Source organism: Manis pentadactyla, chromosome 13 (assembly GCF_030020395.1).
Source record: "Manis pentadactyla isolate mManPen7 chromosome 13, mManPen7.hap1, whole genome shotgun sequence".
NCBI classification, from domain to species: domain Eukaryota; kingdom Metazoa; phylum Chordata; class Mammalia; order Pholidota; family Manidae; genus Manis; species Manis pentadactyla.
This window is the reverse complement of record NC_080031.1, coordinates 38,511,501-38,637,460: the sequence shown is the minus strand read 5'-3', so window position 1 is coordinate 38,637,460 and position 125,960 is coordinate 38,511,501. Positions and strand designations below refer to the sequence as shown.

The window sequence follows — 125,960 nt, the reverse complement described above, 5'->3', positions numbered from 1 at the left end:
GGAAGGTGGGATCATGGCCCAACCTCTTTCTGGGGGCTCCCCAGAAGCTGGATCAGAGGAGGCTGGGAAGCTACGCCCAGCACCCCACAGCCGCCGGAGAGACCGGGCTTCTCTCACAGGTTTGAGGCAGAGGAGTCTGAGCTGTGAAACGGGGTGGAGTTTGCTGTGAACTCTGCTCCCAGGGAAACCCATCCTTTTGCTGCTGTAATCACAGTGCCCCCTGCTGCCAGTTTTTGGAGACTCTCCTGAGGACAAAATGCCTTAAGACACTAATAAATGGGTGAACACCAGCAGAGGTAGGTCCTAGTGAGTCCCAGCACCCACCTTCCACCTAGGGAACCCCTGGCCCCATTGCAATACTTGAATTTCTGGTATGTTCTTTTTGCTCCCAATGCCTGTCAACTATAGGCTTGAAATCACTCACTCAGTTGGGCTACCAAGGACCAGGAACGGGGATTTAAGAGACTCCAGATGTGGCCTTGGTAGATTCCCTCTCACAGACCTGAAGCCCTAGGTCTCACGAGATCAGTCCTAAACTGAATCTGCAATCTTCTCTCTCCCCTCCTGTGTTCTCTCCTTTTTTTGATTCCTTATGGGTAGGCAGAGGATTGCTTTAGGCCCTATGTCCCAAAACCAGCTCTCCCAGAGATGAATCCGTTTCCAGTCCCCTTACTTCTTCGGCTTCTCCACTTACCTCCTCCTTGGTCTGACTGAGTTTGGTAGTCACCGGAAGAGACTGCCTGAGCAGGATCCCAAAGAAGCTTTCTGTGTCAGACCACTCCAGGTCTACCTGCTCCTCAGATTGCCAGATTCCACCTGTGTGGGGATAAGAAGCAGTATTATCCTTCTGAAATGCAAATATGAGCTTCCTTATGAATCTTCAATGTATCTTCTTCCTACAGATGCTCAACTGTCTAGGCAGTCTTGCTACTAAAAGTGTGATCCTTGGATGAGCTTTGCTGAGAAACTGCTTAGAAATGCAGAATTCCAGGCCCAGTCTCAGATCTATTACATCAGAAGACCTCCAGGTAATTCATAATCATATAGACATTTAAGAAGAACAAATTACATCACTGTTCTCTGAGGACCATACTTTGAATAGCTAGGGCAGAGGGTGAAACACCTCAGCATGACGCATAATGCCTTCTGCAACTTGCTCCTCTAGGTAGTACTGGTCATTTCTTAACTTGGACACTTTGTACATGGTTATATTTTCTTTTGGAAAGTTTGTATTTACATGTCTCTGTCCCTCTCTGTACTGTGTCCTCCTAGAACTTGGCAATGTCTGTTATATAGTAGCTAATCAATAAATATTTATTGAGCAAATGAATGAATAAATGGAGAAGAATGGAACAATGAGTAATGTAGGAAGATGAGAAAAGGAAGCCAGAACTGGTTGGTTGGATTTGGGGGTACCTGTGGGATTGTAGCCCAAGTCTGTCACTCACCACGACCTCCCTCAACCCTGGGGATATTGGAGTCTTGGTGTGATCGGCCTCTGATGTTGTTACAGAAAATACTGAAAAAAAAGCCTGGACTTGATCACCGATGGATAAAAACAAGCTGCACTCGGAGGTCTTGGAGTGTTGAGGCTTTATTTCACACCAGTGGGCTCAGAGAGGAGCAATCTCCCAAAGAGTCTGAGCCCTGAACAAAGGAAAATAGAGCAATTGATACCTTTCTGCTTCCTTATCTGTAACATTCCTACGTGCGCAGTGTTAGGCTGGAGGAAGGAAAAACAAGGGCATGCAAACAGAACAGAGAGATGCCATAAAAGGAGGACAGACCAAACCCCAAGGTCTGTGCCTTATATGGAAAGGGGACAGCTCTTCCTGAATTCCATCCTTCTGATATGCCAACTAAGACCCGGATGTCAGCCTCCTCCCTCTTGAAAGGAAAAAAAGTTTCTAGTTTATGTCACCTTTAGCCAATCATACCTCTCCACGCCCCCTAGGATAGCTTGCCCACTCCTCCCCCTCCTAACCCCTTATAAGCCCCCACCTCCCTGACCGGGTGTGATTTCCCTGGCCTGTGTTAGCCAGACCGCGGAACATCACCCAGAAACTGCATTCAAATAAACTCCCTGGCCCTTTGTTGCCTCTTGTTGCCTGCTTATCACAGCTAGAATTTATCTTACATGCAGCAAGCAAGCCGGCCATGGGGAGGGAGTTTAGGGAGTGAACCTTGGGAGCCAGTGCTCGGCAGAGCGGGGAAACCAAGGGAGTGGTTTTTGTTTGGGTTGAGGAGGGGGGTGAGGCAGAGGGGAGCCACCTCCTAAATTACTGTCCTTGTAGTGCTGTTTGTGTTGAGGAGGGAGGAGTGCGAGACCGAGTGGAGCCACCCGATAGGTTGCTGTCCTTGTAAATATTCCCTATCAATGTCACCCCAGTTCTTGGGGAAGTGTAGACAGCTAGGCTGTATCCTTGCTGATGCTTCATGAAGGTGCGGTGGGGAGCAGCCTCCCGGGCCCAGCTCAGGCTGTGACACTGGATCTGAGGGTACACAATGCCGTGATGTGAAGGAAAGGGGGAAGTGAGGGAGTGGCATCCTTCCCCAAGACTCTGAGGGGAAGAAGGCTCCTGCTCAGCTGTGTCAGGGAGTGCCACTTCCTTTCCTGGCTGGACCATTCTAACAGGCAGTCTCTTGGTGGATTTCCCCCTCTAATCCATCTCTATCTTCCACCCTATTGCTAGAGTGAAAATGAAGGTCTTACCAGGGTTTCTCCCTGGTTCAAAATTCTTAATGGATTCCCACTGCCTAGAGGATGAAGTCTAAAGGTAGCAGAGCCCATGAGATTGTCTATGATTTGTTTTTTCTCAGTGGCAGCCTCGTCCGGTGCTTGAACTCTGAGCTGCAGTCACAGGGGACCACATCTGGTCCCTGAGGAGATGTATGTCTCTGTGCCTTTGCTCATAACCTGCCTTTCTCAACCCTATCCCTTCTCCCAAACCCATTACCCTCCACCCCCCAGCTCGCCAACCTCTTTGTTAGGACATGAGCGGTATTCTTACAGCCCCATATTTCCAGCCTCTTTCAGGGATCACCTCTTCATGAAGCTCCCCAGTCCCCCAGGAGGAAGAGTCAGCTCCTTCCTTTGTGCAGCCAGGGCACCCTGGACATGATCGGACCAAAGCTCCCTAATGCTCTCTGGCATTTGTTTCCTTGTCTATTTTCTCCCTGCTAAATGTTGACCACTGAAGGCCTGAGGCTGTACTTGCATCAACTTTGTATCTTAGCAACTATTATAATGCCTGCTGCTAATGGAGACCAGAGCACCCCTGTGCACAGAACTGGAGAGGTAATTGTGCATAGTGGTTAAGATCTCACTTGTCCTGCTTTACTCACCAGCAGAAGCAGGAAGAGCCCCAGGAGCAGGACAGTCTCCCCCAGCACTCCTGGCCAGTCAGACCTCTTCAGGGGCCTGGGTATCTTGGTGATGCCAGTTTGGATGAGACACCTGGGAGTTGTGGACGCAAAGGGCCCTTCCCCCAAACACCCGCCCCTGGTGGAAGCATGAAGATGTACTGCGTGGGAAGAAGTCTGTTCCACCTTTGTCCCACTGTCTGCCAGAGATGACCCAGGACAGTGTAGGAACCCAGGCCTGTCAACACTAACGGAATAGTCTGGATATTTGTGTGCACCTTGGAGGAGCAGAATCTGGGTTCCCTCTTGTACACTGATTCACATCAGATACGTCTGTGTGAGTTGCTGTCTGCATGCTCCAGGGCTAGGTCAGCATAACCTCTTAGAAGTTGTGCTGAGGCTGAGATAGTAAGTATAAGACCCAACGGCCTTATTCCGGTCTGTGCTTCCCCCCCAGTGAGGAGACGAAGGCCACGGCAGATCGATGCAACAAGCAAGAGGTTTATTGTTATTCCAGCTAGCTGGGGTCCAAGTGTCTGCCCTACACAGCGGGTTTCAACAAGGACCCCGAGCACTCAGAACCAAGGGTTTATATAGCATTTTTAAAACACTTAACTCTTAGTAATTTTCTACAGCTGCACATTATCTTTGCAAGACATACATCCTGGGGTTAAGCAAGAGCAAGATAAGACCACTCCTCAATTGTTAGGGAGGTTCTGCACGATAAGCTTGGTATGTAGGATTAACTGACCAAGGTTAGCTGACCGAAGGCCACAGCTGCCCCCATCCCGGTGTTCATGATTAACTTGTTTTCCAAGGCCTTACCCAGTTCCAGTTTTTTTTCTTTTAAGTCACAACTTCAGAAAACTGCTTCTAGGCCCTTAAGATGGCTACTCTTATGCTAACTTATTCTCATTCTTACATTCCCCTCTTCTTCTTGTAACTATTTCAATCATGAAATTAGAGGTCATCTGTTTGGTAGTGCAATAGGGGAAAGGCACAATATGAACGCCACAGTCTTAGCTTTTGAGGGTTGTCTTTGTCCAGCTGACGTGGTTATCTTGGAATAGAGTTTTTGAGAACGGTGCGTGGGTCAGCTAAATGGCGTTGGTGTCTCTGGACGCGCACCTGGTCACTTTAGGGGTCTTCTGGTGATTTTTAAGCTGGAGAGGATTCTCAGTAGGTTGGGCTCTCCACGTGAGATGGTCGTCAGCTGTCTCGGCTGAGACAATGGGTTTCACATGAGATGCGTGGATCTAGGTGGCAATCCTATCAACTTTGACTGCTGTTGGGGTGGTCAGTAACACTAAGTAGGGTCTTTTCTACCGTGGCTCAAGGGTCTGCGCTCGGTGTCGCCTTACAAACACAAAGTCTTTAACTTGGAATGGGTGGGCTGCTTCTGAAGTGCCGGGCTCATAGACTGCTTTTAGTTGGGTCTACACTTCTCTTTGGACTGCCTGGAGAGCTTTTAACTTATTATATAAATCGCGGTTGTCAGTCTGGGTAACGGGGAAGGGGTCTTTGAATATTAAAGATAATTTCTTTCCTTGATTTCTCTCTGGGACACTGGCGCCTTGGTTCAGGTGCACATCAAAAGATTGCATGCCCAGCCTCTAAGGTGGGCTGAGATATTGTCTATTTGCTAAAGAATCTTGCTTTTTACTATGCCGTCTACAGCTGGGTCTGCATGCTAAGTCAATTGCTCAGCTTGCAAAATTACTTAGTCAGATCTGAAGGAGGAAAGACAGCACACAGGCCCGGGCCCTCCAGTATGCTAAAGCGAATCCCATACACGATTACAAATGACTAGCATAACAAAACATGTGCTACTCCTCTCTATCTGGGGAACATTAACTGATCTCACTGAAGAATGATTCTAGAGTTCCATGTTCAACATAGTTCCAGTAGGGGGGAGCTCCAGCATGTAGTTACATTGCTCTGATTGCAAATACCCCGCCCCACCTCTTCCAGAGGCTCTCACTTTATTCTGTCTAAGCCTATGGTCCCTGTCTCATTCTCTTCTCTACAGGTAGAGACTCTAGCTGCTGCTAGGGAAAAGGGGCGATGACCGCTCTGGCTGCTTCGTGCTGAGAAGGGGGCACAGTAAAGGGTGCAGCTAGGTCTCTATCACTGGTCAGTTGAGAGGGCCTCAGAAGGCTGGCGCTTCTATTCTGGGTTTCATTTCTATTACTATTTGCAGTTTTGTGGCTTCTAGGCAAGATAAAACAAATTGTGTTATTAGGTTATGTAGCAACATCTGGAGTTGGATTTTCTATTCTGGAAGGAGGCTGCGTTATTGAAACAATATTTTAAAATCACTTTCATTTTTATTAGAAGTAACCAGGTTAAGAAAATAATTAACAGCTGGCTTGATTATTTGCACAAGTGCAGCAAGAAGAGCAATTGATTACACAGGGTCTTTTAAATATGCTTTGCTGGAACTTTTTGCAAGGAACCTCAGATTGAACCTTTAAAGGCCTCTTGAGGCTAGACAGCCAAGCCAGACCTGACATCAGGCTTTGCCTGCAGTACCTGTAGATTTGGATGAATTCCTCTCTTCTCGAGGTCTCTGCACCTGCCAGGAAGCGACCTTCTTTACTCACCTGGGAAGGCTGCTGGGAACTCTGCAAGCAAGGTACTAGGCTAGTTCTTCCAAGGGGCTTTGTTGGCTCTATAAAGTCAATCTTAGTTCCTTAAAGTTGTTCACATCTGAGTCCATGCACATGTCTCCCAGGTATGACATTTCAGCCAAAGCCCTGGCAGTATAACCAGTGTTCTTAATTAGTCTTCTCACAAGGAAAGCAGATTCTTACTAAACTCGTGCAAATAAACATACTGCCATGGAATACAAAAACAGTCACCAAAAGTTTTTAAACTCTGTAGGGATCAGGTAGAGAGAAGGATGTCTCAATTGTGCTTATAAAGACAGCCATCTACTAAACTGTTGTCAGCTTAAGAGAACAAGCTCAAAACACTCTATCAGCAACATTCGAAACAAAAAGACACAAAACCATTTTCTTTAGTTTATGTAATCTTATGTAACTAATACCTATTCTGCTGAAATCCAGTTCTTTACCAGTCCAGGAACAACAAAACAGTGACTATAAATGACAAAAAACTTACAAATGACAATGGTCAAAGATCCGACGAGAGCTCACTGTAAGACAGTTGACATAAGGAAATTCTGATATTTCTGTAATACAAAACATTCAGTAACAAAGTTTAGCATTATTCTCTTTGACAGTACTTTCTTGGTAAGTATATATATATATATATATCTGATATATATATATCAGATAAATAAGCCAAATTAGTCAAATACTTTCTCTAATGAGAAAAAATTCTTCTGACATGTTCCAGGGGCCCTCTGGAAAATATCAGAGTTAACTAGAGGTAAAAGCACTTTTTTGCATTTAATTCTTTTAGAACTGTCTATCATTACACATTTATTGTCTAAATACCCAGCACAGTAAATGAGATCTTAAAAAGGTGGGGCAGCAGGGGAGACTGCTGCTGTCAGTTTTTAAAGACAATATATACAAAGTCAAAATAATCTAGGTTACCAAGCATTCTTGAGAGAATGGTAGCAGATGGTAGATTTTTCTGCTTTCATCTTCAGGAGGGGAAAAAAGCTACAATAAGAATTCACATTTAGCTGAAAGAACTGTCCAAACTCAAGGCAGATTATAATATCACCAGGCATACAAAAGACCTGTTAGAAATACATACAAAGAATGAATATGGCTACAGTCAAATTCAACTTAAAAGTTTAAGCAGAATCTCAAATTTAAATGTCTCTTTCTTTCACACAGATATTCAGATTTGACCAGAAATATGCTTTGAGATGAAAGAGATCAGGCATTTTACCTCTTCATTTAGGGATTGAGAAATGATGACCTTTGGCTTTCTAACCAGCTATTTCATTCATGGCGTCAATAGTGGGTTGTGGTGACATGGAAATGTATGCTGGATATTTGGATGGTTTAAAGATTATATACAATCAATAGCTTACAAACAGTGAAAATAATAAGAACATAACTCAGCATAAGTGTCCAAAACCAGATACAAAAAAGCAGAGAAAGTGCTTAAGTCTACAGGTCTTCCCTGAAAGCTTCAAGAATGTTTTACTCTTTAATAGTAGATAGAGCTTTTAATAGAATTTGCATAGCAGCTTATAAGATCATTTGCATTAAAAAATATGGAGAGTCCTCCATGTTTTTTAAAACATACAAACATATCTACAGCATATAAATTAAACAAGAAGACCTGGTGGTTCTCAAAAAAATCTATTACAACCTTCCTCAAAAGTGGTCACACGTTTGCCCATCTAAACCTTTACAGTGAAACCTGTTTTTCTGGGAGAAACATAATCTTGTCCAGATTCTACACAATTTAATTTTTAAGAATAAATTTTGGTTTGTTAACTAAGTGCATTTAATCAGCTAAAAAAAAGCTTTGTTACTATTCTGCTTAGGAGGATAAATTAAGAAAACAAATAATCAGTAACAACTTTAATCATTTGTTGGTTAGAGAGATTTTTCTACTTGTAAAAATATAAGGAATAAATAATTCAATTTCTCATGCCATGCAATCGTTTTCAATAACAAAATATTTCAAAGGCAAATAAAGGTTACACAGTTGTTAACAAACTTTAGCTTTTAGTCTTTTTAATATTAAGATTTCATTTTTTAAAAAAATATTCTGGCAACTCACTGAGACTTTAAGCATGAGAAACTGCTTTGATAAAACAATTAGAGAACTCTGCAATCTTTCAACATTAAGAGCAGACTAACAGTTAAAAAAACAAAAACAAAAACAGTTTTCTTTAACTGGAAACAAAATTCTAATTTTGCTGTGCACTTGATATCAAGACTCACTTGCTTTAATTTCACATAGCATGACTATATCTGTAAGAATATAGTAATTTATTCTTCATTTGCCCCATGGTCTCAAGCACATAAACGGGTGAGAATTATGCCTGGGCTTGCCGGGGTTTGTCCCGCCTTATCTCTAAACATCTTGACCTTCCTCCAAAGCAACAGGCTGAGCGGATCCGCTACAACAAAAGGCACCCCGCTGCTGCACCACACTGCTCTCTCTTTGTCTCTGTTCTCCGTCCCTCTCTAACAAACAGCTGCACTTTAGAACAAAGCCACTTTCTTTTATCAAAAAACACATTCTTTAGCATGCAGACGAGTTTCCATTCTTTATACCTTCTCTTATTAAAACATACATCTTTTAGCATAGAGAAATGTTTTCCTTATTTAAGTAGTTTTCATTAGAACTTAAAATCATTTGATACTTTAACTTTCAGTGAACACTGAAAAACAGGCCACCGTAAACTGTTACACTAGCATTCTTCATCTATGAACATATATTATCATTTTTGGAAATGTGCTTTACAACAAAATTTCTCATTAGGCACAAAATATGTCTATATAACTTAGCAAACTTTAAAAATTTTGGTTACCACAAAAATTCTCAAGCTGTTTGCATACATACACACTGTTATACATTAATACAGTATTATTATTAAGATGTTTATTTGCTACACTTGTTTACTTATTTTTAGCAACTATGCCAGATTACTTAGAAAACTTTTACTAAACATTAGACAAAGTCAAGCTTTTCTTCAAGCATTTTCTTGAAATGTTTAACTGGTAACATCAAGTTAAATGACTTTAAGTAAACTTTGGCAGCTGATAACCACAATGACATGCCCACCTCAGGCAAACCCAAATTAGCATTAATGCTTAACATTTTCCATCAGATTTTCTGGAAGTTTTAGAATGCCCAATTTTCACAAGTGCTTGTCTTAAAATCAATTTCATTAATACCATCCGGAGGTAGAAAGATATTTTCATTTACACACTTAGACACACAAACATACAGACTGAGACATAATGATAAGGTTCCCTCCGGCAGCCAGCCAACGTTAAAGGATGGCCACTTGAGGTGCAGAAAACACGAAATTTTCTCTTCCTGATGTCCGTGCTCAAATTGTGAGCTCTCTCCCTAACGTCTGAGAAAAATGGTCTGTCATGAGAGACAAGGGGGTCGTCTGCGTCTGTCCCATTTCTTCTGTCAAAAAGACTAAGACAAACAAACACGACAAACAACAACCAGGCGCCTACAGAGAAGAATCTGCCTCGGCCGCGGAGACAAACCTGAAAGTTAAGTTGAGGGCTAGTCGGACTGCAGCGGCAGCCGACTTTCCTCACAGATGAGGACCTCTTCCTCCAGACGGGGGCAAGGGATGTCTCCCAAGACCCCTGGTCGGCAACCTGCCAGCGCGTCCGCCTAAGTCAATGCCGACCCAGAAACAGATTGGAGCTCCCACAGGTTGAGGGCCTGTCGGACTGCAGCGACAGCCAACTTTCCTCACAGATGAGGACCTCGTCGTCCAGACGGGGGCAAGGGACGTCTCCCAAGACCCCTGGTCGGCGACCTGCCAGTGCGTCCGCCTAAATCTATGCCGACCCAGACACAGATTGGAGCTCCCACAGGCTTTATACAGGTTTCAGGCTTGTTCGCGAACAAAAACACTGGGTGCGCTCACTAGCCAGCAAGGCACTTTCTGATTAAACACAGAATGTTCTTGCAGGTTTGACAAGAGACACACGGACACAAACACAGTAATACCTGGCCAGGGCAAGCCTCCGATCCTTGGCTTGTCGTTCCTCCGGGGGGGGCACGCGATCCAGGACAAGCCCCCAAATGTAAGACCCAACGGCCTTATTCCGGTCTGCGCTTCCCCCCCAGTGAGGAGACGAAGGCCATGGCAGATCGATGCAACAAGCAAGAGGTTTATTGTTATTCCAGCTAGCTGGGGTCCAAGTGTCTGCCCGACACAGCGGGTTTCAACAAGGACCCCGAGCACTCAGAACCAAGGGTTTATATAGCATTTTCAAAACACTTAACTCTTAGTAATTTTCTACAGCTGCACATTATCTTTGCAAGACATACATCCTGGGGTTAAGCAAGAGCAAGATAAGACCACTCCTCAATTGTTAGGGAGGTTCTGCACGATAAGCTTGGTATGTAGGATTAACTGACCAAGGTTAGCTGACCGAAGGCCACAGCTGCCCCCATCCCGGTGTTCATGATTAACTTGTTTTCCAAGGCCTTACCCAGTTCCAGTTTTTTTTCTTTTAAGTCACAACTTCAGAAAACTGCTTCTAGGCCCTTAAGATGGCTACTCTTATGCTAACTTATTCTCATTCTTACATAAGTTCTGTGTGTGACCAAGACTGTGCACCTGGATGAGTGTTGGTACCATAAGCAGGCACGAGAGTAAAAGTCTGTGTGGATGGGCCTCGGGTTTGTGTTTTCAGGATGGAGGAGGGCTGGGGGAAGGAAGCAGAGGGCTGTAAGGGATGGCTAGACATTCTGACATCCTTAGATGCACATTGTAGTTTTATCCACACAGTCTGCCCCTTGTTACATCACATGTTGCGCTGCTTAGAGCGAATGCTTGGCATCCACAGAGACATCTGTTAGGGAGCCTGAAACTTCAGTAAGGATGCCCAGGTTATCTCCTTCCTTGGAGATCTATCTGAGATGGTTATTGAGGAAGGGACTGTGGATGTAGTCTGAGTAGGGTGAGGGCCTCTGGAGGGGGCAGGGTGGGATATTTGCAGTCAGAGCAGTGTAACTATATGCAAGGAAACCCCCCTCCTAAAACTCTATGTTAAACATTAAGCTCTAGAATCATTCTTCAGTGAGATCAGTTAATTTTCCCCAGATAAAGAAGAGCAGCAATGTTCTATTATGCTAACCATTTATAATCATGTGTAAGATTCACTTTAGCATACTAAAAGGCCCAGGCCTATGTGCTGTCTTTCTCCTTCAGATCTGATGAGGTGATTTTGCAAACTGGGCAACTAATTTAGCAAGTAAGCCCAGGCAAAAACAACACAGTAAAAGGCAAGAAGGATTCCACCTTAAAGATAAGAGTGCATTTTAATACCCAGGAAGTTAAGAAGTTAGAAATTCTTTACTGACTCTTTAGCAAACAATACCTCAGCCCTCCTTGGGGGCTGAGCAGGTGGCCTTGTTTCATATGCTCCCAGAGAAATCATCAGAGGAAGTTGCTTGTGTTAAGTTAATTCTAAATATTCAGAATTCTAAATATGCAGGGACCACCTAACAAGTCCCCACCCCTAAGTTTTTTCATGTTCTCGAAAAATCCTCAGCTGTCTATAAAACCTCCTAGACAACGCACCACTACGGACTCTCTTATCCCCTCCTGGCATGAGCGGGAGCTCTGTCCTTTCACTTTATCTCTAAATAAAAGCCTGTACCTTGCTCTCCTACCTTGACTGTTTGTGAAGCTCATTCTTCAGCTTTGTGAACAAGAACCCCGGCATCAGTTATGAGGCAGTATTTTTTAAAGTAAGGGGAAATGTGAGCTCGTATTTTACCTGAGGCAAACTATCATAGACAAACCATCTTCCGATGTCAGTTGCTGCTCAGACGAAAGACATAGACCCCAGGCTGCTGGAACTGCAGCAGAAAGAGGTAGGGGCTTTGGCCTTGGAGCTGAGACACCTCAGCCAGGCCCAGAAGAGCCCCCAGTCAAATTCCCCCTGTGTGTTATACAAGTAGAGAAAGGAGGGAGTATGTTGTCTCTAGGGGTGACAGTGGGCAAGAGAGCATTTCCTCTCCAAGCCTTGAAGGTGGTGGGGTGTGTCCTCTGGACACCCACAGGGCCCCAGGAAGGGAAGTGTAGCATTGGTTTGAAGGCAGCCTATGGGGTTTTGGATGCCAGGATCTTGCAGTGCAAGATCCCCAGGACGTGTGGAGTTGAGGTGCAGCGACCAAGGAGAGGCCAGTTACCCTTCTCTTGACTCTCCTGGGCAAGATTCAGAACATGAGAAGAACAGCCACTCTTCAGACAGGTTGGTTCCAGGACCAGGGAAGGGTGGAGGAGAGAGAAGAGAGGTAACAGGTATCAGCTGTGGTGCTCACCTGTATCCTGCATCCTGGCCGGGGAGTCCAGGATTCCTGCGGGGCAGGCCGAGGGAGTACAGTAGCTCATGACCTGGTCTGATCAGGCCCAGAAAGCCAATTCCTAGAGCAAGACAGGGGACCTCACTGAACCTGCAGGGCCTGGGGAGAGAGTTTTTCCTGGTACATGGATAGGACAGAAGCTGTCCATCCCTGATTTGCACATGGCAGGATTCAACTCATGGCCATTCACATGCAGTTCCAGAGAGCCTACCCTCAAGGAGGTGTTTCCCATCACCTCCTAGCTTCTGCCTGCAGGGGCAACACTTATGCCATAGAATGTACAAGGCTTGCCCGTGAGTGGTCCTGAGGTGCAGGCCTCCCTGTGTCTAGCACTCTTACCATTCATCCTGACTACATACAGAGGGACAGCCTTCTGCCTTTGGTCCAAGTTGCAGGGATGGCCCACAGCATGTGGTGATGAAAGCCTTTCCAGAAGGTAAAATTCCTAGGAATGGGGAGGTGCAGGGTCAGGTCTTCCCTTTAAACATGGTAAGCAACACACAGGCCTGGCAGGTAGGTGGGGGAGCACAGGGCCTTCTTTGAGCCCTGAGTGTTCAAACAAGGTTAAGAGGGAGGTGGTGGGAGGAGTAGGTTTAAGAACTCTGTAGTACAGGGGCAACCTGGACCCATGACTCTGGGTACTGTCCCTTGCTCATGTGGGAAGATTTCCAAGACAGTTCCTTCCTCTTTAATGACTATAAGCACTTATTCAACGAGTTTTATGGGATGAAATTAAATCAACAATTGGGCCTTCTCTCTGGTGTTAGCGGCTGTGACGGTGTGGGTCCAGGAGCAGAGGCCTATACCCCATGCATGAGGATGTCACACACACTCCTCGGGTGGCAGGCCCAGCTCGGCAGGGGGTTGGATCTCAGGGCACTGTCCCTCACTCCCAGGGCCTTCAGTGATGGAGATCTGCAGGATGCCCTCAGGGCGGCTCAGCTGTAGGCCGCATCTCTGCCCCTGTGGACACAGGGGCCACACCTTCCACTGGAGCGTCAACCCCCCACACAGACAGAGCCGCAGGCCGGGGTTATTGTCATGGTGTGGTGTCACCTGTGCAAAGTGTGGTGTCACCTGTGCAAAGACTCAGACTTCTCAGGGATACTGCCCGGGCATTCCCCTTAGCTTCAGAGGGTGGAGCGCAGGTCTCTATGTTTCCAGGGAGGGGCTGAGAGGTCGGGCAAGTGAACGGGTGGGTGGAGGGCCGGGACTGTAAGGGGTGCATGCAGCATGTAGGCGGCCTCCTCCCTCGTGGGCACATTGGGCGTCCCAGTGGCCCCTGGTCAGACACAGCCCCTCCTGGGCCCAGGTGGGCCCATTCCTGCAGCTCTTGTGTTCTTGCTCGATACGGAATTCACGAGCCTTTTGGTTTACAAAGAAAGTTTGAGTTGGGTGCATTTTGGGAGTGGTCATGGGGGTGAACATAAGTCTGCCCTTTCTTCTGAGGAGGGTTACCAGTTTTAGCAAATATAAATGCAGTCAAATTTGAATTTCAGATAAATGAATACTTTTTTAGTATAAATGTGTTCCTGTAGCTCTGGGGGGTCGGGGAGGGAGGGACGGTGTTCCTGGCCCAGGGCTAATCTCCTGTGAAACTGAAATAAGCCAAGGGAAATCGTTTCCATCGCTCAGTTTGCGAGGCCTGGCCCCTTCTGACTCCTCCAGGCGCCGCCCGCTCTACCTCCTTGGTGCGCTCTCAGCTTCCGGCCCACCCCTTCTGGGAGGAACCCCATTGGCGGGTCCTTGGTGACTGGCAGACACCAGCCCAGTTATGTTCCAGGAACAGAGGGGAGAAGACAACAGCCATCCTTTCTCCACCCCTTGCCCTTGAGGCTGCAGTGGTAAACACCTATTGATATGTAAATGGTGAGGCTCGGTGGGAGAGTCTGGAAATTCTGCAGTTTATCCCATAGTTCCATTCAATATTTGAGACATACTTACGCTAAAGAATTATCCATAACTTTGTCTGAAATTCAAGTTTAACTGGGCACCCTGTATTTTATGTGGCAACTTTACTCCCAAGTCTTTTGGAAACCTGAGCTATCCCGGGTCAGGTTACACCTAAGCAGAACTTGCTGAGAGACCAAAACCGTCCTGCAAATGCAGCATGGGTGCCAGCTTGGGTCCTACTGCCAGAGGACATACCCGGAACATTCGGCCAGGCCCCAGGCAGACACAACTGTCTTTGCTCGCTTCTGGCTGGGTGGCCTCAGAGCCACAGGGAAAACAGGCATCCTGGCCAGGCCAGTGGTTGAAGAACCCCTCAGGGCAGAGGCGGCAGAAGGGAGCGTTGTGGGGACCTGCTCTGGAGATGAAAGTTCCAGGGGAACAGGGAGCAGGTGGTGAGCCAGCACAGAGCATACCTGTAGGGTGATGGGCACACAGTAATTAGAGCCAAGACTCAACTGTGGGGCACTGGGTCCCCAGGTGATTCCCCAAGGCACCCTATGTGGACCCCACTTGGAGTTTCTGTTCCCAGCCCAGCCCAGGTGTCTCATAAAGCCCATCTCCCCACAGAGCTGCACTTCTTTCCCCACCCCTCAACTTTACCCCCAACTCCTTTGGCTTGGATTCAACCCCAGCTCCCACCCACTGGGCACCCTGGCTTGTCCAGCTCTTCTGCCCCAGACATCTCGCTCCCATAGTCCTGGAGAGTCTCCCTGCTTTAGGCATGTGGTGCTCTGGAGGGCAAAGCAGAAGAGAGCTGCACAGGCCCATGTCCCTAGGATGCCCCCAAAGGGAACCATCCTCACCGGGCAGGGGCAACAATAGCAGGGAGAGAGACAGGCATTCAGGGGTGGGGGAAGGGCAGACACTGAGAAAGATCTCTGGGGCTGCAGATGGAGAGAGAAAAGCAAAAAGTAAAGACTCAGTGATAGAAACACTGGGAGAGGACACGGTAATGATGGGAGAGGTACAGAGAGATATGGGCCCAGGGATCAGTACACAGAGAGAAATGCCAGGAAATACAGCCTCTGTTGCTCAGCTCACGCTCCAGGAAGCACTCATTGAATATTTCATGAAGATGAAATCTGAGATAGAGATTCTCTGGGCCACTTTGGCCCAGACAACTTAAATACTGCCACCTTTTTCCTCTCTCCATATACCTTTTCTTTCCTGGAGCAGCCAGTGTGTGTGTGTTTGTCTAGAACTGGGCTCAGTGAGGGCAAGTGACATTCCAGTTCCCCCCTTTTGCAAGGCAGAGCCAGTCAACCTTATTTAAACACTCTCCATGTACAGATCCTACAGGAGAGATGCAAAAAAGAATGAAAGGCTTACACCTTTCGTGCACGTTCAGCCAGGTTTCAGAGAGCCATATGATTTCAGCACTGGAAAGGACCTTAGATGGCATTTAGTTCTATCCTTCCAATTTACAGATAAGAAGATTGAGGCCAGAAAGATGGAAAGTTTTAATAAATTCACACAACTAGTCAAGTGCTCTTAAAGAACACACGTACACAAAATACCTGGAAACTGTAAAATAACTAATGAGCCTTTGGAATAGCCATGTGATACAATGGATAAAGCAAGTAGCAGGTGGTGGAGGGGATGTATGTAGTCCTGGCCTTGTTAATTACCTGTGGGAATTGGATAATCAGTTGACTTTTCATTTGCAAAAAAGTGATAATAAATAATACTACTTGACTTTCTTCATGGAATTGTGAAAATCAGTGAAGCTAATAGGTGAGGAAGCTCTTGGAGAGCCATAAAGTGCTAAGAGAAGGGCTAATGGGTGAACTGTGGCTGGGAGGAAAGAAAACAGTGCATTTTACAGTTTGTAAATGAAACCTCTGACTCCAAGTTTAAATAGTACTGAGTTGGGAGAGGCTTAAGAACACTTGTTGCATGACTGTAATTAGGCTTGGTTTTGAACGTAATGAATGATGTGTCTGATTTGGTTTGTCCCATATAATTTACCAAATTTTCCCTGGTAACCACCATTCTACTCTCTGTTTCTGTGAGTCTGACTTCTTTTTTTTTGATTCTACATATAAGTGACTTGGTTGCTTCTAAAAATAGACCTACCTATTCAAGACAAGGTGTCGTTCTTCTTGAGGGCACTTCACTCATCATTCCTTTATTTCACAGATATTTATTGTGCACTTACTAGGTACCTGGTTTTCTTCTGGAGCTGGTGATACCTACAAGAATATGCTATAAGCCCTGAAAGATTGTTGGATGTGGTGCTAAGGCCAGAAGAATTGTTGGGTGTGGAAATAAAGGTTCCTTGTAGACACATATATGAGGGTGAAGAAATTAAGATCCCTGGGATCCCATATTCTGAAAAACAGCTTGCCTCATTGCTGTCCAATAGAAATATAATGTGAGTTCCATATATATGTTTAATTTTCTAGTAGCTACAGTATAAAAGAAAAAAACAGATGACATTAATTTAAATAATTATTTTTATTTAATTCAATGTATCTAAAATAATACCTTAACTTGTAATCAATATAAAAATTAATAATATTATATATGTATTTTTTGTCGTGCTGTTTAAAATATTTTTATACTTACAGCATGTCTTGATTTGGACTAGCCACATTTCAAGTGCTCAATAGCCCTACATGGCTAGTGATTACCACCTTGAAAAGCAAAGGGTATTATCTTCTGGCAAAATCACTTTTGTGCAGGGTCCTCTAGGCCTGTGAGTGCCCCCCTGTCCTGCACAGCACCCCTGTCAGCCGCTTTGTTCTCACGGGCTCAGTTGTCGTGCCCTGGTCTTTCCAGAAGGCGGCACTGTGAGCATACAGGACATGGCTGGGAGGGGTTCCCATGGAGGAAGAAACGGAAATACAGGGAAATACAGTGGCAAGGTGGGATGTGTGTGTGTGTGTGTGTGTGTGTGTGTGTGTAAGTTAATATTAGTACCTTAATTATTCTGGTGGAAATTAAGATTAATGTGTTTTACAACTATTTTTCAATTGTAATGTTTTAACAACAATTCTAAAACTTTACTGTCCCTACCAATCACCTAAGGCTGTTTTAACTATTTTTTATTTTAATGTTATTTAATTTTATTTTTTCCCTTTTATTTATGTGTTACAAAATAAAAATTGTGTATATTTAAGGTGTACAGCATGATGATTTGATATATATATAGTGAAGTGATTACTACAGTCAAACTAATTAACATATCATTTCCTCACATAGTTACCATATTTTTTGTGTGATGAAAACACCTGAAGTCTACTCTGTTAGTGTATTTGCAGTATTCAATACAGTATTGTTGACTGTTATGCTGAATATTAGGTTCCTAGACTTATCCATCCTGCATTACTACAACTTTGTCCCCTCTGACCAGCATCTCCCCATTTCCCCACCTCCCTGCCCTGGTAACCACCATTCTACTCTCTACTTCTGTGAGTCTGAGTTTTTTTTTAATTCTACATATAAGTGACATCATATAATATTTAGCTTTCTCTGTCTGGCTTATATCACTTAGCTTAATGTCCTCCAGGTTCATTCATGCTGTTGAAAATGGCAGAATTTCCTTATTTCTAATGGCTGAATAATACTCCATTCCATAGGGTGTGTGTGTGTGTGTGTGTGTGTGTGTGTGTGTGTGTGTGTGTGTGTGTGTGTGTAATATGTAATGTATATATGCACCCCACATCTTTTCCATCCATCCAGGTCTGTCTCCATGTCTTGGCTACTATGACTAATACTGCAGTGAACATGGGGGTGGAGCTGTCTCTTCAACATACTCACATCATTTCCTTTGGATATATACCCAGATGTGGGATTGCTGGATCATATTATAGTTGTGTTTTTAATTTTTTGAGGAACCTCTATACTGTTTTCTATAATGCCTGTACTACTTTACATTCCCACTGATGGTGCACAAGCTTCCCATTTCTCCACATTCTTGCCAGCACTGGTTATCTTTTGTCTTTTTTATAATAGCCATCATAGCAGGTGTGAGGTGATACCTCATTGTGGTTCTGATTTGTATTTACTTGATGATTAGTAATGTTGAGCATCTTTTCATATATCTATTAGCCATTTGTATGTCTTCTTTTGAGAAATGTCGATTCAGGTCCTTTGACCATTTTTAAACAGAGTTATTTGTTTTCTTGCTATTGAGTGTTTGAGTCCCTAAAAAGCAGATTGTGGCTCACTACTACAGGTGATCTAGGGTGGGGCCCAAGACTACATCTCCAACAAGTTCTCATGCAGAACTGGCTACCTACATATGAAGGAGGCTGTGCTCACCATGATTTAGAAGTAAGGTTTGTAAGGAACTTTGACATGCACCATCTTTTTTGGTGCAACAATCTTGGCAGTAGATATTGCAATTAACCCCATCTTATAACACAAGAAATAGAGGCTCAAAGAGGTTTATACTTAAGATGCCTAAGATCATACCATTAATAGGAAATGAAGTCAGGGATAGAACCCAGGTATTCGGCTCCCAAACATCATCTTCCCGTATCAATTATATAAATTTCCAAGGTAATAGAATAGGGGTTTATCTCATCAACCTTCCTTCCTCTTTGAAGCTTCCTCCTGCTTTAAGATTTATGGGAAGTTCTATAACCTTCTGGACTCTCTTCCGCCTGTATCTATTACAACCGCAGCCAGCAGATTGCGTCATTCCTTTTCCTGCTGTTAAATCAAGCTTGACAGTTACTTTCTATCTGGTGAATATGGGACGGTGAGGTTGTAGCTGGTAGGAGGATCCTGAGGCCCTAAACAGAATCAGATTACTCCAGTGGGCAGAGAACATTCAAGCTGGCCAGAGGCCCTCGGGGTATTTCCTTCACCTTCCTCACTTTGCAGATGAGGAAACTAAGGCCCAGAGAAGGGATGCGGCTTTTCTGGGTCAACAAGACAAGATGGAAAATTCCCATAAGGCCAGCTCACTGGATCAGATTTCTAAGAATAATAAACTGGAAAAGAGGGAAAAAAAGTTAAGATTACTCCTCATATCAAAGTTTGCTTGAAAAATCTGATCCTTGTTCTCTACTGGGATATCTGGCCTCAGAGTCTTTAGTCATTGGGGATATTTTGGGCCTAGAGTGTGACAGTTTATAATGAACCCCTTTCTTTGGCCCAGGCCAGTTGGAATACAAAAGAAGCACCAGACACGAGTGGATTGTGCTCTCATGGGACACATATGTGAGAGCTGAGGACCCAATAAAAGATGTAGGACCTAGTGCTAAGTTGTGCAATAGACTGCATGCAGAGAGGGCAGAGAGAGAGAACATACCCTGGATTTTGTTGGCATGATAAACAACGGGAGCAGGAGAGAAATGACTGAGCACCGTATGAACCAGCCCGTGTCATATAATGCAACTAAGTCCTCCTCCTGTTGTTAATCACAAATTGCATTAACTGGTGAAACCAAGAAGGGAGTTTAGAAACCAATTCCAACCCCTCACTTTAAAGATGAGGGCACTGAGTCTCCAGAAGTTAAAGGATTTTCACATGTTGCTGGCAGAAGTGGGGCAAGTGTCCAAAGCCCCATGATACCATGACTGGAGCCTTGGACTTTGCTCTGAGCTCCCGTTCTCTCCTCTTTGCCACTGCTTCTCCTTTCTCCTAGCTGATGTTTGTTTCTGCCTGCTCCTTAAAGCTTACATCTGAACATCCTGTTTGATAGGCAAGTCACTTTCCAAAACAAGCCTCCGTGATTGACAGTTCACTCTGTTATGACCCTCCCCTCACCCCTCTGCCCACAGGGAAACCCCCACTGACCCGAGATGCTGTGTCCGCCTGCCTCCCTCCTCGGGCATGGGACTCTCCCTGTCCACTGTCTCCTTCTCTTCTGCCTTTCCTCCAGGTTTGAAGAAAATCTTATTCCATTATGTCTTCTGGCTGTCCTGTTGCCACACATACACACACACACACACACACACACACACACACACACATCCCTCGGGGTCATACTTTGAGTTAATCATACTGAGTTCATGGCACATTTTCATTGCTAATCTAGGTAGGACCCCTCTCCTATTTTATTCGTTTATTTCCCCCCATGTATTCTCATTTCCATCTCCTCATTGACAATCATTCTGATAAATTTAACATGTGTTTGTGTGTGTTCTTGCAAAATGAGCATTATGTGTATGCACTTAAAAAATGTATGTAAAGGTGGTTTTGCGGTCTCACCCTGTCTTTTCAATCCCTCCCTGGCACCAGTACTGTTTTAAAGACTCTCCTGTGTGGCTAAGTGTTTATCCAGTTTGAGGCTTCTTGAGGCCTAGTCTCTTTCTGTCACTCCCTGTAGACACACTTGCTGATGGTCCACATTTTCTGCTTCCAGGACCTTGAGCTGTCTCCCCGGCTCTCTGACCACCACGTCCGTTGTCTCCTAAGCTGCTCTCTTCCAGGCCCCCGGCCGTGCCCCCTGCCTGGTTTGGACCTCTCAGCTGGGATTTTACCCTCCCCTTCACTGGTCCAGACAGGGTAGGGCGCTTCTACAGGTCTGAAATCCTTTCTGTATCTTCTCTCACCCCCTCTGTTTTTATAGGTGTATTTAAGTTTTCCTGGGACGTGCTGATTTTTTTTTTGGGTAAATTCTTCAGAAAAGTTTTAGATTTACAGAAAAACGGCCAAGATAGTACAGAGTTTCCATGTATCTTCCGCCTGTTTTCCTCTGTGATTAACATCTTGCATTTGTATGATGTGTCGTAAGGAGTCACGAAGCTCATCAGTGAGCATTATCATCAGCTAATGCTGCCCCTTCCCATCCCAGGGCCCCAAGTCACATTTAGCTGTCTGCCCCATTAGGCTTTTCTTAGTTGTGGCCTTTTCCCAGACTTTCCTTGTCCTTTGATGGCTCCGGCCCTTTTGAGGGGTGTTCATCATGTACATTGCTGGTCGCCCCTCCACTGGGATTTGTCTAATGTTTTTCTAGTGGTGGGACTGGAGTCAGGGTTTTGGGAGGAAGACCATAGAGATGGGGCACTGTATACATCACCCCTGCTAAGGCTGCCTGCTCTCCCTGGGGCAGGTCGCTGCTGCTGTGGGCTCTGGTCGCCTGGGCAAGGGCATGTTCGTCAGGTTTCTCCATTGTAGAATCACTCTTTTGTTTTTCTCCTTTCATACTGTGCACCTTGGAAAGAAGTCATTAGGTACAGCCCACATTTAGAGGGAGCTACGCTCCCCCTCCCTGAAGGTGAAGTATCTACATAGAATATACAGGATTCTTCTGCACGGACATTGGTTTCTACCCGTAGTTATTTAATTATTTATTTATATCAGTATGGACTTGTGGATATTGATTTCATACTTTGGGTTGAAAGTTTTGTGTTTCATTTTTGCTAAAAATGATCCAGTGTTGGCCACTGGGAGCTCTTTCAGTTGGCCCTTGGGTCTTTTGATATAACCCACCACTGGGGTTTTGGTTTTTAAAAAAAATTTCCTTTATTTCTGTCATTATAAGATTCCCTAGGCTCATCAAATTTATTTCCCTCCCTGGTCTCAAAATCAGCAATTTCTCTGAGGAGCCCTGGTTCCTTTTATGGGAGAATGGCATTTCAGACCAAGAGGTGCCAGCTGTGCTCTGGTCTCTTATTTTACAACCCACTTTTCCTTTTGCCTTTCTGTTAAGTCTCCTGTCCCCTGCCCATTGACCATGGGAGTCTCCCAAGAAATAATCACACATTCAAGACAATAACAGAGTCTTGATTCCACACAGGAATTTTGTGAGAAACAAAAACCAATAACATACAGTCATAGAGTTTACAGTCAAGTATGGGAGGTAGGTGGACATAAAGATATAAAAGTCAATCTCTAAGGAATCCCTAAGGAACTAATGACTAATTCAGGCTGTGGGACCTGGGAAGTCTCTGAGCTGAGAATTGAAGGAAGGAAGGAATGTTCTACTTTCTCTATACTCTATTTGCAGATTTATAAAATATCTCACTCGACTGCGGCCCCAGTAAGTGGACCCCTTCTGAACAGAGCAGTGACTGTTCACACTGAGGTTCCCTTTTCCCCATCAGTGCTTCTGCCCTTCCCAGGCAGAAATGAGTGGACCTTGTTCTCTCTGCATCTCTCCAGAGCCCTGAAAATACCTGGCCCAGAGAACTTCAACAGTATTGCTAACATTTTTTTAGTGGTGCCATTATGAATTTATTTATTTATTTATTTATTTATTTATTTATTTATTTATTTATTTATTTATTTTATTAAGGTATCATTGATATACATGCTTATGAAGGTTCCACAAGAAAAACAATGTGGTTTCTACATTCACCCATATCATCAAGTCCCCCCATACCCCACTGCAGTCACTGTCCATCAGTACAGTAAGATGTCACAGAGTCACTACTTGTCTTCTCTGCACTGCACTATCCCGTGACCCCCCCACACCATAATACCCCACAATCCCCTTCTACCTCCCTCCCCCACTATCCCCTTTGGTAACTGCTAGTCCCTTCTTAGAGTCTGTGAGTCTGCTGCTGTTTTGTTCCTTCAGTTACGCTTTGTCATTATACTCCAAAATGAGGGAAATCATTTGGTACTTGTCTTTCTCTGCTTGGCTTATTTCACTGAACATAATAAGTATTGGTAACATTTTATTTCTTAAGTTGGGGGTGGTTGCATGGTGTTTAATTTTGTATTCATAATTTCTTTTTGTATGACTTAAGTATTTCATAACAAAATTTGGAACATATTAATGAAGAAAATAAAAAAGATCTGTGTGTAGCTCTGGTCTGCATGACCCTGTACCCTTGTTCCTGTGGCAAAGACTGCCCTGCCAGACATGCCACTCTCAGCCCGAGGGCAGAGAAGGTGCCTCCAGTTTGGGCCGGATGGGTCTGCCAGAGCCTGTATAACCGGCCGCTGCTTGATGCTCATGTGATTCAACACTTAAGTGGTGTGGCAGATAGAAACCTCCCCCTGCCATTCAGCTGCCCGCTCACCCCCAGGGCCTGCCTCTGACTCCCAGAGAGCCTTAGAGCAGTGGCGCTGGGACAGCCCTTTCCCGCAGCACAGATTTCCTGCTGGAGGCAGGGCTTGAAGTGCAGAGCACCCCCCACCTAGGGACAGCATCTTAGCACTTACAAACATGGATTCAAACTTCCTTATCTTCCATCTAAAGCCATCTGTGAACAAAGACCTGAAAGGGGCAGTTCTAGTTCTGGTAGCAGCCAAGAAAAACCAAAGGCCCTGCCAGCATCCATGACAGGTGAGATGCAGGCCAAGCACGGGCCAGCTGGGGGTGCTGCACCAGGCGAGGGGGTGTTTGAGTCTCTGGGAAAAGAATGGGAGTGAAGCCTATTTGCAAGGCTAGGCTATTCAGCCCTTGGGTTCAGGACATTGCTCCTGTACTGACTGTGGGGGCTGGTGGCTCCTGACAAGAACTTTTCATCTGTGGTAGGTTAAAAATGTCTGAAAATTCCCCCCTCTTGAATCTGATTGACCAATAAGATGTGACATAAATGAGATTCTAGGACTTCTGAGCCTAGGTTATATGAAGTCTTCCAGTGTCTGCTCAGCTCTTTTAGAACATTCTCTCTGGGAGTTTTGATCTGCTATGTAAGAAATCCCATTATGCTGAGACTGCCAGGCCAGAGAGGCCACATATAGGCCTTTTGGTTAACAGTTCCTGTGGAGCTAAGCCCACTGGCCACACCTACTAATGCACAGGACCTGAACAGGAAACCCTCTTAGACCTCCAGATCAGCCCCTCTGCCAGTTGAATACCATAGAGTGGCCCCAGTTGATAGCACACACAGCAGAAGAATTGCCCATTTGGATCCTGAACAAATTTCTGAACATTGTGAGATATAATAAATGGCTGTTGTTTTATGCTTCTAGGTTTGGGGTTGTTACACAGCAATAGATAACCAAGGCAGCCAGGCACCCCCATCAAGGCCACCTGTCCAATCATTGACTTCCTAAGCCAGGGGATTCTGGTTCATGTGCAAAGTGACCTGAAAGTAGGGCCGGAGCCAAGCCAGGGGCTCTGAGCATCTCTCTGAACCTGCCTGGAGGCTCACTGCTTGGGCCATCTGATGAAGTGTTGAAGTGATGGCCTACAGAATGACTTCAGATGATGGGCCAAAGGGTGAGAGGCCGGCTGAGTCTGGAGGGCAGGCATGAGGAGGTGAATGTTGTTGGACGGGGAAGAAGACCAACTTGGAAAACTAGTAAAGAGGGGTTGAATTTTGGGAGGAGGGTGTGGGGTGAGTGTTTCCTGCCCAGAAGAACAGGGGCCTAAGGGAAGGAGCACAAGAAGCCTAGAGCTGGGGTCTGGCTGAGGGATTCAAGCAGTCCCCTGGCTTTGCTGGTGGCTGTGCTTGGCTCTCTTTAAAGAGCTCTGGTAGGTGCCTGGTGATCTCACACGAACAGTGCAGGTGCAGGCCTGGCCCGTAAACCACAGCCACTGGGGCCTGTGCAGCCACAATGCACAGGGCAAAGCCTCTGCAGGGGGATAAAGGGAGATTATTTGTTTAGCATCATTAGTAAGAGTCCCAGAACCTGCCCAAAGCAAAGCAGAAACTTTTGTATTGAGAGGATTAAACCTTAAACTCAGCTGAGAAGACTCTGCTGGGTGGAGTGGCTTTGTTGTGCCTGGCATTGTGTGTGATTATATGCAAATCACTGGGAGGCCTTACCCGGGGTCCTGACCACAGAGGCTTAGCTGGCCACTGCCCAGGGTGGGCATGTGGGAAGGAGACAGCCGCATGTGCTGGCCAGGTAGCACCCAGCTCCCCAGGCAGGGATGCCTGTTTTCCCTTAAGTTTAGGAAATTGGGATTTTGAAAAAGTATTTAAAATGTCAACCAGGGATTTCTGCTAGATGGTTAGGAGTGCAGGGACAGAAGGACCACCAGGAAAGTATAACTGGATATTCAGGACAACATCCAGTAAGGATGGGGGAGAGCCAATCCAGAGGCCCTCTGACCTTGTCACCTAAGGCATCCTTTAGCATTCTCTCTTTCAAACTTAGAGTAATATATGTGGTTGCCAAGGAGATGGGGGCAGGTTTTGGTTTTCTTTCTTTTTATTTTTTCTTCCATCAACCATTAGCTAGTGGCCAGTCAGAAGGACTTGGTGGAGGGATTATCCTGGATTTATTGATCCAGAAAACTCTTAATGTTTGCTCTGTGCATAGTATAGTGCCAGGTGCTAGGGGTAGGGAGCTGTGGGCTGTTGGTGAGAATAGAGATGAATAAGATAGTTCTGTTGTTCAGGAGTTTACAGACAAGATATGTACCCAGATAACTACACTACCTTGTGGAATTTGGTAAGCACTGGGAGAAATGCCCTGAAAGACTGCTTGGCTTCAGTTAGGAAGGGTCAATTAGGAAGTCTTCAAAGAGCAGATCTTGAAGGTCTGGAGGCCAAGGCAGGGAAGTCGGGGTGGGGGTGCTGTGTGAGGCCAGGGATTTGTGTTGGAGGGTATAGGGTGCAGGCTGGCAGTGTGCACTGGGTCACACTATGTCCCTGAGGACTGAGCAGGCAGTTTCTGCATACCAGGACCCAAGTCTCTCTCTGTTAGTACTAGAATTTGGCCTGGACAAATTATAGTCTGTGGTCTAACCCACAAACATATGTAGGGAGTCTGGGATCCTGTTTTGGCATCTGAAGAACTGTATAACAGCCAGGGGGTGGCCCCAGAGATTTCTGGGTCCCTCCTGCTGATGGCTCAGTGGGTGCCCTGGCATTCTCCTGTGCCTTTTCCCTGAACAGTATCTTCAGCTGCTTCTGGTCCTTGATAGAAGAGCTTGGATATATCCGATGCCCTATTCCAGGTGGGCATAAAATATTGTCCAGCAAGGGTCAGGAGGAGTAACCATCAATTCCTCCCTCCTGGGAAGCTATGGCTTGGCTGGGGTCCTGCAGTTCTGAGCGAGCATGAGGGTGGAGTGAGATGGGTCTTGGCTTGTAAGATGTGTTTCTGATGGAGATCACCCGAGACATGACCAGAGTTGAAAAGAAGTCCCAGAAAGGCTTGGTAGCCAAGCCATCAATCTGAGAAACTGGGCAGCGTGTAGGATCAGGTAAGAGACCACAGGATGCAAACTGGGGAGCCGGGCCTGGTTTCCTGAGTTGCTGGACTGTGGGAGGAGGGGTTCAGGGGGTGGTCGTAGGCATGTGCCGTCCAAGCTCTAACCTCAGGCATGGGCAGTGAGGACAGTCAGTGGTTTGCCAGCCCCTCACCCCACAGTAGCTAGCTCACCAGCACTGGCCCAGCGTATTCCCAGAGGGACAGACACCAGTCACCAAGCTGAGCACAGCTCTTGGGCCAGATGGGAGCACTGAGATTTGAAATGAGAAACATTGATTTTAAAAACCACCATCTTTTAAAACAAAAGTGTAAAAAACATCTGTCCTTCTCCAGCACCCTCCATTCTAGTCCCCATAGGAGCACCTTGGCTTCCGGAGGGGCCTCTCGGGGGCAGTAGGAAGCTGAGGGTCCCTGGACCCTTTGCTGAAGGGAGCTCTGAGCACTGGGAGATGAGAACCATGCTCCATGGGGGGATTCCCGTCCCCCTCCCCAGGGCGGCACACTCCTCTCCTTTTGCTGGAAGTCTGTGTGAGCACGGTGTCCCTGGGACCTGAGGGGATGTAACGAGTGGAAGCCAAAAATCCCGCAAACCCAAAAACCAAACCCAAACCAAATTGCTCTTTGGAACTGTGTGTCCTTGGCCCTGTCAGAGAAGCAGAGGTTTCTGTGAGAAAGGGGAAGAATCAGGGGTTCCAGAAGGATGGGAGCCAGGCATAAAGAGCCCCTGATGATGGGGGAGTTGAAAAGAATTTGATGAAGATATTGTCTGGGCTTGGGTGGGATAAAAGACACAGGCAGACAGGGCTGTTCATCTGCTAAGCTTTTGTTGTCTTGCTTCGCCTGCTTTCTACACAGCCCTTGGGCGGGGTGATGGCAGGGGGGCGGGGGGCACGCTGTCTGCCATCTGCAGGGGAACACAACAAACACCCACGTGAGAGCCAACGGAAACGCTGAGCAAAACAAACAGCGTGAGGAGGGTGCCGGCCTGGAGTGCGCGGTGGGGGAGGGGCCAGGCCGTGCAGAGGTGAGGGGCACCTGCCTGCAGGGCGGGGCCTCCGCAGTGCTCTGTGGCTTGGGCTGGCTGCCTGGGAGTGCAGGGTTCAGGCGAGGCCTGTATCCACATCTGCCTGCCACCCCCAGACTGCCAGGTGAGAGCCTCATTCATTCAGCTGCCATGTTTGAAAAGCCAGAGGTTGCAAAGCCAGAGTTAGATCTTACCCATTCTATTGATAACCAATACTGATGATCAGGCTGCTGGGTTTGTACTGATGGATTAATGTGCAATGGAGCTATAGGTAGTTCAGGTTCAACATTTGACTTTGCTGCTCCAGTGAATACCTCTCTGAGCCTCTTGCTTGCACATCTGTAAAATGGGGAGATGATAATGCTTAACTTAGAAGGTGGTTAGGAGAGTGGAAATAATATCTGTAAAAAATGCTTTGTAAGCTGCAGAATATTGTAAGAATGCTGGTCATCATTCATGTTTTACTTCTGTGGCTGTCCCCTTGGATCACAGGTGCTTATTCATGGCTTATGACATGCAGAACGTGTCGACATCAGTCAGGGAGGCCCACAGCCTAGGCAGATGGCGTTTGGGAAGTGTTCTAGCTTATGGGGCTAATGGGGAAGAATCCCTGGACTTATGACTGCGTTCTGGGGCCTGGGTCAGTGAGGAAAGTGGGAAATGGGATGGCACAGGATGGGGAGTGGGGTACAGAGTTACATCTGATGGGCCCTGGCCTTGCCAGGGTTTGAGGCTAGACCACATATCTTCCGCAACATCCCTGCTCTCTTGGGCGTCAGCTTCCCTGCCCTTATCCTGCATCCACACTTTAGCATAGTGAGTGGCAGCTGGCGGCCAGTGGCCACAAACCTGTCAGAACAGGGCAGGCAGTTTGTTTGCTCTTCCCAGGGCCAAGCCTGGTGGGATGGACCAGAAGTATTGTGTTAACTCAGCTAAAGAATTCCTTTCCTTGCCTGCCTCCATTTATAAAGGGGAAATAGAACCTGAGCTATATGCTCCTGTGGCTCCGAGCCAGGTCCTCCAGTGTTATTTCTGGAGCTGCTCCCCGCAGGGTAGGGTGCAGCCTCCAGGGAAACAAGAGTGCTTCATCCCTTTCCCACTCATGGTGTTGGTGGGGGGTTCACCCACCACCCTGCAAGAAGCTCTGTGTTCCAAAACTACCCTTACATATTTTTCTCATCCCAGGTGTGAGCCGTTGAGAGCAGAGTAAGGCTTTGAGCTTCCTTTGGCTAAGTGGAGACCAGGGCTGGGTTTCTGGGTTTATGTCCCAACACTGGGTGGTGCTGGTGCTGGTACATTCCAGAGAGAACCATCAAAGAGGTCTTTTGCCATTGCCTGTGGCCTGGTGCCCTTGTCTTTGTTTGCTTTGAGAAACTGAGATGGGTTTTGGATCCTCCAGGGTTTATACTTCTACACTTCAGAGTTCTGGTCAGAACTAGGCAGTTCTGGAAAAGCCTGCACCAGCCTTTCTGAGTTGCATCTCACTGGAGAGTCCCAGGACCAGATGAGGTCTGAACTGGAGAGATCTGCCAGGTGAGATCCTCTTATTCTGCAGCCAGAGTTGGAATGGCTGATGGAATAAGAGCGAGGCAGGGAGAGTGAGAGGTAAACAAGGGTAGGAGGTGGGAAGTGGATGAAGACATGGTCCAGGACTTGGGCTGAGGAGGACCTCACAGATTCCCTGCCTGCCTTTCCTTCCGCATCCTTTTTCTATCTGGAGAAAGAGGAATGGCTAGGGAACTTGGATTGGAATTGGCTGATGGCACTATTCACCATGGACAAACTATTTCACACCCCTATGTCTCAGTTTCTTCATTTGTAAAATAAGGAGACCAGACAGATGATCTTTAAGGCCCTCTCAATCTTTGATGTACAATTTATGACTGTTTATATCCTTTTCTCATTGCAAACAATAAAGACTGGTTTACGAAGGAATTCTGGATATCATCTCCTTCCTGTCTTCCCTCCCAGGCAGAGTCTGCCCAGCTAGGCTCAGCTGAGATGACAAGTGCTTTCAGAACTACTTCTAGGAGAGACAGGTATGTTATTTGAAAAGTAGCTGCAATAAGATTCTTTTGTTGAGGAATAAGAAAATTAATTTTTTAAACAGCATAAAACAGTATAGAATTAAACTTGGTAAGCATACTTTCCTGCCTCCAGATACATTCATATCTCTTCTACTTGATGGAACAAAACTTTATTTGCCTTGCTGCCTTCTCTCATGCCTGTTATTTACATCTTACTTAAATATTGGATTGCAATTTAGCTTGTCATGTGTTTGTTTGGTATCCATAGCACAGCTTTGAGTGATTTGGGCATACAGACCATGATCTACATTCTTCCATGTCATCCCACCAAGAAATGTCTTACTTATAAGTATTTTCCAAGAGTGTCAGCTCCCTGAGAGTCAGGCTATCCTTGTGAGTTCACTGCTCTCTGACTCCTGGAGCAGGGCCTGGCATACTGCAATTCTCAGTGGATGTTTGTTGAATGGATAGAATGTCAGAGGAATGAATGCTAGGTACTCTACATGTTTATTGCTTGGCACAGAGCCATTCTTTCTCTGGCTGCCCACCCTCAGGTGTCATTTTCTCTCTCCTCTCTGACAGAGCCTGCTTGGATCCATCTCTCAGTTCCTTTTCTCCTCTGTTTTGGGGCTTCAGCTCTGATCCCTTTCCGTGTCCTCCATTGGCAACTCCTTACAACTACTACTTCCATGCTGATGGCTAGAAACTATGTGTCATCACCTCTGAACTCTGCTAGAGATACCTTCTTACATTTCCAGTTGACTTTTGGGCAATTAACAGAATGGTGGAACATGGAAAATTAGTGTCAGAAGGAAACTGAGATGTCATTTAATTAGCACCGTACCTATACTTCCAGTGCTTTTGCTGTCCCCTCATCACAGGGCACCCATTCCATTGTTGTCCAGCCTCAGTGTTGTCCTGCATCCTACTTCTTTCCCTTTGTTTGTCTGCTTGTCTAAATTATAAGCCAGCAGGGGCCACATCTTATGCAAATCAATTAACCTTTGCTTATAGATAGTGAATATTTATAATATGAAATGTTGAATATCTGAACTTAGGTCAGATGTGCTGTTCCCTAAATAGGTTATGGGGGTCCTCCCCTTCCCTCTGGTTTGGGAATCAGGAGGCCCTGGGTTTGAATTCAAACTACCATTTAGCAGCTATGAACCTTTAGGAAAATTACTTTTCTGAGCCTTGACTTCCTCATCTATAAAGCAGTGATAATAGCAGTACCTGCCTTGTAGGTTTGGTATGTGAATGCATGAGATACTGTAAATTTAGTGCTTAGTACAGAGCCTAACACATGTCAAGGGCTCTAAAAAGTGGGAGTTATTGTTATAATTATTAGGCCAACATTAATGCTGAACCTGGAATTCTAGGCAAGCCTCAAGCAGTATGTCATTCTTGCCCCATGTTAGCCCACTCCCAGCTGACCTTACCATGCAAAACTGAAGCTCTTGTCCTCCTTTATTCTCTGTGTCAAGGTACAAGGATCATTCCTCACTTCAGATAAGGCTGTTAATTTCTGCTTCTGTATATAGAACCATTTCCTCTCTGACACAGACACTGTGTGGGCACCAAAGAGAAGCAGAGAACTAACCTGTGTATGTGAGGCATTGTTCTAAACTGCTTTTATACATGTCATCGAGGTGTTTATAATCTGCTAGGAAGGAAAGGCCAGTAGGTGTGGAACAATTTGGAAAAAACGTTGCTGCCTATGATGAAGGCTACATTGTGATGGCCAGGCTCAGTGAGAGGCCCTTTAGTATGGTGGTTAAGAGATTAGGTTCTGGAATCACAAAGACCAGGATTCTAACCTTGGTTTTGCCAGTTAGTGCTTGTGTGACTTTGCGTAAGTTATTTAACCTCTCCAGGCCTCAGTTTCCTCATCTGGGTTATTTTGTGAGGATTAAATGAGGTTGTGCACTGAGAAGCGCTCAGTCCAGTGCATGATGCATAGCAAGGGCTCCTTAAGGGTTAACTATTGTCATTATGTGTTTTCTGCATTTAGGAGAAAGAGATCACTGAGGCCTGCGCTAATCAGAAGGGATAGGATTACATAAATTGAGAGGAGAACGCTCTGTAGATGGAAAACAAAATAAAACAACAATAGCACAGAGCCAGGAAAGACCAAGTGACGCTTAAAGACAGTGGGATGTGTGTCGGGACCTGGACGGAGAATACATTTGGGAAGACAGGAGAAATTAAGTGGAACCAGCTGAAGGAGAATTGAAGACAGGGAGTTGCTTCTTCATATTTTTCACTGGGCCTTGCCTGGTACTTCATTCAGCAAATGCTTGTTATTTGTGACTGAAATTCTTGGCCTAATAATGCCTCTTACAGCTAATGAATGTCACAAGCTTACTACCTTCTTGAGTGCTTCCATTCAATTTTCTGGTTCAAAACTCCAAAATGTTCATTTTTTCCTAATATCTTCAGATTCGGTTATCAAATATGCAGGAACCTTATCTGTATTGTTTATTACTGAGAAGAAATGAAGCATCTTCTCAGCCTTTATCTTCCCAAAAGAAATGTCTGCCTCATTTTGGAGCAAGACACCCTGACCTCCCCAGTCACTTTGTGACCTGCATAAAGTTACTTCACCTCCATGCTCTATTTCCTCAAGTGTGAAATTGGAGTGATGTGCCAGTTATCCATCTATTGCCTTTCAGCGCCTGTGCCTTCCACTCCCTGCTCTGCAGAACTGGCTTGGCTCTTCAGCATTTCTCCCTCCAGTTGAACAGGACTTTAAACTTTGCCAATAGAGGGAGCTATCTCAAATGTAGGTCCTTGTGAATAAGGGCTTAAAGATACAAGGTTTCTTCTGGGGGCATGATACAAATGTTCTGGAATTAAATGGGGCCATGGTTGCACAACATTGTAAATGTACTGCAAGTCACATAACTGTACTCCTTAAAATAGTGAATTTTAATGTTACGTGACTTTGTCTCAATACAAATGAGCAGGTTGTTGTGAAGTCTGACAAATTTATGAATAGGAAAGGTTTCAAACAGTGCTTGGGACATAGTAAGTGGTTTAATACAGATTTGTAGTTCTGCCTAATTATTCAGTGGTCCATCACTGGACCTGCTCTTCCTTAGCCCCTCGCGCTGTCTTCATGGGTATCAGGGCTTGGCTGCTCTGGGGTTGTTGCTGCTTCTCACACTGGCTTCTCAGGGAGCAGAGAAAATGCTTGGCACTCACCCTTCTCCAAACTGCTCCAGACAGCTGATGGCCTGGGACTGGAGTGCCTACAAGGTGAAAATGGCTGGACAGCAGAGAGAGGGGACTGAGAAGAAAGGATATAATGTTGGACTTTGTGTCCCAGTGCTCTGGGCCTCAGGGCCAAAGTTTAACTGGGAATAAACAGCACTGTGGATGCCTAACTATTCTCTCCAGGTCTCCCACTGGTCTGCTGTCCCCCACTGGTGACTATGGGGCCCAAGCCTGCAGTCCCCAGCTCTTCCTGGGGAGAGAAGGGGCATCCGCAGTTGGAGGCTCTGAAAAGCTCTGTGTGTCAGCAGAACCTGTGTAGGCTCACAGGATAGGGATGCAAGGACAAGCATTAGACACCATGTGGTAGGGCTTGAAGAAATCCTGGGCTCTGGTTTGGGGGAGATATTTCTTTAGGATTAGGATATAATCATAGATGATGACAGAGGGAGGGAAACTGGAGACATGGACAGAGGCATAAACAAGCACCTTAATTTCTTCATCTTCTTCCTTTTGCTCTAGGTAGCAGTCCTTGTCATAGCACTTTTCTTAGACCAGTATTTCTATTGTATACTTAGTCTTTCATACAAAACACAGGGTTTTCAGGGCAGACCTAACTCTGAAGTTTTCTGTCCTGATATCTCCATCTAACCCATGTATTGGCAGGCCACTTGTCATCTCTCTTGGTTAGGAACCTAAGGCCATTAGTCAAATCCCTCTCTTTACAGTTTCATTGTCAGCCAGGGCCTCTTGCTGGGGAATCATCAGAGAGTGGGAGGGGAGCCTGCTACTGTCCTGGGCTGCTCCCAGGCAGAGTGGCATGTGTCCTCGCCTGACACTGGGGTGGAGGACAACAAAAGCATGTACCTTGTGATGTGACGCACCTGCCACTCTGTTGCCATTTTCCATTAAGCCTCCTCAGGAAGGGTCAGGGAACAAATGCTTGGGCAAAAAGCTAGAGAAATCAGCTGCCTGCCTTCAGGGCCCACACACCTGACCTCTATCCCCAAGGGGTGGTGGCAACTTCTGGGTGGCATTGGTTTTGGGGTCCCTGAGTGACCAGGGTATCCCTCTGAGGACTTTCCTCAGGCGCAGTTACCAAACATGTTTTCCATCTTTATTAATCTGCTCCTCTTCTCACGTTTCTCAGGTCACAGCTGCATTCTTATCTGATGGGCTCACTGCCAGCCCCACGGAGCCTGACAGTTATAAAGGGTGGATTAGCTGCAAAAGAATATTTATTAAAAAAAGATCCCTCTCTATTCTTCTGCCCTTTTTATGGAGTTAGCCATATACTGACTGGGTAAGATAAGAGCAACCCTTTGCAAGCTGTGAGCAGAGGCCCGACATCTGGGTCATCGGCGACGCCCATGAGTGGTGGTGACGGTGGCTCTCCTTGCCTGCTGTAGACCATCTCTCTCGGCCTCTCCTGGAGGATCCTGCTCGATTTCACAGCTTAGAGAGGTCCATAATGTGGCTAGCTTTCTTCAGAAGGAGGATAATCTTTTTGTGAATGGATCTCACTTTTCCTCTTTTCTCCAGGGCTGCATATAAGTACAAAAGTAGTCATTGGATGATTATTTTTCAATTTAGTGGCTCTACTTGCTGGGGTTTTGTTTAATGGCATTAAGAGAGAAAAGAGATGTTCCATTAGAAAAATGGAAGCAGCAGTGACTGTTTTTCCCATCTATGAAGAAACTCTTCCACAGAGACATTTCTAGATCTCCATGAGAAACTGATTTTCATTCTGTTTTGAGACTTTGGTGGTGCGATTTCAAGTCTAAGGTGTTTCCACTTGGCTGCTGCAAACTTGAGAAATGTAATCACGCCACCTGTCAGGTACCGGACGATGTGCTTTGTCAGGACACGTGCCCTCTGAGTAAACTCTGGGAGATGCCAGCTTCCCTCCCGTGACCCGGAAGCTGCCCGTCACACCTGCCTGGGCCTCCCTGCTTCTGATGCGGTGTGATGCAGGGGCAGATAAGAGGCCCAGGGTGCTGGCGAGAGGGCGACTTCTGATCTAGTTTGTTTGATGACACTGGTGGTCATCATCTGGAATCCAGGCAAGGCTGGGCTCTGGCGGGAAACCGGCAAATCAGGGTCTTGGGGTGTCTGGAGTGTGGAGGGGGAATCACTGTCAGGGACGGAGCCGAGGGGAGCCGCGAGGCTGCGCGGTGGCGCCTCTAGACCGCCTATCCCCCTTGAGAGCCCCACCACATTCGCCACACAGATTTCAGCTGTAGTCCCAATGGCATCGTCTTCTGGGGGAGAAACTATGGCTTTTGGAAGAGCAAGTGCCTTTCCAAGGAGCTTTGGAGAAATCAAGAGAGAATAACAGGTGTGGGTCGTGAGGTGGTGTAACCATTCACAGCGTGGCCCTCGCGTGCAGTGCTGTCACGTACCCCCCTCCCTACGGGCCCTGTCCTCATGGCTCCCCTGCTGTCGTCTCACTGAAGGGACACCCCTGCTTCCATAGGGCGAGACCCTGGGCGCGACCCCCATGAGCTCGCCGCCTCCTTTCCCGACCCAGTGCATCCCTCTTGGCGTCCCAGGTCTGCACAGCGCCCCTCATCCTCGGAGCCATCAGGCCCCAGAGCCCAGGCCAGCTGGATGCCTCTTCAACTTGCCCTCCCCGTGCGGCCGGTTTCCGGACGGGGAGTTTACGCGGGTGGAGTCTCTCCCATGCAGATCTTCACTTCTCTCCCTCCCTATTGCCCTGGTTTTGGTCGTTATTTCTCATCTAGGCTAATATAATATCTTCCTAACAGGACTTACATTCTTTCCCCCTTTCTTCTTAAGTTTGCTTTATATCTGGGCTATATTAATCTTCCAAAAGGCTCTGATCATAACCTTGCAATATTAGAAACTGTTACTAACTTCCCAGTACCAACCTGGAAGACTAGACTACTTAGAAGGGCAACACTGGGGCTTCTCCAGTCTTCCTTTATGGTCTTCCCCTTGGAGGGACTGTGAGCTCCGTGGGGTCAGAGACCTTGTGTGCTGTGTCTTACTGGTGTATCCCTGTGATCAGCACAGAGTGCGCATAGAGCACATGGGCTGGCATGCACCAAGACCTCAGCAATGCTTGTTAAGTATATCTATAAATGCTGCTACTGTCTACCAGGAATCTTCACTCTTTCCCAAAAATACCCTTAATTTTCTCACCTCCACCATTACACATGTTCTCCCTGGACTGCCTGACCTACCATCTCCACTTTTTTTCCTTTTTCAAGGCCCAGTTCAAATCTTGCCTCTTTCATGAAGCCCTCCATGATTCCCCAGACATGATCACCCCTTCTCTGAACTGCTGTGGCAGCTTGTACTCTCCTGGGGCACTCAGCATAGTTTGCCTTAGTTTGAGGACTTCTCAGATCTTGTTCTACTAAGGTTTTGAGCTATTTGAGGGCAAGATCTTTTTAATTCCTCTTCTCAAATACCTAATACAGTATCTTCCTTTGGGAGGTACTAGATACAATTTATTGAATTAATAAGTGAATGCCTAATTTTTTTGCCCTTATTTATAAGCCTGGTTGATTAGTAAGCAGAGAACCTTATAGTTTTAATGATTAATGACTTTGAGGCAAATTAGCATTCATTTGTGCTACTGCTGGGATTGATTAAGCAACTCTATTAATGTGAGTAAATCAGCATTTGTTGTTTTATAGCAAAAATTACATCAAGGTAAATAAATCCCATGCCAAGTGGAGGCAGTGATTGTAGGAACTCAGGCTGCAGATGGGAGATGCCCGGAAGCTTAACCCATGAGGCCTGCCAGCACTGCCCTGGCTGACAACTCTCCTGGGTGTTTCCAGAGATGCATTTCATAGTGAAGGCCAGGACAGCAGAGGCTGGCTGAGTCTATGCACCTGTGCTGATTCCCTTTGCCTATTTTGCTTCTCCATTAAGACTCTGGCTTAATGTTGGTAGTTCTAAGGCAGTGAAAATCAGGGGAAGGTCTCTCTGGGGAACTTGGCTCTCTCTTCCTCAGGCAGGGTCTCAGGGGAGCAAAGGCCTCAGATACGTCCTCACTTCTAGTGCCCTTCATCCTGTGGGGTCTCAGCCCCTCGTGATAGTGAGAGCACACAGGAGGGATGGGAATTCCATCCTGGCGTTTCCCTTCATCTCTCTGTGCCTCAGTGTCCTTGTCTGACAGCATCTACTTTATGGAAGACTATAGTGGTGTGGAGGGCCACATGAGGCAGTGAAGGCCGTGATGCTCTGAGAGCCAAGTGTGTTATATAGTCACTCATCTTGATGGGGGACACTGACAGATCCCTAAGAAGTTGTGGGCATGTGTCTAGTCTGCCTGTGCTGTAAGAGCTGGGCAGAGTGTCGAAAAATTCCAGCTCTCTGGAGACAGGCAGAGCGGCTCTCTGGTTGGCATGGGTGCTTGACTGAATCAGCTGGCGCACATGATTCTTTGAGCCTGGTGCAGTGAGGACTCTGGAACACATCCCATCAGTCTGGCCCAGTGCTGGATTAAGGGCCTGTCCTGGATGTCATTTTAAGTTCTCCTTGAAGCTCCATGTTGTCTGGGAAGCCCTGGCATTGATATAAAGGGCTGTACTTCTCAAGATCTCCCAGATAATGCTGACCTTATTTGGGACGAGTGGGTTGAGAGGGAACTCTAAGTTATTCCAAGGACCTAATTTCACACACCGGTGGCTAGGGGAGAGACTCATCACACTGCTTCCTGGTCCACTACAGCAAGCTGTCAGTAGGGGGAGCTCTGTCCCTGTGGTGCCTCTTGCTGCAACTGGGGCGAGGGTCTGTCAAGGTGTGAAGAGGGGCTTGAAGAGTGGCCAACCAGAGTTGTTTTCTGTATAGGTGTGCTGAAGAGTAGCTAGGTCAAGAGTTAAGGGCTGTAGGACCCTCAGTTGGGAAAGAAGTGGAAATCCACTGTGCCTGGTCCCCTGAGGTTGGAAGGGTGCTCAGGTTAAGCACACAAAGAAATGCACACATAGAAATGCACACATGTCCTAACTTAGGCACTATCTGCAACTGCCCTCCTCTCGCACAGGGCTGTGTGCAGGGACTAGCCACCGCAGAGGCCTGACACAGCACCTAGAGCTCCAGAGCGGGCCCTGTGTGGGTGCCTCGTGTATGTCCATGCTCACTGAGATCTGCCCTGGTGGATCTACTGCACCCAAAGGCAGAGAGGTTCTATGTGAGAGTGTTTCCAAGTGGTAACAGATCCCTCTTGATTCAGGTTGACTGTCTCCATGCACCTAGCCCCTAGCCTCAGACTGGGAACAGGTAAGGAAAAATACAGGGAGTCACCTTCTGCGCCAGCCTGTGGCTTGTGATGGCCATGCAAACATGTGCATGAGTGTGTGTCCAGGACTCTCTGGGTGGCAGGAGAGTGTGAGCAGCAGAAATGTCCATCTCCTGCAGGAGGTCTCAGGAACAGAAGGGAATTGCCTTTTTCCTCTCACGTGAGGCCGTGGAATGACTCTGCATGCTAGATGAGGCCCTGGGAAGCCTGTGGACATTTAGCTCTGTGTGTGCGTGAGAGGAGATTGCTGATGTGAGCACAGGCTCTGGAGCAGGAGGGGACCTGGGAGGTGTGAGCAGTGGAGCCCAGGAGCCATTTCTCATGGGCAAGTGGGGAAGAAGTCCTGCAGAAGGGGGCAGTGTGGTCTCATGCACAGCCCCTCTATCCTTATGGGTGACTTCTGAGACAAATCTGTGCCTCAGACATTAAGATTGATATTGGGGTGCCAGTGAGGGTGGCTGGCTCAGTGGAAGTGGATGGACTCCTTTCTGAAGGTCTCTGGGACTAGACGACCTTCCCTGCATCCGTCCTCTTTGGGGTCAGAAGATGAGACTGTCTGGCTTGGAGCTGTTTAAGAGAATCCTACCAGACTGAGGGCTTATATTCCCTTTGTATGAATGGAGAAGGACTCATCTTCCTGTTTGTGATGAAATTTGCAGAGTTTCAGGGATGGAGAGGCTGAACACACCCAGCAGCCTCTATGCTCTGGAAGTCTTGTGAGCTCTCAATAGTACCATGAAAAATCACTGCCACCTCCCCCCACCCCTTTTGTAGGCTATAGTATGCAACACTGATGGTGGAGCCAGCCTCACTTTCTCTTTTCTGCAAGTGGGGTGGCCTGGACTCTCTGCAGTACAGATGTCATTTAATGTGTAGCCCCAGGGTTGCTCACAGGGATGTCCTGCCTTTCTGCACATACAAGTGCAAACATAAACTTTATCTTTGCAAATCGATTGGCTAGTTTTGCTCAGTAGGAACAGAGTAACCCTCCTGAATTGTCCAGATTAGAATTTTCAGAGCATGATGGACCCAGAAACAAGGTCAATTTTCCCCATCTGCATCTAGGTAATATTAGGTAAGACGGGAGGCCTTGAATACTCAGGTAGGCATACCTTATGTCATCCCTCCCTCCCCAGAGTCCTTCTATGGCTCCCCGCTACTATAGATAAAGATCAAAACCCTTTAGGATGTCTGCAAAGCCCCAAATAAGACCTCCTGGAAAAAGATGCTCTTTGGATCCCTTTCACATCATTCTTTGGACTCCAGCCACTCAGGACCTCTTAGTTTCTTGATTCTGTTATGCTTTTCCCCAACCTCAAGGCCTTTGCATATATTGCTCCTTTTTTCTTGGCATGTTCTCACCTACCTCCACCCCATCCTTTGGTCTAAGTAATTCCTGCTCATCCTTCAGAGCCCAGGTGTCACTCCATGGAAGCCTTCCCAGACTTCTCAGACTAGGTCTTATCATGCTCTCTCAAAGCCCCTGGTAGCATTTGCCCCAGTTGTAAATACATTGTGTAATTGATTATATTCTCTTCTCTCTGGTAGAATGTAAGCTTCATGAGGGCAGTGCCTATGAATTTATCCTGTTTACCATCCAGCACAGTGCCTGGCACAAATTAGATCCTCAACAAATATGTGCTGGATGAATCAATGGGTTCACCAAGCTGCCAGTGGAACCTCTCCCACCCTCGGCAGGCAGACTTCTGACCCGGATTGTGCAGATGCTGTCCTATCTTATCCTTTAAAGAGGAAATCTATAGGTGGGTTAACTTCTGTGATTTTTGAGGCTTAGCTGTCATGAGATGATCACTAGTCTCATCTCCTCCTGTTTTACCTCCCCCAGGCAGTCTCCACTAAGGTAGGTCATGCCTGCTGCCTTCTTCTGGTTCTTAGCCTTCTGGTCTTTGTGTGAAAAATATGGCTTTCTCCAGGCAAAGGCCAGAAGGCTACCTGGGCCAGGGGAGGTTATTGGCTATTATCTCCTGGGTTACAGGTCCAGAGCTAGGTTTCTTAGCTTGGTCTACCCTGTCATAGACTCAATTTCAGGATGAGATTGAGCAGCAAGTCATCTGGCCTGCTTGGGATGGTTTTGGAAGAAACTTTAGTATCTCCTTGAGAAGTCAGCATTTGGTTTTTGCAGGCCCTCCAGGACTTTGCATCTTAAGACCTGGCTCAGGGGCAGCTGAGAAGCTTGCTTGAGAGCTTTCTTTCCTCTAGATAACTGGACTGCATCTTCTTGGCTGAGCTCTGAGCATCTCTAGGGCACTCCAGTTGCCTGTAGTGGGCATGTGCCATTCCCAGCCACTCCCTCACCTGCCTGTCCTTGGGCTCCCCTCTGCTGAGTCAGCAGCCTACTCCCTCTTCCCCCACCTCCTTGTTGGTATTGTTTAGCCAAACTAAGCCAAGTCTCTTTACAATGAGGCAGTTCATCTGGAAGCTTACATCCTGTACTGTATTCCAACATGACATTTAGCCAACTGGCACCCAGCCATGAAGAACAATCCTGGAACAGAGGCTGCTGAAAATTCATGGCCCTACACAAGTCAACAGCAAGGACCATACCGGAAGGCTGTCCTGTTGCCAGGCCTCTCTTTCTGCACCATCTTGCTTCCTGTGTAGCATCACATGGCTCTGCTCTGCCGGCAATCAGCAACCCACTTCCAGTTTTTGTGGGTGGATTGGCTGTCCTCCATCTAGCCAGGGCATTTGGATCTTTTCTCTATGTTCTGCTTACGAGGTTGGGAAACAAGCCAATATGTTTCCTTGGAAATTGCCTCCATGGATATAATTTGGCATCCTAATCCCAAGGGGAATATGTTTCTTTGTTTCTTCCACCTGACACTTTTCTTGCCTTTGGCTCTCATAGAGAAGCCTCAGGTGGTGCCAGCGCTGTGGGGCAGGGAAGGGATGATGGCACATGGCTAGGAGGGGCAGCAAAATGGGGTTACATTTGGCTACTAGTGCTGGATGTAGCTTTGAATGTCCAGGGCTGTAAGTGAGCTGAGAAGGGAGGTAGTCACAGGACTGTTTCTTACTTAGTTCCTGGACTGATTGGCTGTGACTTTTATCAGGAACTCCCTAGTGCTTCTATGAGCACCAGTGTTGACCTCTGTTATAGGCTGAATTGTGTCCCCCTCTTCCCCCCAATTTATATGTTGAAGTCTTAACCTCTAGTAGTTCAGAAGGAGTCTTAAACATGTAATTAAGGTGAAATGAGGCCATATACATAGATCCTAACTCAACACGAGTGGTGTCCATATAAGAACAGGAGATCAGGAGACAGGCATGCAAAAGGACCATGTGAAGTCAAAGAACAGAATGTGGTCATTTGCAAGCCAAGGAGAATGGCCCTCAGAAGAAACCAACCCTACTGACACCTAGCCTCCAGAATTATGAGAAAATAAATTTCTGTTGTTTAAACCACCCATTCTGTGGTGCCTTGTTATAGCAGCCTTAGCAAACTAAGACAACCTCCTCTAGACATAGCAGCAAAAATTTGAAGAAGGGCAAATTTTGCAGAAGAAACAAGCAGTAGATTAGATAGTGCCATTTTGACAAACTTCTTGGGCTCTCAAGATTAGTGGTATCTCTCTGGCTTTGCCAGTTCTTTCTTCTTTAGGCAACCACTGATCTCATCTTTTTTTTGTAGTTAGCTAAATAGCTACCATTATTGCTGGCTAGTATAAGAGCATTTCTTTTCTTATTTCCCCATTGTGAAAACTTTATGATATGAGCTGCAGAATCTCAGTGTCACCTAGCATGGTTGGCCCTGCCCTCCAGAAGCTCACATGCTATGGGGAGAAATTCATGAAGATCATTTCACTGCAGTATAGTAGATGCCATGATAATCAGCAGAGGAATTTAGGACCACAAAGGAAGACAATCTAAGCTTGCCTAAGGAGGCCATGGAAGGCTTCATGGAAGTAATGGCAGAGCTGGAAGCCTGTTGCTTCCATGGGGGTAGAGCCTTGATCTTGCTCACCTTTCTTTACCCATGAAATCTAGGACAGTGCTTTGCACATAGTAACTGTTCAGTTTGTTTGTTGGGTAAATGGCCCTCTTAAAGTGCCACTCAGCTTTATGATTCCATGATCTGTGACCTTAGAGACCCTCAGCAATCAGATGTTGGAAGGTGCTACTGGCAGACAGCATGAAGATGAGCAGATATGGGGTTTTGTAGTATGCAAAGTCATTTATGAGCAATCAAACTGGAGGTGAAGGAAGAGAGCATAACAGGCTTCCCTTCTTTGCATCTCAGGGAGAATCCTCAGGCATAACAACAGGAACCCAGCCAGTGCACCTGCCCCACGTGCATGATCAGAGGCGATGTCTCACTCTCCACAAAGTAGATGTTGGTCAAGCTCCTCACAGCTGTTTCCCGGAGAGAGGAAAGCCCCTAAGTTCCCAGGCAGTGTGTTTATAAAATTCTCCCTGCAGCCCAAGAACATGAAAATGCCTCAGATGCAAGGACTGGCAGCTGGTGCAGCAGAGATTCAAGCTGACGGGGAGTGGGGAAGAGAGCACGGGGGAGAGAATGGTCGACGCTGAATCAGCGTGCCTCTCCTCTGGAGAACACCCAAGGGAATCTAAAACTGAAGTTCAAGAAATAACAAACATACAAGACTTTTGAAAACAAACTGTGCTCAGACATCTTTTACAGTTGAGTGGTCAACCCTCAGACAGTATTACGAGGAAGTAGGGACAGATGGCCCAATACCCAAAGGATTCGGGCAGCTCATGCTCCTTATCCTAGAGCTCCAAGAGCTTAGATTAAAACCCTTTCTGCCTGCCTTTGCAATACAGAACTGAAAGAGCCCACTTGTCAGAGGACAGGCAACTGTGAAGACTTGTCTGACCCCGGTGTGTACTGTGCGATGCTTTCAGAAGAGCTGTTTTGTTTCACGCCACGCTGAGCTCACCTGGGCAATGACCTTGTGACAAGAATACCAAGCTGAGTCCAGATCAGCAAAGAGAAGACAGGAAGAGGAAGAGGAAGAGGAAGAGGAGCAGAGGCAGCCATGCGATTCAGTGACTGGCAGAGACCTCTTCTGAATGGCTAGTTAACTTCATTTTTAATCCTTCCATCAGAGTTGATAACATTTTGCTGAGGGCAAGTCCTTGTAGTTAACCTCTCAGTCTATAAAAAGCTGGTTCAGCCTCAGGGCTCTGCCCAAATGTAGGCCCACTCAAGCTGCACCAGGTCTGGGTTCTCTCAAGATCAAACTAACACATGGCAAGCTCTGTGCACGCTGACATCCTCAAGAGCTTCCTGGGACATCCCCCCCTCAGCTGCCAGGACTGCCACGTCTGTGCCTTCCGGCTCTGTGACCAGGGAGACGGCCGTGGAGCCAGGTTCTCCTATGTGCTCCATGTGCACGTGTCTTGGGAAGCTTGTGGTCAGCTTTTTGATCACAAGAATGTGATTATTCTAATGGTAATCACAAGAATACCATACAGAGAGGTCATATGGAGATACAAGCCATCCCAACCTCCCTTTTGAACAGCCGCCATTGTGAACGAGATACGTAAGGAATCCCAACCCCTCTCTCTCGCCTCTCAGCCTGACCACGGGGACCTTAAGTCAGAGGGCATGGTTCTTTTTCAATTAAAGGCAAACATTTCTAATTCTTTGGACCTGTATCCTTGCAAGCCACCTACACAGTGCTGTCTCTTACACTCTGATTTTTCAGTAAACATCAGCGACAGAGTGACTGCTTATACAACAAGGGAGTCTGAGGGGGAATGAAAGAGGAGGCGCCTCGGCGGAAGAGGGGACGCTCAGAGCCTGGGGTCGCTCCTCACAGACTGGCAGAACATGCTAGCAGTCAGCCAACTAGTCGCAGGGTGTTGCTGAGCAGGACCAACTCTGCACTCTGCTTGGGCCAGGCAGGCGGTTACCACCTCTGCTTCCGTCTGGATTCCAGGGAAGTTGGTATACATCACAGGGCATCTTGCAACGGGAACCCCATTTCACATCCAGTTAGCCAGCAGGGTTTGTGCACATAGCCATTTATTGTTTTTAGCTGCTTCTCTCTCTTAAGAATGTATGACTTTTATTTCACTGTCTTTCCAGATTAGCCTTCTACCCTCCCCACAGGGCCCCCAGAGGCTTGCAGAGTCAGACCTCTAGGCACCCGTGTCCTCCCCGCCAGTGCTGGGGGAGGTGGCAGCGTCTCTGGCAACCCCAGGCTTGAGTCTCCCTCTGTGAGGTACCTAGTTGGCAGGTCATGCAAATCGGTTTTGCCTGGAGTCCTGCCGAGAAGAAAGGGGAGCTTGGAGGCACTGCTCTTGCTCTGGGCTCTGGGAAGCTGCATTTTTCTCTGCTGCTGCTTTCAAGTGATCTGATCTCTAATCTCTCAGCTGTTGAAATGGGGTGTGGTTCTGATGAGGCGCCTGAGAAATGGGAACGTGCTGTGCTTGCTGCCTTTGAGGGTCGGTGGGCGAGAACCACACGCCTGTCCAGATCTTATCTCCTCAGGAAGGGGCAGGAAAACAACCCAGCCAAACAGCTGCCTGGACTAGAACACCACGCAGTGCCTTCACACTGCACACCCACATGCGGTGAAGTTGCCATTTCCCACGGAGATGAAAGGGGGAGGTAAGGGGTGACAGGGAATCCCTAGGCCCCCATGGGGAGGCTGGGCACGGAAGGGACTGGCAAGCCCCCCATGCAGGTGGACCCACTTAGCCATCAGGACTCATCACCTCCACCTGCTGGTCTCCCAGGAGGGGCCTCAAGGACCAGGGAGAGGCTGGGCTGTTTTCGCTCTCTAGGAGAGGCCCTCCATCACCCAAAGCTTGATGAACACACGCTGTGTGTCCGCCTTTGCTCTGGGGAATCCAGTTAAGTATAGGACAGTCCCAGCCCCCATGGAGCTTAGTAAAAATTGAGTAGGGAGACCAACTACAAATAAAGGAAAAATGAAATAGCATATAACACACACACTCACATAAATCACACACAAGGGCGGTTACAGGTGACACATGACTAATTGGCAAATGAGACACATTCACTCAGTTTGCTCCCACACTGACATTTCACCAAATCAACAAAACAAGAGGATAACATGCTGCTGCAGCTGGGTGAGCTGGAGAAGGGTGGGGGCTGTTCAGAACAGGGCAGCATGTCCTGGCTGGAGCCACCACGATGTGTCCCCTGTGCTAACGTCAGAACTTATTTTCTGAAATGGGTTCAGGACCACCTTTGCCACACTCTCAGGAGGTCTTGGTTGTATCTTCCTACAAGATAATGATCACACCTGCTCACACCTGCCCTTCCTCCCACCCCAGTGCAGGGCCCTTCCTCCACTGCTCACTGTGCACACTTTGATACAGAGTGGATGCCAGCAGCAGCTTCCCTGCTATTGTCTTGGCCAGAACACTCTTTTCTCAGTCCCTAAGATGGATTCCCACTGAGTTATCAAAAGAAAGGCATTGAATTTGAAGCAAATTGGTTTGGGAACAAATCCAAGCTCTGCTACTCATTAGGTGTGTGACTGTAACTGTGGGCCTCAATTTCCACCCCTGTAAAGTGGGTACAAAAAGGTTATCTTTATTGTTATGATAATGGTGAGGATCAAGAGGGATTGTGAGTGTTAGGCAGCTAGTGTGTGTCCAGAAGCTATTGCTATGTGGAAATTCACTAAGGTCTATGCTAAAAGGGCCTTCCAAACTTACATATACATTCAAATCACCTGAGAATCTTGTTAAAAATGCAGATTCTGGCTCAGTATAACTGGGTAGGGCCTGAAATTCTACATTTCTGGCAAGTTCCCCATTGATGCAGATGCTTCTGGTCCAAGGACCACAGTTTGTGAATAGCAAGGTACTGTCTTATGATCATAATCCTGCCTTTCCATTATTTTCTCAGGTGCTGACCCTGCTGTGTTTCTGCAGTTTACACTGACTTTTACCTTCTCTGTGTTTGGAACCTCCTGCGTCATCCTTCTAGGTCCTGGTTGTATCTTCCTACGAGATAATGATCATACCTGCTCACACCTACCCTTCCCTGTTGCTGATTTTTTTAGCGTCTTGATCTCCTTTCCCTTTCGGCCTCAGACTACGCTTCTTTCTGTTTGCCTTCCAGAGTGGCATTGCTCACACTGACTATCCTCCTTAACGTTTCTGGCTTGATCTCACAAAGTTCTCTTAACAATTTGCCAGAGGTCATCTTTGGCTAAAACTCATCCCAATTGTCTTTTCCCCTGGGCTGTTAGGAAGCTTATAGTTAAGTTTGTGGTGAGTTTTAGCAGCATTTTCTCCCTGTGCTTTCTTACCAAGTTAGTTTCTCCAACTTGCCATCTTTCTTTTATGACTTGGTTATTAAAGATTTTGTTTTTTTGTTTGACTATCTTTATTGCCATTTTCTATCTGAGTGAACTTGGGTGAGTCACTTAACCTCCTGGGAATCAGTTTTCTCTCCCATGAAGTACCTTCCTCATATGCTTTTTGGGAGAATTAAATGAGTTAATATTTGTGAAGTCCTTTAGAAAAGGGCTTGGTAGATGATAAGAACCACATAAATGTCATTTATTGTTGCTGTTGTTATTTTATAAAATGCCTCACATCCTTTTTAAAAGTGAGATGGGTATAATCATCATCACCACCAGCAGAAAAACTGTTGATGTTCAAGTGCTAAACTTACCATAAAATTATCCTATTACACTGGAATACTTGAGTTATGAGACACATTTTAAGCTAGAAAGAAAGAAATTTAGAACAAATTGAATCAAATACAATGGACAGTAAACTTTAGAGTGTAGAGTACATGTTTCTTGTATTCTAAAATCAAGTAGTTCCAAGACAGGTTGAACTGAAAGAGAATTTGTCCTTCCCAACTCTGTGCCTGTAAACCCGAACAGTCCACTGATGCACCATGTAACCTTCACAGTACAAAGTGGGCTTTGAGCATTGCAGTCACAACCGAAGCAATGCCCTTGTCTTATGTTTGCTTATTCAAAAGCCTCCCTCACTACACTCTACACTCTGAGGCATTTTATAAAATAACAACAGCAACAATAAATGACATTTATGTGGTTCTTATCATCTGCCAAGCCCTTTTCTAAAGGACTTCACAAATATTAACTCATTTAATTATTCCAACAAGGCATTTCATTGATTTCTATCTCTGCCTAGTGCCTGGCACAGAATATCTCAACATGTTTTTTGGATAAATGAATGCATGCATAATGCTTACTTGGGTTGCTCTGAAGATGGCTTCATTGGCTCCTGTTTTATTATCTCCCGTGTCCTGGTAAGGGAAGAATATCCAGGTTGCCCTGGGTTTCTTTGCACCTGTCAGCCTCAGGCAGAAATGAATGAAAGCAGAGGTGCTGTGTTTGTGCTGAGTATGCCCAAGCTGTGCAGCATCCCCTATTTGTCTGAAATCTTGTCTTGGATGGTGGAGGTGGGATGCTGAAGACAGTTTCAGGAGGAGGCAGGCTGCATCTGGCCAATTGCTGGAAGCTGCTGGTGTCCCCAACAGTGAGCCTACTCCTTCCTTCACTCATGCTGGGAGCATTCCCTGAGGTGCTATAGCGGCCTCTTCCTCAAAGAATCTACCCCAGGGCCCGGGAGTCAGGTCTGTGGGACTCTGCCTAGGTCATGGTGATTGGTGTCTCACCAACCAAGAGACAAAAGGAAGTGGGCAAATGTAAGAGAGAGAAGAGGAGAGGGGATGGCTTCCTGTTTCCTACTACCCATCTGTCAGGTGTGGCCCCAGCTCTGGTGACTCTGCACAGCCATTTCCACTTGTCCCCCAGGACTTGCATCTGGGCTGCAACATGAGGTTGGAGGCCTAGGATGGGGAAGGCTCAGTATGAGATGAGCTTGGTGCCGGCACAGGGGGTACTGTGCAGCGCGGAGGGAGCTTCAGCATTCTTCCACTTGCCCTGAAGTTCTTTTGCCCCAGAGCTGTTTCCTGGCTGTAGAGGCCTCCGTGCCCCTCCCCATCCTAATCAGGACACAGTCCGCTTGTCCTGCCCTTCTCATCTGCATCAAAAGTCAAGTGTTCCGAGGAGTAAGAATTTGTGCTCTGGAGCTAGTACAAACTGGTGCAAATTCTGGCCCTGCCACAGGCTGTTGTGCAAGTTATTTACCTTCTCTGAGGACAGCTAACTCATTCAAAATGTGTCAAAGATTATCCACTCATAGTGTTTTGTGAGGATTATTTTAGATAATGCTTATGAAAGGCTTAGCATATTTTGAGCCCACAGCAAATAGTGACTGTTACACTGTTTTATAATTACATTTTTCTCCAACTCACCTTGTCAGAAATAATCACGCTTTCTTTGGTGTTAGTACAGAACATTCCAAAAATAATATATAGCATTTTAATACTAGTACATATATGTATAATAATTTGCTATATATGTATAGTATATACTTATATGGTATAACTATATTTCCTGTATGTACTGTATGCTATATACAGTATATACTATGTTTAATAGTATATAAAATGTATAATATAATATGATGATAATAATGATAATTACTTTTTATTAAATGTCTACCTGTGCAGATATTGCTGTATGAGCTTTATATGTACTCTTGAATCCTGACAAGGTAGGTATAATTGTTATTCAAATTTTATAGATGAGAAACTGAGGCACAGAGAAGTTAGCAACTTGCTTGAGGATATGAAGTTAGTAAGTGGAAGAGCAAGATTTGAAACAAGGTTGGCTGGCTTAGGTACTAGAGTCTCTGTATGAGGGCTTTGCATCCACCCCTGAGGTGTGGGTCTCACCATGCATTACCCATGTCCAATTCATCCTCAGAACCTCCCCAGAACCTTGTCCAGGTTTACAGTGGTCTAGGAACGCTTGTGCAAAGCAGATGCCGTCAGTAGCTAATAGTCCAAGGAGGGAGGGTGCCCAGGTGCCCACAGCCAGTGTCCAGTTCCCAAAGACCTGGCCACCTACTCATTTCTGGCCCAACTAGATAGGCTACATCTGAGCCTAGCAGCACATGGCAGATTATTTTTCCCCTAGGGAAAAGCACTTAGAGTATACAAGACATACTGTAATGGGACAAAATGACCACTGAACTAATTAGAATAAGAAAAACAGAGGCTCAGTTTGCAGTTAGGCACTGTATTTGAGGGGTGGGCAGAGGTAAGATGTTGGGCACAAGCATGGACCTGATCACGTGGTGCTCAGGCAAGAAAGGGAGATACTCCTTAAGGTGCTCTTTAAGGAAACAGCCTATTCAGGCTAGCAGGGCCTTGCTGAGGCACCTGTCCCTGCCACACTCTAGGCTTGGCAGGACTTGACCACCATCTGAAGATTGCTCTCTGCACCCACCTACCTCAGAAGATGAGAATGGTGTAATGAAATGAGCATCGACTGGTTAGCAAGTCACTTAAGTCTTCTGAGCTTAATTTTCCTCTCATCTGAAATGAGGACTAATAATAAAATCTGCCTCATGAATTGGGAGAAAATGAAGCATCATACATTGTGAAGTCATAAAGATACCTTATATCTGCAGAATGTTTTAATAATAAATAAAAATAATAGCAATAATAACATCTAACATATATACAGCATTTGTCATATTTGAGGAACTCTTCTAAGTGCTTTGTATATATCTGCACAACAATCTTATGAGATAAATAATAAAAATAGTTATTATATCCATGTTAGAGATGAAAAACTGAGGCACAGAGAGGTTAAGTATATCATCCAGTCACAGAGCTAGTGAGTAGCACAGGGGCGTTAAACACAGGGAACCTGGCTTTAAGTCTGTGCCCAACCACCCTGTCACTGAGATGAAATATTAGCATGTGCATTTATAAAGCATGCCTGCTTCCACCTTCACAGGTGATCCTCCACGTCCTGGAACCAGGGAGCTCCTTGGCCCTGGGGAAATCGGACCATTCTTTACACTGAGCTGAAACTTTTGGAGAAGTGTCTGGAGTCTACTATGGAGCTTAAAACTTTCCTGATGCTTGCAGAAAAATATTAAGAGGGTCATCTTTGTTTTTATAGGGAGGTTGGATAATCACTCCAAACTGTCTAGATTCTCACTGTTCTGACACCTCACTGTCCATTAGAGTCCCCAGCAGCTGACCTGACTACAGTGGAGGTGTCTGAATAAACAAGTTCTCTGGTACTCATCAGGTACCCACCCCATGCCCAGTACTGTGCAGGGTCATGGGGGCATGATGTGTAAAAGAAGCAGGATTATGGTCTCCATCCACAAACAGTGAGCGGTCTACCAGGAGAGATCAAACAGCTGAAAAAATATATTGACATGACGAGATAATACCAGTATGTAAGAGTTCGATAACACATGAAATTGTTCAATATTGACAGGGCAACTATGGCAGATGAATTTGTGTCTCATTGATCTCCTAGTTTTTTTCTCAAAGTTTTAAGTTTCTGTAAGGACATGGTGACCTGTCCTTCCTTCCAGGGAAGAAAAGAAAATTCCATGTAAAAGAACATTTAACGTTCTTTTACATACACGCCGTATCGCCGAGCTGTGTCTTTGTCCTCTCACATGCACCCTTCATAGCGGTGGTAGGGAGCCAGTTTCAGGTATGTCACCCCTGAGAATTAACTCACAGTGGTGTGAGCAGAGTGGACTTGAGGCCAAGAGGTTAGGTCAGAAGATTCCCTGCCCTCTACTCCCTTCCTGTTGAGTTTTTACTTCCCCAGGGATCTTGAAACTGCTTCCCAACTCTGGAGATTTAAGTTGCATCTATCATCTTAAATCTTCGGTGGGCTTTCTCACCTAGCTGAGTGAGTTAATCTCTTTCAGCTTTAGTTTTTCTCATCTGGAAGATGGATATATAAGAATGAATGTGAGGAGGGACCGAAATAGTCAATACAGAGTGCTGATCACAGTGACCGGTATATCTCACTATAACGGTGATTTTCTGCTGGTACTAGCTCTGCTCCCACGTTCTTGCATCACCCTCACCATGAGCATTTGCACCTTCATCGTTAGCGGCATGGGCACCATCATATTCTTCACCTCCCCAGTCATCATCATCTCACCGTGCCTCCCACGTCCAGCTCCCTTAGGACATTTTAAATGAGTGGTAAATGATCTGATAAACACCATGCTCTCCCCAGTGTGACAATGGCTTAATTTGTCACCCTACTCAGATAATATCTTTATTCAAGTTTTCAGAGATAAGGGACTGACTTGCTGAGAATGAATGCTGGACAGTCTCAGTCCCTGCGGTGGAAGAGGAGGGCTGGCAGCTCTGGCTGGAGGGACCTCTGGATGCTCCTGATGGGGCCTCCTTGGTGGCTGGTGGGTGCACCCCAGAGAGAGATTCTTTTTACTGAGTTCTCACCACTTTCCCATGAATAACAATGCAGGTAAAAGAGATCTTAGTCCACTAAAATCCCTTTTTCCCATTAATTACAGTGTCATGGTAAAGAGAAGATGCTTCATTTCAATTTTAGTCCCTAATAATGGGAGTGCCTGGGAGAGAACAACAGAAATATTTGAGGTTGGGGTTCTGCAGCAGGAAAAGCACAGAGTTAATTACCTTTGGCTTTACAGCCATATTTCTATGTACATAATTGTGTTTCATCTTTATAACCTGTGGCTATGCTTTGAGGGTTTCTGAAGTAGAGAAATTACCTGTGCCGTGTCTAGAGTCACATCCTAGTTAGGAGCTCATAGGAAGATGGACGTAAATACTACTTGGGCCCCCAAAGAACAGCACTTCTCTGGAGAGATGTTTATTTGGTAATTAAGAAGAGTACAGAGACTCATTCTGAAAGTTCTGCTCTGGGCTCTCATGTAAAGTTCCACTCTGTGAGGGGATGTTCAGTTCCGTTGAATTTCTTCAGCAAGTCAACACAAATTACAGTGTGGAAACGAGTGTGTGAAGACATTTCCGATGTATTTCTTTTTTTTTTATCCTTGGATAAAAACACAGTCAGACCTTTGTGCACAATGTGGATTCTGAAAAGCTATAAATGACAGAGTGGGAGGATCTCAAAGTATCTCAGGGGAACATTTAGCACAAACACAGCACATGCCAACCTGCCTCGAGGCTAGGACACCAGCGGCTTCTCTGAGCAATCCCCCTCTTCCTACACACTCACCTGAAAGGGGCCAGAGGGCATCCCCTTGGCTTGCACAGGAGGCTTGGTCCATTCATTCACTGAACAAGTATTTATTTAGTGGCACCTAATGCCAAGTGTATTCAAGGTGCTGAGAATACAGCAGTGAACAAAATGGGAAAAAATTCCTACTGGCATAAATTCACTTTTCCTCAGATTGGTTTAATATTTTTATTTTGCTCTATTTGATTATATATATGAGTGAATATATATTTTATATATATATGTATGTATATTCTACATACATATAGAATATATATATTTATGTATGCATATTTTATAAATAAATCTTAGATTTCTCAGGTTTATATACAAGTAATACATAATAAAAATAAATATATTTATATATAAATATGTCTTCTTTGATTGTATGTTCCAAGAATTCAGGGTTTAGTTTATCTAAACTGATACTTGCGCAAAGTCCAGAATAGCATCATTCATTCATCCAGCCATTCATTCAACACATACTTTCTGTGTTGAGTTGGGTGATAGGGATTCAGTGATGAACAAGATAGGAAATCTCTCATACAAATTAGAGTATAGTTTAATAAATATTGAGACAAAGATTTTTGACAGTTAATTCAGGTTTAATGACATACAAAACTTAAATCTTACATCTGAAAAGACATATCTTACATCCAAAGAAAATGCCATATTTATTACTACTTGACACATTTTCAGCATTAATGACTTTGTCCACACCATGTACAGTCTAAGTTTATTTTTTTCTTTTAGCTTTTCCTTTGAGATAATCTTAGCTTTATAGAAGGTTTGCAAAATAAAGTACAGAGCCTAGCTTCCCCTTATGTTATGATCTTACTGTAACTATGGTACATTTATCAAAACCAGTAGTTTAACATTGGTACAATACTATTAACCAGGTTACAGCCTTTACAGGATTTCACCAGTTTTTCCATTAACATCTTTTTTTCTTTTCCAGGATCCAATTCTAGGGTACCCTATTGCATTTAGTTATCATATCTTCTTAGTCTCCTCTCATCTGTGACATTCAGTCTTTCTCTGTTTTTTATGACATTGACACTTTTGAAGAGTACTGATCAGGTGTGTTGGGGCATGACCCCAAGTTTGGGTTGCCTGGTGATGCTTCCCTGTGTCAGAGAGGAGTTACGGGTTTTGGAGGAAGGATGGCGCAGAGGTGGAGTGTCCTTCTCATCGCATCATGTCACGGGTACCTGGGGCCAGTGCCACTTCTCACTGGTCACGTTGACCTTGGTTGCTTAGTTAAGGGGGTGTCTTCAGGTCTCTCCACTGTAGTTATTTTATTTCCCTTTATATGATCTGCATGTTAGAAGCTGGACACTGAGTCTGCACTCAAATGGAGGGGAATTCAACTACCACCTGGAGGAAGACTTGCTTTCTTTGTGAGTTTTCCTCACCTGTATGTCCTGTCTTGGGGATGAAGAGATCATAGTATAATTTCTCCTTTAAGTGATGTTGAAGTTGGCTATATTAAAGTTCAAAAATCTAATCTGTTGGTGTAGTGCTTTGTTTAGGAAATCCTTCATCATTCAACATGAACTTTTATCAGGGAGAGAGGAGTGTTTTCATTGGAGAAGTTCTCCATTCTGAAGTTCTTGTTGCTTGTAAATTAACTTCAGTGCTACAAATAAAATATCTTTTCTTTCTTCAGTTTAATGCAGTTTTGGCAACTGCTCATTGTATTTTAGAGTGAGTGTCCCAGGAAGAGTCCAGTGCACATGGCTGTGGACTCACAGCGCATCGTGCCTGCGTGGGATGAAGGGCGTTTGGTTTGGCCTCCTCACTTCACAGATGAGGAAACGGAGGTCCAGAGAAGAGGTACTGCTTTTCTGAGGTCATCAAGGCAGTCACAGGGAACCCGGCCTCTTGCTTCTCAGGGCTCTTTCCCTGTAAATTCCTGTCCGACCTCCCCAGCAACTGAGAGAATCTGTTCTATCTCCTCCTGACCCCATCCCAGCTCTTCCCATAGAGCAGGGCTTTCCATTCCTTTCTGCAGATTAGGAATAAGGCCTATATCTGGGCCATATTTAGAACAACACAGGATTAAGGGAAATGTCCCACTCTGACCCAGCTCACATCTGCCACCCTGGAGGCAAGAGGACCCTGTATCCTGCAGCCACTTCCCTGTTCCCCAGTCCCACCAGCCTCAACTGTAGCCTGGAAGCCTCATTCCCGGTTTAGCCAGGCTCTACCTGGAATGAAGATGCTGTGATTTGAAAGTGGAAACTCTTTTGAATTTGGAGTTTATTTTCAGAGACTGCTGTCTCAGGAACAATAAGAGAAATTATCTTAGAACACTGAGACAGCTTAAAGCCATGAAAGGACTAAGAGGTCTTACCTTAAAAAGCAGTAAGAGCTCAAAAGCTTGCATTTGGAGAAGAAACTGGAAAAGTGCCCCTGCCTCTCACTTTGGCTGGGGTTAAAAGGCAGTGAGATAGACATCTGATGGAATATGCTTAACTAGTGAGATATGTAATTTGCTCCCAGTAAAAGAAGTGACATTTACAGTCCCACTCAACTCCTATGCAGAAGGAGGCCACCAACAATCAGCTCCTCAGGGAGGTGTTGTCCACCATCGCCCCAGACAACACAGTGCAGGAGAGGTTGGGGCAGGGCAGTCCCCAGCCAGAAACTAGGCGGTACTCAGGGTTTCAGCCAGAGTATCTGATCAGCTGGGCTTTTCAAATTGCCCATTCTGAGAGTCTTGGCCAGTTGGTGAAACCGAGAAGCAAAGCCAAAGTCAGTGAGAGTTTGCAAAGAAGTGGCTGCAATTGGGTCCAGGGCTCTCCTGCAAAGGACTTTCACAGGCTGCATGATCCCCTTGGTGAAGTGAGTAAAGATAGTTTTTGCTGCCTCAGTTTACCTCTCTAAGTTGTGTGTCATCCACATGTCCCCCTTGGCCTAGGGTCTTTATTATTTTCTCCATTTCCCTCCATTAAAATATCTCAGGAAATCTCAGGAACTCATTCCTACTAGCATGTAAATAACTGATTCCACATAAAAGTTTTAGCTTTTTAGAAGGATCATTGCCTTTCCACAGGGATAAACACTCACACAAGGTTCTCAGCCTGGCCATGCTTCAGTGTCGCTTGAGGAACACTTATAAATACAGAAGCCCAGGCCCCACTCAAAGTCTATAATGTTAAAAAGCTCCTCCGGTGATTCCCACGCACAGCTAGGGCTGGAAACACACATTCCTATTTAAGCCAGAGGTCCTTAGTGTGTGGTCCCCGGACCAGCAGCATCCCCATTGCCTGAGGACTTAGGAATGCAAATTTTGGAGCCTGAAGCAAATCTCCTGAATCAGAAACTCTGGTGGTGGGGCCCAAAAATCTGTTTTATTAAGCCTTCCAGGTAATTCTGATGGTACACACTGAAGTTTGAGAACCACTGCTTTAAGCAAAGGGACCAATGTCTAAACTTGAACACTTTAGTTAGGAGTGGAGGGAGTGTGGGTGGAGGGCAGGGGTTCCCTCTGCAACTGTAGGGGCCGGCCTACGGCCGAGGCTGAGTCCCACTATGGCTGAACACCGCCCTTCCACTCTAGTTGACCAATGCCCTAAGATGGCGCATGCTTCCTGGGCGCCACCCTGCCTGGTTTGGTGGCATTAGCATAAGGAAGTTGCTCCTATAGGCTTGCCCCATGCTTCTGCGCTCGTGCTCAGCTTGTGCAGAGGGCATGCTACCAATCAGCTTAAAGGTCACGCATGATCTTGATCACCATAGGCCAGCTTCCTTTATATAAGGCATAAGCAGGAAAGAGAAGCATTCTCACTCTCTCTCTCTCTCTCTCTCTCTCTCTTTCTCTCCTCTCATTCATCCTCTCACTCGCTCCCTCCAGCTGTTGCTCCTTCTCACTCACCTTCTCCCGGCCTTCCGAGCAACAATAAACAACTGAAGTGAACCAGGTCTGTGTACGTATCGCTGTCGTCACCGCCACAAGGGGCGAACGCGGTATGCAACCACATTCCATAAATGTTGGCGTGCCTGTGAACACATATAGCCATCTCTGGTTACTTGTCAATCAAGTGAAGCTGTCTCAGATTCACAGACCATCAGCAATGTTAGAAGTGTTTCCTCCAATAGGATGGACAGTTTTACTTAAAGTGGCAATCACATACTGGGTAGTAGTAGTTGGTGGTGGTTATGTTGGTGGTCATGACTATCCATCCCCCTTCCTTCCTCTCATGCTCCACAAGCCACAGATCACAAGCAAGACAGGACAGAGGCAGAGAATAAAGTTGTGGTAGGGGTAAGAAACAAATCGATTGGTTAAACTAAGCTAGACTGAATTCAAGGCCATGTACCTCTCTTGCACAGTGTTTCTTCATTTGTAAACTTAATCTCAAAACAGTGATCCCAAAGCACTCACTTGAAGGGCAGTGCTTTCATGGCCTGAAGCATTTGGCCATAGATCTCTTTCATCTAACACTGAACATTTGGCTGAAATGTGGGGACATTCGATTCTATTCAATAGCATGATTTTTGGTACCAGGGATATGCCGATGAACAAAAGGGACATTGTCCCTAACCTCAAAATCTGGGAGAGAAAACAGACAGGTGAGGAATGGATAAAGAAGGGGAAACATCGCAAGGATGCTGTGTGAGCACCTGGCAGTTACTTGGATCTTAGTTCTGGGGTTCAGGTAAGTCTTCGCTGGGTAAGTGATGTTTAAGCTGAAAACTAAAGTTGAACAGGAATCAGCCAGGTGAAAGGATGCAGGGGAGGGAAGGAAAGATTAGGAAAAAGAACACTCTAGATAGAGGAAGAGCTTATGTGAAGGCCTGGAGGAGAGACAGAGGGCGAGAGCCTGGTGTGGATGTTTCAGGAATGACAAGCCAACTATTTAGGATCCTGGAGTGTAGGGATGTGGTAGAAAATGAGCTTAGAAGGCCAGCAAGTCCAGATCCCTGAAGGCCTAGGAAGTTAGATGAAGGATTTGGACCAGGGCCTAAGGGCAACTGGAAGCTACAGAGGGGTTTAAAGCAGTGGAAGAATATGACAGATTTGCATGAAAAAATAAATCTCTTGGCTGCATTTTAGAAAGTGGATTAGAGGAGGTGAGAGTAGGTACTGGGAGACAGGAGGTGTCTGTTATACAGATTAGACTTGTAAATGTTTGCTTAGGAAAAATATGAAATGAATTAGGAAATTATGCGATTAAAATGTATATTTCCTCTTATGTTCTTTTTCAGCCCTAATTTTCTTTCTTTGGATGAAGAAGATCCTCAGCAGCTATCTTCAAAGAATATATATGCATTTGACATGTGGAATACTTAATGGTATGAGTAAGTCAACTAATAAGAATTGAACATTAGCCATTTGCAAAGTGCAATATAAAACACATTGTTGGACACCATGGGAAATTCCAGGAGGGCTCGGCCCTTGCTCATAAGAAACTAACAATTGAATTATGGAAATAAAAACATTTAAATGTAGTTGAAAAATTCAAACAAATAATTTTGATTAAGTATCAAAAAGTAAGGATGCAATCATACATACTCTAAAAGGAGTAGTAGAAGTAGTTTCATGGAAGATGTAGGTCTTGAGCAAGTCTTTGAAGGATCCTGGGGGTAGATAGACAAGCCTAGTGGGGACAGTGCAGTAGAGGGGATGGTGTGAGCAGTGGGACCCACATTTGTGGTTTCAATTTGTCTTGATTTTTAGAGAAAGTAAACTGAACCTCAGACATAATACAAAAGCACACTAGCTTTTGGCAAAAAATAAGGGAGTAGTAAATGCCTCCATCTTAATTGGTGGTCACTTTCCTGCCACACCTATCAGAGCTGCAGCAGAATAGAGGCACATGGGTGGACCTGGTGGAAAGACAGGTGGGGTTCACTTGAAAGAGGCCTGAGAGGGTGGAGAGAACCCAGGCACTGCCACAGGGAGTCAGTGGGCTTCTCATGACTGGCTGGTCACCCCGGAAATCAGTGTGCTCTGGCTCAGGACATCACCCAGTGTCAAGGCAGTTTAGAAGTTAAATCTAACAGAAGGGGTCATTTCCAAAGTCACACCCACCAGAAGCCCCAGCTCTTTGCCTCTTAGCACTGAGACAATCTGCTCTCGTGCAGGGGTTCAGCTGCTCTGAGTGGTACATTTGGCTCTGACTTGCCCTCAGTCCCAGGTACAAGTTGCTATTTGGTGGCCACCTAGCATCACTCTGGGCAGGGGGTGGGGAAGAGACTGCAGGTCAGGGGGACTGACGCGGGCCTGCAACAACAGTCAGGTCAGGGTCAGTCTGAGAGAAGACCGGTGCGCCTCTGCAGGCCAGGATGAGAGGCTGTGTGAGAGGACGGGGTGGGGCCAGCGTGTCTCAGAGTCAGCAGGAAGACACTGTCTGCTTGGTGGGTGCCAAGGGGAGCTCCATGGGGCAGAGCGCTTCCAGCCCTGTGTGCCCCTGGTGGTGCTGCGGCACTGTCTGGACTGAGGGCCAGGGAAGCCAGAGGAGCAGGTAGATCCAAAGACAGCCTATGGACCCCACTCTGTTTTCAATGCAATTGGTCCTCATCAGTTGTATAGTTTGAGGATCTGCTTAATAATTCACTAAAAAAAAAAGGATCTAATGAAATCCCTTGAAATCTTTGTCAATTAGGCCTTTTCACAACATGCTGTTTTGGTCCCTTCTTAAAGGAATGTAGGGAAGGTACTTATTGAGCACCCCAACTCTGTGGAACCCACCAGGGTGGCATGCTGAGCCCCAGAACCTGCTCAGCATGTGCAGACCAGGCAAGGCTGTGCCGGGGTCGCAAGAGCCAGAGTGCTGCTGGCAGGAGCATGAACAATGGGCTGAGTGCTGCCTGGGGGGCTCAGTGGGGGCTGCGGAGGCGTGTTTGCCCAGGCAGGAAGCCACAGGGTCCCAGCCAGCCTCCCCTGGCACAGCTCCTCGCCGCACCTGCAGCGAACCCTGAGCACCTTGAGGATGGCAAGAGCAGTTGCTGGGAAGCCTGCCCCAGCCCACATGGGCTGCCCAACTTCTTCCTTACTTCCTGCTTGTGTCCGAGGGCTCCCCACACCCATCCCAGCCTGGGAAGGGAGACTTAGCCACCTCATGGCTTCACTATCCAGGAGATACTTGCTGAGCTGGGGGAACTAAGAGCTAAGGAAACAGCTTTTAAGGGGGAGAGGTCTAATGGGAACAGTATACCTCATAGGTTTTCACTGATATCTGTGTGGGATGAATGATTTTATGTGTGTGCCTGGTCTCTCCCACTGTCCTAAGACTCTTGGGCCCACACAGATGTAACTGTATATTGGTGATATAAACTATATATGTTATACATATATATGTTATATATTCAGTTATAGCTGTATACGTAACACAGGTGTAACTGTATATTGGTGGGTGGGAGTGACTGTATCATAAGACCCCAGCATTCCTGGTGTCAGTCACTTGGGGAATAGGCCTGCCTTTCAGAGCAGGCCTGGAGATGGGCACAGATACCTCAGGAGGGAGTTAGGGTGGGCTCCTGTGGATATGAACAGTAGAAATAAGGAGGCAGTGGAGGTGGGCCACACATCTGGCATAAATTTGAATATTGTTTCTGGAAAGGCAGGACTTGTGAACCACTGGAACGAGCTAGTTCTGGCAAGTTCCCAAAGCCAGACTTTGCTGGCTTGGCTTCGCTGCCATGCCTGGGGTTCTCTGGGCTCATTGCTACTGTAGTCTTTCTTGCAGAGTGTTTAGTATTGTACGGCCAACCTTTGTTGGGCATCTACTGTTGCCAGCCTTGTGGTGCTCCTTTTCATTCAGGATGTGATTTGGTCCCTACTATAGCTTGGGAAGGAATTATTTTCTCTGTTTTACAGATGGGGAAACTGAGACACTTAAAGTGTTAAGTGACCTGTTTAAGGTAACACAGTTTTAAGTGGTAGAGCCAGGAATTGAACCTGGATATATCCCATCCTAGAAGGATTTTTTGCTGTGGACACTTCTAGAAGGCATCAGCCTGTCTTGCCTGTGCTGAGTGTCACTGAGGCAAGTGTCCAGTTCAAGCTTGGAGAAAGCTGTCCACTGGGAGATGTGTCAAGTCACTTGGTCAGTCATCCTTCCCTCCTAGAGCATTTCGTTTCCGAGCTAGGCTTTAGACCCTCTGGTTTTACTTTATGAATGTGGGAGCCATCCCTCATGGCTTCTTTCTGTAGTCTCTGGCCAGCTGTTCCCCAGAGATGAGAGTGACTATTGAGGAAATTTTCTAATGAGTCTGATGGTTCATCAAACTTTGGGGTTAAAGAAGACCTCCAAATATACTGTTCTCTGGGTGGCCAACATCCCAGAGACCCACACTCAGCTACTGCCTGGTTTCAGCGTGTACTTCTCAGGCATCCCTATGGACTGAGAGGCCCAGGCAGCTGCTGAGGCTGCCTGAGGGCATTTGGAGGGCTGAGCAGGGGCAGGGGTTCAAATGGTTGATGTCTGCCATTTTCTCTGGTTGATCTAATCAGTCTAAGCTGCTTTCATAGCCACTGACAGATGGGAGGAGCATAATGCCTACCTTGATTAGATTATGTGATCCCTTGTCACCTAGAGCTGTGATTTAGTTAACTGGTTCCCTGGCCCAGAGAACTAACAGGAGAGAGAGTTCTATGATAGCAGTGGACTAGGAGGAGGCTTGGGGGAGATCTAGATGACATCAGCCGACAGTGGTCTCTGTTGTTCTAGCCATCTTTGTACTCACCAGCATGTATGTTTATGAACGTAGGTGACTACATGATGATAGTATCTATCATCACTCTGTTGCATGTGCCCACGCCTCTCTGTGCTCCAGGCAGGACTGCAGGACTCTCCCTGGGGCCAGGTGCAAGCCCATCCATGGCATCGTAATAGTAACAACTATCCCTTTTAGATGCTTACTATTTGCCAGGGACTGTTGTAGTGTTTTACATATATTAATTGATCTAAGCCTTACAAAATTTTATAATATGTGTATCCAGAGAAGGTAAGTAACTTGCCCAAGGGTGATGGAGGCAGGATCAAACCCAGACCTTCGCTTATAAGCCTGGGCTCTCAAACACCAAGCTCACCACTGTTACACAGGCTGGAATAGGCTGGGATGCCTATTCCCCAAAAGCTCAGAGCCAAGCACTAAGGGATGAAAGAGCCAGGCTGGGGCCTGTTTTATGAACAAGACAGCTAGGTGTTATGGAGGGAAAACTGGAGAAGCAGGGTTCTCAAATGTGATTCCCGGGACAGCTGCAAGTCCCTAACTTGGTAGAAATGCAAATTCTCTGGACCCATCTTGGATCTACCAAGTCAGAAACTTTGGAAGTCATGATTCTCTTGCATGATAAAGTCTGAAAACCACTGGAACAGGGAGTCAGATGGCTATGCTCCAGCCCACCTGTGCCCTTGCCTACCTAGATGACCATAGGTGAGTGATTTCACCTCTTGGATCCTGGTTTCCTCATCTTTAAAATGGAGGGATCACTCCAGATTCATTCACTTTTCATTAATCCAACAAACATTTCTCGAGTGCCTGCCATGTGACAGAGTCCGAGAACACAAAGAGGGCACAGTGACAACTGGGCGGCTTGAGATCGCTTATGTTTAGCCCTCTAATTGCAAGGTTAAACCTCATTAATTCTTGCTAGAACAGTTGTTAGAAAGGCCGTCTCTCTACCTCCCCTTTCTCCTACCTCCAATATATCTCTCTACTGTTGCCAAAACCACATTTAAGGGAGCATAATTCCAACCTTGTTGCTCCTCACTTAAAAATCTCCAATGGCTCCCTATTATCTATGCTTCCCAAATGGAACAAAATGAAGGACCAGGATGTTTATGATCCTTAGAAATAGCAGAAGCCTTAGACACAACTCTACTGAAGATGCACACCTATAGGATGGTCAGGAGAAAGGAATCCTGGCCTGCAAATGTCCGAGTTCTACGGAATATGAATCCAGTGGCTGAAAGAAGAAAAAAAGAGTAAGATTTCTGTGTGACATTTGACAAAGCTCTTCTCCGTGGGATTCACATGACATTTCCCAAGACAAATCTGGCATATATTTCAAAGCCTACAAAATATTCAAAGCAACAGAAAATGTGTGTGTTGGCTTAAGACTCAAGACTTAACAGAATGAGTTTGAGTCTATTTTGGCAACTGTAGCCATTTTACTCATCAATTAGTATGCTGAATGAGGTCCCTGGGGCTTAATGTCTGCACTTAACTTTGAGGGTTTTCCCAACCCAACAATGCGTGCAGCTGATGCCTACATGGTTTTCTCACCCTCTGACAAAGAATAAAGAACCAGTGATTAACAGATCCATGAGACTTTATTGAGCACATATTCTATGACAGGCATAATGTCAAATATACTGGACCTAAAAGAAACCCTTAGATGCTTTGCTAAGGAACATATGCTTCTTCCACCAGAAGAGGCCATCTGCCAAAGTTTCTGCTTTCCACAAGTTAGTGTCATGTATACAATGGGCAATCCACACTCGAGGGGAGGTAGGGCTGGGACTGCTTAGCAATCTGAAGATGCATGTCTTCACTTGCATCCGCCTGTGAAGGCTACTTCCCTGGTGCAAAATAACCACCTTGTTTCAAAGAGATAAGTAGTCCAAGTTGTGTTCTAGACTGTAAAAGTGGGACTGGCAGCTTTTGGAGAAAGAAAGAAGGCAAGGATGCTTGGGTCCTATCAGACATTTTGCTTCTGGGCTCAGCATCCCCTGGTTAAACCCTCCTAGGCACCTGTGAAAGAGTGGAAAGCCCACCACAGTGTCGGTCCCACTTCCTGCTAGCTGAGTGAACTTGGGCCTCCTTGATTTCAGTTTCTACTTTGCCACTGGGAGGCAGTGGCTGGTGTTCAGTTGATGTTTGCTGAATGTTGAATATCTGGGTTTAATGCCAGATATTGATTATTTTTAACTGTATCCCTTAGCTGGGTTTTTAGAAATTTTTCCTGAATGTGTCCTGTGGAAATACAAGTCTGGAGGCCTCAAGATGTTTGCTTGGGGAAACACTTTCTGATCCATGGCTTTCCTTTTTCTGGTGTGAAGATACATGTGCTGGCTGTTTCCCTCTACCTCCCCTCCACTCCCACTAGAATTAAGCTCTATGTAGTCAGGGACCTTACTCTTCTTGTTCACTGCTATATCCTCAGTACCCAATACGATTGGATGACAGTAGAATGATAGTCAACAAATATTTGCTGAATGAATGGAGAGATAAATGGATAGATAGAGGGATGGATGGATGAATGACTTGTTGTCTGGGACTTTACTGTCTTGTGGTGGTAGAATTATATAGTGATAAGAGATGTCATCATAGGAAAAAAATTTGTTACTGTGTGTGGTACATTTTAACTAGATTTACTATAGTGATAATTTTGCAATATATACATATATCAAATCATTGTGTTGCATACCTGAAACTAATATTATATGTCAATTATTTTTCAATTAAAAAAAGGAAAAAAAAAGAGCTGTGGAATCAGATTGCCTAGATTGGATCCTTGGCTCTTATGAGCTGTGTGTTTAGCTATTAACCTCATTCTGTCTGTTGCCTCATCTGTAAAATGAGACTAATACTTCAAAGCATTGTTATGAGGATTAAATGAAATGATATGTGGAAAGTATTTAGAACGGTTCCTGGCATAGAGTGATGTGCAGAATCTTGGCTATCATTGGCTTGTTTCGTGAACTGGAAGATATGCGTGGAGCTCCTGGAGCTGCCTGATCACCATCCCCTCCCCCCACTCCTTTTTTTCATGGTGTGACTGTATCTATTTGTGAGACCCATTAGCTATGGGAGATTTGTTTTTTAGGAAAATGTACTTATGCCAATCAATTTGTATTTAATTGTGTGACTGTTACATTTCTTACCCTACTTCTGTTATTGTTTTTGTATTTGCTCCTATAGACAATGATAGAGACAACTCAAAACTTTCAAATAAAAAAAATTATAGTATTTCATGTTAATAAAAATAATAACACCAAATAATGACTATCATTTATAGAATCTTTACTATGTGCTAGGCATTGCATGCTTCATAAGCGTTTGCCTGGACCAGGGGTTCATGGATACCTAGGTATTGACTGGCTGTCCGTATCTGACTTTGTTTCTGGGTTCACTGAGGACAGGCTTAGCTAGCTTAATTCATTCACTAGTTTCTCCTTGGTGTTACTGTGAGCACATAACTCACATAGAGTTACTGCATGATTGAATTCACTGCTTTGTCTTTGGAGACAAAATTTTTTCCTTTGGACCTTCAAGATGTCTAGCTTTTAAGTTATCTTTCTCCTTTTCTTCCACTTTTCCTCTTTTTCTTCTTTCTCCACTTACATCTCTATTTCTATCTCTTTCCATCTTCATTCAAGCCACTTTCTCACCAAATTAGAGATGTGGCAGTTTGAAATATGCAGCATAGCCACCTGCCCACAGCTCCGTCATGACGGAAAGCCATGTGACAGTGTTGCATGGACACAGACAGACTTGTCCTGACAGGCTGGTGCCTTTTCCTTTCTGTAGTAAACTAAACCTTTGATTCACAAGGAAATGAACTTTGGCTTTATTGTAATTCCTATTTCCATAGTGTTTGGGCACAAATCATGAACTATATCTGGTGAGTATCCTGAGTCACTGGAGGATTTGGTGTTTCAGGAAGAGGAAGAGGAAGAGGCTCTTCGTGCATTTTCAGAAGGAAAGATGATTGACAAACATCATCTCAATCACTGGACAAACTCCCCTCACTTTACTCCTTTGAGCAGTTAGCTCAAGGGGAACTTGGGCCAACAGCATCTCTGATTTCAAATAAAAGAATTTGTTTTTTCAGGGGCTCTGGTCACTTGGAGGCCCTTTAATACTACACAGAGAAGCAGGAAGACTGTGAGGTCTGAGTCACAGGCACGCAGAATGGGTGCGAGGGCATAGGGTCACCTGATCACTATTCCTTGGTGGGGGAACTGCAGGAAAGGTGTCTGTGGGTGCAGAGCATTCATGGTGCAAGTTCCCTCCTGCGTTTGGGAAATGGTGGTCATGTGCTTCACTAAACAATGGATCTTCCATGCTACACTTAAGTTAGAGATTTTTGTTTTTCTTCTTAATTAAGGCTTTCTAGGGGCATTTCAATAAATAAGAGCTGAAAGAGGATAGATAGGAAAAAGAGATCTTGAGTAACATGGAAGGATTCATTTTTTTAATTTTAAAAATGAATAAATTCACCATATTAAAGGTTAAGAAAAACTATATGACTATCTTAATAGATGCAGGAGAAGAATAGAACAAATACAACATCCAGGCATGGTGCACACTAGGAACAGAAAGGAACTTCCATGAGCTGACAGATGACATCTTCAATAAAGCCCACAGAGAAGAGCACACTAACTGTGAAAGACAGCTTCCCCCTGAGATCTGGAGCTTGGCAGAGAGCCTCTCTCTCACCACATTCATGTGGGGAATGCTTGGCTTTTGGCCCAGGAAGGCAAAGAGGGGAGACGGTGATTCATAAGATGTGCTCTGGGAGTGACTTGAGCTGGGAATGTTGAGGAAGTCTCCAACCAGATGCGATGCAGCCATCCCAGGCAAGGTTCAGCGTGCATGTGCGAAGTCTCGCCAAATGGGATCCTTCCTGGAAGAATGGAGGCAGGGCTCTGCTTAGTGGGACAGTGAGGGTAGAGGCTGCCAGCAGGGGGTCCTGAGCCTCAGGAAGGACTAGTTTTTGATTGCCTTGGTTGGTGCTTCCTAAATCCCAAAGTGATGTTACCTGAATTAAAAAAACAAAACAAACAAAAACAGTCCACAAGTAGTGGACCACTCTGGACCTACTAAGCCAGGTTTTCTGGGGGTGGAGCCCATAAATATTTCTTTATAACAATAATCCCACATAATATTGATGGGAACTACTCTCTAAGAATTCTTATGAGACTCTCCATTATTTTAAAAAATCAGGTTTTTCATACCAGTGATAATGCTTGCGCATCGGGACTGTGTTTCCTTACCTTGGTATCCCTAATACCTAGTGTAATTCCGAGCACAGAGTTAGTGTTCAATAGGCATTTGTGGATGTATCATGGAAGATATTTCCTGAAAGTGGCCATCAACTATGCAGACTGTGGAAGTAGGTGCTGTTGGTGGCACAAAGATGAAGCTATCAAATTGAGCCTATTATTCAGTGTATGGTGCCAAGCAGCAGTAAGGAAAAAAATATCCCTTTGCCTTGGAAGGACCACATAGTGGATAGAATAGACTGTAGAACTTTTCTCTTTCAAAGGCTTTTTTCCAAAGCTCTAGGGTAACAGAAGAATCAAAGGTAATAACCACTAGGTTTTCTTGACTATCTTCCTGGATTAATTATGGCAGTCTTGGGCCATAAATTGCAGTTAAGGCCACCTGGCCCTGGTTTTCTCCCTGCAAAATGGGGGAATGGGCACTTACCAGCTGCCTGTGTTGAAAACTGTCAACAGTCAGTATGATGTCAGTATGACTATAGGCCATCTGTCTAGCAACAGAGGGCCTTCAGAGATAGCCATAAAGTTGGGCATCTTCCAGCCTGCCGTAGAGACCAGGCTGTTACATGTGATAAAACCCTAGGTTAGAAACACTGGCACTCATACAGGCCTCTCTGACTTGTGTCTATGAAATTTTTGTTTGATCAGAAAGAATTTGATTTCCTTTTTAATTGTTCTTAATCATAACATCTAATTATTTAAGGCACAATAAAGATTTAAAGGCCATTCCTAGATAAGGACCCGCCATGTAAACTGTCAGCCATATATGCAGATGTTGGCTAGGAAGTGGGAATGATGAGATATGGTCTGAATCCCACCGTTTCTTTGGCAGGGATGGCAGAACCTGCTTTTCTCTTGAAAAAAATAGAAATTGGTGAAGCTTGAAGGGTTTCCTAGTGTGTATGAATTTTGAGAACAAAAACATGAAAAGGAATTCAGTTATGTATGATCAGAATCAATGAAAATCAGTGTATGTAGAGGACTCTATACTAGGCTACTGATTTAATCATTGCAGTAACAATCATTATTATTATTATTTTGATTTGGAAGAGGTGGAAACTAAAACTAGGAGAGCTTAAACAACTTACTGAAGGCTACTAACAGTGCAATGGATTTGAAAACAGGCTTCTGACTCTAAATAACCTCTTCAGTATGCCCTGCTGCCTTGCTCAGGGACAAATTCTACAGAAGAATGAAATGATAATCATTTGCTAGCAGAATGACAAAACAGGGTGGCTGACTCAGTGTGAAAGGAAACATGAGACATTGCCTGTAGGCAGCAATGGAGTTTGATATTATGCCCACGGACTACCCTTATCACTTGGGGGTCCATTATTATTCTAGCTACACTTAGGCAATTTATGTTTCATATATTTAAAAGTTTGATATTATAGTGTTTTACTAAAATAAACAATAACCCTTAACCTTGGAATTCTCGTGAATTCTATGGACTGTTTACTAAGGAAAATGTATATATGTATACACAGCACCTCCCTTTAAAACACTTGTGACCTCTCCTCCCTCCCACCCCACCTTCAAGGTCAAAAAATCTTTCTCTAGTTATGTGACTACAAATTGCTCTGAGTTTCTGGGCCATAGACAATTGTTATAGTCTAGGAGTTATTCAACTTGTAGACCATCAATTTTTCTATGATCTAGTTAATCCATATCTGCATTGATGAGAAATCGTTCATTGCAAGGTCATATGGATTTTTTTGTCTACGCAACACCAAATATCTTGCTATATGTTGCTAACAATTTGTTTTGTTCATTGCTGCACCCTAAAGCCTAGAACAATAGTAGGTACAGTTACATGATGTAATCTAAGTATTTATTTATTTGTTGTTGAATATGTGTTTCTGAAAATTGTTGGGGACAAAAATCTTTGGAAATTAATCACGTAGATGCAATAGGACGACTTGTTTTTAAAGGAAATTTATCTACAATTTCTCCATTATCTGTAGATTTTTGGTATATAAACTTTGGTATATAAACTTCACCAAGCAAAGAAAATTTCCTTGTAGTTCTAATTTTCTAAGAGTTACTTCTTAAAATTACAAATAGACATTGGGCTTTATCAAGTGTTTAGACTCTGTTTGAGATAATTTCATAATTTTCTCCTACAATCTATTAATGTGGCGAATTTTGCTGATAATGTTTCCAAGAAAACTATTCTCGCATTTCTGGGATAAATCCTACTTCATTATATGTTATTATTATATCATCATCATGTATTATTTCTTAGTACACCACTGAATTCAGAAAACAAAGATTTTATTTAGGATTTTTGAATCTATGTTTACGAATAAGCCTACACTGTTCTTGTAGAGACCTCATCTAGTTTTAAATCAAGAATTCTATCAGTCTTTTATTTGCAAACTACCTGTTTTTTTTTGTTGTTGTTGCTGCTGTTTTTAAGAGACACATATTGCTAAGAGACATATATTGCTGGATCTTTTTTAGAATTGAAATTCAATCCAGGAATCTGTATTTTTTAATTGGTTAGTTGAATCTTTTTATATTTTTGTAGTTACTGTGCCATTATAAGCTATGCTGTTACTTTATTTCTATTTTCTATTTAAAAGTTTTTTTAATACTTCCTTCCTATTTTCCATAGAAAGATTCAGTTATCTTCTATTTAACATTCTACATCTGTTCTTATAGTAAGAATGTAAGTCACAGTTGCCCCTTACTTCAGATCCATATTTATGTTTACTTTTCCCTGTTCATTTCTTCAATTTATCAAAAACTATACTTTCGCTTTTGTAAAACAGAAATATGAGTACATTTTAATTTCCCTTTGGTCTTCTTCAGTGCCACACATTACATGCACTCACAAATTAAATGAAATATGTGAATAGTGTCCCTGGACTTGTGTAACCCTGTTGATATTTTCTAGATATTTTGTTCTGGTTGATATGTTTTTGCTTTTTTCTTTTCCAGCTTAAAGAAAATTCCTATCATAAACTTTACCCAGGCATTTGACCACCTCTTGTTCCCATATTTCTTGCAATTATCCTAGTTGCCCTTTCTTTTCATTTGAGTGCTTCCTCAAAGAGCAGTTTAATATAAGGCCTAGTAATGTCTGAGGATATTTTTATGTTACAATATTTAAATGATAGTTAAGCTAGGTTTTAAATTATAGGTTCAATGTTCTTTAATACTTTAAAACATTTCTTCACTGTCTGCTTGCATTTGTCTTTGCTGTTGAGAAGTGTGCTACCAATGATACTTATTTCTCAGCTGTTAATGTACTCTTTTTCCATAAGCTTTTAGCTTCCTCTTTGCATGTGCTGTTTTTAAAATTCATTATAATATGTATAGGTATTAGTTTTCTTTACCTCTGTAGTTTGAATGTTCATAAGACCTTTTAATCTTTTATCTTTCATAATATTTTTTAATGTTAGAAATGTATCTTAATCATATCTTCAAGACAAGGGCAAGACAAGAATAACCGCTTTCACCATTGCTACTTACTGTAACAGCCAACACTCTAAGGAAAGGAAATAAGAGATGTAAGGATTGAAAGAGAAAAGATAAAGCTGCCATTATTTTCAGAAGAGATGATCATCTTCTTAGAAAGACCATCATAATTAATAGACAAACTCTTAAAACCACTAAGAGAGTTCAGCAAGGTTGTTGGAAATAAGTTAAACTCACAAATATTATTAGACCTTTTCTGTAACATCAATAACAAATTAGAAAATATAATAAAAAGTAAGATGTCAGTCACTCTATTAACAGAAACTATAAAACAAATAACAGTTAACTTATCTAAGAATGCGCTAGACTTCCACGGAGAAAGTTTTAAATCTCTGATAAATAACATGGGATATGAGCTCCATAGATTAAAGGTATCTCACCTGTAGCTGGGCCACATTACTCTTACAATGATAGAAATCCTCCTTAAAGAAATCTATAAATTCAATGAAGAACCAATAAAAATCCCAGTTACATTTTTTTAGAAGAGCTTGATAAGCTTACTCTAAAATTTTAACACGTACTGTAATAAATAATCACAAAAACTGTAAAGTATTCATTCAAGAAAAATGAAACCAATAAAATAAAATAGAGTTCAAAGATGGGCCCATGTATATAAATTAAGTATTTCTATTCAAAATAAGGATACCATGAATAAAGTTAACACATGCCAGATTAGAAGAAATTTATATCAAATAAAATGGACAATATCTAAAGTCATATACACATAGAATATACAAACAATTCCTGCTAATTAACAAGAAATGACAGCATTCCCACTAGAGAAATTGGCAAAGTAATGAGCAATCATTTTACAGAAGAGGAAATCCAGAAAGTTAACAAACATATGAAGAGATGCTCAAACGTATTAGTATTCGTAATATAAAATGAAATCACAATGAACTATCACTATGTCTATTCAGTCAGCAAAAATTAAAAAGAGGAATGAAGCCAAGTCTGGTGGTGAAGTGGAAATATGTGTTGCCCCGTGAACTCTGGTGGGAGCCCTGGAGAATAATCTGATTGTATTCAACTAACATAAATACACCTATATTCTTTGGCCTAGTAATTCTACCTCTGCATATATAACCCCAAGGAAATTTTCATATGCCTCTAAAAAGCATCTTAGAATGTTCATTGATGCTTTTTGTGTGGGTGTGGAGGGAGAAGTTGGAGACAATCTGGTTAAGTAAAACATAGTGTTTGCATTCCATGGAATATTTTCAAGCCTTTAGAAGTGACAGATTCAATGCACACATAGCAACATGGATGGATCTTCTAACATGGTGCTGAATTAAAAAATAAGGAACAGTATGAGCTCTATAATACAATACCACTTACATGAATTAAAAATCCATGTGTGCAAAGCAACACATATTTTGCAAGAACAGGTACAAATATCTTCAAATAAAAATATCAGCATCAACCAGATGAAAATAGCTGTTAATTGGAATGGTAGATAAGTGATGGAGGTGAGGAAGGACAAGCAAAAGAATATCAGGGAAGATGGGGAGAAAAGTGAATGAATGAATGAATGAATGTATGAATGAGCTAATGAATTAATAAGTAAATAAGAGAGGGTCTTTTCATGGACTAATGAGGCCAAAGTACCATGAACGAAGAGGATGACTAAAGCTTGTTTAATCATCCTCTAAAAGTACAAATAAGGCCTAGTATAGACAATGGCACATAATGAGCACTTTTAAATATCTGTTGAAAGAATGAGGAAATAAATTATTTTTGCAAAGTGATGAGTTCTTTTACAATATGGATCAGTGCTGTTTACTAAATTATTTTAGGTTTTGATTTTGGTATATCAGATTTTTTTTGAAGTGTCAGCACACCTGCATTTGGAGACATCTAGATGATGTCAACAGAATTTTTTTCTTTTTCTCCACTTTTTGATGTATTGCATGAACATGGTCACCTTGTCTTCTTTTGAACTGTGCCATGTAGTTCGACTTTTGATTCTGAGTCACAGATAATGTTTTCCCAGCAAATATCTGACATTCTGATCTGGAGTCCGGGCGGCCTTGACCCTAAACCGTTCAGGTCATGGGGCGTGAGCGCGTGGGCTTCAGATGCACAGCGGCTGAGGCTTCCGCGCTGGGAGGGACGCCCCGCACACCTTCGGGCGGTGAACCCCGTTTTCCCTTGGGAAGCTTCATGCTAACTGGTGGGTGCGCTCTAGGGTCCTGTCCCGTCCGTATGTGCCTACAAGTCCCCTTGAAGGAAGCAGCTCCAGCCGAACAGCACGCGAGTCTTCTCTCTCCCTCGAGGAGGTGGCCTTCCTTCCCGTGGGCAGAAGGACCACCACAAGCGGCAGCCCTCGCATTTAAGTGTGACCACACCTGGCCAGCTTGGCGGTCGCTGGGGAGCGAGGGGAGGGGCTGTTGTGTTTCAAAATGGAATAAACAGAAAAGCAGTATTAAAAGAATGAGGGGGTTGTTTAGTGAGGCTTGAAGAGACTACAGGTGTTTCCTCCTGTTTAGAACCAGTGACCCCTGGGAATCGCATTTCCCGCGGAGCAGGGCCCAAGGCCGACAGTACCCTGCTGGCGTCCTGGGAGGCAAAAGTCTGAACGGACGCCACCAAGAGCCCAGAGCTTTCCAGGGGGCTTTGGACTCGTCACTGGGGTGGGCAGGTGCGAGCCTGGACCCCCGCGCTCACCAGTTCCCACCTCGCACACCGTCTCGCTCACAGTGCGCCGCATCGCACCCTGCGGCCGCAGCTGGTGGCCACAGCCTCCTGTTGCTGCGCTGCGGTTCGGATCCAGCTGGCTGGCTCTGCGAGTCAAGTGGCCCGCAGCCGGAGGGCCTCTGAGGGTGCGCACAGTGGGGTGACAGGCAGCCTTGCTGAAGAAAAAGTGCACCGGTGCCTGAGGTGGGAGGATGTGACGCCGCTGTGCCCCCGCGCAGTGGGAACTTGGGCCTTTAAAAGGCCGAGGAAACAGCCTCTGAGCAAGCAGTGGCTGCACTGGAGGAACGCACACCCAGGTCTCACATTAAAGAAGTCAAACTGTCTGCTTCAAAGAGAAAAGGCAACATCCTGTCACAGGCCATGCTCTGGCAAAAACGTAAGTGCTCCGGCCAGGGCTGTCAGAGCCACGTGAGCACGGCAGGGGCTAGGAGCTCCCCAGTCGGACCGACAGGTGATGGTGGGGATGGGGGCCACAGGGGTCCGGGCCCCGAGCAGGGGGTGGGGAGGGGTGAGGTGGGCGTGACGGAGCCGGGTGGAGAAACCAGCCTGTCAGAGGTGATGCTGATTTTCCAGGCTGGAGGGGAACGAAATGGTGTCCCAAGCTGGGGCAACTCATCGAATCTCCGCTGCTGTGCATGAATCACTGTGGTGAAAAGGGGCAGTTTATGATTCACAAAACGAAAGCCAGATGTAACATTGGTTTGGGACCGGGAGGGGTAAGCGTTGAGTTCTTTACATGAGAGGCATTCTTTTTATAAATAGCTACCCTGTAGCCTGTGGTTCAATTCCATGGGCCCTGCTCCTCTCTGGCAAAGGTGTGGATTGTTTCTGTTAATGCGTTGGGGAGATGTGGAAACTCGGATTGGTAGAGCACTGGCTTCACTGACCTGCCTCCTGTCATTCTTCTTCCCATTCAGTGGCAAGGCTGGTGTTCCAGTGCAAGGGGACAGCAGGCTTATCTTTATCCGTAATGTTTATCCTGGGGGTTGGATGGAACAATTGTGAACTTTATTTTCCATTATGTGGGACCAAACAGAGACTCATGTTATTAATAATGGAAACCATACAGAGATTATCTACAACATTCCTTTCTTGAAATAACAAAGTCAACTCAACAGCCTTATGAGTCTCAGTTCTGTATTTCCTTTAAAAAGAAGTATTACCAAAAAATTGCTCTTTTAAAAGTCACTTAGCTCTTTAAAATGTCTTTTAATGAATTCAGGTATACCCTACTTCAAGCAAACTTAATATAAGAGAATCTAGATGTATAGGAAAGATAAATTAGGGAGTGTTTATTTATTTTACAAAAAGATATTCTATTGGAGTGCTTAAAGTTCTGAAAATATGCCTTTGACATTACGACTAGCATGTACAGTGCGTGGGGGACACGGGGAGGGCTGCGCAACACAGAGAAGACGTAGTGATTTTACAGCATCTCACTATGCAGATGGACAGTGACTGTGAAGGGGTATGTGGGGAGGACTTGGTGAAGGGGGGAACCTAGTAAACATAATGTTCTTTCTGTAATTGTAGATTAATGATACCAAAATAAAAAAAAAAGATGAAAACATTTTTAAAAGAAATGATAAAAAAAAAGAAAGAAAATATGCCTTTGATTAAAACACAACTTGTAGTCACTTTTTTTTTAATTATCTGGAATTGAGCTTTTTAATGTGTACAGAAAAGTGATTTGAAAACTTCTCAGACTGTGAAGTTTCATCGTTGTTTGATAATGGCGAGACGGATTTTTTTTAAAAATAAGAAGTGCACTTTAATTTGTACTTGAGAGTTATGGAATCCTTCGAAGAAAATTATAGATATCCTAGTATGGGTGGTATGCAACTGGTCCCTGAAGGAGGAGACAGCAAGACCCTAAGCTTCTTAGGGTAATGGCAGCCAGCCCCGTGGGAGTGCTATGTGGTGGCTGAAGGGCAGGGGGGCACTAATGTCTTTACTGGAGCCTGCTGTGTGTCCATATACCCTTACATGTAGGCTGAATCAGTGGGTTTTATGTGAGCCCCTAGATGGGCTTTTCTGCCTTGGTTCCTGCCTATTTAGGGCAAGTCATTTTCCTTTTAAAAAATCCTTAGTTTTCTCATATGTAAAATGGGGTAAAAATAATACCCATTCTGCAGAGATACCTTAGTAGGCTGAGATGCCACCAAAATGATGTTGATTGCTTTGGTTTTGTTTCTGTGTCTGAGATATGGGCTTCTTCCTTGTGTTCATGAGCTGCAGTATTCTCCCTTTGTCATTATGCACTACATTTTTTCTTATATTTCTCCTAAGAGATAAGCAGTTTTTTAAAAGGGGATATTGGAGGCGTATTTGCTGCTCACATCCTGCAGGTCAGTCATGTGCAAGCAAAACTCCATCTTTAGGGGAACCACATTGTAAGATCAGTGGTGAAATAACTGGGGTGAATGTTTCTACATGTTGCACACCATCAAAGTTCTTTTCAATGTCCTTTGGTACCTTAAAGGAGATTAAGAAATGCCCCCAGACACTGAATGCATCTCTTCACCCTGGATCCAAATAAGACCTTTGTTTAGAGCAGAGGGTACCTAGGAGATTATACTCTGGGGGAAAAACCAGTAAAAATAGAGCAACATCATCAGCCCACTGAGAATCACCTGATGGAAGGGCAGGGTTTGAAATCAGACACCAAGAGTGCTGAAAAAAGCACTTTCTTTTTTCAGAAAACACCCTCAAGGCATGAGCTGAAATGACTGTACTACTGGGTTCTGGAAAGGGTTAAGAAAACATTTGCTTTGTGAATATTGTCCCCTCCTTCCTTGGCCCATGTTTCCAGTTTGTGGACTGAATATGAACATGGGCTGTGGTTCAGATTAGCTCAGCACGACTGGCACACAGAGTGGAAATCTTCAAGCCCCATCCACGGATTTAAGATTTGCTTGACTGGCCGGTTGGATAAATAAGTCACTCCACCTGCAGATTCTCTCCCCAGGTTCTTCGCTCGGTCTGGCAGGTCTTGCATGGATGTGAAGAACTAACAGCTGCCTCAACAAGAAGCCCTTGTTAAGGCCACCTAGTAACAGTGAAATAGAAACAGCAGGAGCAATGGAGTGAAACATGCCTCGGTTTGAAAGCTGTCTCTGCAACTTATTTAGCTATCTCATACACTTAAAAATCTGGAAAATAGGGGTGTTAATGCCTGCTTTACACAGTTTTAACCAGAGCTAAAGCAGGGAATGTAGCAGTGTCATCAAGTCTCCTGAAAGTGGTCAGAGAGCCCTTCGCTCCTGTAATACCTTCCATCGGCCTGTCTTGAGTGATCAGGGTTATACTAAATTCTTGCCTGTCTATCTTTTTCCACGCTTATATTAGAGTAATTAAAAAGGCACAGTCAAAATGTTCTTGGATCTTACAGTTTTTCAAAACTCTAAATCAGGGGTGTACAAATGGCCTAAGTGCCAAACCAGTCCTGCCACCTGTTTGTGTAAATACAATTCTATCAGAATACAGCCGTGTCTGTTCTTCTGCTACAACAGGAGGGCTGAGTAGGTGCTACAGAAACCATACAGCCTGCAAAGCCCAAAATGTTTACTATCTGGCTCCTTTCAGAAAAAGTTTGCTGACCTCTGGCCTAAAATGACTTGGGTAGTACTTTGGATATTCATTGCCTTAGATTGTTCAGTATCCTGGGCTTGCACTGCACCCACACCAGTAGGAGATAAAGCTTGCAGTTAACTGATTAAATAACTTGCATAATATCAAAATTTTATTTTATTGACATCTACCTTAGAGTCAGTGTGTGTAGCAAACTCAACACCACTTGTTAAAAAATAAATGAATTGAACAACTGTTTTTTATTGTTATTCGTGACAGGGAAAAATCAAGGGGATATCAAACGCAGGTTTGGCTTACTTTGTTTGAATTGACTGGTTGTCTTGATGCCTCATAGACTTGGCTATGGTGTTTCTTTGCTGTAGTGCCCAAGGAGGCATTTTAGGAACAGGAAACATTTACTATCAAATTATAATAGTGCTGATTTGCCTTTGCTTCCTGACATGAACAGAGCAGAGGTTCACAAACAGATACATTAAGGTCTCAAAATTCTCATTAACATAATACTTTGGAACTATCTCCTGCATAAATTCAGGCAAACTTATAACAAGAAGTAATGTAGGTCTGTGGACTATCTCTAATAATTTCTATGCTGTGTTACATACAATGTCTGTTTAGTTATTAAGCCTAGTAAGCACCTTTATTTCTTACCAAGTTTATCTATTGATTCAGTGGTTCTTGTTGATAAGTGTAAGTGGGATCCAAAAGACAGACACAAATTCACGAGCACAGAAGGAGGTGAAATAAATGACACACATCTACTGAACACACAGATTAATTGGTAAAAGAGCAGATGATTTTCAAGGTGGATACCTACTTCCTTCTCCCGACATTTACTAAAGAAAAATGCCAACATTGTCTCCTTCTACACTCAAAAATTTCCCAAGTCAGATGTTTTGAAAGCTTTCTTCCAGCTCAAATCTACAAATCTGTTCCATTGTGAGGAAGAAAAGGACCAAGGTTGTCTATACTTCCTAGCTAAATATCTGGACATTTAATTATCTTCGAGGTTCTGTAAATTTTTGCCTTTAAACTTTCCCATTACCAAGTACAGGCATTAGTTTTTTTGCCCTCTGACTTCTTTCTAAAGAAGTTTATTTTGCCACTAATGATAATGTTCATCAATTTCTCATTTTGAGGCAGACGAATCAAAGCTGGCTAATAACTTCTGATCTTAACATAATTTTCACCTTTATCAAATTCTTGGCAACCTTCTAATTTTCTCATTTTTGTGTAACAACTACTTAATGAGCGTGGGCCTGCCTGGGTCGGAGTGGCCTTCCCTGAAACTCTTGTGTTCTGGTTGTGTGATGTTAGGGACGAAGCGTTCCCACAAGCAGGAGACACGGATTCTACCTTCGACTTGTTGGTAATTAGGGGTGGGGCCTTGAGAAAGCCACCTGACCAGTCTAGGTCCCAAGTATCTCCGCTGTAAGATGGGGCCTGCCTCTTCCTGGCTAGGGGCATATTTAACTGAAACCCTTTTCCAGCTCTAATTGCTGAGATTTCATGAGTGCTTATAAAAAATAAACAGTTCAAACATGTGTCCTTAATTTAATAGAAGGAATTCTTGCATCTGTATAGAACAGTGCTTTTTAACCTTGGCTACACATAGGAATGCTCTGGGATCTTTAAGAAATATCAATATTTGGGTCCTAACCCAGAGGTTCTCATTAAATTGCCCTGAGCATTAGATTTACAAATGCTTCCCAGGTGATTCTATTGTGCTGTCAAGGTGAGAACTATTGACCTGGAGGTTGAAATTGATCATTTCTAATATGCCTTTGGACATTACACTACTATAAGCAGAACATGTACAATCCTTTTCATATGGATAAATGTTGGCTATGGGGTATGAAGTACTTATTTGGGGCCACGCAGTGGCAGTGTACCTGATGTTCTGTTGGGTCTGTTTGGGTTACATTTGGTTGCTAGTAGGAGATCTGAAACTATGTGGATTTAAATAGGACAGTGGTGTATATTCTCTCACATAAAAGAAGGTCCACAGCAGGCTCTGAAGGACAGTCTGGAGGCTTTAAAGTGCCAACAATGTCCCAGGCTACTTCTGTCTTTCTGGTCTGCTGCCCTTAGCATGTGGCTTTTGTCCTCAAGGTCGCTTCATAGTTGCTACTGTGACTCCAGCCATCACATCTGTGTTTTGGACAAGAAAGAAGAACAGGGAAAGGCAAAAAGATCATGGCTCCCTATTATTGCCCCTCCCCAGTGACACACACAACTGCTGACAAAATGACCATTCCTATCTGCAAGGGAAAATAGCGTACTTAGCTGGGCACACTGCCAGCCCCCATAATGTGAGGGTTGTTAGTAAGGAAGCACAGGACAGATGTTTGGTGTGACAACCGCTAGTCTTTGCCATACTTTGAAAGTATAATCTTATTTACTCCCCATAAAAACTCCATGATTCTGTTTTAAGCTCCATTTCATAGATGAGAAAACTAAAGCTTAAAGATTAGGTTGGTAAATCACCCTGAATGTCATCTTGCAAAACTGTTCTATCTCCTTGCCATGGTGCCTGCCTCACTCACATGGTCCAGGAGGGTGCTCTTGGAAAAAGCACAGGCCTCTCATGTTAGATAAAAGACCAATGGCAAAATGATGTGTACCAGCTGGCAGATGTCTATTCATACTTTGAAAACTCATGTTTCATGCATGTATTTCAGCTTACTTTCTGAAGGAAGTAGCGTCATTGCCTCGCTGCTGTACCTCCTCCACTGGGCTTTTGTGGCAGCTATTTTAGCTACAATGGAGGGCTCAAAGGGGAGAGAGGGACCTAGAATCTCTCCCAATAATGCAGTGCATCTTTTTTTCTGGGCAGCACTAGTGGACAGCCCTGTGTGGCAGTCTGTACTGGGGGCTAAGGCTTCTGCCTCCTTGGCACTTCCTTTGTTTACAACTGCCTAGATTTTGGAAGAGTCTGGTTATCCTTCCACATGTGTATATGTGTATATTCATGTGTGTGTATGTGTACATGTATGCATGTGAGGTATGAGAAGCAAGATAGAGAGGGTAAGGGTTTATTCTAAACTGGAGCATGACATCTCTGCTGTTTCTTTACCTTCAGTGGCTTAAAGCTTAGCCTTTGGGGCAGGCAGACCTGAGTTTGAATCCTATACTGAATGCCTCACTTGTTGTATGATGCTGGCAAGTCCCTTTGCTTGTTCTGCTGCCATTTCCTCATGTATATGATGGGAATGCAGTTCTTACTTCATAAGGTGTGGTAGGGGTTGAACCACTGTGTGTGGCATTAAGTCAACACCCAATAACACAAAATAGTTTACTATTATTATTTTTCTCACTCTTCCTTTAAGGACAAAGGTTATGCAGCTAATTTTAGATTACGATATGTATGGCCTCTGAGTTTTGCATTTCTTGTGAAATAGCAGGACACGTATTTCCAGTCTTGTCATTTGTGGTGTGGTTAGTAATTAGGGCTAATACTGTTGGTTACAGTGGCCATTCTATGACCAAACCTGGAACTTGGGCCATAATTTCCTACCAGCCTTGCAAGGTGTGATGGCAGCAGGCTGAAACTGACTGGCAAACTTGTGTTTGTTTTTTTAATTCACAAGATTGAACAGAAGTGTTTATAATTTAGCTGTGAGGAGAATGGCACTTGACATATGCAAGAAATAGCACAAATGATACTGAAAACTGAAACAAGAATGTGCTGCGTCCTTTCTTAGTAATGGTCTCATTAGTATCACTTTCTGGGAAGAACAGGTAGCCAAAGAATTATGTCCCAGAGTCACTCTCGGGCCAGGTGTTGGGGCCAAAAAGGATTTGACTGCACTTAAGAAAAGCTGAATTACTTTTCAATCCTCTAGAAAAAATTATAAATTTAATTGGAAGAGGGGAAGAGTACAAGCTTGTACTTTCTAGGACTGAGAAATACTGGGGAGGTAGAAAAGAAAGGAAAAGAGAGAGGCAAGAGATTTGAAAATAGGAGCAAGTTTTACACTGGGTGACAGCAGCACCAATGTCTTCCCTGAACTGGTGTTGCTGTCACCTAGTGTAAAGAAAGAAAGGTACAGAAGGAAAAGCAACCGTCCATTCATCATGCCGTACATGCAGGCTTCCAACTGATAATAGAATTATTTCCAGCTATAGGGAAATCTACCAATGAAACAAATTACCATCAGCAGGAGGGAGGGGAGGCAGGAATTAGGGAAGGTGTCATGGAAAATATGGCATTCAGTGTGAATATTAGCATTAGAAAGAAAATCCAAGGATATATAGACTGTTGTCCACAGTATTTTTTTCTTAACCCCTTTTATTCAAAACTACTATTCAAATCTACTGCAGAGCTCTGATACAAATATAAAAATGGGATACTGGAGTTCCAACTGCTCATTCATCCCCAGACTCTCCTGATTGCTTCCCTTTACTGGCACCTACAGGCACATTCACTGTGTCCCAGAGTTCTTTTTGTATCAGCTTGACAATGCTGACCTGGACCAATCCTTTACTCCTTCAGCATGATCTCTGATAGCTGATCTCAGGTCCTTGGTTTAAATACTTACAAAGTAAGGAACTCATTATCAGAGAAAAATTAGCTTTGGTCTCCATTAGACTTTGAAGCTGTAAAGGTCATGTTTTCTGTCTACATGGCTGTCTTGTGAATAAGAAAGGGGTGTCTTTCTCAAAGACTGGCTTAGTGAGTTCTTTCTCAGGCTTGTTATTCTCACAGCTTTTCAATTGTCCCTCACAAGGGAATCCTCCACATCATGAGGCCATTGGTTAGTAAACCAGAGATTTAGCAAAAAAGTTCATGTTGACTGGCAGTTAAATCTCACATCGTGAATCAATTATTATGGCTACTTTCATGCATGTAGGCTGTACCCCAAGCCACAGTGAGGGCAGCTGAGTCTGACTCCAAATGTACAGCTGATGCTGGATCTCAAGAGTCTTTCCCCCAAGGAATTGTCCATGCCCAAAGCTCTCAGGGAAAGTCTCTTTCTTTCATAACATTACAAACTAGACATTGCTTACATCAAGGAATAAACAACTGAAGTTCCTCTTCTTTAACTGCTGAACTATAATTGTTTCCTATTCTAGATCAGACTGGCCATTCTAGATTCAGGCTATGGGTCTTGATCTAATACGGAAAGATGTGTCTGTCTCCTCTGCTCCATCTCCTCTCTGGTGCAGCCTTGCTATGTATAGCATGTGTTGGGGGCTGGGTATCTCGGGTTGGTTCACCCCTGACACGGTCTTGTGAGCTCATTATAAGCCCCTTTCACCCACCCCTTTGATCCCTGCTGCTCTCAGTAAAGCTGAGGCAATGCCCAATATGGCAGCCAGAGGTCTGCCTTACTCTAACAGGTATCAGAGAACTCCCTTCTCTGACCAACAGAGAGCCCTCCCTTGTGCACTGCCGTGTTTCCATCCCATATGTGATATGCATTTATAGGTTTCTAGACCTGTGAAGAAGTATCCATGACTATGGCCTCAGTCATGCCTCTGTCCTTGCCCTTTAGGAGATGCAGGTTCCTTCAGGGGCCACATCTGAGGTCAGAACAAGGGTATGTCATCTTACTTTGTCTGCCACCCAAAAATCTCCAAGGTGCTCCTTTGTGGAGTTGCTCTTTAAAAACTCAAATCTGCCCCAAACCTAATCTTCTGGTGGCTTATGAAGAAAGACGTCCTCTCACTCAGCTCATGGTCTCTATAAGAGGCCAGTGCCAGGATTTTGATATCTTCTATCCAGGCTTGATCTGTTTGCAGGGGAGGTCTTTGGTCTTTCTGCAGCATCATTGGCCTCCCTGTAACCTAAACATGGATATTCTTGCTGCTTGTTGATGCCAGACCCAGGTACCTCAGGGATGGTTTCCAGGAGCACAATCAAGGCAGGATGAGATGGGCCTTGCTGGCAGAAGAAGTCCCCGGGTGTGTTGAGAATAGAGATACTCAGGATCAGGAAGCAGCAGGATGGGAGAAAGTTAGAATCACTGTAGCAGGGCTACTTCTCTGATGAATGATGGGCCCTGGATTTTTGGCTGAGCTCAAAGGAGATACAGCCATTTGCTGGACATCTATTGTTACTACTTGTTTAACTATGTTAATTCCATATAATGCTCATGCTAATACCATGATATGGTTATTATTCTCATTTAGCAAGTGGGAAAACTGAGGCACATGCAGGTTAAATGACTTGTTAAGGGTGACACATAGTAAATTATGTAGTAGGCTTTCCAAACTAGGTCAGCTTCAGTCCTAAACACCATTTTTCAATGCCAAGAATTTTAGGATTTCATTAGATACTTCTTCCCCTGCCAGCTGAAATAAATTCACCCTTAGACAGAGGGGTTTCTGACTGTAGTGAGAGTAATTATAACCTGACTCAAAAGCACCTGCAAATATAAATCTCAGGAAGTTATATTTGGGATTCAGTATTAAGATCTCTGGATCTAACTCATTTACATCTTTGAATCTGAATTCCCTGGACTTGTCTTTTCTGAGTGGGCTTATTAGCCAAGATAGAATAAGACCAGCTGCTGAAACATCTTTGGGGATTATCCAGGGTCCCTGGACTGTGGAAGGACCCTGAACATCTGGGGCTGTTTTGTATGTCTTGGGCAAGACTTACATTCATTGTGTGGGCTGAGCCTGACACCAGAGCCATTTCTGCACTGGGGACAGAACCACCGTGCCTTCTGCTCTCTCCCCTTTCGATCGCCTCTGGAGGCTGGGGCCTCCAGCTCTCTGCTCATTCAAGCCCTGCTGAACCAAGCAGAAGTGGAAACTGACCCGACAAGGCAAAGCCCTTCAACTATGAGGCAGATACAGCTCTGTCGCAGTGTGTGATTCTAGGTCTGCTTATGCATTTATTTGATTTGTTTGATTGGTATTTGTGTACCCACACTAGAAGAGACTGTGGTGGCAGGGGCCGTGGTGGTTCATGCTGCTTAGCAGTGCTTATTCAATGGGTGTTCTGCCGGGCATCTCCGTTTCTTGTCCCCTAATTTGGGAAATGATGTATGTGAGATGGGAGCCCTGTCCGCTCCAGTGACCCCAGTTTCTGTAAAAGGCGGGCAGATGCAGCTGGTTTCTCAGGCAGACCTATCCCCTGTCATTTCAATCGAAAACACCAAAAATAAAACTTTGCGGGGAATTGTCTGGGCCTCTCAGTTCTCGTCACCCCTCATGTGAGCAGACCGCTGCTAAGCTTCTCATGGACTTTTCTCTCCTCCCTCAGCTGAGAAGCACCATTTCTTGGGGAACTGGCAATCAAGGGAGACTGGATTAGGGTGGCCCAGCCCCAGTCTCCAGCTGGAGAAGGAGGGTTAGAACTGGGCAGGGGACTGATGCCTGGCCTCCAGTGTTACCCAGAGAAACAAACAGGACTTGCCTGGGCAGGGAGCGGGCAGGCAGTGAGTCAGAAATGGACAGAGCTTAGAATCATTGGGCCTGGGTCTAGTTGATGGCACTGCTCTTTACAAGTATAGTTCTTGGCCGAGTCACTTACATCTCTGAGCATCCCTTTCCTGACCAGTGGTATGGGGAGTGGCAGGTGAAAGGAAGCTCTCCCCTGCCTAGTTCAGAAGTTGTGATGAGGCCTCACATGAAGACATTTGTGTCAAAAACTTTGTGAATCACAGGGTCATCTTGCAAAAGTGAGTGTGGTTATTTCTGAGTTCCTGGGATTGTGACCAGGAAAACCATGGACCTCTAGCACGCATTCCCTCAACATACCTGAGTCTCCACGAAGAAGAGGCATAACTCTGACACTGTCTCTGGAAGTAGAGAGCAGAATCAAAGACACTGCTGTGCTCTGTGTGTTCTGCAGGAGGTTTGGAGAGAGGGTGAATGACTGGCATGAAAGGCACTGAGCCCCTGGCAGAAGGATGCCTCAGCAGCTGAGCCTGTGAGCAAAGAGTCTGAAGGCTCTGGCACTAGAGACATATTTTTTGACCTTGACCAAGGTTATGGAGCCAGACAGCCAGAGTTTTGGGGACAATCCAGGTAATCCTGAGAATGCAGATTGGAGAACCTCAGGCAGGAGCTTGGTGGATGAGAGGGGCTGTAAGGAAATGGCTCTCTACATAAGCCTACATAATTTGAGGGGAGTGTGACCACCTGGGGTCCATTCCAGGCTGGCTGTAGCTTCTCTTAAATAGGGATCACTCAGTTCCCATGCCCCTTTGGTCTGGGCTTTGGCCTGGGGCTCTGTGGTTCTAAGACTGCACAACTCTCTGTAGTCACCCCAGTTGTGCTTCAGGAGCTTCCTGTGGCCCCTTTATCTGGGTGTTCCTTCTGTGTCCCTTTGGCCTGCCTGGGTCTGGGGCAGTTCTTAATAACTATGGCCCTACTTCAGTCTTTTCCTGGTGACCTGCCTATGGTTGATCAGTGAGCTCTTTGGGGGCTGATAGGAAGGAGCCTCTTAGAAACGGGGCACAGGGAGGGGAAATGCCCCTGGCTACCCCCTCACCTTCTCCACCCAGACCCGAGAGCACACTGTCAGGGACCATCCGTGAGATCTCCTAACAGAGACATCCCAGTCTACACATTGGAACCGCATGACTTACTCCTTTTTGGCTTCCCCAGAAGCTTTACAAACAACATCAAATCATAATTCAGTTGAGGTTCCACTTTCTCATAGCTTCTGACTACCTTTTGTGTCCAGCTATTTTTTTGTCCATCTGTCTTTTTTATCTCTGCCTGGGTCTTATCCAGATTGCTAGAATATATGAGTGATATGTTGATATTTCCTGGCTACAGGGCCCCTTGGTTCAAACATTAGTGAATAGAAAGCCCACATTTCTGTGCATATGGGATCTCTTTGCTGGCTTACATTAAAAAGAAAAAGTAAACTAAAATCTAGTGTAAATTGGATGGGGAGTTCTCTGTAGCATGTCAAGTCCAATCTTTGGTCAAAGCCCAAGTTCTTTTTCCTGTTTGGAAAAAATATCAGCCATCGTCCATGAATGAAAAGAACAAATTTGAAAACTTTGACCCAGATCTTCACTAAGAAGAACACTCTCATTAGAGTTTCAGTTAAGGATATGAATAATTCCTTGGCCGACCTGTGCCAGACTTTCCCAAGAGTCCTCAACTATCTTAGGCCAAGAACACAAACAATATTCTTTACATTAGAGTGAAAGGTGTCAGCCAATTTTGTGACTTTGTTTTCAGTTAGATGCTAGGGCAATTTTGTTAACCCTAGGTTTCAATTCCTATTGTTCATTTAGTTGTTTTTGGTTTTGCTACAAGTAAAAATTATTTGTATTTCTCCTTAGTGAGTCTTCTTTAAAAAAAAAATACTGAATATTCAGAAGCAAAAGAGAATAACATTTACTGTGTTTCCCTGGAGTGAACCATAGTGTGTCATGTGTCCTTTTGGATTAGGAAGACCATGTCCTTCAGAATGACCTTGCTGCCTGCAGCCTTGAGATCCAGCTGGTTGGTTGTAAGTAGAAAGCACTTACAGAGAACCGATTGCCATGGTGGGTGAGATGGGTTCCTCTTCCCAGTTCCCTGATGATGGAAACATAGGCCTCCCCTGGATCCCACCCATTCCTTAGAGCAGCATCGTAACTGGTGTCTGACTTACTGCCTGGCCCTGTGGCCCCTGGGAAATCTGTACCAGGACAAAAGAGTCTTCTTTCAAGAGCATATTGGAGGCTGTTCTCGATAATGCCTGAGTAGCATCTGAAGAGAGGCTGCTGGGAGGAGAAGTTACAGTGACCAATGAATTGGTCCCTGTGCAAGTGTCAGCCCCACAAGGGTCTTATCAGAGGGACCTACCTCCTTAGCCAAGGAGCTTTCTCACTGTAGTGTGAATGCGGTTTGCATGGGGGTCATTAAATAAACAAGTGCTGACAATTTTGCATATTGCCTCAGTGATATTTATCATACCTTCATCAAGGAACTGGAGGGCCATATTTATTTAAATCAGTGGGATCCATACATTCCCTAAGCTTTGTGTAAAGTGAGTACAGCACCTTGTGCAGCCGGAGTGCTGAGGTGGTCAGTTGGCTTGAGTTGGTCACGGTCTGTGCTCCCCAGCAGAGCCGCAGCTGCAGGACTCTTATTTTTGTGATGTGAAGCATGTCTGGGTGTGTGGCAGGGGGAACTGAAATGTCCTCTGCTGACTTGCTTATACCTTTTGGTTTCCCTTTGGAAAAGGGAAGCCCTCACTGGGGCCAAATTCATAGGTTTTGCTGTAAGTGAGTTTTGGTCTTTTTCCCAAATTCCACTGGTAATTGACTTCAAGTGGTTGAAAAACAACATGACTGAACTTATCAGCCAGAAAAAGGAGATTCCCAGGGAAGGCCAAGAGGCTTGTGTTTAGGCGGAAAGATTTTTCTCAGTGATGGACACTTGGATGCCCACAGGAGACTTAAAAGGCCTTCAGAGCACAGGATAAATCGTGAGAAAGCTTCAGGCTGTCAGGGCATGCTACTTGGAGTTGCACTTTGATAGAGGGCTGTTCTCTGGTCAGCTCTGCTTTTGGGAGTTGGACTTTCATCTTCTCTGCTTGCGTATATTGTTACTTTCATTTTATGCTATATTTTCTTTGGCTCTTATTTACTATTATTGTTTTAAGAAATTAATTTAATAATATTAAAATTTTTCTTCTAGGTGTTCTAGTTCACTTGTTTCAAAGCTGGCTCAATTCAGGAATCCAGGAGCCCCAAGGCAAAACAATCATGACTTCAGACAAACTTCTTTTCCTTTTCCAAATTTGTATTTGTGGGCTTAGTTCTCATACTGGTAGCAGTAGGGAATAGTGTTTACTGGGAAATTAGAAATGTTTATTGCTTCAAAAACATTGTTGTGAAAGGCACCAGCTGAAAATGTACTTGCAAGTACTCTTGGCTGTTGGGATCCTTTGGGAATTGTCCCCAGACTTCTGATTTTGATATTTCTTAGTCACTTTCCAAAGATACTATCAGAAGCACCTCACTCTTGCCTACTCACTTGGGGTCCTTGGCAGCTGGTTGTGGACTCATGGGTGGGAGTGAGGAGATCCTTGGAAACTGTGGGAGTTTTGTGACTGCAATAGGAAGAGGTGGGGACTTAAAAACTGCCTCTCCATATGGTTGTTGTGCCAGGGCACACCTGTTGACACTGTGGGTTCCAAGGAAGTCCAGACATCAGATGGTGACACCCTCTGTTCACAGCACCTCCCCCAAGCCCTCTTTGTCCATTGATTCAAAAACAACAGGAGGCAGGGAGCCTTGCTGGACAGGATCCCGGAAGTGCCCAGCTGGCCCCTTTGCAGCCAGTGTTTGATGTGTCCACTTCCTGGGAGGGAGTGAGATCAGGGGTCCTCTGGACCCTTCCCAGGAAGTGTACATGCAAATCCAAGGGTGATTCATCATATACCTGTCTATGATCTGGTCTAAGATGTGTGCATGTGGGATTGAGCCTTTCTTGGTCCCCAACTGAATTAATAGTGCTGAGTAACCACAGTGCTCAGGCCCCCAGATAATCCTGTCCTCCAGGTTTCTCCAAGATGCATAAAGTCCCGGCTGCACTTGGTGCCTACAAATAGCTGAAAACTCAGTTGGAGACAAGTATAGGTTGAGTGATATGGGTATGAACAAAGCCAGTGTGGTGTGGCTGTGCGTGACCCTGAGAATGAGTGAGCGGAGTGTGGGAGGGCAGGTGTCTCTGTCCTCTGCCTTGTCAGGCCACACCTGGGGTCAGTGCTGGGCATCACCCTTCATATGGGGGAGTGGCAAAGGGATCTTGGGCAGGAGTGATACACCCAGAAGGAAGGTTGGAGGTGTTCAAAACATGTTGAAATAGCTGAAGGAATGGGATCTGGACTCTAAAGAGGACCACAGATGTCAGAAAGGGATATAAGCAGTACTGCTAACACTAATGATAGTATCAGCTCACATTTATTCAATGCTTAAACATTTATATGTAGTTCTCAGATTACCCTACCAGGCATGTATCATTATGATCCTCATTTTATAGATGAGAAAAATTATAAGTGAATTATGAATTTGAATTTCATTAGAAGGTGATACCAGGAAAATGGTGCTTGTTAGCATGAGGCAGGCAGAAAGAGGAGTTTTCTGAGGTAGCTCTCCAGAGGAAGGTGGGAAGGGCAGATGGAGGGGAAGGAAAACAACCTGCATTGAACATCTACCATATGCTGGACATGGCTTTGGGAAATTTCCGTGTATTATTTGCTGGTCCTCACAGCTGTGTGAGACCAGAATTATCACTCCCATTTTACAGATGAGGGAAATGAGGCCCAGGGATTTTACATAAATTGTCTGAGACCTTTCCACCAGTAAGTGACAGCCCAGATTTGAATTCAGGTGTTTTTGTCTCTCATGTCCATTGTCTTTGCAACTTAAACAAAGGTGACAGCACACAGATGGTCCTGGGGCACAGGTAGCAGGCTGGCTCTCTGCTATGCACTACTAATTCAGCCTGAATTTTACAAGTTGCTATTGTTTCATTGCTCATCTCTTCCACTAGCCTGCAAGGAGCATTTGGTCAGGGACCACATTTATTTTGGTCAATGCTGTATTTCTAGTGCCCAGAGGTATTTGAAGTAATAGCAGTAGAGATCTCTTGTTATGACAGGGTAAGTTAAACAGAAGATAAGAAATCTCCTATTGGGTTGTTAGAAGGGGATTCTTATTAGATTAGAGATGAATTATCGGTAGTTCTAATCCCAGCAGAGCTTCACAATATCCGGAGGGAATTTTATAAACGTAGAGTTCTAGGCCCACATCAGGCCCCCAGATTCAGACTCTCCTGGAGCAGGGCTTGGGCATCTGCATTTTGCATCACCCTCGGGTCAATCCTTCTTCTTGGCCAGGTGAGGAAGTTCCCTGGGATGCAACAGAGTCTAGGGCTGACTCTGCATCATGGGTTCCGAGCGCTAATGGACACCCCTCCCTCTTCCCGCTGCCTCTCTCTGCCTGCAGGGTCTCAAGGCCAGGCCATAGATGGAGGTCTGGTGCTGAGTCAGGGCTGGGATCTTATCAGCTGGGTATTTACTGAGCAAAGTTCAGCTAGGCAGCAGTGCGGATCCGGGTTTAATGTATACCCAGGCTCCTGGGCTTTTGATTCAGAGGCCAGGTCTGCGGGGCCCTTATCAGTGGATGATAATGGAGTCCCCACGTGCGTCCTAAGGGCCAGTGCTCCTTGCTCCTGGTGGCTGACCTAGGCCTGCCCTCCAAGGGCCCAGGGCCCTGTGCTTTAGGCCTTCTGAGTAGGCAGATTGTCACTGCCCAGCCATGGCTGCTTTTAGGCAGCTCTCCCAGGCCAGGAAGAGCCCTGTGTTTTAATGTGGTGCTTTGATTTCCTGGCTTTGATAACAAAAGGCAGAAGGAAGCTTCTATTAGAAGCCAGGCTGGGTACTCTCTGGCCTAGGGCACAGGGGTAGCCACTGGGTATTGTTCTATGTCCTGGGGGCCACGGAATACTGGGGAGTCGTCCATGGCAGCCCATTCCAGAGGTCCAGGAGAGGCAAAGGAAGATGAATGGCAGCACATTTAAATAGTCATCCAACCAATTAATTAATAAATAACTTACTGAGCTGTTTATGGACATGCTACTTGGGAAGATATAGAGAAATAAAGTACAATATCTCACCTTGAGAAGTTTAAAATCTAGTTTTGGGCATAAGAGACTTACACCAAAAGGATTACTTACATTACCTAGAGGACCGCACATTTATTAAATGCTTACTCTGTGCATGAGTTTTATACTAAGCACATGCTATAATTTCCATTTACTGTGTCAGTGACTCCTTACAACATTCCTTCAATAAGAAATTGCCCATAAGAGGCACAGAGAGGTTTAGTAACTTGCCGAGGATCACAGAGCTAGAATGTGTCAAGAACATGTTTTGAGGCTTGTGCCACCTGACTCAGAGTCCTTGCTCTTAGGCTGTCCTTTGCTGCCCCCTATAATGAATACTAACCAAGTCTGGAAGTGTTTAAGAGGAAGGAGGAAGTACAGGAGGAAGCAAATTCTGTGGGCTGCAGTGGCCAACCAGGAGGGCTGCAGTAGTCTTGGGTCAGGAAGAATCAAGAGGTTGAGAACAGTGAGAGGGAATCCTGACCACGGAATCTCAAGTAAGGAGGAGGAGGTGAGGCATGCAAGGAACATGCAGAGAAGTCTAGGCAGACCTTCTGGCCAGAGTCAGGGTTGATATAGTGGTTAGTGTGCTAAGTGGATAGAAAAATGGTTGAGATCACACTGTGGAGGACTTTCAGTTCCAGACTAGGCTGCCAGGCCTTAATTGTCTGGGTAGAGGGGAGCCATAGAAAGTTTGGGGCAGGAGGAGTGACAACACTGAGAGAAATATTCTAGGAAGCCTCATGTGATCCCCTGCATTAGGCATGACTTAGATGATCAGGCAGGCCCTTGGGGAGAGTGGGCACAGTGGGGCAGGGGCTTGTCTGAGGGGAGATGAGCACCAGTGACATTGCTTTCTTGCAGCCACAGCTCCGGAACAAGCCCCAGCCCCACCCCGGCCATACCAGGGTGTCCGTGTGAAGGAGCCGGTGAAGGAGCTGCTCAGGAGGAAGCGTGGCCATGCCAGTGGCGGGGCAGGGGTCACACCTACTGCGGTGAGGGGCCACTGTGGCCAGTGGTGGGCTAGGGGTCGGGGAGCCAAAGGGTAAGGGGAGATTGTACTTCCCTGCTCCATGGGATACTCACTGAGGCCACGAAGGCAGCTCGTTGCTGTGGTGCAGCTGCTGGAGAATGGACAGAGAGTAGTACAAGGCCGCAGTCCCTTGACGTGGAACGAGGGGTATGGGCTGGCTGACTTGACCTGTTGAACTAAGATGTTGCCAGGGCACAAGTGAGCAAGTGACACACGTGCTGGTGCGAGTTGGGGGCTCCCATGGGAAGAGGACAATGCCAGTTCCCTAAATGCACAACTCTCTTGCTAAATGGAAACAGGAATCCCTCAAAAGTGTATGTGGTGATGGCTGGGACACGGGTTGGGTGTTTCGTTCTAACAAGAGAAATTCTCCTATGCTCTCCTTCCCTGGGGCTCTCTGGGCTGGTATCCTGCAGAGGTCTAATTGGAGATGGCTTATCACTAATCCTGGTTTTCTCTTCTTCCCTTTAGGTGGTGTTGCCACATCAGCCCCTGGCGACCTACACCACAGTGGGTAAGAGCTCCCCTCAGCCTTGGCCTCCTCCAGGCCCCTCACCTGGGTGACACTGGCAGCCCTGTAATTTCCTTCTCCCCACAGGTCCTTCCTGCCTTGACATGGAGGTCTCCGCGTCCACAGTGACGGAGGAAGGGTCTCTGTGTGCTGGCTGGCTCTCCCAACCCGCCCCAGCCACCCTCCAGCCCCTGGCCCCATGGACGCCCTACACTGAGTATGTGTCCCATGAGGCTGTCAGCTGCCCCTACTCAGCTGACATGTATGTGCAGCCCATGTGCCCCAGCTACACGGTAGTGGGGCCCTCCTCCGTGCTGACTTACGCCTCCCAGCCGCTCATCACTAATGTCACGGTATGTCACACAAAGGCATTGCTGCTCCAACTCATGCAGAGGGCACCCTTTAGAATGTGGGCTGACTTTCTGACCCCTGATCTTGCTTGCTATTGATTCCCAGGATAACTAGGTCATCTAAGCCCACCCTGTGCTCCAGGGTGGCCTGCTTTTATCCTTATTGACCTAAAATACCTTTCACTAAGGAGGCTTATGGCCTCCCTTGTCATGCCCAGTGCTGCTGTGGGTTGGGACAGAGCTCCTCTTCTCTTCCCTAAACCTCCTTGTCTGCTCCAAAAGCAGGGCGTCTCATTCACAGGTCTAAGCTTTCAGTGAATGGAGTACAAAGTGAGATCTGGGTGGGGTCTCATGCCAGAGCCATCATTTTCTTTCTATGTATCTAAGATAACTTAGAGGGTGATAGTTCACTTAACAAAGGGATTGTCCAGAAGATTTTTAGGCTAAGCAATAGGTGACACAACTTTGTAGAAAATGACTTTTGATGTAGTGAGACCCACCTGCAGTGTAATATTTTGCATACCACCTCTAGTGTCAGACTGCCCAAGTTCAAATCCTCGCCCTTTTACTTACTACCTGTGTGATCTTGGACTGAGTGATGTAATTTCTCTGAGCTTCAGTGTCCTCATCTGTGAAATGGGAATACTAACAAGGAAGTTGATGTCAGGATCAAATGGGACCCTGCATGTTTAGGGCTTAGCATAGTTCCTGGCATACAGAATGCACTCAAGAAATGTTAGTTATTATGAATTATCTTAAAATTGACCCACAACATTAACCAAGGGTTGCCTTCAAGTGCCAGTTGGGAAAGAATGGGCCTGCTACCTCAGGAATGGAGAAAGGAAGAGAAATAGTTTCATGTGAATGGTACCAGTCCAGCTGAAGGAATAGGAATCCCCCAAGTGTTCAGAGGAGAGCAGGCCTGTGAGTACAGCTATATGTGGTCCCCATCCAAGGAAAGCTGTAGGAGGCAGAGCTGGGGCCCTGTGAGTAGCTACAGACCTCCTACTTGATGGCAGAGCTTGCTTTGGTTCCCCATGTCCCCTCCATCTCCCCCAAGGGTCCAGTGTCGCCCTGATGCGCCAGCCCTTCAAGCACTATCTGGGCATGGCCCTGAGGAGCCCTCCCCCACCCTGCCCACCTGGCTACCAGCAAACCAGTTGGGGCTGGATGATGGTAGACAGGAAGGAGTTAGTTCAACACCTTTTCCTGGGAACTCATCGCCATATCAGGGGGCCTTGGGTGGTGGTGGAGAATGGGGTGGACATAATAGTTCCCAGTTATTTCAATCCCAAGGATTTTTTTCATTGTTTATCCTTTCATCAGCCATCCCACCTTCTGCTTTGAAAGGTTCTGCATATCAAACTGTATGTATTAAGAAATAATTTATTTGTTTTACCACTTTGTAAATTAACTCATCAAAGCTGGTTAGAGCTACTAATCAGCATTCCTGGTCAGCAGGAGATAAAGACGTATTATAGCACAGGGTTGGTGTACTTCTATCCCTGAGCATAGACCTCAACAGCTTTATGACTCTAAAAAGTAGGATCCCCATTTGGATGTTTGAAATACTGAAATAATAAGGCTTTGTTGGGAGGCTAGAAGGCCTCTGAGACCCTTTCTCAGCTCCATCATTCTACAGAAAAACACCCTGAAGTCTTGCTACTCAAACTAGCACAGCTGCACAGGTATCACCTGGGATCTGATGGCAGGATCCCAGCTCTATCCCCACTCCCAGGCATCCTGTACCAGAATCTGCATTGTAAAAGATCCCAGAGACTGAAATAAGCTCTTCCCTACGTGACTCTCATTATTTATTCTCAAGGCAGAGTGGCAACTGGAGAGAGAGATGATGGGGGCAGCAGGGGCAGCAGGGGGAGATTTGGGCCTTTCTTGCATCATTCGATGCAGGGACCTTCCTCTTCCACCTGCTTCCTTAGCTGCGGAAGATAGTTCGGGGTCTGCCTCTCTTGCAGGCTTGGCCTCAGGCTTGTAGGGTGGTCATTGAGAAGGCGAGAGGTATTGTTTGTAGTGCACCTGAGAAAATGCTCCTGACCTTTGGAGGTTCCTGGGAGAGCCACGGGAGGCCTGGCCCGGAGGTGGAAGGGGATGAGCATCTGGAAGCCTCTAGCAGCTGTAAGGGAAGCCAAGTCCGTCAGCAGAGCAGGGCTTCCCTGGTCCCCAGGTCTGGCCTGGCACCCCTGTGCTGTTCGCCACCAGAGGGTTTGGAAGGTGAGGGATGCTGGCTCACATGGACCTTGGGATGCCAAAGCAGCTTTATGGGGACAGGACCGTCCTCGTGTCTGGTAGGACAGCAGCCACTTTGTGATAGAGCTGCTATGCTACGCAGCAGGCTTGCTGTTAAATATGCTGTATTTTTATTGATTTTTCAGATGTACATTTTTTCCCCACATTTTAATATCTCTGAAATCAGGATGCATCTTATATTTAATGAAATCTGGAAAAGTATCTCTAATTCACTCAGCCCTGTGCTGTTAGTCCTGTTTGTAACCTATGTTACAGATGAGAAAATGGAGGAAATAGCATAAAGCAAAAACAAATAGCTAGTGAGTGACAGAGTCAGGATTCCAGGTAAAGTCCTGCTTCTTCCTTCGTGGAGGCGTTGAGCAGGGGGAGGTGGAGCGCCTTAGAGGGAGGCAGCAGGAAAGGGCTGAGCTGAGGGAGAAATAGTGACCCTCATGAGGACAAGGATGGGCAATGGACACCCCAGGGCTGCTAACCCTCAACCTTGTGTCTCCCCATCACAGACGAGAGCTGCCGCCACGCCGACAGTGGGGCCACAGCTGGAGGGCCCCGAGCACCAGGCGCCCCTAACCTATTTCCCATGGCCTCAGCCCCTGTCCACGCTGCCCACCTCCACCCTTCAGTACCAGCCTCCAGCCCCAGCCCTGCCCGGGCCCCAGTTTGTCCAGCTCCCCATCTCCATCCCCGAGCCAGCCCTTCAGGACATGGAAGACCCCAGGAGACCCGTCAGCTCCCTGACCATCGACAAGCTCCTTTTGGAGGAGGAGGATAACAACGCCTATGCGCTCAACAACACGCTGTCTGTGGAAGGCTTTTAGGGCTGGCTCCCACCCGAGAATCCTGTTCCCTGAAACTGGGATTTTAAATTGAGCCTGGAATTCATCCTCAGATTCATATTTGTTTGGAGTAGTCATTTCGTTACCACACTTTCTATTCAAACTAAAACTGTAGACTTTCATTCCTTCCTTCCTTTGTCCCTCTCTCCCTCCCTCCCTCCCTTCATCCATTCCTGCCTCCCCCCTTCCTTTTCCTTTCCCATTTCTTTTTCCAATTTGTTCCTTTATGAGTGGGAATTACAAGCGTTTTACAGATAATATTGATGTCAAGTGTTGCAAATATGTGAAGCAGGTGTTTTTATTTCTGCCATGCTTGCTCCCTGGAGAAGGCCCCGTCAGAGTGCCTGCTGTTTTAGCACAGCCACAGGCCTGCTGAGCTGTCCTGGGGTCAGTGCAGCCCTGCCCTCTGTCATTCTGTGATTTGTGGGGTGCCCTGCAGGAAGGCCGGTCCTGCCATTCCTCCAGGGCCAGCCCGATGCCGGAGTCCTCGAGCTGTGGGTCACCAGGGCTGCTCCTTTGTTTGCAGTTCTGAGCACTGGCCAGATTTACAGTCTAGGCAGCAGAGTTTCAAGGCCTGGGGCTCAGTGAGATGGGGGTTTGGGTGGGGGACAAAAAAGAACAGAGTGGGTAGGGGCAGGGACAGGAGGGATGGGAACATGGGGGACAAAGGAGGGAAAGGTTGGGTTTTGGGGGGATAATGGGGGCTGAGGAATGGTTTAGCTCCAGATTACTTGGTTATTAAGAAGGCAAATAAACTCAAGAAAACTGTTACTTTAGTAGGTGGTTTTGCTATTTTCCTTGAAGATACTTGCAGGAAAAGCTGAGCTCTAGTGAAGAGGGTGGTTGAAGCGTCTGACTGCTTCTTCCCACGTCAGGACCCTCTGTGGAGCTGTGTGGTGGAGGCTGAGACTCAGCAACGCCCAGCAGTGGCAGGGGTCTTTGCTTAGTGCTATCACACATGCTTCTTTAGTGTCTTAAAAGCCTCCAGGAGCCACCGGTCCGTGAAGCCAAGGCCTGCTCTCCAAGCACCGTCCTCCCTGGCATCTTCTAGGGCCTTAGCCAGAAGCACCATTTTTATTTTTATTTTTTTGCTGGAGAAACTTCAGATCTGCAGGGTCTTGACCACAGTGTCAGTGGGGGTGCTTAGCTCCTGACGGTGGCTGTGTGCTGTAAGAGCTGGCACGTCATCTGCTAATGACACCACTGTCGCCATTAGGCAGCTGCATTTGTTGTGGAATTCATGCAGAAGTAATGGACTTTTCTGGGAAATGACAATTTCAGTGGCACAATTTCTTTGCCATTTTATATAAAATCTACAGAGAAGTTACCTTTTTATGGATTTTTTTCTGTGAGTTTATTTTGATCCATATTCTCAGTATCTGCTGGAACTCCCAATACAGATATCTTAAATTACTTTTATTCAGACTTAAATTTTAGATTTAAAAGCTTCAAATTTTAGATAACAAACTTACATCTCTGTTCGTAGCAATGGTGAGTAGTCAAGGGAGATGGGATCTCAGTCCTGTTTAAAAGCCCTAGTTTTCTATTAAAAAACCAGTATGCAAGAGTTTCCAGCTTATTATTTGAGGATCTGAGAGCATGCAGAAACAATCTCCATAAGTTTAATTGGCAAAAATCTACCAAAACAAAGTTCTTTAAGTATTTCTAAAGATTTAAATGGTGTCTTTTATTCTTTCTTATTTCAGGTAAAATGTCTCAGCTGCAGTAGTCCCTCTAGTTTTCTTCCTGGATTTTTCTACTAAGATGGAAACATTTTCAATGAGGATTTGCTCAGACTTTTCTGTGCAGAAGTATTTTATATCTTATCAAATTAAGCCCCCTTAGTTTTCAGTCTCTTGTCAGGCATTGTCATTATAGGAAGATGCTTACACTAGTCTTACTGATTTTGCAACTTGATCTGCTGCAAAGGAAGATAAACCAGCCGCACTCTTGTCTGCAGGCCAGTTCCCCCAAGCAGAACAGGCAAGGCCATAAAGCTTGGTCTCCAGGAGAGCAGGGATCTGAGGAGAGGAAGGAAATCTTTTTAATTCTATTGTTCTTCCTGTTATTCATGTTAAATGAGTGAATCCTCATGATGCTGCATGTCCAGGAATAAGTTCAACCATTGGCATTTCCACTAGTCTCAACCCAGGAGCATGTGACATGCTGCCTATGTGCAGAGGAAGCCATCTCCTAGGGGCAGAAATCACAATGAAACGGAGCTTCAAGAAGCCATCCAATCCCTTCTAACACCAGTCCCTGGAGTGAGTAACAGTTTGAAGGGAATCTCCTTTTCCTGGTGGTTTTCTGAACTCACTGCCCTCATTGCTAATTTTTACTGGGGTAATTGTATTTTTAATGGTCCAGCTTATTCTGCCACTTGTTTAGTTTCCAGATGTTTGGAGACAGTAATATGTCCAGTTACTTAGCTCACTTTGGACTATCACCACCATTTTCTTTTTTCTTATTCTCTATGAGGATCATAAGGCAAAAAAAAGAAATGGAAGGAAAGGAATCTGACAGGTTTTTTCCTCCAGCTTTACTGAGGCTCAAATGTAGGAAAAAAGTGTTTTAAAAGTGCACTTTGCATTACTCAGCCTTTTTTGTGATAGAAGTGTGGCCCTCCTGGTCTGCAATGTGAAGAGAGTGGCCAGCTTGTTGTAGATTTGCTTTACAAGGTTCTGATCCATAGCCTGTCCATTTCCAGCATGAAACAGGGGAGAGAGTATGTGGAAATATGAATATGTGGAAATATGAAGAAGCTGGCATCTACAAAATAATATAATCACTGACCAAGTTGCTCAAATTTTCAAAACATTAGTGTGTACCCATCATTAAGTGGAAGTTTGAAGACATGTTCAAAGCTAAACATGAATTTCTTGAAATCAGAAATCATAGATATTCTGTAGTAACTTATTTGTAAATCAAATATGAGGCATTCAATAGTTCCTCATTGCATTGAAATGATTTGGGAGATTATTACATTCCATTTAGGAAGTACTGATACAGATTTTTGTAATCGATTAAAGTCTCCTTTATTAGACTTACAGACACATGATGCTTCTCAGATGTTTTTTCTGAATGCTTAGAAACTTCTATAAGCTGTTGTTCACAATATATTTGTCAGTTCTTCCATGGACAGCTATGGCTTCTGTGTAAGGGTTTGAAATTATTTTTATTAAAATTTTTTAATTAAATTAAAAAATTTTGGTAAGAACACTTAACATGAGATCTTCCTTCTTAACAGATTTTTAAATGTAGAGGACAGTATTGTTAAACATAGGCACAATGTTGTACATCAGAACTCTAGAACTTATTCATCTTGAATAACTGAAGTGTTATATCCATTGATTAGTAATGCCTCTTTTCCTCCCCCCCAGCCCCTGGCAACCACCATTCTACTCTTTGCTCCTATGAGTTCAATTATTTGAGCTATCTTATGTAAGTGTAATCATGTCCTTCTGTGACTGCCTTATTTCACTTAGCATTATGTCCTCAGTAGATGAACAAAATGTGGTATACATATACAATAGAATATTATTCAGCCTTAAAAAAGGAAATCCTGCAATATGGTACATCAGTGAACTTTGAGAAGGGTGAATTTATTGAATATGTATTACTGAGTGCCAATTCTGGGCTAAGCAGACATAAATTATTACAGATTTGTGCTTTGAAATAGTTTTCTAGCTTAGTGATCTCTTTGTAGTATTAGTATCCATTCTTATATATGTATATTTAGTTATTTATAAATCATATCCCTGAACTACTCCATGAATATAATATCTATTATAAGACAGTGACAATAATGGAAATTTTAAAGATGAAGTGAATTATATAAAATAGATAATATTTTAACTAATGATTTCATTTATTAATAGTATAAAAGTCCTTTGACCTCATTAACTACAAATAATTCAGAAGAAGAAATGTTACTGAATATGTTTCATTGCTTTTTAAAATCTTTGTGATATACTCAGATATAATAGTCTAAGTTAAAACACTCAAAGTATTTGGAAAATTTTTAAACAGTCTAAAAACATTTTACTTCTACCCTTTTTTTTTTTAGTATGAAAATAAGAGAGTTTTTGTAGTTGACACACACATGTTGCTGTTAGCAACAATATCACATGATGACAGAAACATTCCTAAACATCTACTAAATTTCCACTTTCTAAGTGTTTTCCCTATTGTATAAGTTTTGAAAAGCACCATTAAAATGTCATCTTTACCTTGATGGAACAGATTAAATGCAATTCTGTTTGTTTTAAAAAAAATCTGTAGGTAGCATATTTTGGACAGTCAACTTGTCAACCAAAAAAATGTCAACAGCAGTATGATTATATTTGTACTAAGAAATACATATGTATAAAATTTATTTTTAAGTTAGACAGTTCTTTGAAATCTTTTGCCATGAGATAATCAGTGATTCTCTTTGTGGTACAAAAGTCTTGTTTCCATATAAATATTGTATCATTTTGTCTGTAAAGGTGTGTGTCTGTAAGGCTAATCACACTGATAATCATCCTGTAAACCTTCGTAGGTTGCAATATGATAGAAGTGAATGAGCTGAACGAGGGCACCTCTACCATCTCCCCTCCTCTCCTGTATAACTTCCTTTTGTTCTGGAGACACTCTCAGAACCACGGGTCACACATAACGAAAGGGGGCGGCAGGTTAATTCACACTGGGGTGACAGGCCATTCTGGTTTTCTGGGACTTCGCTGGATTTGGCATTGAAAGTCTTGAATTTGAGGAAATCCTTTAGTCCTGGGCAAACTGGTATATATGGCCACCTCAGTCAATATATTAAGTACAAATAGATCTTAATTTCTTATAAATTAGTAGTTTCTTTCTGTGCCCCCAGTGGATTGTCTCATACAAAACCCCACTCTGGAGTTTGTATTAGAGATTCTTGCTTGCTAGTGTTCTCCCTAAAATCTCCTCAGGGGACCTCATGAAGGAAGCTGCCTCGGGCCTGAAGAACCCGCCATGATGTGTCTTAAGTCAGCACCAGCTCTGGGAACACCAGCGGTTCTACCAGAAATGATCCTCTTATTTCTCATTTGAGAGAATGTGTAGTAGTAGCATGAGATACATAGTCATTACACGCTCCCATAAAAGTGAAATCAAGTTCTCGCAAAAGGTTTTCTTTATTCAGTCTAGTTCTAAAGTGACAGCTGTATTAATATGACAATGCCAGCTCATCTGGGAACATCCTCAGAGGAAGGTGTTTTTCATACGGTCAAAGTGTCAGTTTACCCAATTCAATTAGGTGGGAAGCTGTAACAGCAATTCTCAATCTAGACTGTACAGTAGAGTAATTTGAGGAGTTTCAAGATCCTACTGTCCAGACTGAGCCTTAGATCAACCAAAACAGAATTGCTGGTAGTGGGAACCAAGCTTCAGGAGTTTCTAAAACTCTCCAGTGGATTCCAATGTGCAGCCAAAGCTGTGAACCACTGTTCTTCTACCCTTCTCCCAGGCTCGTTCACTTGTCAAATGACATTATTATCTCATCTGAGGCAGTGGAGTGCTGTGGAAAGAACAGTTTGGAGCAGACAAAACTAGGCTTGAATGGGGATAATGTATGTGATAATATAATTACAGTGTCCAATGTAATGTCTGAGATACCACAAACCTTCCATAAATGTTATTTCTTCATAAGTAGGAGGTTAGAAGTTCTTACCTTAAACTTGTAAAATTTAAAAACAACTCACAAATATGCTAGAAACACTTTAAAAACAAAATTTAAAGGCAACTTAGTTTTCTTATAGATGAATTAAAATAGAATCTCCTGGCTGCAGAATAATTTACCTTACTGTTTACAGCAGTTCATTTTTATCTGTTTTAGGTCTGAAGTGTGATTATCTTTCATATACCTAAATAATGTAGTTGTCATAAAATCTACCATAGTAGTTACCACAGTTATTAAAATTAGAATGTACAGACAGACTTACAGAAAACCCTGTATATCCTTCTGGGAAAGTTTAATGCAATGACATAAGTTCTTCAGGAACCTGTGTGTTGGCCCCATCCATGGTCCAGGTGGACTGGTGAGCTGGGAAGCAGCAGAGAGAGGAACATTTACCAGGGGCTGAATTCCTCAGGGTTATTCTCTGAATTCACCAGCAAAAGTTTGGTATTACATGTCAATGTTACTTTTTTTTCCTACCCGTCATTTTATGAAAATTTTAAAATGCACAAAAGTTTAAGGAATTGTACAGTGAATAGCCATATATGCACTACCTAGATTCTACAATTAACATTAATCTCTAGTTTATCATAAATTTAATCTATCCATTATTTCTTCCTTAATCTGCCTTATATTCAGATGCATTTCAAAGTGAGTTGCAAATATCAGTACACTTACCTCTAAATACTTTAGGGTGCATATATTAGACTGATATTAGGTAAGGGTTCTTATTTTTTGTGAGGCCAAATTTACATACAGTGAAACAAATTCAGTGAGTACACCTGTGTAACTCAAATCTCTGTCAAGATATAAACCATTATTGTCAATGGGGGGAGTCTAGTAAACATAATGTTGCTCATGTAATTGTAGATTAATGATACCAAAAAAAAAAAAGATATAAACCATTACTATTGATACCCAAATTCTCCATGCCCCTTTTCAATCTCCACCACCTCCTTAGAGCCAACCCACCATTATTTTTTCACCATATATTAATATTGCCTGTTGTAGAATTAACATGAATGGAATCACACAGTTTGTACTGTCTTGTATAATTATTCTTCACTCAGCATATTATTTTTTATATTCATCTATATTGTTGCATATATAGGTAGTTTTTTTATTGCTGAGTAATATTCCACCAATATACTACAGTTTGTTTATCCAATTTCCTATATATTGACACCTGGGCTGTTTCCAGTTTTTGGCTATCATGAATATATTTGCTAAGAACATTCTTGTGCAAGTTGGCTTATTTTTCATGTGTTGTATACTTATGTTTTTATTAATCTTAGGAAAATATCTAAGAACTAAATTACTGGATCATTCAGTAGGTGTATGTTTAATTTCATAAGGAAACTGCCTGTTCTTTCTCCACAATGGTTGTGCCATTTTACTCTACATCCTTGCCAGTATTTAGTGTATCTCACTTTGGTTTTGATTTGCATTTCTTTGGTGACTAATGATATGAATACTTTGTCCTATACTTACTTATTGTTCATTTATCTTCCTTTATGAAATGTCTGTTCAAATATTTTGCCCATTTTTAATAGGGTAATTTGTCTTCTTTTTATTGAGTTATATGAGTTCTTTATATATTCCAAATAAAATTCCTTTGTCAGATATATATTGTGTGGATATTTTGCCCCAGGCTGCAGCTTGCCTATTCATTTTTCTAATAGTCTATTTTGATGAGAACAGACTTTTACATTTGATGCAGTATAATGTATCTCTTTTTTTCTTTTATGGGTGTTTATTTCTGTGCCCTGTCTGAGAAACCTTTGCCAACCCCCCAGGTAGTAAAGATATTACCCTATTTTCTTCTTGAAGCTTGGTAGTTTTATGATTTACATTGAAATCTAAGATCCACTTTCTTGGTGTGGTATGAGATAGGAGTCATTTTCTTTTTCTCTTTTCCCCTATGTGGATATTTGGTGTTTCTAAAACATTTGTTGAAAAGCCTTTTCTTTCTCCACTGGATTTCTCTGATGTTTCTGTTGGCATCAAATGACTATACAAGTATGATTCTATTTCTGGATTTTCTTTTCTGATATGCAGATACATTTACCTATTCTTATGCCAGAACAATTCTGTCTTAATTAGTGTAGCTTTATAGCAAATCTTGGAATCAAATATATTAGTCTAAGTTTGTTGTATTTTCAAGAGTGCTTTGAATATTTTAGGTCCTTTTGATTTCCATGTAAATTTTAGAAACAGCTTGTCAATTCCTCCAAAAGTAAAAAGCCTGGTGAAATTATAATTGGGATTGCACGAAATTTGTAGAACAATTTGTAGATAATTGGCATTTTAAAACACTGCACCTTCCAATTCATGTATGTGGTATATCTCTCCATATATTTAGGACCTTTAAATTTTTTCTCATTAAGGTTTTATAGCTTTCAGTGTACTAATACTACACATTTAAAAATTTATGCCTAAGTATTTTATGTTTTGATGCTATTTTAAGAGCAATTGTATTTTTAAATTTCATTTTCTAATTGCTACTATTAGATAAAAAGACAATTAATATTTATGTATTTATTTTATATCCTAAAATCTTGATTAACTCATTTATTGGTCCTTAGGATTTTATAGGTAAACATGCATGTCTGAGCGGAGATTTTGTTTCTTTCTTTCCAATCTGATGGATTATTTTCTTTTCTTGTTTTATTGCATAGGTTAGGATCTCCAGTAAAATGTTGAATATAAGCAGTGAGAGGCAACATACTTGCCTTATTCTCAATCTTACAGAGAAACCGTTCAATATTTCACCATTATGTGTGATATTAGTTGTAGGTTTTTTAAGGATTCCCTTTGTCAGATTGAAGAAACACCCTTTTTCTAATTTGCTGTTTAAAAGGTCACAATAGTGCTTAATTTTTCTTATGATTTTTTTTATCCACTGAGGTAATCATGCAGTTTTTCTCCTTCATTCTGTTAATATGGGAATTACATTTAGAGGTTTTTTTGAGAGTTAAATTAACCTTGTATTCCTGTGATAAATCTCAGTGGACATGATATAACTTTTTTTTTGGTAAAAATTTTTCATCCTTGTTCATGAGAGCTATTGGTCTGTAATTTTCTTTTCATGTTAAGTCTGTGTCAGGTTTTGGTGTCAGGTCATGCTAGTCTCACAAAATAAGTTGGGAAGTATTCTCTATTTTCTATAATAGTTTGTATAAGATTGATGGTAATTTTTCCCTGAAATCCTTGATATAATTTACAAGTGAAAGTATCTGGGCCTATAGCTTCCGTTGCAGGAATAAACATTTATGACACATTTAATTAGGGTTTCTCAACTTTAGCACTATTGGAACTTTTGCCTGGGTAATTCTTTGTTGTGGGAGTCTGTCCTATACATTGTGGGTGCTTAGGACCAAATCCGACCTTTACCCTCTAGATGCAGGTAACTCTGTCTTAGCCAGCTGTGACATCAAAAATGTCTGTAGATATTGGCAGATGTCCTCTAGGAAATATGATGTCTTCTGGTTGAGAATTATATTTTATCCATATTTTAAAGGTATATCCTAAGGTCACCGATTTTTCTTTTAATACCTTTCCTAATATACATGTTTAAATTGATAAATTTCCATTTAATACTACCTTAGCTGTTTTCTACATATTTTGATATATTGTATTTTCATTATTATTCAGTTAGGAATATTTTCTCATTTGTCTCGTTATTTCTTCTTTAGCCTATGGGTTATTTACATGTGTTTTGTGCAATTTCCGAGTATTTTGGCATTTTCTAGATAACATAATATTACTGTTTTACAATTTAATTTCATTGTGATCGGATGTATTCTGTAAGAATGCAGTCTTTTAAAATGTATCTAAGCTTGTTTTATGGACCAACATTAAAAGATTTTCTTGGTGAGCATTCTCTGTTCTCTTGGGAAAAAAAGCCAAATTCTGCAAATTGCTGGATGTATTGTTCTATAAATGTTTATTTTGTTAAGGTAGCTGAGTGTTACTTAGATCTTCTATGTATTTACTGATTATTTTTCTCTAGTTAGTCTATCAGTTGCTGAAAGGAAGGTGTTATGTTAACATTTCTGTGCTTGTGAGTTTATCTCCATTTAATCCTGTTGACTTTTGATTCATGTATTTTGAGTCTCTGTTATTAGGTGCATACACATTTATGGTTGTTATGCCTTCTTTATAAATAGATGCTTTTATCATGATGAAATGCCCCCTTTATCTCTGGTCATACTGTTTATTTTGAAATCTATTTCATTTGATGTTAATATAACCACATTAGCCTCCTGATGCTTACTATTTGCTCAGTGGTATTGCTGTTCATTTGTAAGTGGAAATAAAACTACAATATTTTATATCTATAGTGCATTATTTATGAAACTATTTAGCTTCTATGCTCTCCTTTGATCTTCATATTAATCTTAACAGGAAAATGATGATGTTACCTCCATTTTACAGAGATGAAACTGAGTCCACAGGAATTGAGTGACTTTCCCAAGAGCATGGTGGTTAGTGAGCACCAGAGCCTGGTTTCTGTCTTTCCCCAATGCCTGGATTTGGGGAGTATCCTGATGGGCTTTTCTCCATAGATCAGGTGGAAGGAGAACCGAAGGGGGGGATGTGGGAAGCCATGTGGGGAAGGTGGCTCATTCTCTGCCATCTAAAGACAGGGATGCTCACAGTGCCACTCTGGGGCTCAAGGTAGGAGATGAAGAAAGAGCTTTTTGTTATTAAGGTGGTGAGATATTGTCACATAGAGTGAATGGAATCATCAAGATCTCTGGGTATTAGAGGAGAGGCTGGGCCGTGACCGCTGCTGCTATGACCCATATGTTATGAGCATCAGCTATTTGTCTTTACTATGTTACATGTAATACAGTTTGCCTGGAGCAGAGGGATGGATACAATGATCTCTAGTTGGCTGACTGGCCTTGGAGTCCATGACCACTTCTGTGGAAGCCATAAAAGAAGCTGATGTCTCAAGCTGCCATTCACCTGGGGAGATGGACCTTCCCCGAAGGAGCTCTTCCTTGCTTCTCACCCGGCAGTCTAAGCCCCAGGCGGCCATGCTGTTGGTCTTCCTGGGGCCTGGCTGCTCCAGCTGGACACAGGAGCTCAGCTATGCAAATAACAGTTACAAGTTTGTATTTGTACCTTTTGCTTTTAAACTTCCAATGCCCACCAGAAGGGAATCTGTCTAGGGAATTTTGACAATAGGTTTTGTTTGTTGTTCATTTGTTTTTTGTTCAAGTGGTGAATTTTATAACTCTTAGACATGAACTTGTGATTTTATTAAATAATCCTAGCTTTGTTATAGCGATTTTTCAAACAGAAAATTCGCTTTGCCTTTGTTTGCCACCTAGTCTACCTCACTTCAATCACTGCTATTACTGAAATAAGCTGTGGACCTTCCGGCTTCTTTCTTTCCTGTTGTCTCAACTTCAATGCCCAGTTCAAATACTACCTTCTCTGAAAGACTCCCACCATCTGGTCAGTCAGAGTAAAAGTCCATTGAAGGAATCCTCCCACCTTCAGTGAGCCCCAAGCATCCCCTGGAGGAAACACATTCCCCTTCAAAAGTTCTGGGAAAGCAGGATTTGGGCCTCAAACCCACTGTATGGACAAACCTGTTGGATGAGTTGTGTGCCTGTCATACCAGTCCTGAGTAGTCAACCTCTGTCATGAGGCTGTCATGTCCTGGGAAAACTCTGCATTGATCAGGGGTGTCTGTTTTCACTCTAAAGGGGGATGGAAAGGGTTAAGTGGTTAGGCAATTCTCCTGTGGCACAGTAATTTCTGGAGAATCCTGTCACACCTAGTTTGTGTATTGCGGACTTACCTCCTGGACGAAGCAGTGTACTCAATCCCAGTGCAAACAAACTCCAGCTGTGTTACCCTCTGAGGCTTGGGGGCTGACTGGACCATTCCTGGGAGCTCTTTCAGGAGGTCACCCTTGCCCTCTACAGCCACAGGGACAGCAAAAGTACACAGAGAACTGTTCATGTCTCGGGTGAGAATTTTGCTGGAGGTCACTCTCACTCCTTCTCTCCACACTGGGTGAGGGGTGAGGTGAGGAGTTTGAAAGGGGCAGAGACAGTTCAGGGGCTTTTCAGTCTAGTTCCATGCTACCCCTTCATCTGTAGGCTTCTTCCTGGCCTGGTGGATGTTCGAGGTCATCTTCTCCTGTGACCCCACAAAGCTTTTTATTAATTAGTAAACACGTGCACAGTGCTTACTACGAGCTAGGTGCTGCTCTGAGTACTTCACAGGTACTTCACAGTACTTCACAGCTCATTTCATCCTATAGTAACCTCAGAAGTCCCACTCTGGGATCTGTGACTGGCTAGGAAATGGCCTATGAGGTTGGATATATCTAGTTTCAAATCCTGGTTCTATCATACAAGAGGCTGTGTGACCAAGGGACACGGTGCTTGGTGCCCCTCTGCCCTAGTTTTTTCATCCAGAAAATGGGCCCTCAAAGGATTGTCATGAAGATGAGATGAGATAATATAATATATGCAAAGCACTTAGCCTAAGGCCTGGCATCTTGAGTGGCTAGTGGCTATGATAACAATGAGAGAGAAAACTTGATCTCTCAGAGATTCCTCCCTGAAGCCTACAGGATCTGATGTGAAAATATTGTCCCCTGAACCATCTTCAGTGTTCTAGAGACATGTGGCCCCCCTTTCACTGAACTCTGCAACTCCAGCAGGGTGTGAGCAGAGTTCCCTCCTATGTGGGGACCCCCATCCCCTTAGGCAATTTGCTGCTTGTTGAGGGGTGGAAGGGAACAAGTGATGGCACTGAATCTCCCACCAGGAGAGCGTTGCAGTTACTGTCTAACCAGAAAACTCAGTCCTGTGCATCTGTGCTTCTGATCAGATTCACTTCTCTGCCCGTGGGAACAAAACCTCTGACTTACCACAGAGCAGGGACCCTATCCGAGGGAATCACAAGAGCCAGCCCTTCTGAATATCTAACCCTCCTTATCTGTAGTGATCCCTGCCATCAGAAGTCCTTCTTGGGGGAAGACCCTGCCCGACGCAGTCAACAGGGAGACCTAGGGCGTAGGGCTACTCCCTGCTCGTTTCTTGGGAGATAGTGTATTCTACCTGACCCTTTAGCAGTGGGTAGGGATATAGGGGTCTTGAGCAGGGAGCTGGGATGTTCCCAGAGAAGACACAGTGAAAAGCCAGGGGTCCCAGATGGCACAGAATAGTTTGAAGGCCCCTTGTGACCAGGAGCACAGCAAGCTAGGACTGATGATAACTTTTGCCCCTTCAAAATGTCACCTCAGGCTGGCCCTTTCTCTTGGGTCTGGCATTCTTGACAATCTGAGAGCCAGCAGGCCCCTCTGCACCACACCGGAAGGGCCTGGCTCTGGTCAGCAGCCTCAGGCACGGGGATCAGCTCCCAGCCCTTTCCGTCTCCCAATCTCCACTGCCCCACACCTGCAAGGTGACCTGCAGGACACCGTTAATGAGTAATTTATTAAGTCCTGCAGGTGACATTCCTGCTATTCACCCTCAAACCTCAGATAGCTAAAGGAGACTTTTAGTTTAGGGTTTAATAATTTGGAAAATCTATTTTACCGAGGAGTATGGGTTTGGATTTTATGTATTTAGAGCAGTTTCTTTGCAGAGATGGCTCACGAGAAACTCTGTGGCATGTGGAGTGCAAAGTACATTCTGCCCTGCGCAGCTCGTCAGCAACTGGGTTCCACTGAGTCAAGATAAGGCAGGCAGCGCTATTATCAATATTTAATCAGGATACAAAGGATTTGGCTCTGTAAAAGCAACACTCAGGACCTGTTTTCAGAATCTGGCTAAGTGCCAAGTAAAGTACTAGTCCCTCCCTCACTTTAAGGGCAAGATTACAGCGTCCCTTTTCCCAAAGTCAGTTGCAGGAATTCAGATGAATACACCCTGCTGTGTAGCTCCCTCTTAGACTCCTACATCTCTAATAGTTTGCTGGGGCTTTCTGCTTGTGGAGGGACAGAGCCTAGAATGTAGCCCTTATTCTCTGTGAAAAAGCCCCAAGTCTTCCCACCAGGACCTTCCCAGACTGCCTCTTACGGTCCTGACCTGCTCTGTCCACTGTCCTGGATCAGCCATTATTCAGTAGGGCCAACTAAGTGGTGGCCCTACAGGAAGGAAGATGCTCTCTTTAAGTTCTTCTTTTCTAACTCTAAATGACTTATTCGAGGGATTCGGTCTTCCTGGGGGTGGACTCCTGCCCTCAGAGCTAAGGGGCTCTGCTGTGCTGGGGATAGAACCTTAGATAGTCTGAGGCCAAGTCCTGGGCCTCAGGCCCTGCTTCCATAAACCACCTCTGATGTCAACAGAAGCCTTGCTGTCCAGCCAGCTTTATTCCTGGATCTTACTTGCCTTTGCATTTCTTCTCTCTTGGTTTGTATGTGGGCTGTGGGAGTTCATGAGCTGTCGATATTTCCGAGAGGAATTCTGCAGCGGTGATGGGATATCGAGTGCTACCCAGCACAGTTCTGTGAGAGCCACCGCATGAACCAAAGTTCCTCACAGGTCTTTAGGAGCATACAATTTACCAGTCATTACTGATCACTTACTCTCCAGGCAAAGGGTTAAGTGTTTTATCCATTACTTCATTTAATTCCTTACTACACTTGTGACTGTGTGTTTTTATCAACTTCATTTTATAGATGAGGCTAAAGAGACACAGAGACATTAGTAACTTATTTAAGGTTACATGCTATTGAGCAGTCAAACCAGGAGGATAGCCAAGATCTGTTTTAGTCTGCACTGCATTCTTTAGCACCATATGCTACCATTTCTTTAATGTAAATAATTAAGTTTTATTTTAAATTTACTATAATTGCACAAGTAACACATGAGTATGTCATTCTAGTGAAAAATTAACCGTATGAATAGAATCCCCTTTGATTCTATTATGTGTTCTTTTTATGTCACTTTTCCCCACTCAGTGGGTATTATGTTTGGCTAACATATTTCAGACACTGTCCTATATATATATTTACATGTGTAGAAAACACCAGCATCACTTGCTGTTCATTAATGCATGGAATCATACTTATAAGCAACATTCTGGAGCTTTTTATTTCACTTCCCAATTTTCTTGACTTTCTTCCTATATAAGCATATGTAGATTAATCCATTCCTTTCTACTACTGCCTAGAATTTTATATTATGGGTATTTACCATAGTTTTCTGTTTTCTGGGTTTTTTTTTAATTGCTCTATTGGTGAACATTTGAGTTGTTATCAAATTTCCATTATCATGATGTTTTAATGAAGATCCTTGAACGTCATGTCTTGTGAACTTTTGTGAGTATTTTTCTAGGGCAGAGGGAGTGGAATTGCTGTCTGATAGAGTATGCAGATTAGAAATTTTAATAGACACTGACAAATGATTCTCCAAAGTGGCTGCACCAATGACTAACTTTTAACAATTGCTACACACATGTTCGGGAAAGTACCCTCTCTCCAAGAGAACAGCACAGGAGCAAGTGGGCTTAAACAGCAATAGGACCTGCACAGGCAACAGGCGGTGAGTGATTTGGGCTGTAGCCTTAGAGCCTTCTAGCTGCACGGGTGACAACTCCTCTGAGCCTCAGTGTTCACATCTGCCAAATGGAGACAACAACCTCATTAACTCAAAGGGCTGTTGTGGGGATTAACTGTGATGATCCATGAAAAACTCATACATATGGCCATGTGCATATGAAGCACTTGATGACACTTATCATTAGTTACATGGGAAGGAAACAAGGACAAGGGAGACTCAGGGCTGTTTCCTGGAAAATCTTGAGGGAGAGCAAGCTCACAGCTGCACTGGGCCCGGGTGCTGTCCCCTAGTGGCAGAGGACTAGATGACATGGCATTAATGTCCAGTCAGTTTCAATGCAGCACTGTAAGCCACAAGCCATGACTTTGAGCTTGACAAGCCAGCCTAGGAAAGGTAGAAGTTCACACAGCATGGACATGCATTACCTTTTTATGAAAATTACAAATTCATAAAAAATGCTCTTGATGTTTTTGCTCTTGAAATATCTTAACTTTTAACCTTAAATTCTTTAGCATTCTTTATGGCAGATACGCAGGATTTTAGGCCGTCAAGACAATGCCAGCAAAGTAGTCATCTTTCATTTGGTGGGTTTTATTTTCCTATCAGGATGGCAGAGTTATTTTATCTCTGACCCACTCTTAATATGGGTAACTTTGAGAAAATTGTGAAACTGCTTTAAGTCTCAATCTTTTGTAAAAATTGGATGATGATAATATCTATATGAAAACCTGTGCTTATAGAACACTTAAAATGTACCAGACACTGTGCTAATTAACCACTTTAATGTGTTACTGGGTTATCTAATTTAATGCTCACAATTAGTAGAAATAGGTGGTGGTCCCTGGAGGCAAATCTGGGTTGAAATCCACTAACATTGTAGCCTTGGGCAAGTGACCAGTATCTCTGTGGCTCAGAAAGTTTTGTTAGGAAGGGCAATGGACCGATATGCTGGACTCCAAAAACAGCCCATGGGCTCTCAGAAGGCCCCTCCCTGACCGTGATGGAAGAAAGGGGGAATAGGTGCTGGACTTGCCTGTGTGAGATGCCCCCCACTAGGTCCCACTCTGGGCATGGACCATGTGATCCTGGAAGCCATGGAGACAGAGGCCCTTGTGACAACCTAGGTAAATATAACCAGGAGAGTAATAACTGACCCCAAAGGCCAGGGGTAGGCCCAGCTCTCCTGGGGAGTGGGCTTCTCTTGGCTTTAGTAGGTGGGACCAGTGTTGGCAATTCTCGGCTTGAGAGGAGGTGAAGGAGGTCATACGTCCTATGTCTGTCTCTTGGAAGCCGTCATGGTGACCTGCTACTTGTGTGGCAGATTCGGACTAAAACCAGAGCTCCTGAGTCCTTATGAGTGTCTTGAAACCACCTTCTCCCTTTCCTCATCCTTTCCAGTGCCCAACTCCCTTAGGTCAGAGGATTGCCTAAAGCCTAGTCCCTCTTTCGCCAGCTCCTAAACCCTGCTGAAATCCAGGGCAGTGATTCCCCCTGAGGGGAAGCACTCTAGCACCTTGGCCCCTTGGAGCCTGTCGGAGCTGGTTTTCTGTCAGATGGGAATGCTGAAAACAGGACCATGCCTAAGCATGGAGAGAGAGAGAGAGAGAGAGAGAGAGAGAGAGAGAGAGAGAGAGAGAGAAAGAAAGAGAGAGAGCTTCTGAAGAAAAGCATTATGTCTTGGTAACTCAGTTGTCTCCCCTTTCGCCCTGGGACACCCAGGTCGGTCCTCCCTTCTCAGGATGTGGCAGCAGTCACACTGGGCTCACCGGGCAGAGGAGTCCCATGGGAGCACTGCCTTCTCAAGGGCTTCCAGAGAGGCAGGATCCGGGCGGAGCTGCTCGCAGGAAGGTGCTCTGTCTGGGCACTGGGAGTTCTCAATTAGTAGGAGCCTGTAGACCCCAGGGCCCTTCTACGGTCATGCCCAGCAGTGCGTGGCCCATCAGCATCTTTAAAGGAACACCATTTCTTGTGGGCATTTGCTTGTTAAGCTGCCCCTCAGGACCAATGTGGACAGTGTTCTGGCACAGGGGTGGGTGACGAGCCTGCAGTTAAGTTGTCGGGGAACCTTGGGTAGGTCTCTCTGTCTGCAGCATGAGAGGCTTGTCCCTCTAAGTATGGGTGATGGTTGGCCCACAGTGTGCGAGGGTGAAGAGCTCTAAGCATTTTTGGCCAAGGAGGCTTGTCTCTTCCGTGGTGAAATCAACAATCTCTTCATAGGAAACTGAGTCCCTAAAAATTCCTAAAGCAATGCTAGTGAGTCCAAGGGTCCTATGGAATGTGAAAATCCTCTGGGTTTCCAGGTCTCCGTTTCTCCAGGACACTGTTCCTATAGTGACCACTGTCCCAGCTTGCCCAGGACTCAGGGAGCCTCCAGGAATGTGGGACTTTGAGTGCTAGAAATGAGAAAGTCTTGGGCAGACCAGGACAAGCTGGTCATCTTAACTGTTCCCCAAACTCTCTTCCCTGAGGCCTGGGGCAAGACCCTCCTGCCCCTTGGCCCTATGCTGAATCCAACCCAGATGCCTTTGGCTCTGATCCACTAGGGTCCAGCAGGAGATTTAAGGAATTGGCTCTTGTGATTAAGGAGGGCGGCAAATCCAGGATGTGCAGGGTGGGCCAGCAGGCTGGAGATCAGAAGGGCCAATGATGAAGATCAAGTCTGAAGACTGTCAGACTGGAGACCAGGGAGGAACTGATGAGTATGAAAACTGAGGCACAGAGTGGTAAAGTAACTTGCCCAAGGGTGCACAGCAGTAAGAAAAGGAGCCAAAAATTGATCCCAGGCAATCCTTTCTTCAGAGTTTATGCTCCTAACTACTATAGTAAATAGCTTTTGCTTTATAAAATGGGGCTATTATCATACCGATTACCTTGCTGAATTCATGGGAGGATAGAAAGAGATATGTTATGTACAGAGTGACTGGCAAAGAGGAGGCACTCTCTACTTGCTAATTCCTTTTTTCTTGCTCAATTCTTTATTAAAAATGAGGCATGTGGCCACAGATGGTTTGGTCACTATTATTAAACCATCAGCACCCAGGAAGGAAGTTTTATCTGGGGGCCTTTGTTCTGTACATGTGTTTGTCAAATTGGATGGCTGGCGGCAGTGGGGATGCTGGACTGGCCACCTGCATTCCTCTGTATGTCTCCAAGCCAGGCTGGGCCAAGCCCTCAACAGGTTGAGAGCTGGAGAGAGATAACAGGGCCTGGGGCTGGCTTGTAAAGCCCAGGGCTCTACAGCCAGCAGGGAGATAGGGGTTGGGTGGCTTCAGGGGCTTTATGAGCCTGCCCTCTGTCCTGGATCGTGGGCTTGGCATGCGCCCGGCCCCTGTGTCTGCTGCCAGACGCCAAGTGCCATTGGGAGGACATGAAACCAGTCAGACAATGATCCCTGAGGCCACCTCACCTGACCTTCTGCCCCAGTTATCTTTCCATCTGACCTGAGACCCAGGTTGAAGCGATTGAGCTGCCTGGCTGTGGTATGTGCAGGTGGTGCTCCTGCACATGTCTGCAGGCTGCCCCTGCTGGCTTTTGAAGGCAGGTGACCAAGTGCAATGAGGTGAGCTCTGGGGCCACCAGGCCTGGGCTCAGATCCTGACTCTGTTGTTGCTGGTCAAGTCGCTTTACCTCTTGGTCTCTTTATCTATAGGATGAGGTTAATATCACTGAGCTCTGAGCTGGTAGTTGGTTCCATTAAAAGTAAGCACATAAGTCAAAAAACTTGGCATAGAACAGGAGCTCCTTTCACGTCCCTCCTTAGAATCAAGCCTTGTCTGTCTAAGACTTGGGTCCTGGGGCTACCTCCTCTGGCAGCCAGCTCTGCCTTCCCTAAGTCTAGAAGCAGAGCACCTTGAACCGGCCCCATGCCTGGAGCCCGACTTAGAGAGGCTGACAAAGCCAGGCCGGGCTCCCTGCCTGGCAATCTTAAGAGGGAGGCCAGATTTGGCTGAGACCCAGACAATGGTGATGGTCTCCTGCAGGTGAACTCCCCAGACTGCTGGGGTGTACATTTCAGTTATATCTCCCGGGAATGAGTCCTGGCTGGCTTTGATTGATTTTTTTGGCTTTTGAGCTATAGCACAGGGATTTCTGAATTCAAAGGCCTCTAGCCAACATGCACATAGTTTTAAATTGAGTTGTAACAGACAGGTGGAATTAACACTTAAAAGCCAGCACTTTCCTGGTAGATCCTGCTATAAAGTTGATCACTAAAAAGCAAGGTAGAAACTGCTCAGGTCTTTTCCACCTTGTGGCAATTTTAGGCTGTGGTGTTGAAAAGGAAAACATTTAAGAAGAAAATTCTAAGAAGGAATTTTTCCCAGCTTTTGGATAGGACGGATTGTTTTCTGTATGTGAATTTAGTAGGAGATGGGTTGGGGGCTGTCGTTTGGATGACACTTTGCTCAATCTGAGATCAGAGAGGAAGATGCCAGGCAACTCCTCCCAGAACTTGTTTTGGTCCTGCCTTGTCTATTTTTCCTTTTTCTATAATTCCTAATGGGCTGTTTTTGTGGAACACTCTGGTGCAACAGAATAGACCCTAGCCAAGTAACTGAGATTAAGATAATGGTTGAAAACGTGAGCTTTGGAGTGGGCCAGGTGTGGATTCAAATCTTGATTTTTTTCCTCTTCCTGAACTTGTGACTCTGGGCACTCACTTATTCTTATAGCTAGAATGGGCTGACATTAGCACTGGGGTCTGTACAATGGAGGATGGCCTTGGACTGACCTTGAAAGAGGGGTAAGTGTGCAAAGAGGCAGAGGTCAAAGGAGAGCTCTCTTCCTTGGTTTACTGCCTTATAGGGCTGTGGAACTGGGTCTCACTAGGAAGACATTGTGAGTGCTGCCTAGGGCAAGAGGAGGCCCTCTCAGGCACACCGTGGGCTTGTTGTGCCTGGCAGACTGTGGGCATCAGGGCCAGCCGGTCCTGGCAGGTAGAGACCACGTTCGGCTTTTGCCTTGCCACAGCTAGGCAGTGAAATCTGACACGTATCCTGGCTGTGCAGGGTGCCAGGCATTTTCCTTCTTATCGGGCTGGGCACATTCCATGGCCAAGTGGCCATGGCATCTGTCAGGGTAGATCCACTTTGGACTCTGTGTGCATTAGCATTGCTACCTGTCCTGCAAGTTTTATATTTTCAAGTTTGGCCTGGCTGCTGCTTGCTCTTCACTCTCACATTTTGGGAGTCTGGGGGCAGTTGGGTGTGCTGGGTAGACTGCCTGGCTGCGGCTTACTCTTCAGCACCACCTGGACATCAGGCATCTGAGACAAACATGGTCCTCTTATAAGAGGATCTGGATTTGGACCCAGCTCATCTTTCTTGGTTGTATGACCTTGGGTAGGTCATCTCACCTCTCTAGGCCTCAGTTTCATTTACCATAAAATGGGGATGGAAAAAGATACTAACCTTGAGTTTCCTTTTGAATAACAAGTTTTATATAAAATTAATAATCATTATTTTTAGTGCTCTTAGCTGCTTTTGGAATATTGAGAGTTCTAAACTCTGGAATAGTGCTCAAAGGGGAGTGGGCAGGGATGAGTAGTACAAGAGGGTACTGTGAAGCTGCCATTATATCTTGTCTGTTCAGGCTCAGGGGGTCCCCAGCTTTACATCCTAAGCTGTGGGAAGGAATTTGCCCTGAAGTTGAGTGGGAGGAAAAACTGCTTCACCAGATTGCTCAGAAAGGGCTATGTGGTCATGACACAATTTTGCTCCTAAAAAGTCTCTGTTGAGCTGAAAGTAGGCTTGAGGAGAGTTTTGCTCAAATGTTACCCAACGATAGCAACCCAAACCTACAAATGCATGTATATTTCTCTTTCATCATCTCCAGGGCTTAGTGTAAAGAGAACTCACTGTATGTGCTGTATCACACTCACTTGGTTTAAGCCGCAGCGTGTCACGGTGTGGCCTAGGGCAAGTTCCTTCATTTCTCTGCCATTTCGCAGGTCAGGAGGCCTGCATTTCTTTGTCCCTTTCATTCCACTGGCATTTACAAGAGCCTTGTGAAACTGGCATTACTGTGATTATTCATATAGTGAGCAAACATGCTCAGATCGCCTAAGTGACTTACCCAGCATCATTTGTCTAAGAGTGAGAAGAAGGTGTCACACTGGGATCAAGACTCCCAGGTCAGAAGTCTCAGCCAGGTCCCAGGCGGCCTCTCAAAGACATTCTGGGCCAGTGGTCCAGTTTGAGACCTTGAGCCTGCCCTTTGGCTTCCTAATCACTGTGCTTTTCTAAGCTAGATTCCTGTTCTCTGGTGATACTGACTAGATATTTGCATAGTGTATCTCTGAGAACAATCTCAGGCCAAAACTCTGACGTTTTATGAGAAGTTGGCTAATTATACGAGGCACCATTGGTCTGCTGCCATGGAGAAGATAGGGCAGATTGAGCTATTTCAGTGGGTTGTAAAAATTCCCCGGACAGATATTGCCAAAAAAATCTCTAAAATGGACTTCAAGGTGTTTCTGTGGGGACATTTTTTGGGAGGGTGGGTCTAGCTTTATAGAGAGTCACTAAAGGATACTCTCATTTGGCCTGGAGTTTTGATTTTAATCAATTCAGTCTGAAATCAACTTTATTCTCAAAACACTGGCTGACCAGCCCCAGTACCCCAGTCAGGTGGGCACAGCGCAGAGCTAGGCGAGAGGGAGCGGGTAGTTCTGACTCATCCAGGACTCTCCATGAGTTTGAAAAGTGGAATGACCTCTTAGAAGTGGCAGACCTGTGACTCAAACAATAATTTTATTTTCTTCCAGCAAATGAAGGAAAAATTCACCATGGCTGGAAGAGAAGCTATGGCTTTTTTCAATGTAACCTTAGCTCTGTTCTTTCACTTGGCCTTGTAACTGTCAGCAGGGGGCCAATCGCTGGGAGGCACCAGGAAGGAAGAGGGCTGCACAGTGACCTGCACCAGGCCAGGAGGAGCAGATTTCTGCAAATCAGATTGCACTGTACTCTGAGACCTCTGTTTAATGTTAGCTTACTCAGCTTGCAGCTGAGACTAAGGTACAAATCCCACACTGCTTGGGGAGAGGAGGCTGGAGAAAGATGCCAGTAATGGTTGCAGGAGTCAGGCCCAGAGCTGGAGACACAGTGGTTTGGTTGATAATTTGGGAGCCATCTGAATGGGGCTCAGGAGCCAGCTCTTACTTAGTCCCAGCCTCTACTCCTAGGTGGGCACCATCTTCCTAGCTGCACAGGCTGTAAGTGAGAGGAATAGAGGGCACAGGAATTTCTCAAAGTTGCCTTGAAGAAAAGGTAACCCATCAAAAAGTACAAACTTCCAGTTATAAAATAAGTAAGTCCTGGGGATGTGATGTGCAGCCTGGCAACTATAGTTAATGATACTGCATTATGTATTTGCAAGTTGCTTAGAGAGTAGATCTTAAAAGTTCTCATCATCAGAAAAAATATGTTTAACTGTGAGGTGATGAATGCTAATTTGCAATGTATACAAACATTGAATCATTATGTTGCACACCTGAAACTAATATAATTTATATGTCAATTATACCTCAATGAAAAAAGAAATGCAGCTCACTCCCACCCTAGAACTATTTAATCAACAATCATCTTAACAATGATTCATATGCTCATTAAAATTTAAGAATAAACAAATGAAAAAAAAAAGAAAGAAAAGGCAACCCAATTCTGCCCTTCCCAGTACAACCTTCTGCCAAAGCCCACCAACTTTCTGGTTGAGTGTCTTATCTCTTCCTCCTGACTTATGCAGCAACTTGTTCCCTTCACCTGGAGGAGTAAGGATGCATCCCTCAGGGGAGGGTTCAGACTCCTCGCATTTGTTCTTTCTTTTTAATCAGTATTTGGGCCATGTTCTTGGACTAGAGACCATACTTTTTTTCTTCTTTCCTTTTCTTCCCCTCATCCCTTTCTCTCTCCCTTTCTCCCTTCCTTCCTTCCTTTAACTTCCTCTGCCTCCTCAATTTTCCTCTTTTTCTGTCCTCTCTTTCCCCTCTTTCTTTGTCTACATTGATTTTGGTCCCTACCAAAGACAGTCTTCCTCCTCACAAAACTGTGGGCTCCCTGAACCCTGAACTGACACCCCACCTGCAACAGGCAGAGACTTTCTGGAAACATTTGCCAACACGGTTCTCAGTGAGTCTGTGCCCCATCTGCCCACAGCAGTGCTACAGAGAGCAGGCAGGAGTACACTGTCTTTCGCCCCCAGGCCCTCCTGGGCTGCCTTCTCTGGCTCTGGCTCCTGTTGCTACTTGGGCAACTTTGGTAGCTGAGTGTGCTACTCTCTGGCCTGGATGGTTTGTCCTGTCTTCAGCCCAGGCTTATATCCACAGCTGCTTGTTTTCACTGTACAGGCCCTTTTTCAGAAGCAAATAGGCAAGTTTACAGCTGCCCCTTCTCTGCATTTCTTTATTCCCCTGCTGGCAATGATAATTCTTAGTGGCTGGAAAAACTAAAAAAAAAAATGAGACTTAAGTTTCTGACTCAGCTTGCCTGAAATAAAAATGAATTTGCTGCATTCTACTCTCTATGAAATTCTACATATCTCATTACTTATCCAGACAAAGGGTGAAATCTTGGCTTTTCTTTACTGCAATGACCATTTGTGATCGCAATACAAAGATGCATGAGTTGTGGTCAGGAAGTCTCCATGGAAGGTCAGCGGAAACCTTCACACCCAATAGCCAGTGCCAATGGCACTCTTGCTGTGGGCGAGCTGCTCATGCACGTTTTCACTGAGGCCTCAAAACACTGTAGAAGCAAGTGTTATTTGTCATGACCATTTTACACGTGAGCAAACTGAAGCTTAGGAAAGGCTAAGTAGTTTAGTGAAGCTTACATGTCTAGAGATTCAAATATGAAACATGAGATGACTCTGGTTGGCTCCCACGCTCTTAGTCTCTATGTTACACTACTTCCAAAAAGAAAACTATAGTCTCAAAGTTTACAAGCTCTCAGGAATCAGGCCCTGTAGTGAAGCAATCTAACCTAAATGAACTTTCAGATTAATAAATCATCACAAGAGGATTACGATGCTTATTTTCATTTTATGTTTGAGTTCATTAGACTTGTTCTATGCACTATGCTGTTCGTTTCTGGATACCATTGATACAGTTCGGGTCGCTGCCACCTGGTGAACAAGCATCTCTGTCCCTTGCTGATCGGAGTGTGGTCAAGAAACGGGCAGCACCAGCATCAACTGGGAGCATGTCAGAAGCCAGGCCCCAGGCCCCAGCAGACCTGCTCAGCCAAAATCGCCCTTCTCACAGGAGCCCCAGGTGACTTGTGTGCACATGAGAGTGAGAAGGGATCAGTCTTGGCTGTGGCTGTGGCTTCAACTTAGATTTTTCTCAAGACTAGAAAGCAGAGATAACTGCTTCACAATTTAATACATCCTTTTTCCTATAGGAACATAACTTTTTATTAATAAAAAACACTCATGATATAACTAATAACAATGACTAACTCATAAGAACTGGTCATTTAAAAGCACTTCTTTTAAACAGGCAAGTTTACCTGAAACCAAATACCTGGGCACACTTCAAGTATACCATCCACTGAGCATGACCTGTTTCCAGTCAGCTGCTGGAGACTTTCTGAGTCACTCCACAGGATGAGGTCTGTGAAAATAGCCCCGCAAAAGCATTTAGCCACCTATATGCACTCATTAAGGAGAAGAACAAAGATAGCAACTACTTTCTCAGTACTTCTACTAAGAGTGAATAGTATTTTAGTTGTATTTCTATTATTTTTCTATTTGGTACTTCAATTTTTGCATATCTTCTGATTTATTTTATAGAAGGGAATTAATTACACATAGGATTGTGAGGTTTCATTGACAGGGACTGTATCTTAATCACCTTTCTGCCTGCAAAGTGTCTATTGCAGCATTTTGTATATTGTAGCTGCACAAGAAATGTCTTTTTAATGTGGAACAGCCTTCCAAGCTCTTCCCAAGAATCCTTCCTAAAGGGGCCTTTTGACTTTCCTTTTGGATATTTAAAATAATAATTCCATGGTATCATTTGAAACCAAGCTATCCTGGGACAGTTTCTCCATAGAGGCCATGATCATATATGATCAAAATCTCTTTGTTCCTTTTCTGTTCTGCACCATGTTTTATTGTGTGGCTTTCCGACTCAGCATTTTGTTATCTGCGTCAGTTCTGCCCTTGTTCTGCTGATAGACAATGCTGAGCATGGATAAAGAGTGGGTCAGTAGTGTGAACTACCCACCTCAGGAGAATTCTGTTCTAGAAGCATCTGGGAACTTTTCTAGGAGAAAGACATGGGCTATGGGATTAGACAGATTTAAGTTTAGTTACGGTCTTCTGATTTTCTCGGTTGGGCATTTGACTTAGTAGCTGAATTTCATCTATAAAGTGGGTTAGCAATACCTGCCTCGTTGGCTGGTTATGGGCACCAAATGAGACAGCAGCAGGAAGATTGTCTAGCAGACACAAAATAGCTGGGGAGCTCCATGTGTAGGGGTGACCAACTGAAGTTGGAGAAAACCATGTTTTTCCTAATGTGTAGAGAGAACATAAAAACCAGATAAGCAGGGAAGTCTTTTCCAAAGGAAGGAAACAACTTTTCTTAGACATCTGTGCCACTGATGATGCTCTCACAATCCCCAACCCCTCTAAGACAGGAAGACCTCTTGTGTCAATGCCTTGGAGGATTTGGAAAGGTCTTGGATGGCCTGGTCATGCAATGACCTGGCTTCCTAGGATGATAACTTCCACAAGTTGTTCTCAGGACAAAACCAGTTTTGAAGAGGTTTTCAGAAGGAGCAGTTTTACTCCAATGATTTGTGTGCTTTGATCAGTAAATTGTAGCCCAGAGAGGTTAAAGCACTTATCCAACATCACAGAGCAAATAAATCGTGGAACCAGGAATCAAAGCCGTGTGCGTCTGGCTCCGGAGATTTTAAGCGTGGGCTGTACTGCTTTGTGTGGAAGTGACGGGCGTCGATGTTCGGGCAGCTGGACCCCCACTGCTCACTTCCTGCCGCATGAAGGAGAACCACAGGAGTGAACGTGCTCCCCTCCTGCGGCGGGGGCGGGCGGGAACACCGAGGCCCGGGCCCGCATGGCTGACTAGCCAGACGGCCCCCCACTTCGGCCCCGCAGACGGCCTCCTCCGGGTGACCGCGGGCTCTGACCCCCTGGCCCGTGGGCGACCCAGTGCCAGCGCGGAGTGCGGGCGGCACACAGGCTGCTCCTGGGCGGGGGTCCTTCCCCAGACACTCCTGCGGAGGAGGAGGCAAAGCCGCAGGGAAGGCGCGCCAAGCCTGTCAGAGCTTCGGTCCGTCCTCCCCCGAGCCCCTCCGAAATGCTGGGGGCGGAGAGACTGCGGCCTTTTCATTTTCTTATTCACAAGGCTTGGCTGCGCATGAGTGCGTAAACTCCTGAAGGAGTTTCAAGAAGCTGCAGGAAGATTCTCCGTAGACCACGTTCGGTTCCGCCCACTGGGCCTGTGGCAAAGCCACGCCGGTCGTGAACGGCCTGGCTGCTGGAAGCCAGCTCAGGCCGGCTGCACAGGGGGGCTGCTGCGCGGTTCCCGGGGCGCCACGAGGCGAGAGGCCTGGCCGGGGTAGGCGAGTTCTGCTCGGCGCGCCTTCTCCGGAGACCCTCCGGCCGCCGTGGCTGCTCTGGGCCCGGACTGCACTTAAAAGTCTAGATGGGTGTCCTCACTCTATTTTCCAGCTGCAGGTAAAGGCCGGGCGGACCACGTCCGACAGAGAGGGCAGTGCAGGGCCCCCTGCACAGGACCAGGCGGCTCCGGGAGAAGGGGGAAACATTTTTGTGGCCTAATCAGGCCAGAAAGCACATAAAGTGAAGACACCAACCCCACAGGAAGTGAGTGGGCTCCCCCACCTGCCTGGCTCCAGGCCTCCTGCGGAGATGAGCACACTGTTCTTCCGGGAGAGTGCGGCAGGAGTCACTCTAACCGGTCTGACGCTGCGTTCCCAGCCACCAAAAGCCCCTTGGCAACAGGAGGCAAGTAAAAGGAGCCGCATGGAGAGGAAGTCAAAGAACAGGAGTTCCACGCGCTGCCAGACCTGCGTTCCCCCAGGCCGGAATTCTCTGACAGTAATAATGAAGTGTGGGGCGGCATATTATTGGCCAACATCCATACCGTCAATGAATCTTTAGAAATGTTGTTTGTTGAACGATCTTATAAAGTTGTAAGGGCTACCAACGGTTACATTCTGTGTTGCCCCTTAAGATGACTCTAAAGTTAACCACATACCCTTTCCATCTTTTGCTCCAACCCTCAGACAATTAGCTCTTTTTCAGCAGCACATTGTCGACCTGTAGCAACTCTATGTTCAGGAAAGTCTTCTGTCTTCCTTACTGAGAGCTGGGGGAGTCCTGGGACAAGTCACTCACCTACGCTGCACCCAGTTTCCTTGCCTGTGGAATGCGGATTTGTTGAACAAACCCACTCTCTCTCAGACCTGACTGTACATTTGGGTCTTCTGGGAAAGTTTTTAAAAAAATACAACTGCTTATTTCATAGAAACCCCTAGACACCTACAACACATAAATGGGTGCATGAATAAATGATGAAAACAGTAACATCTGTAGTCTAGGTAACAGCACTGTACCAGTCAGCTTCCTGATTTTGGTGTACTATATACATAGCTATTCAGATGTCGGTTAGTGAGGAAAGCAGGTGAAGGGGACATAGAACTCCATGTGTTACTTTTGCAACTTCCTGTAATTTCAAATTAAAGAGTTAAAAAATTCCTAATGCCTAACTCTCACCCCAGGGATTTGATTCATTGGTCTGGGGTTGGGACGTCAGTGTTTTTTAAAACCTCCACAGGTGATTGTAATGTGCAGCCAGGGTAGAGAACCACTAACCTACATCATCTCTGGGTCCCTTTCCAGCCCAAAATATTACCAGTCAAATTAATCTTAACCCTTCATGAAACTATGTAAATGCTCAACTTGTAGGGGTAATACTTTTTTTAAGTTTATTACCCACTATGGAAAAACTTCCTTTAATTTGTCCTGAAGTTACTAGTTGAGTGACCTAAGCTCTGTCCAAGCACTGTCACCCTCTGGCTGCTCGGGGCTGCTGCGTCTCACCTGATGCCCTCTGCTGTGATTCTGATGTGTGCTGTGGCTGCCACTCACTGGCTGCAGGTCCCTTCCTGCCCACCCTGGCTCGAGTCCGTGTACTAGGTGCTGCCAGCTCTGCTTGGGCCTCAGTGGGGAGGGGTGAGTGGGGCAGGGCACACTTTTCTTTCAAGTCCCCTTAACTTCCCCCCAAAGCTCTGTGGGGAATCAGACTTCACTGAATAGTTGGGGTTACCAATAGCAATTGTGATGTGGGAGGAGAAAATCCAAACATAAAGCTGAATGGGACTGTGCTCACAGCCCAAAACCCCCAAATTAAGTCTATCACAGGAAGCCCCCCACTGTAGTCTAGATCCCCTGTCCTCTGAGGAGAGCCTTCCTTGCAGAGCACATACCCTTTGCACAACAATGATGAAACTCTTACCCTATTCCTCCTTTAGGAAGTGTCACCTACCCACAAATTGATGTCTCCTAAGGACTCACCAGTTCCCTTATCAGGGAGATCATAGGACTTGAAATCTGGCTTATTCAACTAAGAATTACACAATGGGGAGGGAAGTGGGGGCCTGGGAACCTTGGTACTCCAGGTCCAGTCCTGACAAGTTAAAGGGCAGATGTCTCCTCTTTCCACCTGATAATCAAGGTGGTAACAAATGAATTACCTCCACGCCCCCACCAACCACACATATCCTTCTACATTTCCCAAGGATGAACAGCATGTTCTCTAGCCATATTAAGCAAGAGCAATTGTTTTCCAAGTGGACACATATTCCTGTCCTGAACGTGTTTGATGCTTTATTATCATACAGATCTGTGTCCTCTCAGACTTACTCATCATCCAGCTCATGTCTTACCCAGAGGCCTATTGGAGCATAAGAAAGGGGTTCAATTACCTTGCCTTTTTAAAGCGCAGAGTCCCTTGGCTCTGTGGTCACTGTCTGGCCACACTAAGATATAGTCCCCAGAACTTCAAAATAGCCACAGACCACATCTCATTTCTTAAGGAGGGCATCTTCATATCTTTATCTGTAATGCGAAGGGAGGCAGTGTGAGGGTAATTACTTTCTTGAGCAGCCCTGACAGGGGTTGTGCTGGGGGTTGCAGAGGGTGCAAGGATTTGGAAATGATGGTAAGTCTGTGTTTATTTAATCTATACTTCTCAAAATTTTCATTGGTTTTGATTCTCTTCTTAGCTATGATCTTTCTAAATTGAATAATAATTTTAAAAAATATTTTCTGTCAGAAGGTAGCACCCCATCTCCAAGTCCCTCCTCCTGTCCCTGACTCCAGCCCCAGTATTACCCTTATCTAGACCTTGCTTCCAAATGTCCACCTGTGGGCTCAGGCCAGCTGCCAAGATGTCACTGCTTTAGGTCACTGCTTGAGGTAATAGTTTGCAAATGTTTACTACCTTCAACTTTGTCTCATCTTATCTCTCTCAGGCTTCAAAGGCTGATCCGTAATTTAGATTTCACAAGAGTCTGAAAATCAGTACATGTGCATGCTAGCTGAAATCTCCCCAGTTTTAAATATTTTAAAGCACATCTTCTTTTACCCTGTGATTGCATTTTAAAGGCATGTAATATCTCGCACATGGGTAAACATTTAATTAATATTTTATTTTATTAATCTTTCTAATGGTTCTGAATGATAAAACAATTCAGCCACTTAAACTCCCATTTAACAGTCTTATTAGCCCTCTGTGGTATGAGGAACTGGCTACAGATACACAGGTGACTTTCAGGCCAAAGGTCAAATTCCAAATAGATTATTCCTCCAGATATAATGCATGGAAAATATACCGTGGCAGTTGGCATAACACAACCTGAGTTGGAGAACTCTGATCCTGATTTGAGGGTTGTGTGACCTTGGGCAAGTTATTTCATCTCTCCAAGCTACAGTTTCATCATTGACAAAAATGAAGATGATGATAATAGTAGCCACCTTGTGTAGTTGTTTGAGGATTAAATGAGATAAATGCCCACAGGGCTGGGTCATAGGAAGAGCTTAGTCCATGTAAGCCATTGTTACTGTGCTATTAGTTCCTATAGGGAAAAACTCAGGCTTGGAATAGGTAGGTGAGTGCTTTTCAAGCATAGACAGAACACCATCAATATCAGAACTGACTTAGGTGCACTTAAAAGTGAGATTCCTGGACCCTGCACACTTCTCAAATCATGTTGTGACATAGGCACCTGTATTTTATCCAGCTTCCCAGGTATGTTGATGAGAGGTACTCTAGATTATGCTACTGGCTCATATTTTACCTATGAGCTGCAGCAGTTAAGAGACTGGGTGGACAGTGTGCATCCACTTCATCGTGTGCTAGGAGGAAAGATCTTAAAGACCAATTTAAGGTGGAGTTATTTATTTTGATGCACAGTAGTTATATTAGCCCTTGTTTCACATCCTTTTATGAGTTATTTTCCACACTATATTTAGGCATACTATAACTAAGGGTCAGCTGAGGGAAGAACAAGAAACAGGAGGTAGAAAATGCTTTCTGTTAGATCTGCAAAGGAACTGATTCAGAAGGCAGACAGTTGAGAGTAGGGAGTTAAAAAAAAGAATGGCATCCAGGAAAGGGATATTTTGGTACCAACCACTGGGCATCTTTTAGTTCTCTGCTTTTTGTCCTTTGGGGACAGCTGCTGAGGATGGGACTTTGGCTTGTGTGAGCAGCTAATTTAATTGGAATGATTCAAAATGTAGTTTTATTGGCATCTTATAAAGGCAGCAATTGTTTTGTTTCCCTGGCACAGCTATTCCATGAGGGAGGTTGCAACTTGTCCTATTTGCCCAAGCCTTAATGGAGCCCCCAGGGAAGGGATAATCAGATGGTGTCACTTGGAAAGGCTCCTGATAGAAAAAGGCTCACTGAGGTGGCATTGGTCAGCTTCCTCCCCTCAGTTCCCAGAGTCAGGGACTCTGGCAACTAACGCTTGGCACCTTTGTGTCCCGTGGTGGCCAGTCGGGCCCTTCTGGAAAGCTCTACAGTTGTGATGTGGGCACACCTTTGTGCATATGAGGAAGTTGCATTTAATGGGGTGATCACACAAGCTCTTGAATGGTCTTTCACAAATGGCTGCTCAAACTTTTCACCATTAGAGTTAAAAGTATGACTTTGGCATCTTCAGACCTTAAAGTCAGTGCTTAATGGCTGAGTGACACTGGGCAGGTGACTTAACTTCTCTGAGCCAGAGACTCCTCACTTTGCTCTCAGTGTTGTGAAGATTAAATGAAATGATGTGTGAGAAAACCCTTAGACTATTCTGGTACAGAGGAAGGGCTAAAAATGGTAGCTGTGGACAGTGCCAGTGGTGATGGTACCAGTATTGCTGCCTTTGTGCTGAACCCTGGGACATGGAAAATGTCCCCAGGCTTCAC

The 125,960-nt window shown here is 44.7% G+C and overlaps 1 protein-coding gene and 1 long non-coding RNA gene across 3 annotated transcripts; both read left to right on the top strand.

The window, feature by feature from the left end:
- Positions 1 to 28,769: 28,769 nt before the first annotated feature.
- LOC118917669 (uncharacterized) lies at positions 28,770 to 64,703 on the top strand. Of its 2 annotated transcripts, XR_008993226.1 has the most exons (5): positions 28,770 to 28,906; positions 29,345 to 29,412; positions 56,474 to 56,624; positions 57,175 to 57,267; positions 64,514 to 64,703. It is a non-coding gene; the product is annotated as an uncharacterized LOC118917669 (long non-coding RNA). The 2 variants fall into 2 exon arrangements; XR_005026876.2 differs by lacking the exons at positions 28,770 to 28,906; positions 29,345 to 29,412 and adding an exon at positions 52,909 to 53,360.
- A 7,441-nt stretch (positions 64,704 to 72,144) lies between these two features.
- On the top strand, positions 72,145 to 95,242 carry POU2AF1 (POU class 2 homeobox associating factor 1). Its single transcript, XM_036895684.2, has 5 exons — positions 72,145 to 72,483; positions 90,135 to 90,265; positions 90,775 to 90,817; positions 90,902 to 91,167; positions 93,933 to 95,242. Exons 1-5 carry the CDS (start codon positions 72,468 to 72,470, stop codon positions 94,245 to 94,247), a joined length of 771 nt encoding a protein of 256 aa, XP_036751579.2. The 5' UTR covers positions 72,145 to 72,467; the 3' UTR covers positions 94,248 to 95,242.
- Positions 95,243 to 125,960: the final 30,718 nt, after the last annotated feature.

Coding starts and splice junctions, on each gene's coding strand:
- POU2AF1 (XM_036895684.2), top strand. Junction 90,266..90,774: donor CAGGGGTCACACCTACTGCG/GTGAGGGGCCAC, acceptor TCTTCCCTTTAG/GTGGTGTTGCCACATCAGCC. Junction 91,168..93,932: donor CGCTCATCACTAATGTCACG/GTATGTCACACA, acceptor TCCCCATCACAG/ACGAGAGCTGCCGCCACGCC.